The 139293-nt window shown below is 51.6% G+C and overlaps 5 protein-coding genes across 13 annotated transcripts; all 5 read left to right on the top strand.

Annotated features, from left to right (window-relative positions):
- Nucleotides 1-25757: 25757 nt before the first annotated feature.
- Nucleotides 25758-33850, top strand: MYADM (myeloid associated differentiation marker). 6 transcript variants are annotated; one of them, XM_047836620.1, is made up of 5 exons: nucleotides 25758-25851; nucleotides 26360-26478; nucleotides 27156-27794; nucleotides 30590-30655; nucleotides 32002-33850. In XM_047836620.1, exon 5 carries the CDS (start codon nucleotides 32004-32006, stop codon nucleotides 32970-32972), a length of 969 nt encoding a protein of 322 aa, XP_047692576.1. In that variant the 5' UTR covers nucleotides 25758-25851; nucleotides 26360-26478; nucleotides 27156-27794; nucleotides 30590-30655; nucleotides 32002-32003; the 3' UTR covers nucleotides 32973-33850. The 6 variants fall into 6 exon arrangements, with proteins under 6 accessions (XP_047692576.1, XP_047692579.1, XP_047692580.1 ...); XM_047836623.1 differs by lacking the exon at nucleotides 27156-27794; XM_047836621.1 differs by lacking the exon at nucleotides 25758-25851 and having other exon boundaries at nucleotides 25933-26478.
- A 3609-nt stretch (nucleotides 33851-37459) lies between these two features.
- Nucleotides 37460-55871, top strand: PRKCG (protein kinase C gamma). 2 transcript variants are annotated; one of them, XM_047837135.1, is made up of 19 exons: nucleotides 37460-37735; nucleotides 38351-38382; nucleotides 39347-39429; nucleotides 43402-43513; nucleotides 43699-43830; nucleotides 44599-44755; nucleotides 45435-45569; nucleotides 45869-45956; nucleotides 46257-46286; nucleotides 47696-47848; nucleotides 48166-48354; nucleotides 49445-49536; nucleotides 49615-49677; nucleotides 50134-50272; nucleotides 51532-51612; nucleotides 53427-53534; nucleotides 54492-54632; nucleotides 54863-55047; nucleotides 55259-55871. In XM_047837135.1, exons 1-19 carry the CDS (start codon nucleotides 37566-37568, stop codon nucleotides 55419-55421), a joined length of 2253 nt encoding a protein of 750 aa, XP_047693091.1. In that variant the 5' UTR covers nucleotides 37460-37565; the 3' UTR covers nucleotides 55422-55871. The 2 variants fall into 2 exon arrangements, with proteins under 2 accessions (XP_047693091.1, XP_047693092.1); XM_047837136.1 differs by lacking the exons at nucleotides 54863-55047; nucleotides 55259-55871 and having other exon boundaries at nucleotides 53738-54626.
- A 1890-nt stretch (nucleotides 55872-57761) lies between these two features.
- On the top strand, nucleotides 57762-77220 carry CACNG7 (calcium voltage-gated channel auxiliary subunit gamma 7). Its single transcript, XM_047835954.1, has 6 exons — nucleotides 57762-57869; nucleotides 60485-60709; nucleotides 61029-61115; nucleotides 61503-61643; nucleotides 75272-75417; nucleotides 75716-77220. Exons 2-6 carry the CDS (start codon nucleotides 60514-60516, stop codon nucleotides 75971-75973), a joined length of 828 nt encoding a protein of 275 aa, XP_047691910.1. The 5' UTR covers nucleotides 57762-57869; nucleotides 60485-60513; the 3' UTR covers nucleotides 75974-77220.
- Nucleotides 77221-90944: 13724 nt separating this feature from the next.
- On the top strand, nucleotides 90945-103434 carry CACNG8 (calcium voltage-gated channel auxiliary subunit gamma 8). Its single transcript, XM_047836447.1, has 4 exons — nucleotides 90945-91137; nucleotides 99193-99276; nucleotides 100328-100468; nucleotides 102671-103434. The coding sequence occupies exons 1-4, from the start codon at nucleotides 90960-90962 to the stop codon at nucleotides 103432-103434; spliced, it is 1167 nt and encodes a 388-aa protein (XP_047692403.1). The 5' UTR covers nucleotides 90945-90959.
- A 7813-nt stretch (nucleotides 103435-111247) lies between these two features.
- On the top strand, nucleotides 111248-128924 carry CACNG6 (calcium voltage-gated channel auxiliary subunit gamma 6). Of its 3 annotated transcripts, XM_047836419.1 has the most exons (4): nucleotides 111248-111584; nucleotides 116382-116456; nucleotides 118230-118367; nucleotides 128686-128924. In XM_047836419.1, the coding sequence occupies exons 1-4, from the start codon at nucleotides 111248-111250 to the stop codon at nucleotides 128922-128924; spliced, it is 789 nt and encodes a 262-aa protein (XP_047692375.1). The 3 variants fall into 3 exon arrangements, with proteins under 3 accessions (XP_047692375.1, XP_047692376.1, XP_047692377.1); XM_047836420.1 differs by lacking the exon at nucleotides 118230-118367 and having other exon boundaries at nucleotides 111251-111584; XM_047836421.1 differs by lacking the exons at nucleotides 116382-116456; nucleotides 118230-118367 and having other exon boundaries at nucleotides 111251-111584.
- The last annotated feature ends 10369 nt before the right edge of the window (nucleotides 128925-139293 follow it).

The raw sequence follows: 139293 nt of genomic DNA, 5'->3' as shown, positions 1-139293 counted from the left end.
GTTCCAATTTGCCACCTTGTTTCTGACCGAATGGCTGTAAACCAGAGGGGTTCCCCCCACCCCTTCCTCGGGGTTGAGAATTTGCCGGAATGGTTCATAGAACTCTGGAAGGTGCTTTGCTTGAGAACTAGTTTATTATAAAAGTTGCAGGTCAGGGGGCCCCTGGGTGGCTCAGTCAGCTGAGCGTCCGACTTCGGCTCAGGTCATGATCTCACGGTCCGTGAGTTCGAGCCCCGCGTCAGGCTCTGTGCTGACAGCTCAGAGCCTGGAGCCTGTTTCAGATTCTGTGTCTCCCTCTCTGTCTCTGACCCTCCCCCGTTCATGCTCTGTCTCTCTTTCTCTCAAAAATAAACATAAAAAAAAAGTAAAACGGCAGTGTAATTGCACACAATATATCACACCGGTTTCAGGCACACAAGACAGTGATTCTGCAAGTTTATACGCGATGCTGTGCTGTTCACACATGTGCCCTTGCCGTCCGTAATTATCACAGGTCTGTTCAGCAAATTCACTTCTTTTTGTAAACTTGGATCCTCAGAATGTTTCACAACAAACATAACTGTCTATTCCTAACAGCCACGGTTTCAAGGTTTCAAGTCGATAGTCTTAGGAACGATTTTTAAAAATCTATAGGTGCTCTGAAAGTATTGTCTTTTCTGATGGCAAGTAAATGCTTTTGACTTTAATGTTAAAGACCTTGGAATGTAGCTGTTTGCTAACTTTTTTTGTAAGCCATTTACACAAAGGTTAATGACTAATCCAGTTAAATCAACTCACTGGTGTCAACCACTTTTTTTTTTTAATGTTTATTTTGTATTTTTGAGAGAGAGAGAAAGAGAGAGAGACAGCGTGCATGGGATAGAGTGCAATCGAAGGAAGGGTCAGAGAGAGGGAGGCATCCAGATATTTGGTCAAACGTTATTGCAGGAATGTCTGTGAGGGTGTTTCTGTTTTGTTTTGTTTTGTTTTTTAATTTTTTTTTCAACGTTTTTATTTATTTTTGGGACAGAGAGAGACAGAGCATGAACGGGGGAGGGGCAGAGAGAGAGGGAGACACAGAATCGGAAACAGGCTCCAGGCTCTGAGCCATCAGCCCAGAGCCCGACACGGGGCTCGAACTCACGGACCGCAAGATCGTGACCTGGCTGAAGTCGGACGCTCAACCGACTGCGCCACCCAGGCGCCCCTGTGAGGGTGTTTCTGGATGAGATTAACATTTGGGTCAAGCCCATCACCTTGTATGATGTGGGTGGGCCGCGTCTAATCAGTTGAAGACCTGACTAGAACAAAAAATTCTTTTTTGGCTGACTGCCTTTGAGCTGGGAAATGCATTTCTTTTTCCTGCCTTTGTCCTTTTCTGGACCCTGAACCTGTCAGGCTTCAGACCAGATGTACACCATCAGGTCTCCTGGGTCTCCAGTTTGCTGAATGTAGATCTTAGGGTGTGTGTGTGTGTGTGTGTGTGTGTAAAATCATCCTTATCATCATCCTATCAGCTATGACCACTGGATGAGCAAGTCTTCCAAGTGTGGGAGGCCAGACTCCCAAGGGGATTCATCTGTTTCCCAGAAAACCGTAGCCCAGATCCCCTGGATGCATTCATTTCCTTCCCAGAATATCCCCACAGGAGCCCTTCTTCCTCCTCAAGTGTGCATCTACCTCCGCAGCAACCATTTAATAATTCCAAGAGAGGCTCCTTTCTTTTAACCTTTTTACTACGTTCCGGGCATTCTTCCACATGCTTTTGGGAGACCAAGCTCCTAACTTGCACGGGAAACATGACCACAGCCCAGTCTGAGCCCACATCCACCGGTGAGCCCCAGAGATTAGAGGGATCGGCAGTTCATGCCTCACGGGCCTGTTTGCCAAAGTCTGGGATTTCAGAATTCTTGCCAACGCATGAGTAATCTTGTCCCTGTTTCGTGGATGCGGGCAGAAGACTCGTACTCCAGAGTCACAAAGGATCTGTTCCTCAAAGCAGGAGGACCATGTCTATGCCAGCTCCCCTGGCCCCCCATGTCCTACCCGGGCAACCCGGAGGGGCTCGGATGGGCTCTGCACGGGCAGTGGTTTGCATTGAAGCCGACGAACACTAGCTCAGGGGTCCACATCTTGTAGAGCAACCTTGCTCTTTGACCCGGAAGGAGACAGCCCCTCACCCCTCAGACTCAGCCCTGAGAGATGGCCAGATACTCCGTGGAGGGCCGTGCCTCATGGCCTACCCAGCAGCAGGCAGGGGGCCCACGGTCCACAAAGGACAGCCTCCTCCAACAACAGTGCCTTATTTACCTGCTGGATGTCTATGCTACCTTGCCGTGAACAGTTAGATGCCTCTCCTTACCTGAAACTACTCAGGTGATCTTACCCACAATCGCTGGATGCATGTATCCTTAGCAGAGTGAGCCTAGGGGGGCCTGGGTGGCTCAGTCGGTTAAGTGCCCGACTTTGGCTCAGGTCATGATCTCACGGTCCGTGAGTTCGAGCCCCGCGTCAGGCTCTGTGCTGACAGCTCGGAGCCTGGAGCCTGCTTTGTACTCTGTTTCTCTCTCTGTCTCTCTCTCTCTCTCTCTCTCTCTCTCTCTGCCCCTCACCTGCTTGATCTCTCTCTCTCTCAAAAATAAACTTAAAAGGGGGTGCCTGGGTGGCTTGGTCGGTTAAGCGTCTGACTTCGGCTCAGGTCATGATCTCATGGTCCGTGAGTTCGAGCCCCACGTCGGGCTCTGTGCTGACAGCTCGGAGCCTGGAGCCTGCTTCGGATTCTGTGTCTCCCTCTCCCTCTGCCCCATCCCCTGCTTGTGCTCTCTCTGTGTCAAAAGTAGATAAATAAACATTAAAATAAATAAAGATTTTAGTTTCTTCAGGAAGCTCCACTCGTAATGTGGAGCTGGAACTCACAACCCCAAGATCAAGAGTCACAACCTCCTTGGACTGAACCGGCCAGGTGCCCCTATTTAACTTATTTTATTTTAAGTATATTTGTTTACTTAGAGAGAGAAGGAGAGACAGAATTCCTAGCGGGCCCCGTGCCCGTCAGCACACAGCCCAACGTGGGGCTCGATCCCACAACCCCCGGCGACCAGGACCTGAGCTGAAACCAAGAGTCAGATGCTTAACCGCCAGGCCCCCCTGTTTTACTTATTTTAGAACAAGCAAACACGCTCCCACCCCCACACGCTTTAGCTTGTGATTCCTGCTCCCAAGAACGCTCTCTGCTTTGAGGCATTCAGGCCCCAGGCAGAGAGGCGTTTTCTGATCACCTAACCTGGAATCCCTACCGTCCGCTGTTTTGATTTCCTCCAAACGGTTCCGACGTCCAGCCGCATGTCTGTGTGCTCCTGCGGGGAAGGTCAGTCTCCCCTGTGGAACAGCAAGCGAGTGAGGACCTCACGGGCACAGTGCACTCTGTTCATCTGTTCATGCTGCTAGGTGGGTGTCTCCCCTCGCCCCCCCCCACCCCGCCCAGCACACTGACCTCCACGCCCCTGCAGCCACCCAGTGGGGACACCTGCGTCTCCCCGCCCCCCCCCGCCCCTGCCTCCCCTGGCCTCCTCACTTCCCTACCTGGCTTTTGTCCACCCAGCAGGGTTATTTTAAGCACAGACATCAGGTTATGTCATGTGCAGTTTTAAGAGCCGCTCATTGCTTCCTTTTCCATTTTGAAGAAAAGCCAGGCTTTATCGTGCCCCAAAACACCTCCCACAATCCAGCTCCCAGTCACGTCAGTGGCTTTACTTCCTGCCCCCTGGTCGGCCATCTCTGTCCCACGCTGCACTGGCCTGGGACCTTGTTTCGGCACACTGCAACCGCACCCCTCCTTTGCAGGGCCCTTGAGATGATTCCTCCCTGTGCCTGAGATGTCCAGACTCAGTCTCTTCCACTCTCTACCTGGCTGGCTTCTCCTAATCCCTCAGTTCCAGCTCGAAGGTTAACCAGCTCAGATGTGGCCCTTCCCACCAGGTCAGTCTAACGGGGGACCCCTCTCTCCAGGGACCCCTGTACACCCTCCCATGCATTGTATCTCTGCCCCTGTATTGTCTGTCTCTGTTGCCAGAATGCGTGTGCCCCTGATGGGCCGCATCTGTCTTCTCCTCGGCCACATGCCCCCTGCCTGCAACCATCCTGTGCAGCCAGCAAATTATTGCCGAAGGAGAGAGTAAAAGAATCTTTGGCATCTTCATCAATATCTAGGATAAATGCATTTTCTCATCATAGCTCCTAGAGCATGATCTCAGCACAGGCAAGAGCCCCCCCAGGGCCCAGGGTCTCACATAAACCTTCACCCAGCCTCTTTCCTGAAATGCCCCACCGCACACTCGGGTCTAAGAACACACGGAGAGACATCACGAGGGGTGAGAACCCCCCGGGGCCAACCCCGTCTCTCACTCTCCAGGCCTGAGTTTATCTGGGAAATGACACATGGTTTTGGAAACCTCCTAGGACCCTCGTGCCAGGAGAGGGAGAGATGTGGTGCCAGCCCTGGAGCAGCTCCCAGTCTGCCAGGGTGGCCACAGCCTGACGCACAGAACACTGGGTCCCGGCGACAGATGCCAGGGTGGAGCCCAAGTCTGCAGATCATGAACCCTTGGGGTCAAATTCTGGCCTTCCTTCCAGCTGCCTGTTTGGGGACAGATCAACTGCTACTGTTTATCAGTCTCTTCACCTTCGCCGGGAGCCAGGTGTCTGCTCCCCAGGGGCAAGCTCACTCGAGTCTCCTTCCAGAAGCATTTAGTCTCCATTATATGGCTCCCTGTTGGCCGGATTAAATTCCATACCCAGCCTCGACTCCGGCATCACTTACATGGTAAACTGCAAAGTATAAAGTACTTTTGTACAAAGGAGACGATGGTGAACACTTAAGAACGCAAGATTGCAACAATCAATGCCTGTGGACCTGGAGGGCATTATGCAAGGTGAGTTAAACCACAGAAAAACACATAGCGTAGGTAGGCTATGGTGTGGAACCTAAAAAAGCTGAACTTCCTAGAAACTCAGTAGAATGGTGGTTACCAGGAGGCGGGGGGATTAGGGAGATGTTGGTCAAAGGGTGCAAATTTGGGACTAGGAGATAAATAGGTCGTGGAGATGGGCCTCACAGAATTCGGAGTATAGTTTGCAACACTGTATCAGTTTCAGAGCTGCTAAGAGTCTAGATTTTAACTATTCTCACAGCAGTGAAATGGTAAGTGTATGACATGGTGGAGATGTTAGCTAATGCTTTGGTGACAGTTTTGCAATATATAAATGTATCAAATCAGGTGACAGTTTTGCAATATATAAATGTATCAAATCAGGTGACAGTTTTGCAATATATAAATATATCAAAGGGCACCGGGGTGGCTCAGTCGGTTGGGCGCCCGACTTCGGCTCGTCATGATCTCACCATTCATGGGTTCGAGCCCCACGTTGGGCTCTGTGCTGACAGCTCAGAGCCTGAAGCCGGCTTTGGATTCTGTGTCTCCCTCTCTCTGTGCCTCTCCTCACTCATGCTCTGTCTCTCTGTCTCAAAAATAAACATTAAAAAAATTAATTTAAAAAATATCAAATCAACATGGTGTACAACTTAAACTCACACAATATTACATGTCAGTTATATCTCAACAAAAATAAAAATGTTTAAGTTTATTAGAGACAGAAAGAGAGGGAGAGACAGAGAGAACTAGGGGGTGAGGGCCAGAGAGAGGGAAACAGAATCTGAAGCAGGCTCCAGGCTCTGAGCTGTCAGCACAGAGCCCGACATGGGGCTTGAACCCACGAACCATGAGATCATGACCTGAGCCGAAGTCAGACGCTTAACCTACATGCCCCAATGAAAATAAATTTTTTAAAGTCAAATAAGTCTCCCAGCCATCCCAGTTTTCCAGTCTCAATCCCTCTCCCCTCTTCCTCTCCATTATCTTCTCCAGGAATTCACTGTATATACAAGATCATATTTAATCATTAGCAAGCAACAGGATGTTGCAATATTGAGGCTCTTTTCTAAATATTCTATTTGATTTGAGCTTCATAATTAATACATAACTGTTAAATGGGTAACACATTTATGGGTTTAAGAAATCCCGGGGCACCTGGATGGCCCAGTCCATTAAGTGTCCAACTTCAGCTCAGGTCCTGATCTCAAGGTTTGTGAGATTGAGCCCTGCATTGGGCTCTGGACTGATAGTGTGGAGCCTGCTTGGGATTCTCTCTCTTTCCCTCCCTCTCTCTCTGTCCTTCCCCAACTCACTCTCTCTCCCAAAATAAGTAAATAAACTTAAAAAAAAAAAAAAAGAAACCCCACTACCATAAAAAGTTACACTTTAAAACGTCTTATCCCTCCTGTCATACTTAATTTCCTTCCTTTATAGGCCATCACTTTGATGGGCTTCTTATATTTCCCTCCAGGGTTTATGCACAACACAGAAGACAGGAAAACATATTCCCATTTTTAAACCTTTCCTCACACAAATGATGACGTAATCCTAATCTGTCCTTGCTTATCTTACTAGAAAATAGCTCCTGGGGATTTTCCTAGGTTCTGTTCAGTTAAATAACAAAAGTTCAACTGAGTAGGGCCGTGGCTGGCTCCATTGGTAGAACATAGGACTCTTGATCTCAGGGTTGTGAGTTCAAACCCCATGGTGGGTGTAAAGATTACTTTAAAAAGGATCTTAAAAAAAGAAAATAGAAACAAACGTTCCGCTGAGTACATTTAAAGATCAAACTGGCTTTATTCAACAACTCATGAATCAGGCAGCATCCCATGCAGCAAACAGAAAAAAGTTACAGGAAAGATAGTTTTTTAAAGGGAAAAAAAAGGGGGTGCCTGGGTGGCTCAGTTGGTTAAGCTCAGGACATGATCTTGCAGTTTGTGAGTTCAAGCCCCACATTGGGCTCTGTGCTGACAGCTTGAAGCCCAGAGATTCTGGGTCTCCTTCTCTTTCTGCCCCTCCCTCGTTCACATTTGGTCTCTGAAAATCAAAGATTAAAAAAAAATTTTTTTTTTTTTAATAAATGAAGGCAGAAAAGCGGTAGAAAATGGAAATCATTAGCAAAAAAACACATCATTTCAGGCCAGGTCTCCTCCTAGGGAGACTGAGGGGCCCATCCACACTGGTGTTTACCAGATAATTCCAAGTTGACCGACTGAAGGTCACATTCTTTTTTTTTTTTTTTTAATTTTTTTTTTCAATGTTTATTTATTTTTGGGACAGAGAGAGACAGAGCATGAACGGGGGAGGGGCAGAGAGAGAGGGAGACACGGAATCGGAAACAGGCTCCGGGCTCTGAGCCATCAGCCCAGAGCCCGACGTGGGGTTCGAACTCACAGACCGTGAGATCGTGACCTGGCTGAAGTCGGACGCTCAACCGACTGCGCCACCCAGGCGCCCCTATTTTTAATTTTTTTAATGTTTATTTTTGAGAGAGAGGGAGAGAGCATGAGTGGAGGAGGGGCAGGGAGAGAGGGAGACACAGAATCCGAAGCAGGCTCCAGGCTCTGAGCTGTCAGCACAGAGCCAGACACAGGGCTCGAACTCATGAGCTGTGAGATCATGACCTGGCTGAAGTCGGACGCCCAACCGACTGCACCACCCAGGCGCCCCCTGAAGGTCACATTCTTGGGGGCTGGCACTGCATTTAGGTTAGATCTTAAGTCTTGGTTTCCTGATGTGGGGTTTTGGCACAAGTGACTCCATTTTGGGCCTGCTGTTTGCCTTGGTACCACCCTATGACTTTGCAAATAGTTAAATTCTCCTCCAGTGACCCCTTTGAGTCTCGTGGTTCCTGGCCCCAAAGGTGCCCCGCACGCACATGGACATATCTGAAAGCCACACGGTGGGTGGAAGGCCGATGTGGGGTATGGCTACTCTGGAGGCCAGACCCATGCAGGCAAAACAGACGTTCACTCGGGGAATGGGGAGGCCTGGGAACATCTATACAGAGGATTTGGACGTGAGCAGTCATCTATAATCCAGTTACCATCACACATTCTTGTCAACCGTATCCACTGTTCTCTATGATCCTCTGAATCTGCCCAGGTGCCTGGAGTCACTACAACAGACTCTGTTGACTCTTGGCTTTTTCTCTTGTTGGGAGAGACTCGGTTTCTTTTCTTTTCTTTTTTTTAATTAAAAAAAATTTTTTTTGGGGCGCCTGGGTGGCGCAGTCGGTTAGGCGTCCGACTTCAGCCAGGTCACGATCTCACGGTCCGTGAGTTCGAGCCCCGCGTCGGGCTCTGGGCTGACGGCTCGGAGCCTGGAGCCTGTTTCCGATTCTGTGTCTCCCTCTCTCTCTGCCCCTCCCTCGTTCATGCTCTGTCTCTCTCTGTCCCAAAAATAAATAAACGTTGAAAAAAAAAAAAATTTAAAAAAAAAAAATTTTTTTTTTAATGTTTATTTTTGAGAGAGAGAGAGAGAGAGAGAGAGAGAACACAAGCAGCAGAGAGGCAGAGAGAGAGGGAGACACAGACTTTGAAGCAGGCTCCGAGCTGTCAGCACAGAGCCTGATGCAGGGCTCGAACTCACAAACTGTGAGATCATGACCCAAGCCTAATTCGGACGCCTAACCGACTGAGCCACCCAGGCTCCCCAACCTGAATTCACTTCTCACAGTTTTGGAGGCTGGAAGTTTAAGATCAAGGTGCCGGCCCAATTCTGTCTGGCGAGGATTCACTTCCTGGCTCATGGAGGGCTGTGTTTTCCCTGTGTCCTCACACAGAGGAAGGGGCAAGGCGACCGCTGGGGTCTGTCTTATAAAAGGGCATCAATCAGATTCTCGAGGGCTCTACCCTCATGATATAATCACCTCGCCAAACAATCACACTGGGGATTTCAATATATGGGGGTGGGGGTGGGGGTGGACATTCAGTCTATAGCAACACAAGTTTCTCTATTTTAACATAGCCCAACTTACCCTCTGTGTCCTGTTTAAGAAATCTCTGTCAATCCCAAATGCCAAAGATGCTTTCTTTTAAGTTTGTGTATTTCTTTGTTTATGTACTCTCCACAGCCAACTAGGGGCTCAAACTCATGAACTCGTGACCTGGAGATCAAGAGTCCCATGTTCCTCTGACTGACCCAGGCAGGCCTACCTCCAACGTCTTATTCTTGAACATTTATTGTTTAGGTGTTTTGTTTTGCTTCATTTTGTTCTGTTTTGTTTTAAGTAGCCTTCACACCCAGCACAGAGCCACACAGGGTCTCATTCATGACCCTGAAATCAAGACCTGAGCTGAGATCAAGAGTCAGACACTTAGGGGCGCCTGGGTGGCTCAGTTGGTTAAGCGCAGACTTCAGCTCAGGTCGTGATCTCGCGGTCCGTGGGTTCAAGCCCTGCGTCGGGCTCTGTGCTGACAGCTCAGAGCCCGGAGCCTGTTTCAGGTTCTGTGTCTCCCTCTCTCTCTGACCCTCCCCCGTTCATGCTCTGTCTCTCTCTGTCTCAAAAATAAATAAACGTTAAAAAAAAAGAAATTAAAAAAAAAAAGAGAGACGCTTAATAGACTGAGCCACCCAGGCACCCTGAATATGTGTTGTTTTATATTTCACAGACCTCAGAATCATCTGGAAATGTATTTGAGGGGATGGTACGGGGTGGGGGTTGTTTGGAAGGGTAAATTCTCCCTCCTCTACCTTCTTCAAAGGTTTTCCCGGCTGGTCTAAGAATTAAACCCACATGAGACAGATTAACAGGAGAAAATCAAACTTCACTTGTACACACAGGGATTGCACATACCTGAGAGGTTCCAAGACAGAAAGGTAAGATAAGGGGGCGCCTGGGTGGCTCAATTGGTTAAGCATCTGACTCTTGATGTCGGCTCAGGTCATGATCCCAGGGTTGTGGTTTACAAGCCCCATGTAACGGCTCAGTGCAGAGCTGGACAGCACGGAGCCTGCTTGGGACTCTCTCTCTCTCTCCCCTGCTTGCACACGCTCTCTCATACTCTCAAAATAAATAAATAAACATAATAAAATAAAAATTTAGAAAGGTGAGGTGAGGGGTCCACATCATCCTGAGCTAAGGAGCGGGATGTTTGGGAAGTAGCTGTTTGCCCTGCCATACAGATGGGTCACTCAGATAAAACTAATCACTGGTAATGGCTCTAATTCTGGAAAACACCCCCAGTTTAGATTCTTCTAGGCAGTTAAGGGAGAGGCATAAACTTTTTCTCGAGCCTGCAGGGTCTTGAAAAGAGTCCACATGCCAAAGTGGCACCTTGTTTGAGGAGTCTTGATCTGAACCCGTTCAGGGACATGGGTTCAGGGGGAGTCAAAAAAAAAAAAAAAAAAAGCCCATCCCTTTCTCCACCACAACGTGGCATATGTTAGTCCTTAAGTCAAGGGACTTTTTGTGTGTCTATCTGTTTCTGAATCTGTATCTGTCTTTGTGAGACCTCTGGTACTTGCTTCCGGCTCTGCCCTCTCCCTCGGGGCATTTGCACCTGCTGGAATGTGCTTTCCTCACACTCTTTCTGAGATAATATCTCCCCACCCTTCAGCTCTGAGCTCAAATGTTACCCCTCCCCCAAAGGGGCCCTTCTCTGGCCACTCCATCTATATTTTTTTTAATGTTTATTTATGTATTCATGAGAGAGAGAGAGAGAGAGAGAGAGAGAGGCAGACACAGAATCTGAAGTAGGCTCCAGGCTCTCAGTTGTCAGCACAGAGCCCGACACAGGGCTCAAACTCATGAACTGTGAGATCATGACCTGAGCCGAAGTCAGATGCTTAACTGACTGAGCCACCCAGGAAGGAGCCCCCTGACCACTCCGTCTAGAACAGACCCCCACTGTCCTCCACATATTTTATTCCATCACACAGAACAACTTGTGTCTGTATTTGCATATTCACTGTCTCGTTCACTCGCGTGTCCCCTGTGCTCAACAGGGTCGTGCATTCACTTGGAATGAATGAGAAGAAAAAGGTGCCTCTTCTGGACACGGGACGAGTGCCTTGCACACTTCACGGTCCCCTAGAGGGCGGCCCAGTCCCGCAGGCCATCTGGAGTTGTTTTTGTGAGTTTTGACTGAACTACGCCTTTTAACTACAAATTTAGAGAGACCGCAAATGGTGGGAGCCTAGGTTCAGCCCTAGATGACCCCAAATGAGGTATTTTTATTGACTCCAGGCCCCGCTCTAGGTTAGCGAGGGCGTGCAGAGGTGAACTGGGCTGGGTAGCCATCTGGTACCCCACAGCATCCCGTGCAGATCACAGACAGAGGGATAAATCAGCTTCAAACTGTGTGTTTGATCCCCACTATTTTAATCTGAGAAAAGGAGCTCAATAGGAAAAAGGCATCTGTATTCATTTATCATCACAAGGCTCCTTGCCTGGCAGATTAAAAATAGCCCGTTGAAATGCATGCGTACTTACGTGTTCTGACTTGGTAATGTATTTGCCACGGCAGAGGATTCAGAAAATACAAAAAAAAAAAAAGGGGGGGGGGTAGATAGTGAATTAAGTCTCTCACACGTGCCTGTGTGCCAGGTGTCCCATTCTGCTTTCCCTCTGGTCAAACCCAGTTTCTTTTGTATCTTTCTAGAACTTTCTGTAGCTTATTTTATACAAATTAGCACATATTCCGTATTGTATCATAATTAACATGTGCTGGTGCGGAGACATCATGCTAAGCGTTTTTACATGCATTGAGTCATATAATCTACATACAGATGTAATTAAAACGATCAGTTGATATGTTTAAAATACACACGGAGAAGCTTCATTTCCACACCTGGACCCTACATTTCATTCTCTGCCCACCCTTACAGGTCTCCACGTTTAGGAATCTCTTCTGTATCCTTGCAGGGTTGAAACAAACGTAACCACATGGACATACCTATTCTTATTTTTATTTTATTTTATTTTATTTTATTTTATTTAAAAAAAAATTTTTTTAACATTTATTTATTTTTGAGACAGAGAGAGACAGAGCGTGAACAGGGGAGGAGCAGAGAGAGAGGGAGACACAGAATCTGAAACAGGCTCCAGGCTCTGAGCTGTCAGCACAGAGCCCGACACGGGGCTCGAACTCACAGACCGTGAGATCATGACCTGAGCCAAAGTCAGACGCTTAACCGTCCAAGCCACCCAAGGCGCCCCTATTTTTATTTTTTTTAATGTTTATTTATTTTTGAAAGAGTGTGAGAAGGGGAGGGGCAGAGAGGGAGAGGGCACAGAGATCCGAAGTGACAGCAGAGAGCCCGATGCGGAGCTCGAACCCACGAACCGTGAGATCGTGACCTGAGCGAAGTTGGACGCTTAATCCACTGAACCACCCAGGTGCCCCTATTCTATTTTTTTTTTTAATGTTTAGTTTTTGAGAGAGAGAGAGAGTGTGAGCAGGAGAGGAGCAGAGAGAGAGGGAGACAGAATTTGAAGCAGCCTCCAAGCTCTCAGCTGTCAACACAGAGCACTACTTGGAACTCAAACCCACAGACCCGGAGATCATGACCTGAGACAAAGTCGGACACTTAGCCGACTGAGCCACCCAGGAGCCCCTCTTTTTTTTTTTTTTTTTTTTTAAGATATGCACCCTGTGGCACTATCTGGAGGTGCCATTGTTTGTTTACCTGGTCCCCTGGAGATGGGGACTTGACTTATTTCCCATCTGATAAGAACATTTAGCAGGGGAGTTTTACAAATCGAATAGATTTCCTTCCTCACTCCCCCCCAAAATGCAGCCTACGTCTTCAAAACAGAAGCCTTCAGTCTATTTTGCTGAAGGAGGCTGAAAGTCACCATCTGTTAATCCAATCTGCATTACGGAGGAAAGGAAAATCGTCTCATGGGCTTGACTCTTCCTCTCCGGACCCCACTGAGGCTAATTCCTGAGGGTCTCCTGCGGGGCGGCCCCGTGACCTCAATAGGGAATCGAGGTTCTGGTTTGCACATGACGTTTCTTCTGGACCTAAGAAGCAGAGGCGGAATTTATAGGAAGGACCCTGCCTAAATCACATTATGCATGGGAAGGCTAGACAATCAGGCTTGGGAATTTGGTGGGAAGCCAAGAACAGACAGCAGACAGTGTTCTTAAAGTCACATGTGTGACCGCAGCCTGGCCGGGAAGCTGGTCTACCACGATCCCGGCTGGACACTCCCTTCTCTCATGCCGGACCAGTGACTGATGACCTCACCCTTCCCGCTGAACTCTACACTTCCCTCTGTCCTCGCCTCTTTCCTGCCTAATCAAAGTCCCAGGAGGAAGCATTCAATTACCTATCCCATACCTTCCAGAGACTTCCATTAGACATCTGTGGCTCTCCAAGGCTCCTGCTCTGTGAAGGTCTGGCCCCCCTAGTCTTCTAAAAAGTCAGCTCCCACCGCTGCACCCACCGTGGGGCACTGCCGCCGGAATAAGGTGGGGGTTCAGATACTGGGAGATCCCCAAATATCAGGCACTGTCTATAGTGTTTATAGATGCTGAAGTTCCGCAAAGAGCATTCTGGGATGCAGGGGCAGTAGACACGTGCCCTGAGATGGGAGACCAGGGATATCCCTTCACAGAGCAGGAGGCTTGGAGAGCCACAGATGTCTAACTTCCTTCTTATTCAGGGTTGTTTTTAAAATGAAACAGGGGGCGCCTGGGTGGCTCAGTCAGTTGAGCGTCCGACTTCAGCTCAGGTCATGATCTCGTGGTCTGTGAGTTCGAACCTCGCATCCGGCTCTGTGCTGACAGCTCGGAGCCTGGAGCCTGCTTCAAATTCTGTGTCTGCCCCTCTCCTGCTCACGCTCTGTCTCTCTCTCTCAAAAAGAAATAAACATTAAAAATAAATAAATAAATAAAAATAAAACGAAACAAAACAGCAATAGATATTCCATTTTGCCAAACACTCTTTTTCGCATATATGGGATTGTCAGATGATTTTTTTTTTCCTACTTGGCTCTGCTAATATGATAAATCTCATTAACAGTTTTGTGAATATTAGCCATTCTTCTTTTTCTCCGGTAAACTCCATTTGGTCACAATGTATCTTTTTTTTTTTTTTAATCTTTATTTATTTTTGAGAGACAGGGAGACAGAGCGTGAGCAGGGAAAGAGCAGAGAGAGAAAGGGAGACATAGAATGGGAAGCAGACTCCAGACTCTGAGTTGTCACCAACCCAACGCAGGGCTCCAACTCACAAACTGTGAGATCATGACCTGGGCCAAAATCAAGAGTCAGACACTGAACCAACTGAGCCACCCAGGCTCCCCTAAATTTTTTTTTAATGTTTATTTATTTTTTAGACAGAGCATGAGCAGGGGAGGGGCAGAAAGAGAGGGAGACATGGAATCTGAAGCAGCCTCCAGGCTCTGAGCTGTCAGTACAGAGCCTGATGTGGGGATCGAACCCACAAGCCTCGAGATCATGACCTGAGCTGAAGTCGGACAACTGAGCCACCCAAGCGCCCCACAATGTATCTTTTTCTTATATACTGCTGTAATCCGTTTGCTGGTTCAGGCTGGCACATTCCAAGAAAAAAAAAAAAAAGCTTCATGAAAAAGTTTTATGAGTTCCAGCCCCACACTGGGCTCTGTGCTGACAGCTCAGAGCCTGGAGCCTGCTTCGGATTCTCGGTCTCCTTCTCTCTCTGCTCCTGCCCCACTCGTGCTGTCTCTCTCTCTCTCAGAAAATAAATAAACATTACAAAAATAAATGTATTTTTTTATTTTTTTGAGTTCAGAATTTGTTTAAAAGTGTATTTATTTTGAGAGAGAGAGAGAGACGGAGAGACAGCAGGGGAGGGGCAGAGAGACAGGGAGAAAGAAAAAAATCCCAAGTAGGCTTTGCACTGTCAGGACAGAGCTTAAATTTTTTTTTAAATAAATAAATTGCTAGAGGATCTCACAGAACTCAGGGGAACACTTAGGTTTAAATGCTATGAGGGGCGCCTGGCTCAGTTGGTTGAGTGTCTGACTTCGGCTCAGGTCGTGATCTCATGGTTCATGAGTTTGAGCCCCACATCGGGTCTGTGCTGTCAGCACAGAACCTGCTTCAGATCCTAGGTCCCTCTCTCTCTGCCCTTCCCCCACTTGCGTGCTCTCTCAAAAGTTAAAAAAAAATTTAATGATATGATAAGGGATATGAATCCACAGCTAGATAGGAGAGATGGCTAGGACCAGGTGTGGGGAAAGGCTTCCAGGCTACTCTCTCCCAGGACCTCGTGTTCACCAACCCAGAAAGAAGCTCTCTGAATCTAGCCAGTTCTCCTTCGGGTTTTATGGAGGTTTCATGACACAGTCCTGGTTGGCTAAGTCCTGGCCATTGGCTGATTCCACCTCTATGTCTCCCCTCCCCAGAAGCCAGGGAGAGTGAAAGTTCCAGCTCCCTGACCACTTAGTTGATCCTCCCAGAAGCCAGCCCCCACCCTTGGGTGGAGTCCAAAAAGTCACCTCCTTAACGTGACTCCTTAACAAAAGACACATTTATCATCCTTCTCACAGGAAATCCCGGGGGTGCGGGTTTCAAGAGCTGTGAACCAGAACCCATGAGTCATGAGAAATATATATTTGGTCATCTGAAGGACCAAGTACAGATTTATAGATCCCACCGCAATACTCAAACATTCCTTAAAAAAAAAAAAAAAATGTCAGGAGGGGCACCTGGGGGGCCCAGTTGGTTAAGCGCCCAACTTCAGCTCAAGTCATGATCTCACCCTCCGTGAGTTCGAGCCCCGCGTCGGGCTCTGTGCTGACAGCTCGGAGCCTGGAGCCTGCTTCGGATTCTGTGTCTCCCTCTCTCTCTGCACCTCTCCTGCTCATGCTCTGTCTCTCAAAAATAAATAAATGGTAAAAAAATAAAATAAAATAAAACAAAAAGTCAGGGTACTTTTCTATTTTTTTTTTTTTCTGTTCCATTCTGAATGTTCCAGGGTGTTTCATTATTCTATTTGTCTGGCTTTGTGCCAAAACCACACTCACTCAATTACTTGGCTTCATAAGTAAGTCTTTTTTTTTTTTTTTAAGTTTATTTTTTTAAGTAGTATCTACACCCAACATGGGCTCGAACTTAGGACCCTGAGATCAAGAGTCACATTCTCAAGGCGCCTGGGTGGCTCAGTCAGTTGAGCATCCGACTTCAGCTCAGGTCATGAACTCACAGTTTGCAGGTTCAAGCCCCACATCGGGCTTACTGCTGTCAACACAGAGCCCACGCCAGATCCTATGTCTCCCTCTCTCTCTCTGCTCCAACCCCACTCATGCTGTCTCTCAAAAAAAGGAAGAACTTCTTAAAAAAAAAAAAAGTCCCATGTTCTAGCCACTGAGCCTGACAGGTACCCCTGTATTCCCATCGTCCTACAACATCACCAGATTTCCAGACACATCTCCAGAACCTTTCAACAGCCCAAACTAAAACTCTGTATCCCTTAAACACTAACTCCCATTTCTCCCTGCCTCTAGCCCCTGGTGTTCTGTCCTTTAAAACACTAAGTTTTGGGCCACCTGGGTGGCTCGGTCAGGTAAGCATCCGACTTCGGCTCAGGTCATGATCTCACAATTCGTGGGTTCAAGCCCCATGTCAGGCTCTGTGCTGACAACTCAGAGCCTGGAGCCTGCTTCTGATTCTGATAATGTGTGTGTGTCTTTCTCTCTCTGCCCCTCCCCTGCTCATGCTCTGTCTGTCTGCCTTCTGTCTCTCAAAATATGAATAAGCATTAAAAAAAATATTTAGGGGCACCCGAGTGGCTTAGTCAGTTCAGCGTCTGACTTCGGCTCAGGTCACAATCTCACAGTTTGTGAGTTTGAGCCCCTCATCAGGCTCACTGTTGTCAGCACAGAACCCCCTTTGGATCCTCTGTCTCCCTCTCTCTCTCTGACCCTCCCCCGCTTGCTCTCAAAATAAATAAAACATAAAAAAAAAACTTATTACAAAATTTTTAGTAAATTTTTTTTCTAAATAAGAAAAATCTTTAAACACTAAGTTTTGGGGCAATTTATTACCCAGCAGTATGTGACTAATACAGACATGTATAGAAATAGATGAATTTGGGGCGCCTGGGTGGCTCAGACGGTTAAGCGGCCGAATTCGGCTTAGGTCATGATCTCGTGGTCCATGAGTTCGAGCCCCGCGTCGGGCTCTGTGCTGACAGCTCAGGGCCTGGAGCCTGCTTCAGAGTCTGTGTCTCCCTCTCTCTGACCCTCCCCCGTTCATGCTCTGTCTCTCTCTGTCTCAAAAATAAATAAACGTTAAAAAAATTTAAAAAAAATAGATGAATTTGAGAGGGAATACAGAAGGCAAAGTGACAGTGATGGGGTTTTGGAGTGTTGCGGGTTCGGAGCCCAGAGCCCAGAAAGAATTCTTGAAGATGTCTTCCGTGCAAAAATGGTGATGTTATTAAAGCACGGAGACAGGACCTGCGGGCAGAAAGAGCCACACCGGGGTTGTGCGGAATGACTGGTTATATACTATGGAGTTGGGGGAGGTAGAGTCAAGAGGAAGTTTCTGGGTTTGTTTGTTTTTTTTTTAGTTTTTTAAGTTTATTTCTTTATTTTGAGACAGACAGCATGAGTGGGGGAGGGGGCAGGGAGAGAAGGAGAGAGAGAATCCCCAGGCTCTACACTGCCAGGGCAGAACCCAATGCAGGGCATGAACTCAGGAAACCGTGAGATCATCACCTGATCTGAAACCAAGAATTGGATGCTTAACTGACTAATGCACCCAGGCACCCCACGAGGAAGTTTCTTGAAGGGATTTCCATATGCTGAAGAAAATTCACAGATGGTGAGTCTAGCGATTATCAAGGTAAGGTTGTTTTTCCCTCTAGCAAAGCATTAACTTTAAGACAGTAGGTAGTTCCTGGACATGAGGCTATTGATAAGATTGCCTTTTTCTTGTAATTCACTAAGGTATTTATAAACTGATGGAGATTCCTGTCCTGAAGGACTGTGATCTCTATCAGTTACCATTTGGTTTCCTTTCCTTTCCTTTGTCCTTGGGCAGTCAGGAGAGCCTGAGGAATATTGTGCAACTGGATGAAGGCTGGTGACATTCACTACTGGTGTTGCTGGGAAGGACAAAATTTTGGAGGAAAGGTCGTCTGTTCATTTTAGATGTGTTCAGTTTGGGGAAAAAAAAAAAAAGGAGGTGCCTGGGTGGCTCAGTTAGTTAAGCGTCTGACTTCGGCTCAGGTCATGATCTCATGGTTCGTGAGTTTGAGCCCTGTGTTGGGTTCTGTGCTGGCATCTCAGAGCCTGCTTGGGATTCTCTCTCTCTCTCCCCCTGCCCCATCTCTCCCTGCCCCTCCCCCATGCTCTCTCCCTGTCTCTCTGTCAAAATAAATAAATACACTTAAAAAATTATTTTAAGGGGCGCGCCTGGGTGGCTCAGTCGGTTAAGCGTCCGACTTCATCATGATCTCGCGGTCCGTGAGTTCGAGCCCCGCGTCGGGCTCTATGCTGACTGCTCAGAGCCTGGAGCCTGTTTCGGATTCTGTGTCTCCTCTCTGTGACCCTCTCACATTCATGCTCTGTCTCTCTCTGTCTCAAAAATAAATAAACGTTAAAAAATTTTTTTTAATTATTTTAAAAAGATTTATCTGCATATATGTTTCCCCAACCGAAGACTAGGTCCTCCCGGTCTCCCTTACAGCTCTGCATGGCCAGGCACCTAAACTCCGTACAGTGGGATGTGTGCAGTTTCAGAATTATACCTTCAAAAAGAAGGAAGCATGCGAACCTGTCCCCCCTCCCCTCTTCCTGCTAGCTGTAATGCCGATGTAATGGTATGGTCTGGATCACGTGTTGGATCCCAGATAGAAGCGCTTGTTGAAGATGACTGACCAACAATAGAGAATGACTCCTTGAGACCGTGGAGGCATCATGTCAACCTTGGATTGTGAACATCATGTCAACCTTGGAGAAAAATAAACCGTCATCTTGTCTAGGCCTGCATCGTCTAATATGGTAGCCATCAGCCACATGGGGCTATTGGACAGTGAAAGTGTGGCTGGTGTCACACACTGAAAGTTTTGATATATTGGATTGAATAAAATATGCTGTTAAAAGGAACCCTTCCCTTTGACTTCATTGTAATGTGGCTACTAGAAAATTTAAAATTGCACATGTAGCTCACATTAATTTTTTATTGGTCAACGCTGGTTTAGGCCATTGATATTTTGCCTTTGTTACAGCAGCTGAATGTCACTAGTAACGGGTCATGTAGTCATTGGTGCCACTTGAAGTCACATGTAGGGGGCCCCCTAGCAAGAGTAGGTCATGAGACGAGCAGGGGCTCTGGAAGAGTTTTGAGGGACTCTAGTATTCAAAGGAGTATGAGCTTGCAAGAGTCAGAGAACGAGCCCAGAGAAGCAATAGGAAAACCAGGAGAATGATGTGCCTTACAATCTTAGAGAGCAGCGTTTCAGGTTGGAAGGAGGTACCAAGTGCATCGGTTACTTGAGAGGTCAGAAAGATAAAAACTGGGGGACCTGGGTGGCTCAGTCAGTTGAGTGTCCAACATCAGCTCAGGTCATGATCTCACAGTTCGTGAGTTCGAGCCCCACCTTGGGCTCTGTGCTTACAGCTCAGAGCCTGGAGCCTGCTTTGGATTCTATGTCTCTGTCTCTCTCTGCCCCTCCCCCAGTCACAGTGTCTCTCTTTCTCTCTCTCTCTCTCTCTCTCTCTCAAAAATAAATAAACATTAAAAAAAAGTTAAAAACTGAAAAGAAGAAAAAGTTCAGAGTGATAGGAAACTATATTCGTTTGCTAGGCCACCACAAGACAGTACTGTGGACTGGGTGATCCAGGAATTTATGGAAGTTACAGAAATAAGCAGAAATTAACTTTCTCATAGTTGTGCAAGTTAGAAACCCCAGATCAAAGTATCATCAGGGTTGGCTTTTTTCTGAGGTCCCTCCACTTGGCTTGTAGACTGCCATCTTTTCCCTGTGTCTTCACATGGTCACAGTGTGAATGCACTTAATTCCACTAACTGTACACTTAAAGATGGTTGAAGAGGTAAATGTTATGTTATATGTATTTTTACCACAATTAAAAATAACTATTATTTCTGAAAAAGTCAGTGAAAGAATCTACTCCCGAAACCATTGTTGCACTATAATGCTAACTTGGATGTAAGTTAAAAAATAAATAAATTATTAAAAATTAAAAAAAAAATTTAAGTCAGTGAAAGATTCTTTGAGTGGGAGATGCTGACCACCTAAAAAGAGGAAGAATAGTAATCACAACAGCCAAGGTATGAGAAAGACGTATTTAAAAATCAAAAAGCCATGAAAGCTTGGCATGAGTTGAGAAGAACACCTTTGCAATTGTTACAGAAAGGTAGTCCCGGAAAGAGAGCCAAGTCTGTGGTTTTAGTAGAGGACATTGAGGGGCTTTCCAGAGGATGGCTTTTATTATCTCTCAACGGGGGCAGATCATAGGCTGAGAATGCATGGCTGGAGGCATAAAGGGTGTCAGAGATTGAAGAGGGTAAAAATATTGCACTTGTCACCACGGAAATGACAATGAGTTGACCAGGTGATAGAGGCGGGACTGTGGGCAATGCCCAGAGCACGTGGAGTTGGGCCATCACGTATTCAGGGTGGAACCACTCTGCCCTGTAACGAGACTTTCTCCAGTAATGCTCACTTGCTTTAGAGACAAGCTCAGGAAAACAAAACAGAACCTGACAGGTGGGCTTTTTCTTCTCCAAGACTGGGGCCTTACAAAGACAGAAGAGTGTGAGGCAGGCAACATGGCAAGAGTATTATTGAAATGATGGACTGTGGAGTCGTATCCAAAGGAAAGAGAGGGTGTGCAGTTGGGGGTTCCTATCAAGTTCAGAAAAGGTGATGGTGGGGTTGCTGAGAAAGTAAGGTGGAAGGTGGTTGATGTCAGAGGGATGTGGGAAAGTGAGAGGATGGTTGGGGTGGAGGGCACCATCAACGTTGCAGCTCTTAGTGTCTCCCAGATGGTTTCTCGTCATGGAGCAAATAGAAACATGATATTTTTTGCAGCTCACGGAGCTAATTAGATAAGCCTGCCACAAACAGAGCCATCCAGGACACTCTGAGAGTCAAGGGAATCAATACCTGTAGCCCATCTATGACCTGTTCGTGGTACATCTGTGACTAGGAGGTCAGTAGATGACAAAAAGGTGATAAGGCCAGAGAACAGCCTGGGGGGCATGGCGCGGGGAGGGTGGGCAATTTACTTCAGGGAAGGTGAGAGAAGAAAGAATACTTAAAGAAGTGGCTTTGGGGAGCCTGGCTGGCTCAGTTGGAAGAGCATACAACTCTTTTTATTTTTTTTAATGTTTATTTATTTTCGAGAGCCAGAGACAGAGCATGAGCAGGGGAGATGCAGAGAAGAAAGGGAGACACATGTCCAAAGCAGGCTCCAGGCTCTAAGCTGTCAGCCCAGAGCCCAATGTAGGGCTTGAACTCACAGACTGTGAGATCATGACCTGAGCTGAAGTCAGGCGCTTAACTGACTGAGCCACCCAGGCGCCCCTTTATAACATTTTTTTTTTTAATGTTTATTTACTTTTGAGAGAGAGAGAGACAGAGTGTGAACAGGGGAGAGTCAGAGACAGAGAGGAAGACACAGAATCCAAAGCAGGCTCCAGGCTCTGAGCTCTCAGCTCAGAGCCCAACGAGGGACTCGAACTCACAAGGCGTGAGATCATGACCTGAGCCGAAGTCAGACGCTTAACTGATTGAGCCACCCAGGCGCCCCCAAGAGCATGCAACTCTTAATCTCAGGGTTGTGGGTTCAAGCCCCATGTTGGGCATTGTGCCTACTTAAGAGGAAGAGACAAGGAAAGAGAAGGAGAAGGAAACAGAATCCCAAGCAGGTTCAACGCTGTTAGCACAGAGTCAGACGTGGGGCTTGAACTCATGAACCGTGAGCTCATGACCTGAGCTGAAACCAAGAGTTGGACGCTTAACCAACTGAGCCACCCAGCTGCCCCTAAATCAAGGGTTTCTGAGGACTTGAGCAGGGAGGAGCTGGAGTAGGGTGGTGGTGACTGAGAGAGCCAGGATCTAAGATTCCCTCCTGTAGGGTCCTGGTCATGGGTTTCCATCATCTCAAGAAACCCCACCTCCCTGGGGAAAACTGAGATCTACTGCATCACATTTGTCCCCATGTCCACAAGGCTCACTGCTGGAAAGACAGGACACCAGCAGGGCAACTCCAATTTTAGCTGGTCTCCTTGATGGATGAAATCAACCCAGCCCTTGGCATCTAGAATGACCAATCCATGTATCCAGGTGGGCCCTAAAACCAATGGTAAATGTCCTAATATCCTGAGAAGACGGGGGGCAGATATTTGAGACAGACCAAAGAGGAGAAGACACACACACACACAGAAGACAAGGTGACATAAAAACAGGCAGTAGGGGTACCTGGGTGGCTCAGTCAGTTAAGCCACCAACTCTTGGTTTCTGCTCAGGCTATGATGGTTCATGAGTTCGAGCCCCTCATCGGGCTCTGTGCTGATGGCACAGAGCCTGCTTGGGATTTTTTCTCCCTCCCTCTCTGCTCCTACCTCGCTGCTCCTTGGTCTCTACATCTCTCTCAAAATAAAGATATAAACATTAAAAAAAAAAAAAAACAGAGGGTAGATATTGGAGTGATGAGGCCACAGGACAAGGAAACCACAGTTCTAAGAAGCTGGAAGAGGCGAGGCACCCATTTTCCCTTAGAGCTTTCAGAGTGAGTGAGGCCCGCTGATGACTCAGTTTCAGACCAAGATCATCATTCAATACCCCATGGATTCCACCATGGCCAACTGCATGTATGACATAATGGTGATAATGTGTAAAAAGTGGGAAGGAGAAGGTACATACACTGTATGTCTCATTAAGACACACACATGCCAGAGCATGGGAGATAAACCCCATGAAAACTGGGCAGCCTGTCACCTCAAGGAAGTTGCTGAGAATCCGGTAGTCTGAGGACAGTGGGAATATCCCATGTAGTGAAGTCACTACATCTAGAGAAAAATCCCCATTGGAGGAGGGCATATGTGCTCACATAGGAGGCACTCATAAATCTTTGTTCATGAATGAGTGAGTTTCCAATGGGCGTATAGAAATATCTGTGTGATGTCGATATAACAAAGCCCCTTAAAATCTTTGTAATTCCTGAGTGGTAGGAGATGAGAGGAGGATCTTTTTTATTCAATATAAACCCCTTTCAACCACACCTGAGTTTATGCTAATGAGATGAGTCTTGGTGAACCCCCAGGTGGGTGGCTCAGGATGGGGGCTGGATGCCTGAGAAACCAATCCTGGGATTGGACGGTTGAAATTTTCAGCGACCATCCTATATTATGGAACGTCCATAAAATTCTTTTTTTTTTTAATTTTTTAATGTTGTTTTTTTTTTTGAGAGAGAGACAGACAGAGTGTGAGTGGGGGAGGGGCAGAGAGAGACGGAGACACAGAATCCAAAGCAGGCTCCAGGCTCTGAGCTGTCAGCACTTGGGGCTTGAACCCATGAACTGTGAGATCATGACGTGAGCTGATGTCAGACGCTTAACTGACTGAGACACCCAGGCATGCCTCCTTTTTATTTTTTTTTAAGAGATGGGATTTTAATTTTTATTTGTTATTTTTTAAGTTTATTTATTTATTTTGAAAGAGAGAGAGAGAGAGAATCCCAAGCAGGCTCCGTGCTATCAAAGCAGAGCCCAATGTGGGGCTCTGACTGATGAATGGTGAGATCATGACCTGAGCTGAAATCAAGAGTCAGACACTTAATTGACTAGGCCACCCAGGTGCCCCCCCCCGCCCCCGCCCCGCATAAAATTCCTCAACAACCGGTTTCTTAGCTTCCTGGTTGGTAAATGCAGCAGAGCATGGGAAGTGGCATGCCCGCCATATTTTGCCCTATGTGTCTCTCCTATTTGGCTGTCCTCGAGTTGTATCCTTTGTTTTTTGTTTTGTTTTGTTTTAAAGCTTATTTATTTATTTTAACAAATTAATTTTTTTAATGTTTATTTATTTTTGAGACAGAGAGAGACAGAGCATGAACAGGGGAGGGGCAGAGAGAGAGGGAGACACAGAATCTGAAACAGGCTCCAGGCTCTGAGCTGTCAGCACAGAGCCTGACGTGGGGCTCGAACTCACGGACCGTGAGATCATGACCTGAGCCGAAGTCTGACACTTAACCGACCAAGCCACCCAGGTGCCCCTAAAGCTTATTTATTTATTTTGAGAGAGAGAGGGCCCGTGTGTGCATGCAAGAGCCCATGCACAAGTGGGGGAGGGGCAGAATGGGGGTGGAGAAAGAATCCTAAGCAGGCTCCTTAATGTCAGCACAGAGCCCGATGCAGGGGCTCTAGATCCCACCCCAGGAACCTTGAGATTATGACCTGAGCCAAGATCAAGACCCAGACGCTTACCAACTGAGCCACCCAGGCTCCCCAAGATCCGTCCTTTGTAATAAATCAGTAATACTAAGTAAAGAGCTTTCTTGAGTTCTGTGAGCCATTGTAGCAAATTATGGGCCCCCAAAAAGGGGTCGTAGGAACCCTTGATTTATAGTCAGTCGGTCACAAGTATGGCATGCCTGGGACTTGGACTGGAATCGGAAGGGAGGCGGGTGGGGGGGGGTCTTGTGGGACTGAGCCAGTACCTGTGGGTTCTGTATTACTTCCAGGTCATGAGGTACCTGGAATCAAATGGAATTAATTCCTTGACCCCACAGGGGCACCTGGCTGGCTCAGTCGGTAAAGTGTACAACTCATGAGTTCGAGTCACATGCTGGGTGTAGAGATTACTTAAAGATAAAATCTTTAGGGGTGCCTGAGTGGCTCAGTCGGTTAAACGTCTGACTTTTGCTCAGGTCATGATCTCCTGGTTCGTAGGTTAGAGCCCTGCATGGGGATCTGTGCTGACAGCTCAGAGCCTAAAGCTTGCTTTGCTTTGGACTCTGTGTCTCCCTCTCTCTGCAACGCCCCCCCCCCCCCCCCCCGCTCGCATTCTGTCTCTCTCTCAAAATAAATCAATATTTTTTTAATTAAAAAAAGATAAAATCTTTAAAACAAATCATTGGACACTTGGTTTCAGAAGGGTTAGAGATTGGTCATCGGTATGAAAAAAAAAAACCCATATATTTGGTGTCAGATGCATCAGGAGTGAAAAGCAGCACATAATCCGTATCCAGGTGAACTCTTCCCAAAAAACCTCTATTGCAGAGAAGGCTATTAAGCCATCTGGCAGATCAGATGACCTCACAGAGCTCAGCATCAGCCTCCCTGGTCCTGGCACAATGGAGTCATGAACAAAGTGGCCATGGAGGGCTAGGCATGGATTTGCCCCAGCAAAGCTCAGCCAGCTGTGGCACTGGTAACCCTCCCCCACCAATGTTGCATGCTTCCTAGGAAGACCACCCAAATACCTGGTGGCCCGAGAATCACCTTGGACTCCTTCCATCATGAATGGAGCGATGACTCCTTCCTGCCTGGAATATTTAAATCCGGGTTGCTATTTGGTTGCCTTGCCTTATCCACTCCTGCCAACAGCCGCATCTATGTACCCACTGAATGGCCCTATTCACCATCATGTTCACTGTCACACAATATTGCTTCTGATCAAGGAGCTCCGTTTATTAGGAAGTCGGTGGGTGGGTCCGTGCACCCCGTCACCCCTACCCAGCTAGCTTCACAGAACAGAGGTACGGCCTGTTTGGGGCTGGAATACAGCGCCAGGTTGGAGACAACATCCTCCAGGTGGAGGGGGGCTGTCCTACAGGATGGGTAAACACTCTGAACCAGGGGCGCCTCCATGATGCCAGATGACACACACCCAGGAGCCCTAAGGTATCACTTCTCAAGATCACACCCAGTGACTCATTCTTTAAACGTTGGCTTCCTCTTCCTGTCCGGCTGAACTCTGCTGTTTGGGGGAACTTTCTGTTTCCACCAGAGAGGACAACGTAGTGAATTGTGTGAGTGGAGGCCTCTCCTGAACTATTGGGGGGGGGGGGGATCTCAGGAGCGCCACAGTGGGGTCAGGCAAAGACTGGGGCAGGGAGCAGGAAAGAGCTGCCTCTGCACCGGGGGCCAAGGAGGTGTGTGAGTGGAGCCTGGGGACCACCCTGGAGGACCTCCAACTGGCACCGTGTCCTGACTCCTTAGGCAGGGCCTGATGCCAGGCTCACAGAGACCCCTTCCCCTATGCAGACCACAGAAGGACAGAGAGGGTCTGTGCCTATCCCCTCCGCAGGGGCACAAAGGCGGGCATGCAAGCTCCACATCCCTCCCCCACCATCCCATGCGCCCCCCCCCCACTTCTGCCGCGCTCACGGCGTCCAGCGCACCCCCCCCCCAGTCCCTCCCACCTCCGTAGGGCACGCAGCCTGCTAGACAGGGCTCCCGGACCCCTCCCGACCACCCCACCCGGTCGCGACTCGCGCGGGCTGGGTCTCAAAGCCTCCTTGGTTGTCCGCCTGGAAGGCACCCAGCGGCAGCAGCGCCCGGTTAGCTCGGAGTCGCGCACCAACCGCAGCCGCCACCCAGGCCCCGCCCAGAGGCAGCCGCGAGCAAGGCCGCGCCAGGGAAGACTGCGGAGCGCGGTGAGTGAGCCGGGCCAGTAGGGAGGGTCCCAGGCGTCCCGGGCCCCGCCCCGCCCCTACCCCGGGCAGGCACCCCGACCTTCAGCTCCTGCTTGCTTCTGGACTCTGTGGCTCAGTTTCAGGGCCCCAGAGCCTCCCTGAGAAAGGACCCCGGGCCCCTTCCTTGCGCCGGGCCTCGGGCACACCAGCTCCTCGGACCCCTCCCTTCCTGCGGGAATCATGAATCGGACGCCCCCAGCAGCATCCCTCTCCCTCCCTGCCCCCCCCCCCCAGCCCCCGGCCCGGTCCTCCTCGAGCTTCCCTGCCCCTCCCTCTCTCCGGGAGCCAGGAATGCAGGCCAAAAATATCTCTCAGCTCCAGACCTGGGAGGCTCGGCTTGCGAGCACATCTGAGCGGATGAAAACCCAGGAGTGTGAGCTTTGATTGCTTTTTGCGTCAGGAATCTGGGCCTCCAGCCTAGGCGTCGTTTGGAACCTGGGAGTCCCATGCTCCGACTCCCACCGCCCGAGATCCAGACATTTTGCTGTCAACATCCCTCCCCCGCCCCCATCGACTGTGAGCTGGGACCCAGGAGTCCCGTCCACCAATGGGCGAGTCCCAGCGTAAATGAGGATTTGGGGACCCAGGAGTCGGGGACCTCAGCCCAGCTCTTAAAGCCTAGGGATCGGCTCTTTCAGGGACCCTGGCCCACAGACCCCATCAAACTGACAGACCCGGTGCCCCCACCCACCGCGACCCAGATGTCCAAGATTGCATCCGGCCTGGAAGAGCCAGACTGCAGCAGGCGACGAGGGGAGGGGGCCGGAAGGGAGAGGGAGAATTGAGGGAGGTGATACCGGGGTGGGGACCTGGGCTGGGGGCTCCGTCCAAAACAGACGCCAAACAGACGGGTTGCCATGGCAACGGCCTTCCCGGGCCTCCCCTGGAGACTGCGCTAGGGCCGAGTCGGGGAGGGCAGCCCCCAGGAGCCCCCACACCGCCAGCTGTTGTATCTTCCTGTTTTGTCACCACGGCAACAGTGACCTCAGCCCTCCACTCCGCCCCCCCACCCCCTCCGCACTGGCGGGGCCGGAGAGCCCACGTCCATTTCTCGCGGGGAGGGGCGTGGTCTTTTCTCGGCTCCGCCTCAAGGGCGGGCCCGGGATACCCCTGGCTCAGGGAGTCCCTTTCTCAGCCCTGGCCCCGCGCTCGCGCCGGGTCCCCGGCCCCGCCCCCGCCCCGGCCCCGCCCCCGCCCACCAACCCCACCCAGTTAGCAAACGCTTCCAGTCTGCAGCTGTCGCCTCTGTCTCAGCAGCAGCCGCCACAGCCCGAGAGGTGAGGCTGCGGGGACCCCCCCCCCCCCCCCCGGCGCGGACGCTGCGGTCAGGATTCCTGGGTGCAGAGGGAGGGAAGGGCTGGGGTTCCGAGTGTCTGAGTGTCTAGAAAGACTGGGTCATGGATCAGGACTCGGATTCTGGAGGGGACAGGGCTTCAGACCTGCACTCACATGTCATCTATCTGAGGGAGGAGGGGCTGGGGGCAGGACTCCTGGGTCTGAGGGAGGAGGGGGCTGGGGGTCTGGACTCCTGGGTCTGAGGGAGGAGGGGGCTGGGGGTCTGGACTCCTGGGTCTGAGGGAGGAGGGGCTGGGGCCTGGACTCCTGGGTCTGAGGGAGGAGGCGGCTGGGTTCGGACTCCAGGGTCTGAGGAAGGAGGAGGTTGGGGATGTAGACTTCTGGGTCTGAGGGAGGAGGGGGCTGGGGGCCTGGACTCCCGGGTCTGAGGGAGGAGGGGGCTGGGAGTCTGGACTCCTGGGTCTGAGGGAGGAGGGGGCTGGGGGCAGGACTTCTGGGTCTGAGGGAGGAGGGCCTGGGGGGGGGGTGGTCAGGACTCCCGGGTCTGAGGGATGAAGGGCTAGGGGCCTGGACTCCTGGGTCTGAGGGAAGAGGGGGCTGGGGGTCTGGACTCCTGGGTCTGAGGGAGGAGGGGGCTGGGGGCCAGGACTCCCGGGTCTGAGGGATGAAGGGCTGGGGGCCTAGACTCCTGGGTCTGAGAGAGGAGGGGGCTGAGGGTCTGGACTCCTGGGTCTGAGAGAGGAGGGGGCTGGGGGTCTGGACTCCTGGGTCTGAGAGAGGAGGGGGCTGGGGGGCTGGACTTCTGGGTCTGAGGGAGGAGGGGCCTGGGGCCTGGACTCCTGGGTCTGAGCGGGGAGGGGCTGGGGTCTGAAATCCTGGGTCTGAGGGAGGAGGGGCTGGGGGTCTGGACTCCTGGGTCTGAGAGAGGAGGGGGCTGGGGGGCTGGACTTCTGGGTCTGAGGGAGGAGGGGCCTGGGGCCTGGACTCCTGGGTCTGAGCGGGGAGGGGCTGGGGTCTGGACTCCTGGGTCTGAGGGAGGAGGGGCTGGGGGCAGGACTCCTGGGTCTGAGGGAGGAGGGGCTGGGGGCAGGACTCCTGGGTCTGAGGGAAGAGGAGCTGGGTGGGTCTGAGGGAGGAGGGGCTGGGGACCAGGACTCCTGGGTCTGAGGGAGGAGGAGATGGAGGGCTAGACTCCTGGGTCTGAGGGAGGAGGGGCTGGGGGTCTGAAATCCTGGGTCTGAGGAGGAGGGATGGGGACTCCTAAGTGCCCTGGTTGAAGGGGGCTAAAATCTAGCAAGAGGAGGTCCTCACGAGAGGAGGCGCTTGGAGCTGAGCTTGGGTTTGAGAAAGAGAGGGGTCTTCCCTGCTCCCCACCCCTCCATTCCGAAGACAGAATTCGAACTTCGGGCCAGACAGGCGGTGGGCTGAGGTCCAGCACCGTGCTCGCAAAGGCGAAGACGAAGCTGGGAAGCTGGTGTCCTAGGCTGGGAGAAGCCAAGGCTGAGGCCGGAGGCCTTGGGTTGCTGAGAGTGGAGGCTGGGGTTCAGGGACGCGATTCTGTGCCGGTGATGGGGTGTGGTGTTTGGCGTGGAGGTGGAGAAAGCGTGGGGCGTGGCCGGGGGAGTTCTAAATTGCGCCGTGAAGGCGAAGGGGTGTTTCCTCTCCCTCCGCCTGTCTTCGGAGATGCATTCCTGAGTTCTGACCTCAGGCGGCGGCTGGAGGCGCGGAGGGTGGAGAAGGACCCCCCCTCCCCTCCGGGTGGTCCCTGCACCACCCCCCTCCTTCCTTGGGGCACTTCTGGATTTGTGGCCCGCCCTGTTTCTCCTTCCCCGCTCGGGACCCGGCAGTACCCGCTTTCCAGGGCGCCCCAGCGCAGGCCAGCCCTGACTTCCTCCTAACGGGTTCTCGGAGGGCGTGGCGGGGAGCTGGAGGCGGCCGCCTCCCGCCTAGCACCTCCCAGGTGGCCCCGGAGGCCCAGCCCCCGCAGGGAGACCTGACTTCCGAGGGTCGGTGGGAGGTGTGGCTACTAATCTCTGGACTGGATTCCAACAGTGTGGTTTCCAGCTTCGAGGCTGGGGTGGGGTGGGGAGTGGGGTTCCCCTAGGCAAACCCGGGGGTCTCTTCTTGGGGTCCAGGCTCCCAGTCCATGCTCTAGGGACCCAGGACTCACATTTTGGAGGCCCCAGCAATTCAGGCTTCGGGCCTCCCTTCCTGGGACCTGGAGTTTGGACTCGCGCCCCACCCCCCTCCCCGGAATCCACAAGTGGGGCGGCGATCCCGGAGGCCGGCGCGGGGCGGAGGGGCCAGCACCGCCCCCTGGTCCCCGGCACATTCCAGATGGCTGGGCTGACTTGAAGCCCTTATAAGGCACGGAGACGCTGCGCCTGGCCAGGCCGCCCGCCCCCGCAGCCACCGCCCAGGGCCCTCCCGCCCGCCGGGCCCGCGACTTTCTTGGGCTGGGGCGAGGTTAAGATCACTCACACCCACGCCGGCCCGCGCGCGGGGCGTGCACTTTCACCGGGTTCCTTCCACTTCGCTTCTGCAGTTTGGACACTTGGGGACGGGGCAGGGGCGGGGCTTCCCTGGGTTCACCGCCGGGACCTCTCCCGGCCCGAGGCCAAATCCCCGCCCTGGCTGGGAGGGCGCCGAGGCTGCGGAGGCTGGCGGCGCGTTCTGGGCGAGCTGGTCGCCTGGGTCCCGGGAGGGGCGGAGCGGGGGCTGGGTTGGGCGCGGACTCTCCCTCCCTCCCTCCAGTGCTCTGACTGGCCTTTTCCAGGTGTCTGACCTAATCCACCTCCAGAGCCGGATCTTTCTGCGTCTGGGTCCTCCGCAAAGACTGCTGGTGAGTGGGAGCCGGGACGCCCCGTGTCTGAGGGAGGAGGGGCTGGGGGCCCGGCCTCCTTGGGTCTGAGGGCAGAGGGGGCTTCCCACCCAGACTTTTGTGTCGGAGGGAGGAGCATCTGGGGGCCTGGACTCCTGGGTCCGAGAGAAGGACCTGGGAGCTTGGTTTCCAAGGAACGAGACCCAGACACCTGTGTACCCGAGCGAGAAGTGTGCCCAGGAGCTGGGCTCCTGCGCCCTCGGGCCCTCTCCTAGGGACAGTTAGGTAAGGTTAAAGCCTGTTCTACTGCCTGACCCTGGAAGGAGGAAGTTTTATTTCCCTGTGGCTGAGAGAGGCCTTCTGAAATTGTAGGGTGGAAGCTGAGAGATTAGAGGTTTTAGGACCTGGGGGAGGATTTGGACACCTGGTCCCCAGTAGGCTGGACCGTCTCTATTCCTGAGGGTCTGTAGGACAAGGAGACAGAAGGTTCTGGAGGGACAGAAGAAGGAAGTGGATTTCCCAAACCACAGGTGTCTGGTGTGCCCAAGGCTGAGGGCCCAGAGTCCTGGGGTCTGAAGCTGTGTAACAGGACTTGAGAGGCCTGGAGGTTTCCGTGGAAGGGGCTGGGTCGAGGAGAGCCAAGCTTCTTGGGCGCCCTGGGGAATTTGGAGGTTGGACTCCACGTGCGGGAGGGGCCGAGGCAGGCGGAAGCTCGGCGTCCCTGGGTGAAGTACTCCACACCCAAATCCCAGGTGGGATTCAGACTGAGGGCCCAGACCCTTGATGTCCGAGGTGAGAGGGCGTGCGTGCTGTGGAGAGCTCAGGTCCAGTTCCAGAGACAGGTCGGGAGGGCAGAGGCTCTGATCACCTGTGATCACCTGTGAGTCCCAGAGAACGATCTCACCCCGGGAGGCTGGAAATGCCTGCAGGGTGATAGAAGGAAGGTGGGCACTGGAGCAGGGGGAGTGGAGCCCTGGGTACCCAGAGGGAGGAGGTGGAGCCCAGTGAAGAGGTCCGAACCTCTTGTTCTGACGTGCGGTCGGGGAGGTTTTTGAGTGGCTGGGAGGCTGAGTCCCTGGGGGAAGGAGGGCATTTTTGAGAGTCTGGGGTGGTTTCACGGTAGCTGGGTTGCAGAGAGGGAAGCAGAGACAGCGGCCCAGACCCCTGGGTTCTGTCACAGGACGTGGGAAACCCCAGTCAGGACGGAGGAGGGGGCTGGCACTTGGGTGACCAACTCAGCTCCTTAGGCCTGCCGCGTCTCCCCCCTCCGCCAGCTTGAGTCCTTTGTCCCCAGGGGTGGAAGGGCTGAGGGCCTGAGTTCCCACATCTGGAACCTTCTTAGGACTCTTCCTTTGCCCTCTTCCCAGCCATGCCGGTGACCGTGACCCGCACGACCGTCACCACCACTATGTCGTCCTCCTCAGGCCTGGGCTCCCCAACCATCGTGGGGTCCCCTAGGGCGCTGACCCAGCCCCTGGGCCTCCTCCGCCTGCTGCAGCTGGTGTCCACCTGCGTGGCCTTCTCACTGGTGGCCAGTGTGGGTGCTTGGACGGGGTCCATGGGTAACTGGTCCATGTTCACGTGGTGCTTCTGCTTCTCCGTGACCCTCATCATCCTCATAGTCGAGTTGGGCGGGCTCCAGGCCCGCTTCCCCCTGTCCTGGCGAAACTTCCCCATCACCTACGCCTGCTACGCCGCCCTCTTCTGCCTGTCGGCCTCCATCATCTACCCCACCACCTACGTCCAGTTCTTGTCTCACGGCCGCTCCCGGGACCACGCCATCGCCGCCACCGCCTTCTCCTGCATCGCCTGCGTGGCTTATGCCACCGAAGTGGCCTGGACCCGGGCCCGGCCCGGGGAGATCACCGGATACATGGCCACCGTGCCAGGCCTGCTCAAGGTGCTGGAGACCTTCGTGGCCTGTGTCATCTTTGCCTTCATCAGCAGCCCGTACCTGTACCAGCACCAGCCGGCGCTGGAGTGGTGCGTGGCCGTGTACTCGATCTGCTTCATCCTGGCGGCCGTGGCCATCCTGCTGAACCTGGGTGACTGCACCAACGTGCTGCCCATCTCCTTCCCCAGCTTCCTGTCCGGGCTGGCCCTGCTGTCGGTCCTCCTGTATGCCACTGCCCTGGTTCTCTGGCCGCTCTACCAGTTCGACGAGAAGTACGGCGGCCAACCGCGGCGCTCAAGGGATGTGAACTGCGGCGACAGGCACACCTTCTACGTGTGCACCTGGGACCGCCGGCTGGCCGTGGCCATCCTGACGGCCATCAACCTGCTGGCTTACGTGGCTGACCTCGTGTACTCGGCCCGCCTGGTTTTTGTTCGGGTGTGAGGCTCCGGCCGGGGGCTCTTGGCTCCCCCCTTGTGCCCAGGTTCTCATTTCCTCTTCCGGGCTCCCTCTCTTCCACCTTTCTCCTGTCCTTCCCAATTCCCCTTGCTCTTTTCCGTTTCTTTCGCTTCTGGGCTCCTCTCTCCTTCCCTTCCTGTTTTGTTTGGTTGCCCGTATCCTGTTTGGCCCATTTGCCCTTCTGTTTTCATGGTCTTCTTTTCTGACCTGTTCTGCCTCTCTCGGCTCTTTTCTGGTCCTCTCATTTTCTCATCTGCCTGTGTCTTAGCCACCCCTTCCCGCTTTCTTTCTTCCAATTTCCTTGGGAGCTCCAAGACTCCTTCTTCTCTACCCCCACCTCCAAAGGTGCTGAGCTCCACCTGTCCCACACCTCTCTCTGCAGCTGTTAATACCCCTGGCCTTCCCGAGGGGCCTCATTGCCAAAGCATGCCTGCCCGCCCTGGCTGTGCCTTGTTGGTGTGTACGTGTGTGTTTGGGGGAGAGGGGGGGAGGGTAGCTAGGGATTGGGCTCCCTTTCTCCCGCGGGAGGGGGGTGTACCGTACAGGTCCCCTTTAAGTTAAAAAAAAAAAAAATCTCTGGAGGCCAAAGATTTTCCAGTGGGTATGACACTTAACCCACAGACAGACCCCGGGTCCCTGGGTCCTGCTCGGCACCCAGCCTCGCCTGAGACTGCCTCCAGAATTTTTGCCAGGCTTACTAAGAATCCACTGCCTAGAGGCCATCTTAAAGGAAGTCAAGGGTGAACGTTTTCCAGCCCGACTGCTCTCTGCGTTATCGAAAACCCGTCCGAAGTATTTGTGAGGGGCAGCGATGTGGCCCTCCAGCCTTAGTGTTAAAAATAGCCTGTCCTGCCTTTGCTGGGAGAAAAAAAATGGCCACTGCCTGCCTTAACGGCAATGCTAGCCTGGATTTGTTTTTTTTTCTTTTCCTCTTCCTGGTTATGGGGGCAAAACTTACATTGAGTGGCCCTATTCTAAAAGGGGAAGTTGCTTTTCAATTTCTTTTTCTTGGGGGGGCGGGGTTGCTGTTGCCTTAGAGGGATTGCATTACTTGGAGTGTGGTGCACACACACATACACACACACACAGGTGTGTTTCTGTGTGTTAGTCGCTTCCTGTAGCTGCTTCCTTGCTTCTCTGGGACTCACATGCATAACGTCATATATATAAATGTATAAATATATATTTTATTTTTTTTTTAATTCCCTGGAGCTTCTGGTCCCCATGGGTCCCTTCTGTCAACCACAGAGGGAAGACTTGTCCGTTGCCCTATTCCCACATCCATAATTTTTTTTTTTACATCAATATAAAGATAAAAGAAAAAAATTGTGCTTGCTTTATTACTGGGGAGGGCTCCAGGAGAGAGGGCAAGGACTAGATTCTTAGGACTGGTGGGAAAAGGGGACAACTTTAATGTTTATTCTTTTTGTTTTGTTTTGTTTTGAGAGAGAGTGGGGGGGGGGGAGCAGGAGAAAGGCAGAAAGAGAGGAAGGCACGGAGTCCAAAGTGGGCTCCAGGCTCCGAGCTGTCAGCACAGAGCCCGACGCGGGCCTCAAACCCACAAACAGTGAGATCATGACCCGAGCTTAACCGACTGACCCACCCAGGCACCCCAGAAGGGGACAACTTTATCCTTTGAATCTCCCAATTTACCCTCTCCAACCAGAACTAGTTAGGATCGAAACGGACAAGATTTATCCTTCCTCAGAGTCCAGGAGCACCTCAGAAATACTGTCTCCATCTGAGTGCAATGTTTCTTCCAAAATCAACTCTTCAGGTTTCCAATCTCAGGAACAGGCTCTCACGGCTGAGAATCCAGGCACTGGCTCTTCCCCGACTTCTGTTAGTGGCTCACCAGACACTGTCTGTCCTTCCTTCAACTGTCCCCTTCTCCAGGCTCCTGACCTAGCTCAGGTATTTTGTTTCTCCTGAACTAGCATCTCAGCCTCCCCCTTGACTAGCCCACCCCTAGCCCACCTTGGCCCCAGAGGGATGCTTCTAGCATCCAGGTCTGATACTGCCCTCCCCTGCTCAAGTCCTTCCACATCCTACTATCCACTGCCTACAGGTAATACCAAAGCTCCAGTCTGGGCCTTCAGGATCTGACCCTGCCTGCGTTCCCATCATCATCAGCTCCTTCTTTCCTTAGTTCTAAGCTCCCTGACAACCGGTCCACAGAAGACCTCGATAAAGAGCAAACGAATTACTCCTACAATGATTCTGTCCCACAGAAATTCCTGTTGTCGGATTCTCCAGCCGGAGGAGAACCGCAAATATCTAAACAGAAGTCTGCAAAAATCCCAGGATCATGCAACCTATTTTATGCACTTGGACCCCAGCAAAAGCAACTGGGGAGAGCTATCTCAAAGGAGGGAGGGAGGGGGTCCCCCCGCCCCGGAAGGGCGGGAAGGGCTAATTGGAACAGACGCACCGATTTCCAGCGAGGAGAAGCCTCCTTTTGATCTGTGCAGTGTGCACCCCAGAATTCCGACCTGCACCGATGCCTGCCTCCTGCAAGGGCGTTTCGCCCCCTCCCCACCCCATCCCATGCTGGAACCCACTCTGGAAGGCACCAGAGAGAGCAGCTCCAGACCCCGGGGGTGGTGTGCTGGTGATGGAGGAAAGCAGCCAAGCAGACCAAGGTGGGAATTCTCAGGTCAGCTTCCAGGACCACTCCCACCCCTACACTTGCCCTTGTGCAGGGCGCACGCCTGGAGGTGGCTGGCAAGGCCAGAACGCCCCATATCTGGGGGGGGGGGTTAGGAGGAGAGTCGGATTCCCTCACCTCCTCTTCGGCTTCGGGAAGCCCGACCCGAACCCCCAAAATTCCCAGAGAAGGTGTGGTGGGCTCCCCGGGTCCCCGTGGCGCCCCGCCCCCTATTGCGGGGCACGCCGGGAAACGAAGTTCTCGGTCGCGTCGCCGCAACAGGCGGTCCGCAGGCTCCGACTACAGGTCCCAGGATGCACTGCGCTCCGCAGCCCGAGGAGGGCCGTGGTTGCCCTTGGCAACAGAGCGGGTCTCCGGGAGCCGGGACCCGGACGCGCACGGGAGTTGGGGGTAGGGGTGGGGGTGGCGCGGCCGGAGCGCGACCTGAGCGAGGCAAAGACGCGGGCAGAGCGACGGACGGGAGACAGGAGGAGACGGACAGAGCGGCACAGGGTTTTCCAGAGCCAGAGAGGGGGAGAGACGTGGAGGGAGGGGGAGAGACGTGGAGGGAGGGGGAGAGACGTGCAGGGAGGGGGAGACCCCCAGAGACGAAGAGAGAGGTTCATAGCCAGAGAGGGTGAGAAAGGTGGGGGGCGCTTGGGGGGGGGGGAGGGAGAAGGAGAGAGACAAATGAACTCATTCAGAGAGAGAGACCCCCAGCGACAGAGGATGGGACTGACAGCCCAAGAGTGGGTCAGAGAGGTTTGCAGAGACAGAGACAAAAGTACTTACAGAGACAGGGACCCAGTGGGAGAGCGGGAGAGACAGCAAGGACTGAAGGGTGGGGGAGACACAGATGGACTCCCAAAAGAGAAAGACGCAGAGGGAGGGAGACACAGAGGCCCACAGAATCACAGACTGAGTCCCCGATTGAGAGAGAGAGAGAGTCACAGGGCCAGAAAGACATACAGAGTCAGGAAGAGGGAGAGCTTCTGGGAGAGAGAGAAGCAGGAATTTAGGAGACCTGCAGGGAGAGGCCGAGGGACACTGATTCACAGTGAGACAGACACCTCTGAGAAACAGGGAGACCCCGAGACCCAGCGAGGGTCACAGGATGAGCGACGGGCATAAAGGAGACGCGCAGCAGAGACAGAGAGACCAAGAACAAGAGATCGTTCCAGAGGGAGACGTAGACCCAGGCCGGGAGACAGAAATCAAGGCCTGAGCAGCAGACGAGAAAGTGAGACACCAGGCCTCCCCGTTCAGCACTGGGTCCCCAGCACTGACGGCAAAGTTCGTGTCATGAAGCCGAGTGACACAGTCAGAAACCCCGAGATCCGGGTGGCGTCTCATCGGGCTAACCGGGCCCACCGAGGGCCCCCCCCCCCCCCCGGTGGGGAGGAGGACCCGGCCAGGCAACAGGAGGAGGGGGTGGGGGGCGGGGAGGGCGCCTCTCAGAGGATGCCCCCCTCCCTCCAGCCAGCCCCCGGAGCGGGTGTGCGCACGTGTGTTGGGAGCGGGGAGGGCATTTGTCCCGAGCCTCCGGGAGTGGGGTGGGGGGGTGGGGGGCGGAGGGACGCCTTTAAGCTGAAACCCCGCCCCTCGGTCGTCATGGCAACGCCTCCCCCCAGCCGGGGCTCCCACATTTCAGCAGGTGCTTGAGCTTGGAGCTCCCGCCGCCGCCGCCGCCGCCGCCCTTGCCTCGGGCTCCTCGGCGCCCCTGCCCTCGGCTCTCCGCCCTGCCCGCCCGCTCCCCCTGGCGGAGCGGGCGCGCCCCGGGGTGCCGCTCCCTGCCCTGCGCTCCGCGCCTGGAGGTGCCTCGCCCCTCTCCTTCCCTCCTCGCAGTCTCCCCGTGGCTCAGTGCTCTCCCGAGTCTCCGGCTGTCTGCCCCTGCAAGGCGGGATCCTGGTCCCTGCTACGTTCCTGGGGCCATGGCAGGCCTGGGCCCCGGCGGAGGCGATTCAGAGGGGGGACCCCGGCCCCTGTTTTGCAGAAAGGGGGCTCTGAGGCAGAAGGTGGTCCACGAAGTCAAGAGCCACAAGTTCACCGCCCGCTTCTTCAAGCAGCCAACCTTCTGCAGCCACTGCACCGACTTCATCTGGTGAGGGAAGGGGCTGGGGGCCTGAGGGAGGAGGCAACGAGGGATAGAGACTCCTGTCACCCCAGACCCGGAGTGCTCGGGAAGGAGAGGGCTGCAACCCTGGCGCCTGGTCCTAGGGGAGGAGGGAGCTGGGGCCCCGGACCCCTGGGTCTGAGGGAGGAGGGGCTGGGGCCCTGGACCCCTGGGTCTGAGGGAGGAGGGGCTGGGGACCCCGACCCCTGGGTCTGAGGGAGGAGGGGCTGGGGCCCTGGACCCCTGGGTCTGAGGGAGGAGGGGCTGGGGACCCCGACCCCTGGGTCTGAGGGAGGAGGGGCTGGGGACCCCGACCCCTGGGTCTGAGGGAGGAGGGGCTAGGTACTCGGACCCCAGGGTCTGACTGAGGAGGGGCTGGGGCCCCGGATTCCTGGTTCTGAGGGAGGAGGAGCTGGAGGCCTGGGCTCCTGGGTCTGAGAGAAGAAAGGCTGGGGGTCAGAATTTCTGGGTTCTAGTAAACGAGGCAGCTGGGGCTCGACTCCGGGGTCTTGCTACAGGAGGGAGTCAGACGCAGTGTGGCCGGCAGAGGTGGGAGGCCCAGGTACCCTTATCTGCACTGACCTCTGATCCTTGATCTTGCAGGGGCATTGGGAAACAGGGCCTGCAATGTCAAGGTAAGAGCTGGGGATTCGGACTCCTGGGACCCTCAGGAGGGTGGAGGCTGGGGACCCACGGCCCGGGAGGCTTGACACACGTGTTCTTTGGTCCCCAGAGAGGCGCGGGGGAGCCCGGGGCGGGGGGTGTGGCAAAGACACAGCCTGCGGTGGGGAGGGAGCTCTGACGGCGGGGCCACCGCGGAGGTGGTGCCGGGGGCCCCTCCCTCGGCCGGCTCCAGGTGGGGACAGATATTTGGAGAATCTGTTGCCATGGGAACAGAGAGATTTGGAAAAGGGGAGCTGAAAGGGGGGGCTGGAGATGCGAAGTCAGAGCCCCCCCCCCCCCTTCAAGCTGCTGTCGCCATGACAACACCAACAGTCCTAGGCAGGGGCAGGCCCGGGCGGGGTCACCAATGGGCGGGTGGGGGCCGGGCGGGGCTGGCAGTTCTGGGGGGCGGGAGAGGGGGGCGAGTCCTAAATCACCAGCTGCCACTGCTGAGAACAGAGTGAGTCAGGGAGGGGGAGGCCTGCAATGGCGCCCCCAGACTCACTTCTGCCCAAGTTGCTGCTCTCTCCGTTCTATCAGAGGACATCTCTCTGTTTCTCCCTCCTCCTTGGCCTGCCTCTTTTCTTGCTTTCTTGTCTCTGTCGACGGGATCCTATTTTCTCTGTGTCCCTGTCTCTCTGTCGTCCTCACTCCGTCTCTGCGTCTCTGTGTCTCCCTTTGGCTCTGTGTAGGCACTGGGTTCTCTCTGCTCTGTGATTCTCTCTTGCCTGTTTTGGGGTCCATCTCTTGAATTTCTGTCTCCTGGTTTTTCTCCCCCATTCCATGCTGGGGTCTCTCCTTTGATTTGCTCTCTATTGAACTCTATTTTGGGCCCCCCCCCCTCTGGTTTTCTTTCTGTTGGAGTCTCCTTCTCTCTGATTTTCTGTCCATTAGGCTCACTCTCTGTCTCTGTGTCTCTATGATTCTCACCTTCAGTTTGCAGCTTTGTGGTTCATCGACGATGCCACGAATTTGTGACCTTCGAGTGTCCAGGCGCTGGGAAGGGCCCCCAGACGGATGTGAGTGCCCGGACACCTGATTCTTCCTCCTTGGGCCGCACCCCCGCCCTCACCCCCTCGGCGTCCGTCCCAATTTCTCCTGCTATTTTTAAGGCTGGGAGGGGAGGGGGGCTGGAGAGATAGGGGGAGCTAGTCTGGCCCAGATTCCCTGCCCTTGGCCTGGAAAGGGGAAATGAGAGGGGCTGAGACAGGCTGGGGACATAGGTGGGGGACAGAGAGGAGGCAGGTGTGAGGGGACGAAAGACCAACATTGGAGAGGGTGGGCTGTCATCCAGGGGTCAAGAGATTTAAAAAGACAGAGAGTTGAGGGACAGACAACTATTGATGCAGATACAGATAAGACAGAATCACAGAAATGCAGAAAAAGATAATGATAGAGACCCAGACAGAGAGACTGAGACAGACAGACAGAGGATTGGAACAGAGACAGCAACGCAGGCGGAAGGAAAAGGCGAGCCACAGGGACTGAGAGAGACAGACAGAGACAAGAAACTCAGAGAGACAGGGCTGCAGATACCCAGAGAGAGAAGCTAGGATAGAAAATGGTAGATATGGAGAATCGCTTAGAAATTGCCAAGAGCGAGGCCCAGGGAGACCCTGGAATGCACATTCACACACATGTGCAAGTACAGATCCCTCATGCGCACACACGCACACATGTGCATTTATTTTTTAATTTTTTTTCACGTTTATTTATTTTGAAAGAGAGCGAGAACACATGCACATGTGAGGAAAGGAGGGGAAGAGAGAGGAGGGGAGAGAGAATCCCAAGCAGGCCTGCACTCTTAGTGCAGAGCCCGACATGAGGCCCTGAACCCATGAACTGAGACCATAACCTGAGCGGAAATCAAGAGTCAGACCTTAACCTAACCAACTGAGCCATCCTGGTGCCCCGGATTGATTTAAATTTAAATAGCCACTTGTGGTTAGTGGCTATTGGGTGGGACAGCATTAATCTAGACATACCCAAGCTTGTGTTTTTTGGTTTTTAGTTTTTTTGTTTTTAATGCTCATTTATTTTTGAGAGAGACAGAGAAAACGAGTGGGGGAGGGACAGAGAGAGGGAGAGAGAGAATCCAAAGCAGCCTCCAGATTCTGAGCTGTCAGCATAGAGCCCAACATGGGGCTCAAACCCACAAACCTGGAGATCATGACCAAGATCATGACCTGAACAGAAGTCAGGTACTCACCTGACTGAGCCACCCAGGCACCGTCCCCCACCTCCCCAGGCTTGTTTTGATAGTTCAACGAAGCCGAGTGACTTCAGAGTCTAGCCCAGCTTTTGACAGAGGGGTGGAGATAGTTTTATGATTAGCAGATGGAGAAAGAGATGGAATGAAAAATGGAGATAGAGAAAGGGAGAGAGAGATCTATGGAAGTCCATGGGACATTTTGCCAGCTGGTTAGGTGAAGAAAATTGAAGTTTGCATAGAGAATGTGATTTTACAGAACATATATTGAGCACCCCTTCAGTTCCTCATCTATAGAAGGGGCTGATGATCGTGCCTGCCTTACAGGATTGCTTTGAGGACTAAATGAGTCGAGTATTTGGACGGTACCTGATATATGACAAGAGGCAATATATCCGTTATCATCCTTGTAGAATTACGACTATTTCCCATGAAGAAATAGAGGCAAAAACTGAGGAGGGGTCTTCCTCTATATCACTCCAGCTTTTTTTCCCTTCTTCTTCTTCTTAATGCTTTTGATCTTGTTGTAAGTAACGTGGATCAAGGGCTAAGGAAATGGTGAAGGCTTGGCAAGCATGATTTCCTTTAGACCCCATTCAGGGAGGCCTCATGGACCCATCTTATAGGGAGGATGGCTGGGTCTCTGCAAAGCGGCGGTGGCAGGGGGCGAGGTGGGGGGGGGGAGCCACAGAGCTGGATGGTGGGCAGAGTCAAAATGTGGACGCTAATCTATCTAATTGGAGCTGTGGTCCTGTCTCCTTTTTAGTAGTGATTTCACCTTGAGAATAATAAGGGCTTCTCTCTGTGGAGTGGTGGAGCCTGTGTGTCCCTGTCCGGTGTCCTGCTGAGGGCTGTTATGTTGACCATCACTTAGTGCAGCTGAGTTAGGGTCAGCTGAAGATCTTTAGAGGCCGGGAGCATTGAAAGAGATCACCGCACCTGAGTGTCATTCAAATTAGAGTCCCCACTAAGCTGCAAAGTAGGGGACACCTGAGTGGCTCAGTCAGTTGAGCATCTGACTCCTGATCTCGGCTCAGGTCATGATCTCACAGTTTGCAAGTTCGAGCCCCACGTTAGCCTCTGTACTGACAGTGTGGTGCCTGCTTGGGATTCTCTCTCCCCCCTCTCCTCTGCCCCTCCCCTGCTTGCACACTTTCTCTTAAATAAACTTAAAAAAAACCTGTAAAATAAAAGCCCAAGAATATCCTGAATTTTCACCTCGGATAACTCTTCTTTTTTTATTTATTTTTAAGAGAGAGAGAGAGAGAGAGAGAGAGAGAGAGAGAGGTGAGCAGGGGAGGGGCAGAGAGAGAGGGAGACACAGAATCTGAAGCAGGCTCCAGGCTCTGAGCTGTCAGTACAGAGCCCGACGTGGAGCTCAAACCCATGAGCCATGAGATCATGTCCTGAGCCGAAATCAGATGCTTAACCAACCTAGCCACCGAGGTGCCCCATCAACTATGATAACTTTTGCAATGCATTCCTAGAAAAAGACAAATACCAACTTATTTAACATTCAGACATGGCCAGGGGTGGGGAAGGAATGTCTTACTGGTGTCCTAAATTCATGCTTAATTGCACTCCGGACATTTAGCATTGCTTCAAGATTTAGATTATTTCCGCTGGGTAGAGGAGGACACTGAGGCTCAAAATTGGGCACTAACTTGCCCCAAATCACACAGCTGGTAAATGGCCTCGCCCTTATTTAAACCCAGGGCTATGTGAGGACCACAATAAAATCACTAATAGTAACCACCGCAGTAATAACCGTACTTAGCACATTTAACATGCCAGGCCCTGCTATGCAGTTTACATTTAATCTTTCTTCTTTTTTAATCATTATTATTATTTTAATTTTTAAAGTTTTATTTATCAAAGAGGGAGAGAGAATGAGTGGGGGAGGAGCAGAGGAGAGAGGGAGACAGAGGATCCCAAAAGGGTCCCATGCTAACAGCAGAGAGCCTAACGAGGTGCTCGAACACACAAACTGTGAGATCACAACCTGAGACAAGGTCAGATGCTTCACTGACTGAGCCACCCAGGAGCCCCCAAATTTATTATTTTTTAAAGTAATCTCTACACCCAATGTGGGACCCAGAGTCGCAACCCCTGAGATCAAGAGTCACATGTCTACCGACCCAGCCAGGCAGGCGCCCCGACACTTGGTCTTTCATTAACTGAGGGGTCCTTTTAATGGAGAGGTTCTATTCCCCATTTCACAAGGGGCTCAGAGAAGGCAGATCAAGAGTGGGCAGACATTGACAGAGGCTGACAGGGATCTGGCGTTCATTGTGGCCCACAAGTGCTGGAAAATAGCTTTGGGGGGGGGGGGGTGGAGCATAGGGACTATGGGAAGATAGGAGCCGCCACCACCTTCAGGTTCTGTTCAAATCCCACCTGGTTAGCGAAGCCCACCCTGATCACTCTATGCAAATTTAAACGCCCCCACCCCTGGCTGACCCTCGCCTGCTTCGTTTTTCTCCAGAGCACCTGTTACCATGCATCATACTCTTTCATTTATTCACAGTGTTTATTTTCTGTCTCCCTTCCCTAGAAAGTAAACTCCATGTGGACAGCAGTTTTTGTTTCTTTGTTCACGGCTGGTCCTGGCACCAAGAACAGTGCCTGGCACACAGCAGGCACTCAATAAATACTGTAGCGTGAATGAGTGAGGAGGAGCGGGACTGGGAGAGCAAGGCGGAAGGAGGAAGCGTTCAAAGGGCTTCTCTCTCTCTCTCTCTCTCTGTCCTTACCCCCTCTGATGTCTCCCCTCGGCCCCCAGGACCCCCGGAACAAGCACAAGTTCCGTCTGCACAGCTACAGCAGCCCCACCTTCTGCGACCACTGTGGCTCCCTTCTTTATGGGCTGGTGCACCAGGGCATGAAATGCTCCTGTGAGTAGTCCACGCTCGCTGCTCCTGGCCGAACCTAGCGCTCCGGGGCGGTGGCGGGGGGGGGGGGGGGGGGGGGGGTCAAAGCACAGTGTCTGGGTTCCGGGTAGGGCCGGGGGACGGAGTCTGGAGTTGGGGGGCGGCCAGAAGTGCCACCTCCCTTTTTGTTCCCCCCTCCCCTCCCCCAGGCTGCGAAATGAACGTGCACCGCCGCTGTGTGCGCAGCGTGCCCTCTCTGTGCGGGGTGGACCACACGGAGCGCCGAGGGCGCCTGCAGCTGGAGATCCGAGCACCCACGTCGGAAGAGATCCACGTCACAGGTGAGGCCCCGCCCCTCTGTCCGGTCCCTCCCCTTCTACCCCCGCCGGAAGGGCAGGGTGCACCTGAGCGGCCCACCCAGCCGAACCGGAAGGTCCCGCCCGCAATCCTGACCCCCCGTCTGCAAAGGCTGAGCGCCACCCAGCCACGCCCCTTCCAACCTGTAGCCTGGACTCTAGCCTTGACTTGTGACTTTCAGGGCCACTTTTTAAAATTAATTAATTAATTTTATTTTATTTTTAAATTTTTTTAATGTTTATTTATTTTTGAGAGAGAGACAGAGCATGAGCGGAGGGGGAGGGGAAGAGAGAGAGGGAGACACAGAACCTGAAGCAGGCTCCAGGCTCTGAGCTGTCAGCACAGAGCCCGATGTGAGGCTCGAACCCACAAACCCCATGATCATGACCTGAGCGGAAGTTGGATGCTTAACCAACTGAGCCACCCAGGTGCCCCTTTCAGGGCCTCTTAATGGCCATTTTAGATCAAGGTCCTTGGGAGTGGGGGATGAGAGAAAACCTGGTTCCGAGGGAGGCTTGGGATTACTATGGGTGATGTGGCCAGGGTCCTCACTCTGGGGTCCTAAAGGAGGAGGGGGCTTTGGGTCCGATTTCTGGGTCCCTGGCTGGGGAAAGGGCTTTATGCCTCATCTTCTGGATACCTGGGTCAGGAGAAAGTCTGAGCGCTTGGATTTGGGATTGCCCCTGGGGAAAACTCCGGGGCCTCTTCCTGGATCTCTAACCCAGCCTACACCCCTTCACTTCCTCTCTCAGTTGGTGAGGCCCGTAACCTTATCCCAATGGACCCCAATGGTCTGTCTGACCCCTACGTGAAGCTGAAGCTCATCCCAGACCCTCGGAACTTGACGAAGCAAAAGACCCGGACCGTGAAAGCCACGCTAAACCCTGTGTGGAACGAGACCTTTGTGTTGTGAGCTTCGGGTGCAGGGGATGCTGTGATGACTGACAGAGAATGATCGGAGGGTCCTGGTGGCCCACAAGACCCCAGAGAGCAAAGTGTGGGAGGTGTTAGGATAGGGGGATCCCAAAAAAAGGCGGTGGGAGAGGGAAGAGAGTGGCTGAGGGAGAGGGCTGGAGTTAGAGAAGCAGAGAGACAGATATCTGTGCATTTAATCTCCATCAAAGCCCACTACTTTAGAGTGAAACAGAGATCGGAGGGGCGGGGGGGATGCTCAGAAGAAGGCACAAACCCAAAGAGACAGAATGGGGAGTGGGTGTGAGCAGGGGAGGGTGGCAGGAATAGAAAGGGAAGCCAATCAACAGAAAGACAGAAGGACAGAGACCTAGAGGAAGGAGGGGGGCACAGAGACTCAGGAGAGAGATCTGGAGAGAAAAGGCAGGACACAGGGATGGGAAGGAGCCAAGAATGTGGGAGGACCGGAGAGAGACTGAGAGCTGTCTACATGTACTCGAGGTCCTGATATTGGGGGAGACCCCCTTCGTGGAGGATCAGAGACGACAGGACACTTTAGAGAGCAGGAACAGACCCCAGCTCGCCCCAGAAGGGCTTGCCTGCTCCACCAGCACCAGGGATGGGTAGCAGAGGCAGCGGGGAGCTGGACCCTCACTCCGCCGCCCCCTTCCCGCAGCAACCTGAAGCCAGGAGACGTGGAGCGCAGGCTTAGCGTGGAGGTGTGGGACTGGGACCGGACTTCCCGCAACGATTTCATGGGCGCCATGTCCTTCGGGGTCTCGGAGCTGCTCAAGGCGCCGGTGGACGGCTGGTGAGGGCAGGGCGGGGGCGGAGGCTGTGCCTTGGCCTGTCCATCTCTGTGTACAGTCTGTCTCCTCGGGCCACCCTCATTCTGCCTCCCTGCACTTCTCCCTCCCTTGTCCCCGTCCCTCTCCCCTCCTCCTCCCTTCCTGTGCCCCCCACTCCGTGTCTCTCTCGCCTGTCCCACTCTGTCCATCTCCGTGTCTTTCTCTCTGTGTCTCTTTCCCCCCGCTGATACCTCTGCCTCTCCCGCGGGTGCCCCCCTTCTGCCCGACTCCTGCCCCACTCTGGTCTCCTTCTGTATGTCAGGTACAAGTTACTGAACCAGGAGGAGGGCGAATATTACAATGTGCCAGTGGCTGATGCTGACAACTGCAGCCTCCTCCAGAAGTTTGAGGTACTCAGGCCCCACTTCTCCCAGGGGGAGCCCAGCCCTGCCGCCCACAGTTCAGAGCTGCCCCCTCCCTGCACCCACTGGTTGCCCACTGGTCCTGGGACTACAATTCCCAGAAGACCCTGGCACTCCCTTCCCCCTGCTTTTCTAGGGGACTCCTGCCCCAGGGTATGATGGGAATTAGAGTTCCTATCCATCCCCTTGGCTTGGGGGGTTGGAGTCCCCACCCCCTGCTCTAGGGCATCCTCCTACCTCTCTTGGGGCTCTGACTCTGGCTTTCTCCTCCACCCCCTCTCCCCGCAGGCCTGTAACTACCCCCTGGAACTGTACGAGGTGCGTGGAGCTCAGGCCTGGAATGGAGACATTTTCATCCCTTGTGGTCTACGTCTGTCTCCCCATGTCTTCTCCCTCCCCTGGTATCAGTTTTCACGCCCACACACGGGGGATGAGCACAGGTTTGGAGGTGGTCTTGTGCTTGTTGAGTAAACCTAGCATTCCAGAGGTGAATCTGACCCTTAACCAAGTCCCCAAGGTGGAGACACAGTCACAGATACTTAAATTCCAGGATGATGTAGTGCATTAGAGGTAGAGCACCCCCCCCCCCAGGAGCCTGGAGGAGACACTCACCCAGCTTGGGGGGAAGGTGCTGGGGGAGGGTGAATCCCTGAGGAGGTGACTGCTGAACTGAACTTTGAGTTTTTCTATTTCTCACTGTGGCCTTTCTCTCCTCCATTCATTTTGTCACTCTCTCAACACCTATTCCCTGTTAGCCAAACCCTGTTCTGGGCATAGACTCAGTCCATTCCCTGGGGAGCTCCGATTTCAAAGTAGGAGAAAGTGACAGATGGAGACATTCTCCTGGAAGGAAGATGTTTGGTAATAGAGGTAGTAGCCTCAGGCACTAGGGAGAATTGGAAGCACCTGGCTCAGCCTGGGAGCACCAGAGAAAGCTTCCTAGGGAGGGGAGCCCCAGAGGAAGTGCACGGAGAGGGAGACCATATTTCCAGGCTGAAAGCTAGAAATCCTTCCAGGCAGCAGGAAGAGCAGGCCTGTGGTGGGAGCGGGTGAGGCGTGTCTGTAGCACCGCGAGGACAGTGGGGCTGAAGGGGGGAGAGAGTGGGAAGAAGTAGGACATTAAGGCAGAGAGGGAAGGAGTGTGCCTTGTCCTTCCCTGGAAGGATTTTATCTTAAACCGGTGGGCCGTGGGAGCATCGAAGGTGGCCTAGGATGGTTTAGGTCGGAACAAGACAAATGCTGTTTGTAGAGAATAGATGGTGGAGGCAAAGGGGGGAAGAGGGAGGAGGCTCTGTGGAGACTCAGGTGGGAGGAGCGGTAAAGGTGTTCAGGTGCTGGGTGATGCTGAAGATGCAAAAAGGGGGGGAGACACAGTCTCCGGCTTTAATGGATTTTGATGTCTGGCTCTGCTGCTTATTTGCTGTGTGACTTTGGGCAAGTTATTTAGTGTCTCTGTGCCAACTTTCTCTTCTCTAAAATGGCGCATGGTGGTGATAACAGGGTTATCTAACAGCATAGAGTGATCTGTCCGTTAGTTAAGTGATAAACCCTCCAGGTTATGGAAAATCAGCACAAGTTCTAAAGCCAAGGAGGGGGGGCAGAGACAGTTTTCCCTTTTCTCTCCCTCTCTTCTCATCCCTTTCGTTCTTGGCGGCTGTCTCTCTTAGAGACACCTCCTTGTCCCCATCTGGGGCCTGACTACCTTCGGTCTCTCTCCTTTCTCACAGCGGGTGCGGATGGGTCCCTCTTCCTCTCCCATCCCCTCCCCGTCCCCTAGTCCCACGGACTCCAAACGCTGTTTCTTTGGGACAAGCCCTGGACGTCTGCACATCTCCGACTTCAGCTTCCTCATGGTTCTAGGAAAAGGCAGCTTTGGGAAGGTTGGATTCCTGGGGCTCTGGGGGAAGGGGAAGATGTCTGGGGAAAGATCAGATTTCTGGTCCTTAGGAAGGAGGTACATGGGGAGGGACACTAGACTACTGAGCCCCCCAGAGGGGGGTCAGTGGGACACCTGAGTGCCTCTGAGAGGACAGGCATAAAGATTCTGATGCTTTCCCTGAGGGAGTGGTCAGCAAAACCAGGGTGCCCAGTCCCTGAGAGAGAGGGGGAGGACCTGGGATTTCATTTCTTTGTGTCTCTGAAGGGGGAGGGCAGCGACCCCATGATGGACTGGGCCTTTTGGGGCCTCTGTCGCTAGGTGATGCTGGCTGAGCGCAGGGGCTCTGATGAGCTCTACGCTATCAAGATCCTGAAGAAAGACGTGATTGTCCAGGATGATGATGTGGACTGCACCCTGGTGGAGAAGCGCGTGCTGGCCCTGGGGGGCCGAGGCCCGGGAGGCCGGCCCCACTTTCTCACCCAGCTGCACTCCACCTTCCAGACCCCGGTGAGGAAGGAGGGGGCAGAGTCCGGCTCAGGTCGAGCGTCTGCTCTGGGATTCTGAGTTTACAGGCAAAAAGAACCTTCCCCGCCCCGCCCACTCTGATTGGGCGTGGCCAGAAAGGTGGGATCCTGACTAGGCGGGACCTGAGCCAGCTTGGTCTTGAGTGGGTGGGTTTTTTTTTTTCTTTCTTTTTTTTTTTTTTTTTTTGAGTGAAGGATTTTTGAGTAAAGGAGTGCGTGAGTGGTGTGCCTATAGCTGCGCGCTAAGTAATGTGGTCGTCATTCTTGGATTCTGAGCAAATGTCTCATCAGAAATGGTGCGCGTCCCGAAGATTGAGGAATGGGACAAGTCAGAACCTTCAGAGGTTTTTGTTTGTTTGTTTGTTTTTAATTTTTTATGCTTATTTATTTCTGAGACAGAGACAGAGCATGAGTGGGAGAGGGGCAGAGAGAGAGAGGGAGACACAGAATCCAAAGCAAGCTCCAGGCTCTGAGCTGTCAGCACAGAGCCGGATGCAGGGCTCGAACTCACAAACCGTGAGATCATGACCTGAGCCAAAGTCAGACACCCAACCGACTGAGTCACCCAGGCATCCCAGAAACCTTCAGAGGTTTGAGAAGGCATGACTGCTTCAAAAAAGCTCTGGATGGGCACAGTTAGATTCCTGGATAAAAAAAAAAAAAAAAAAAAAAAGAAGAAGAAAGAAAGAAAGAAAGGAAGAAAGGAAGAAAGGAAGGAAGGAAGGAAGAAATTAGTATCCATTACAAGTGAGGCCTGAAAAAAAAATCTTTGGTTCCTAGCAGGTGGTCAGGGGTCAGGATTGCTTTTGTGTGTGAGTAGCTATGGAAAGAGGTTTTGGTATCCTTAGGATTTCCAGGGAATGGTGGGCCTCAGCCTTCAATTCTAAGAGGGCGGGACCAGTTCGGAGTAATAGGGGATATGGCAGGTTGAGATTCTGAGCTGGCTGGGTTAGAATCATTGGGGCCTCCCAGTTCTAATTGGGTGGATCTGGAGCCTTCCAAGTTTGTCTCGAGTGGGCAGGAATGGATGTGTCCTACCCCCTCTAAGCACCAGTACCCCGCCTCTCCGGCAGGACCGTCTGTATTTTGTGATGGAGTATGTCACCGGGGGAGACCTGATGTACCACATCCAGCAATTGGGCAAGTTTAAGGAGCCCCATGCAGCGTGAGTCAGCTGAGAGAGGAGGGGTGGGGCGAGGGGGACCCCAGCCTTTGAGCTTCTAACTCCCACCTCCTTCTCTAGGTTCTACGCAGCAGAAATCGCCATCGGCCTCTTCTTCCTTCACAATCAGGGCATCATCTACCGGTGAGCAGTCTGGGCCTTTCAGTGGAGGCAGTCAGGCCCCTAGAGGGAAAGGGATCAAACTTACAGCTCTAGGGGCTCCTGGCTGGCTCAGTGCATAGAGCATGCGACTCTTGATCTCAGCATCCTGAGTTCAAGTCCCACGTTGGGCCTAGAGCTTACTTGAAAAACAAAACAAAGGGGTGCCTGGGTGGCTCACTCTGTTGAACATCTGACTCTTGATTTCGACTCAGGTCATGATCCCAGGGTTGTGGGATTGAGCCCTGAATTGGGCTCTGCGTTGATCGTGGAGCCTGCTTGGGATTCTTTCTTTCTCTCTGCCTCTCTTCTGTGCTCACGCATGTGCGTGCTCTCTCTCTAAAATAAACAAAAACAAAACAAAGATCAAAACCTTGTAACTCCAGCCCATTGAACTCTACCCTTCCTTCAATGCCTATCCATCCAACCCCCTACCCCCAGGGACCTGAAATTAGACAACGTGATGCTGGATGCTGAAGGACACATCAAAATCACTGACTTTGGCATGTGTAAGGAGAACGTCTTCCCTGGGACCACCACCCGCACCTTCTGTGGGACCCCAGACTACATAGCCCCTGAGGTAACCCTCCCTTGGCTGTCCTTGGTGCTGCACAAGTTCGCCGAGTGGGTATGGCCAGTTGTCTAACATTCAGAATGTCGGGGGGCTGACCCTGGGGTCTTTTTTTTTTAATGTTTATTTTTGAGAGACAGAGAGAGAGAGAGAGAGAGAGAGAGAGAGAGAGAAGAGAGAGAGGGCGAGTGGAGGATGGGCATAGAAAGAGGGAGACACAGAATCGGAAGTAGGCTCCAGGCTCTGAACTGTCAGCATAGAGCCTGACTCAGGGCTCTAACTTACAAACCATGAGATCATGACCTGAGCCGAAATCAGCTGCTTAACCAACTGAGCCACCCAGGTGCCCCCTGACCCTGGGGTCTTTGCATGAGTCATGGGTGATCTAACAGCAAACAGAGCAGAAAGGCCTGTGTGTCAGCATTCCAAGTGGGCAGAGCTGGGTGTCTAAACAGGCTAAGTGGGCAGAGAGTTGGGTGAGTGTTCTAAAAGAGTGGAACCCTCTCTACTGGTAACAATTCTCAGACAATAGCACCTGTTACAGGACTATTCTAAGAAGGTGTACTCTTGAGTGGGTGGGGCCTGTGTCTCTCCACCACCACCACCACCCCCAGCCCTAAGCATTTCCTGAATATTTCAGGTGGGTGGAATATACTCTAACTTTTTGTTAAAGGGGTGGAGCTAATGATCTGACTGTATGTAAGTAGATAGAGTGTCCTGAGTTTTCTCAGTGGAAGGAGGAAGTGTCATCCTTAATCTTTCTGGGTGATTCAATGCTAATGCCCAAATAATGTCAATGGTTTCAAAACGGCTGGGAATCAGAATCACCCGTGGAGATTTTGAAATATACACACATATTACTGACTCTCACTCTGGTCTATTGAGGCTGGAATTCTTTAGGGCTAGGGAACAGCCCCCTAGGTGAATCTTAAATGCATCCAGATTTAAGAATCTCTGGTGTCTGAAAATTAGCCCTCATGCACCTGTTATTGTAAGGAGAGGGTCTAGTTACCAGAATATTTTGGCTGGGTGGAACTTTTGACTTGGTCCTTAGATAATCTTCATATTTGGGACCAAAGGAACATTCTAAGTAGGAAAATTTTGTTTCTGAATTTTCCAAAAAGATGGAACTGAAGTGTTCTGAGTGGGAAGAGTTTGTGTTGACAACACTTAGTGTGGGTAGGGTTCTCTGGGGGTGAGGCTAGAGGGGGTCTTAGGCTTCTTAAAGCACAAACCATGATACCTTGCCTTCCATCCTCTCTCACCAGATCATTGCCTACCAACCCTATGGAAAGTCTGTTGATTGGTGGTCCTTTGGGGTTCTGTTGTATGAGATGTTGGCAGGACAGGTAAGGGAAGCTGGGGACAGGCTGGCCTGCCTAAAGGCAACACAGCGGGGGATGCCACCTGTTACAAGGCCTTTATCTTAAAGGAGCAGGGTAGGAAGTGATGTCTGTCATCTAAGGAGGGGTGCTAAGCAATTGGGAATATCATGCCTGGATAGCGCTGTCCTTGGTCCTGAAGCATTATTTTCCCATAGGCCTGGGGTTCTTTAAATTCGTTGCTGTTGTTGTTTTTTTTAATCTTTATTTTTGAGGGAGAGAGAGACAGAGTGCAAGCAGGGGAGGAACAGAGAGAAAGACACAGAATCCAAAGCAGGCTACAGGCTGTGAGTTGTCAGCATAGAGCCCAACAGGGGGCTCGAACCCACAAACTGTGAGATTATGACCTAAGCCAAAGTCGGATGCTTAACCGACTAAGCCACCCAGGCACCCCAGGCCTGGGGTTCTTTAAACGTTTTTTGTTTTTTGTGGTTTTTTTGGTGACAAGGACCCCATCTCAGAACAACGTGTTTAATTTTTTTTTTAATGTTTATTTATTTTTGAGAGAGAGAAACAGAGCACGAGTGGGGGAGGGGCAGAGAGCAAGGGAGACATAAAATCTGAAGCAGGGGCTTTGAACTCACGAACCGTGAGATTATGACCTGAGCCAAAGTTGGATGCTCAATTGACTGAGCCACCCAGGCACCCCAGAATAATGTGTTTAAATCTATGAAATAAAATAATAGGATTACAAAGGAAATCAATCATATTGAAATATGGTTATCAAAACTTTATTTTTTTTTATTTATTTTTTTTATTTTTTTTCAACATTTATTTATTTTTGGGACAGAGAGAGACAGAGCATGAGCAGGGGAGGGGCAGAGAGAGAGGGAGACACAGCATCGGAAACAGGCTCCAGGCTCTGAGCCATCAGCCCAGAGCCTGACGCGGGGCTCGAACTCACGGACCGCGAGATCGTGACCTGGCTGAAGTCGGACGCTTAACCGACTGCGCCACCCAGGCACCCCAAAACTTTAAAATTTTGATTTAACTTAGTTCAGCCAATTAAATACATTTCATTTAAATGTATACAGTTGCCTAAATATTACAAATAGGGATGGGGATGTATATGTGATTTCCTATTCATGAATTAAATAGTGATATCTCATGGTGATGGGAAGTAAATAGGCAAGTCTACCAGTAATCTTGAAGTTGAGATGACTAATATTTTGAGATAACTGCAACTCTAATGTGATAAGAAATTATCTGTGATTCCTGTTGGTGATGAAGTCATAAGTACTTCATAACTGTTGGTGGTTTTTGCCCACCATTCATAACTGAAGGGAATGAGAAATTGCAGTTAGTGATTTTTAAAAATAAAGATAAGCTTGTTTTCCTACTCAAGCTCACGGGCCCCTTCAGTTGCACAAACAGACTTCCTAGACCCCACATTAAGACTCCTTGCCTTGCTTTTGTGTCTCCTAATTCCAGAAGACTGGAGGCCACTCATCCAACCAGGAGAATGTTTTTACAGTTTTCCTGCACTTTTTCCTCTCTTCTATTTAAATGACATATTGTCTAATTAACACCCTGCTGATTTTGCATAGCAGAGAAAGACAGAACAGCAAAGAGGTGCAGAGAGCTGAGATAGGAAACAAGGTCCATTTGAGATAGGAAACAAGAGTCTGAGAGGAAGGGAGAGAATGCTTTGGTGGTTTGGTCGAAATTTTCCCCAGGATGTTGGAGGGGGATGTTCATGTTCACGGTGGGTGCTGAGGGTTTGCAAGGTGGGGAAAGGCAGTCTGTCAAGTCCTGACACATTCTCCTCTCTCTTTCCTCAGCCCCCTTTCGATGGGGAGGATGAGGAAGAGCTGTTTCAGGCTATCATGGAACAAACCGTCACTTACCCCAAGTCGCTTTCCCGGGAAGCTGTGGCCATCTGCAAGGGGGTAAGAACCCCCTGACCCCCAGATTCTCCACACAACCCATTCGCCCCACCGCCACCATCCAGGGTTGCCCGGGCAGTGTCCCTGTGCACATTAGAAAAGTATAATACAGAGACTTTGTTAGAACATTAATTACTGACTGCCGTGCTGTCACCTCCTGTCCCATGCTGGCCTCTGTCTCCTTCTCTGCTGCACCCACCCCTCAGCTCACTGCAGGGAGTGCTGGAAGGCCAGGGCCTGCCTCTGCAAGGGGGTGGATCAGGTCAACCTAACTCTTGCCACTTTCCCTCCGGGGATCTTGGGCAAGCCACCGACACTCTGGGAGCCTGTCTCCTCTCTTGGGGTTATGGAGCTAATGCAGGATAAGGAGCCTAGCCTATGGCAGCTTTTCCAAGAACATTAGCACACTTGTGTTTCTGGCTCCTGTCTCCATTCTCTCTGACTCTCACTCTCTGGGTTCTGTCTCCTATCTCTGCCTCCATCTACATTTGATGGGGCCTTCTGTGTCACTACCATTTCTCTGTGTCCCTTGGGCTCTCTGTCAACCCCTTGCATCTGTGTCCCCCTCTCTCTGGGCATCTGTTACCCACTTACCCCCGACTGCCACACACACACACACACACACACACACACACACACACACACACACACTGGGTCCTTCTCTCTCTGGAACTCTCCTCCTCTCTGAGTCTCTGCCTTCATATTGTGTCTTTATCCTCTCTGGGGTTTTGTCTCATGGATCTCCACCCTTCTCTCTTTCCGCATCTCTGCCCCCCCTCCCCCCCATCTGCTTTATCTCCCACCTTCTCTGGGTCTCTGCACTCCCCCTGGGTCTCTATCTCTCCCCCCTCTCTCTATGCTGTGTCTCTGTTCTGCTGTTTTTGCTTTTCTGCCTTTCTCGTTCCCTGTGCCTCCCTGTCCGGGACCCTGTCTGTCTGTCTGTCTCTGTGTTTTCCACAGTTCCTAACTAAGCACCCAGCGAAACGCCTGGGCTCAGGGCCGGACGGGGAGCCCGCCATCCGTGCTCATGGCTTTTTCCGCTGGATGGACTGGGAGCGGCTGGAACGACTGGAGATCGCGCCTCCGTTCAGACCCCGTCCGGTTAGCCACCTTGCGGGAACCCTGGTCCCTGGGGATGGGGGACCCAGGAGCTCCCATTCCCATATGTAGAGGTGGGGTGGGGCTCCCTCTGTGGAGACGCCCCAACGGGAGATGCAGAGCCCACGGAGGATGCGCTGATTCTAGAGGAGACAGCACATGGTCACAGGGGACACAGAGGGACACCAAGGAGCAGAGGGAATTTCATCTTTCCCTCTCCGTGCTCCCCACAGTGTGGACGCAGCGGCGAGAACTTCGACAAGTTCTTTACGCGGGCGGCGCCAGCGTTGACCCCCCCAGACCGCCTGGTTCTGGCCAGCATCGACCAGGCCGATTTCCAAGGCTTCACCTACGTGAACCCGGATTTCGTGCACCCCGACGCCCGCAGCCCCGTCAGCCCGCCGCCGGTGCCAGTCATGTAATCTCACCTGCCACCACTAGGTGTCCCCATTGCTCCCTCCCCGCACCAGTCTTACACCTCCCCCCCCAACCCCCACCTCCACCCCCTTTCCGATTTAGATCTTGCTCCCCAGCATTCTGGCCTCTGCCCCGTGGGTGCTAGATGCCCCTCCCAAGCGTTCCTGGCATTCTAAGCTCCATACAGTCTCTGGAACCTCACTGTGTTCTAGACTCTGCTGTGCTGAGCCCGGGATTCTCACCCACCTTGGTGTTCTGGACTCTGCGCTACCAGAACCTTCACCACGGTCCCAACTCCGTGGGGTTCTAGACTCCGTGTTGGTAGAATCTCTGTCTCTCCTTTTTTTTTTTTTCTTCTTTCTTTCTGGGAAATAGTCTCATGGGGTGGGCTGTTCTAGACTTGGATTCTAGAACAACCCTTCACCTCTGACCTGCCCCCCACTCCCCCCACCAACGACGTCCTCCCCATTCTGGAGTGAGTGGGAGGCTGTGCCCCCACGCTCCCGTGCGCCTCGTCCACACTCTAGGGATTCCTGGGATGGATGAAGGATCCCTACCCCCAGCTGTTCTCAATCAGCTTTTGTTCTAGACGCCCCTACCCCGAACCTGCCCCTACCCCGAACCCGTCACTGCTCGCCTGCCAGGTGCATGGCTCCAGTCCTGCTCGGAACCTCCTCCACCTCCCCTCCCTCTTCCCCTCCCCCCCCCTTCCCGTGCCTGCCACTCTGGGTGGGGGGGCTCTGTCCTCCTCCCCCTGCCCACTGCCCTCTTCTTTGGCTCTCTCGCCCGGCCACAGCTGCTGGAGAATAAATTTGGGATGCTGATGCTGGGTGTTGGGATGTTTTCTTCTAAAGCTTGAAGAAGGAAGGGGGGCAGGGTGTGGAGGTGGGACAACGTACACGGAAACGCGCGCGCGCGCTCACACACACATACAGGCTGGGGGTGGGGCGGCAGAGAGACAGAGAGAAAGCAGAGAGACCCATAAAGTGGGCAGAACAGACCCACAGCGGGAGAGGGAAAGAGCAGACACCGGGGGTGAGGGTTTGGGGGCGCGAGGGCCCAAAGTGGGCACATGCACAAGGAGGTAGGAATGGACACGCAGACCACTGGGGATGCCCGGTGGAGCCCGCCCCCCGCCCCAGCACAGACACAAACATTCACATACTCACCCAGAGCAACACATACGCTCACAGGCTCACAGACACACTGAAACCCAGAGTCTGGCGCGGGGCAGGGGACGGGGCTGGGGGTGGGGGGAAGCAGTCCTGAGCGGGGAGATGACAGACCAGCCTCCCGTTGAGGGGTCTGGAGACTTGACCACTGGGAGACCCCACGACAGAGCAGGCAGACACCCAGAACCCGTGAGCTTAAGACTCAGCCACGGAGGCCGAAGACAGGCGGACGCGCCCTCCGGGCCTCTTTGCCTTGACCCACTTGCGGAGAAGGGGGGTGGGGGTGGGGGGCGGTGGAAAGAAGTCCCAGCGGACTACAGTTCCCAGCAGACACCGCGGCGGCCCCTTCCCCCAAGTGCGGCCCCTCTCCGCCGGGGCTGATGGAAAATGTAGTCCCAGACCCGGGGCAGGCCGGTTGAATGGTGTGCCTGTGTCTGTGTGTTTGGAGGGGACTGAGCCCCAGAGCTTCGCAGGCTCCCTCGGGGAGCCCCGGCGTCTCCTCGTCTCTGCAGGCTCTTGGGTTCCGGGGACTCGGTTCAGTTGGATGCTGGGGACCCCCTTGGCTCCCCCAGCACCGTGGGGGTACCCCCATGCTCTGCCCGCGGCCCCCAGCCCCGCTCCGACCCTCGGCGGGCGGCCTGCCCCTTTAAGAGTGGCCCCGCTGACATCACGGCGGGGGGGGGGTGGTGGGCTGGCCCGGCTCCCGGCTCCGCGGCGGCTGCAGGACCCGGCTCCGCTCTGCGCCCGCCTGCTGCTCTGGGGACCCCGGCCCGGGACGCCCCCTCCCGCCTCCTGCAGCCGCCCAGACCCCAGGCTCCGCCCCAGGCCTGGCCAGAGCCCCAGTCCTCCTCAGGGGAGCCCCAGGATTGCCCCCGCGCTCTCTCCTTCTCAGGGTCTCTCTCTCTCTCCCCCCTGTCTCTCTCTCTCTCTCTCTCTGCCTCTTTCCCTAGCTCAAGGTCTCTGGGTCTCAGCATCTCTCGGCCCAGGGCCTCTGAGCGTCTTCCTGTCTCTTTCTGTGTCTGTCTCTGGCCTCTCCACTTCCAGAGGCCCGGAATCTCTGAGCCTGAGGGCAGAGGGGGTCTTAGAGCTGATCTCTGTCTCTCCTTTCCTCTCTCTCTCTCTCTCTGTCTCTTCTAGGCCGTCTCTGTGTCTCCCCTGGTCCCCAGACCTGCGAGTCTCAGCATCTCTCAGCCTCGAGGTCTCCGTGTGTCCCGGACCCTCGGCCCCGTCTCTCTGCCTCTCTGTGCGCCCCTGCCCCTCTCGGGCTCTCTGCCTCTGTTTCTATTCTCTCTCCCTCCCTGCCTCCCCCATTCTCAAGGCCCAGCTCCCTCCCTCCCTGCAGCCTCCCCCTCCCTTCCCGCCCCTCCCCTGCTCCGCAGTAGCCAATGAGCGGCCGCCGGTCCCAGCTCCCGGCGCCGTCCGCCGAGTGAGGCCGCGGGCGCGGGGGTGGGGGGTGGGAGGCCGGGAGGGGGCCGGGACGCCGGGCTCCGGGGGGGCGGGGGGGGGGGGGGGGGGGGGCGGCGGGGCGGGGGCGGGGGGCGCGGGCACCGGCGACCCCGGTGGCGGCGGCGGCGGCGGCCGGGGAAGCCGCGGGGCCGGTCATGCGGCTGCGGGGCCCGCGGCCCGGAGCGTCCGCCCAGCCCTGAGCGAGGTGAGAGCGAGGGGAGGGTCCTGGAAGGAGTGGGGGGGGGGGGTCCCCTTGAGGTGGCTGGAAGCTAGGGGTTGGGGCTAAAAGGGCCCTGAAGGGCCCTGGGGTGTGGGATTCTGGCGGTCCGGACGCCCGAGTTCGGGAGGCAATGGGGGGTGGGGGGACATCGGGCCTAGGGAATCCGGGAGGACAGGGTCCGAGGGTCCTGGAGTGGGGCAACTGTACTCTTAATGTCCGAGTCTTAGAGACCGTGGGCCCTGAGGAGGGTGCAGGCCAGGTCCTTGAGGGAGGCCGTCCTGGATGAGCGGGGAGGGCCCGGGCCCGGTGAGAGCAGGATGTGAGTCTGAGAAGGGGTCCCCAGGAACGGAGAATGCGTTCCTCAAGAGATTGGAGGGAGACGGAGTTTGGACTTGGGGCTTGGAGAATGGGACCCCTGGGATCCGAAGGATCCTGAATCCAGAAGAGGCTGCGATACAGAAGGATAAGAAGGTGGCTCCAGGCCTGGGGGAGGGTCCCAAAGGAAAAAGGGCTAGAGGAGAATGAGATCTGGGCAGGCCACTTGGAGTCAGGAGGAATCAGAGCACAGCAGGAGGGGGTTTCTGAGGGGAAGTGAGAAGGGTGTCAGTGGGCAAGGTCCCAGCTGAGAGTCCAAGGAGTCATGGCGGGTGGGGGGAGCTGAGGTCAGCTACCTGGGACTCAGGCAGTCAGGGTGACTGGGGTTTTGATGCTTGTTTCTGAGCTGAGTGGACTGGAAGGGGAGCAAGTAGCTGGCGGTTAAGCCCCGGAGCGTTGGGATGGGGGGATGGGAGGAAAAGCTGGACACAGCTCTGCCAGACTTGCTTCCCTGACTCCCCCAGGAGGCTGGGGGTGGGGTCTGGTGGGGGGTGAGGGCTCTGGGTGCTGAGATGGGGGGTGGACCGTGATGAAAGTTGTCTGACTCCAAGATCCTTATTGGCATGGGGCAGAGTTTCAAGGCTCCAAGAATTCTGATTAAAGAAAGCGGGGTCTCAAGTCTTGGCTGCATTGAACTGGGGGTGGGGGGGTGGGCAGAGAGAGAGGGAGACACAGAATCGGAAGCAGGCTCCAGGCTCCGAGCCATCAGCCCAGAGCCCGACGCGGGGCTCGAACTCATGGACCGCGAGATCGTGACCTGAGTTGAAGTCGGACGCTTAACTGACTGAGCCACCCAGGCGTCCCTTCACCTTCCTAGTTTAAAAAGATGGTGGGGATCCCGGGTATTCAGGGACGTAGAGATCCCTGGATGAAATAGGAAGGGAATCCCAAGTTGAGTCCCCCCAAATCATGGGATTGTGTGGTGCAGGGGAAAGTTCTTGGCTGGGGGATGGGATTATGAGCTCCCTAGCTCGAAACTTCAGCTCCCCGACTGGAATTTGGAAGGCCACGGCTATGCACTGGAGATCTCTCGTGTTTTGAGGCTCCAGCGTTAGAGGGATCAGAATTTCAGGTTGGATGTGTAATTGGAAGTCCTAACATTGGAAGTTAGAATCTGGAATCTCTGGTAGGGAATTTGGGGACCTTGTGATGGCACATGAAGGGGGAATCATGGACTTCCTGATTTGGGGGTTTAGGGTTCAGAGCACTGATCTCTAGTTTGAAAGATGGTCTAGGGTACTCTGGCTAGGGTGCTGAATTGAGGGGGTGGGCGGGTCCCAGCTCATGGTTTTGACATTCTGGAATCTCTAGCCAAAATCCAGGCTCCAGGTCTCTGAGTCCCAGTGTTCTGGGATCCAGCAGCTTGAGATGGAGCCCCAGCATCCCAGGTGAACCTGCCTGGATCTGGGATGGGGGGGATTAGGGTTCTGGAATCTTACATCTGAGTCATGGGCCACGATCTCAGATTGAGGTATCAGATTGAGTTATCAAATTGAGGTCAAGGCACAGGAGCAGAGTCAGAAGGTCATGGGGTCAAGGTCCTGGTGTCAGAATTGGGTATTAAATGTCAAGAGAAGAGTCCAAGTGTTTTAACTTGGGCAGGAGCCTCTGCTCAAGGTCTTGGTTAGTGGGTCCTTGGTTAGTGGGACCCTTACTTAGGGTTCTTCTTGTTAGTGACCCACTTGGGGGATTTCTGGTAACTATTCAGGATTGGGGAGATACGCCTGATTCTTGTGTTGAAATGCCTGGTCAGTGTAAGTTTGAGTCATGGGACCAGGCTCAAGGTTAAGGATTCTGGTAGGGGGCTTGGGAAAGGGCCTAAGGTTAGGGTTGGAGGGCCTGGTTCTGGCATTGAGAATATGGGAGTTGAGTTTCTAGTCAGAGTCATGATATTTGGGACCCAGGTCCAGACACATGGTTGGAGCTAAGGTCCAATCTCTGGATCTGGGCTGAAGGGTTACAGTTGAAAATCTTATTCTGGGGCTGGCGATCTGGTGTGGGGCCTCTCATCAGGATCCAGAACACAGGTGTCAGGTGTGGGAAGGCCAGGCCTGGGGTTGAAGGTCAACAGTTGATGTCACTGGTTCCCATCCAGAAATGGGGTCATGGGTTAGGGCACAGAGGTCAGAGCCTGGGTCCAGTGTCCAGGTGTTTGCTTGGGGATGGGGAATCCAGTTAGCCCCACCAGGGCTCTCCAGGACAACAGCTTTCTGTCTCTCACTCAGGCCCCGCAGGGCGCCCCCCGCCGCTGACGATGAGTCATTGCAGCAGCCGCGCCCTGACCCTGCTGAGCAGCGTGTTCGGTGCGTGTGGCCTGCTGCTCGTGGGCATCGCGGTCAGCACTGATTACTGGCTGTACATGGAGGAGGGAACGGTGCTGCCACAGAACCAGACCACGGAGGTCAAGATGGCCCTGCACGCAGGCCTCTGGCGAGTCTGCTTCTTTGCAGGTACGGACCTCACCTGCCGTCCATTCAACTGCCCCTGCCTTGCCTGGGACCCGAGAGCCCTTACCTGTACTTCTATCCCTTGGGTTCCAGAAGTCCAGAAACTGGTCCTGTTTTTCTCCTGGAGACCCGACCTCTAGCCCTTGATGTCCTGGATCTGAGAGCCCCATGCTCGCACAATTCCAGGGTCCCTAATCCCTGGAGAGTTCATCAGTCCTTGTCTCCTAGACAGTTCCAGTGTTGAATGGGCAGAATAAAAACCCTGCCTCTCCGGAACTCAGGAGCCTCTCGTCCAGCTTTACCTTCTTGTCTTCCCCCCCAGGCCGGGAGAAGGGTCGCTGCGTGGCCTCGGAGTATTTCCTTGAACCGGAGATCAACTTGGTGACGGAAAACACGGAGAATATTCTGAGTGAGGGGAAGCGGGGGCGGGGGGCAGGCAAAGGGGGGCAGGATCACAGGGAGAGTCCTGGGGGAAAGGGCAGCACCAGGGAAGGGGTGGGGTGGAAGGGAAGGAGTGGAGGCTTGAAAGAAGGCAGAGGCTGGATGAGGAGAACCGGCCAGGTTGATGGGGCGGGGCCTGAGCAGTGGGTGGAGTCAACAGGAATGGGGTGGGGCCAAACCAAAAGGGGTGGGGCCTGGGCTAAGGAATGGGGCCAGCAGTGGAGGTATGGGAAAGGGGAGGAGCCACAAAGGGGGTGGGGATGGTGGGAGTGGAGAGTTAGGGGGAATGGTTAGGTGTCACCCCCCCCTCAGAGTCTCCCCTCACCCCCTGTCTCTCCCTTTACCCCTCTCTCAGAGACGGTGCGCACAGCCACCCCCTTCCCCATGGTCAGTCTCTTCCTAGTGTTCACGGCCTTCGTCATCAGTAACATCGGCCACATCCGCCCACAGAGGACCATTCTGGCCTTCGTTTCTGGTATCTTCTTCATCCTCTCGGGTGAGCCCAAGGAAAGGACTTAGGGGCTGGGGGACTGTTGCTGGTTCCAGGAACCTGTGGTCTCTCTTCCACCAAGAAAGGCGCTTCCTTGCTGTGTGATCTGGAGGGGTTGCAGAACCTCTCTGAGCCCCACTTTCCTTCTCTGTGAAATGGAAATCACAGCACCCATTTCACAGCTTGTTGGGAGGACCAAATCAGAGCGAATGTTTATGGGGTGCTAATTAGGTATGGGGCTCTGTTCTGATGCTCTCCACAACCCTGCGAGGTAAATGCTATCAACAGCCCCATTTTACGGATGCAGAAACAAACGCTCAGAGAGATGAAGTCATTTGCTCAGGCCCATACAACCAGTGACACAGAGCTGGGACTCAGCCTCACACCTTTCGCCTCCAGAGGCTGTGTTTTTTAACCACTCCTGATATTTTAGCAGTTAACATATCATAAGGCTCTTTATTTTCTGTGCAACATTGTATTCGAAAATTTTTCAAATAGAAAAGTGGAAAGGATTTTGGAATGAACACCCACGGACGGACCCACCACTTAGAGTCAACTGTTACCCTATTACTAGACTTGCTTTGCCCCGTATCTGTCCATCTATCTATATTTCTATCCATCCATCAATCCACCTTTACTTCTTTATGCAGTTCAAAGAAAAGTGTCCATAAATTTCACCCAAAGTATTTCACCATGCACATCATTAGCTACATTTCAATATTTGTTTGTTTCTTCTTTTGAGACATGAGGATCTTTTGCACGAGTGATCTCACACCTTTTCCATAACATCTTTGCCAGGGAGTGTTATTATTAGCACTCACTTGATAAAATGGGGGCACTGAGGCCCACAGTTGTGCAGGGAGTTGCCCAAGACGCATAAACTGGTGCTGGGGGACCGAGTGTCCTGAGCTCCCCTGCAGAGTTCTGTCTTAGGTGTTACCCTCCTCCAATGTCAGCACTGCATGGTCCATTTCAGTCCATCTCAGCTCAGTTCAGCCCAGGTGAACTCAGCCCTAACACATTTAACTCATCAGTCTGGTCCAACTAACCCCAGTGCATTTTGACTCAGTTCTTCAACTTGGCTCAAATTCATTCAACATAATTTAGTTACGCTCCATTCGGGTCCTTCTAATTCAGTTGATATTTTATGAACAAAGCCTGCATACGTCTCATTTCCATTCTGTCCCCTGGGGCCTGCACTTGGATCCCTCTTTAGTGTTGGCTCCACAGACAGTTGAAGATGGATGTTTGGGTACCCCCAATCTCCTCCCTGCTCCTCAGTCAGCTTTCTCCAGGCCAAACCTCCCCCCTGCCTCCAACCTAACCTGAAGAGACGTTTTCCAGAGAAACCAGGGTGCAACCTGCCTGTAAACTTGAATCGCAGCATGCAGAGCCAGACACTGAGCTAAAATAAGGCACATAGAATATCACCATCCCAGAGCGTCAGAGCCAAAAGGGCTCATCGTTTTTCATATGGAAAAATAGTGTCCTAGAGAGAGAGAGGAAGTGGGGCGAGGGTAGTCGCTTTTATTCAATCTACCCAAAACACTAGAAGGAAAATCCCATTGTTTGCTGTTCACAGAAGGGGTAGCGTAGCCCAGTGACAGAGTAGTCGGTTAGCATAGAGGGTATTCTCCTCCCAAAACCCAGGCTCATGCTCCTGTGGTGCCCCAGGACCTGACTTCCCAAGATCAGTCTGAGGATCGATGGTGCTGTCATGGCTGGAGGTCAGGCCTCTGATGTAACAACAGAGCAATTTGGGGAGATTGAAGCCTGCTTCCTAAAGCCCTTCCTTGAGTTCATTTCACAAAATAGGGCCTATGGTCATGTGCTTTCAAGGTTTTGGGGTGTAGTGACCAACAGTTCATACTGCTGTGAACCTAGAAAACCCTGCATTCAAATTCTTCCCCTTAACTTCATGGGCTACAGCATGGAATTGCTGAGAGGAAATATCTTTTTTTTTTAATGTTTTTATTTTTATTTTTGAAGGAGAAAGAGACAGAGTGTGAGCAGGGGAGGGGCAGAGAGAGTGGGAGACACAGAATCCAAAGCAGGCTCCAGGTTCTGAGCTGTCAGCACAGAGCCTGACATGGGGCTGGAACCCACAAGCTGTGAGATCATGACCTGAGCTGAGGTCAAACACTTAACTGACTGAGCCACCCAGGCACCCCTTAAAAAAATGTTTTTAAGTTGATTTATTTTGAGAGAGAGAGAGCACGCAAGTGGGGGAAGGGCAGAGAGAAAGAATCCCAAACAGGCTCCACACTGTCAGCCCATGGGGCTCGAACTCATGAAACCATGAGATCATGACCTGAGCTAAAACCAAGAGTCAGACGCCTAACCGACTGAGCCACCCAGGTGTCTGGAGAAGACAAATCTTACGGGATAGCAAACCCATGTAGGGCCAAATGGTACCTATTTCAGGCTTTGTGAGCCATAGGGTTGTAGTGTCACAACAACCAGAGGTGCAGCGGTGGGCATGGCTGTGTCCCAGCAATACTATTTATAGATCTTGACATTTGAGTTCCATGTAATTTTCACGAGCCATGAAATACTCTTCTTGTTTTGTTTTGTTTTGTTTTTCTCACCATTTAACAATGGAGAAACCATGCTTAGCTCACAAACCATACAAAGACAAGTGCTGGAGCAAATGGTAGTTTGCTGAGCCCTGGTCCAGATCATAGATGTGAAGGGCAACCATACATATATACATACATGGTACTAATCACAGCAACAGCCAAAATAATAAGCACGTCATGGAGCGCCATGGTTTGGGGAAGTCTTAAGTGCTTTATGCAGGTTATTTCATTTCTTTACCTTGTAAGGCAGATGCCACCGTGATTCTCATTCTCCAGGTGAGGAAACAGACGCACTCACAGGTGACCTTGCTCCATAGTGGAAGCAGGATCCCCCACCCAAGCTTTCACTATGGCACTGTATTGCCCCACCACAATGAAAAATCACACACAAAAAATGGGGCACCTGGTTGGCTCAGTCAGTAGAGCATGGGAGTCTTGATCTTGGGGTGAGTTTGAGCCCCATGTTGGGTGTAGAGATTACTCAAAAAAATAAGAAAATAAAAAATAAAAAGCTTTTTAAAAAATCATAAAAATTAAAGAGATTTAAAGGTAGAGGAAAGGATGGAAACAGTACCAGCGTCTTAGATCCTAGAACAGAATAATCTAGTCTATCTGCCTCATGTTCCCAGTGAGGAAACCAAGACTCGGAGAGAGAGACAGGAGTTAGTTGCCCAAGGGCTGGTAAATGGTGGCTTTGGCATTCAATTCTGGATAAAGTGGTGGGAGGTTTGGGGCAGGGGAGGGATTGGGTCACACCTGGGTGCTAAGCATCTTTCAGGGAGCATGTTGGGGATGGACTAGTGGGGGGGAAAGAAAAGAAATTGGCAAACCAAGGAGGAAGCTTATGCAGTGGTTTGGGCAAGAGCAGCTGGGGCCTGAGCTGGGCTAGGGATGGAAAGCTAAAGGCAACAGGATGACTTTGACAGAGAAGTAGATCGACAGAAGAATCAATGGAACCAGATGACTGACTCGATATGGTTGGTGAGAAAAGCAGGGAGGAGGATGAAATGTCATTGATTTTCTTTTTCCAGGTCATAAGAAGCATGCTTCCCATGCAAAGCCCATATTAACCCCTGACCCGCAACATGCATCTACTCATTCATTTGCTCATCAAACATTTACCCAGACATCCTACATGCCAGGTCCTGAACAGAGCACTGAAGATGTGGCTGAATCCTAAGTGAGAGCTCACATGCAGTCAGTTACAAAACAGCCCCAATTACCCAGCAAATCAAAACTACACACTTGCTTAAATCCCTTCAATGCTCAGTGGATTCCCATTGCACTTAGAATACATCCAAACTCCCCATGCTAGCCTACAAGGTTTTCCATGATTTGGCTACTGCTCAGATCTCTGACCTCATTTCCTAACCCACTAACACTCTCTTCATTGCTTACAACCTCAGCCACACTGGCCTCCTTCTATTCCTTGAAAATGCTCATCTCAGTCCCATATGAGGACTTTGCACTCATTATCCCTTCATGCTTGGAAGTCTCTTCCTCCTGGTACTCAAAGGGCTTGAACTTTCTCCCTTCAGAGTTTGTCTCCCTGACAACAGTATGTAATATTGCCTCGCCCCCACTATACTATGTACCACATTGCAAACTTTATATTTGTTTCATCACACTTATTGCTATTGTCATCTTATTTGCTTCCTGCCTCCTACCAGAATGTACCCTCCAAAATACATGGACACTTACAAACATTCTCTCATTTGTGTCTGCAAAGCCTAGATGAGTTGCTGGTACAAACTACACATTGAAATATTTGTATGAAGGATGAATGATAAGGACAGCTTAAGGCATTCTGGGAAAGGGGAAGATGTATTAACTTGGTACTGTAGGGTGGTGGAGGGTGGTGGTGGAGTGACCTGGGAGGGCTTCCAAGAGGAGGTGACATCTGAGTAGATGAAGCTGAAAGGGCGAGGGGGAATTTTTCAAATGAAGAAAGAATAGTGCCTTGTACGGTGGTGGAATTCACAGCAGGTGTTAATGCCCTAGAAAGCATCTAAGGCAGAGGTAGACTCACGTGCAGCTCTCCATGGTCCTGAAAACGTATTGTTCTAAGGCCGGGTTGTTTCTATTCAGCTTGGAATGTAGGTGATTCTTGCCTAGGGTGATATTCTGAAACAGATGTGGGGCGAGGTGGGGGGGGGGGAATGTAGTGGGAGTTGGATCACAGAGAAAGGAAGTGGGGGGGGGAAGGAGGGGGAAAGAGAAGAAAGGAGAAAAAAGGGGGAAAGATTATTTTTGGAGAACCAGAGCCACTACAAAATATCCAGGAAGTAGAAAGAATGATGAGAGTAACTTTTGCTATTGTTTTTACATGATTTTTAATTACTAAAAACAAAAAAAGCAAAAAAAGCCACAAAAAAAATCTCTCTCTTTGGAAATATTTGTTTATTTGTATCCTTATCAACCTTCGCTCCTGACTTGCCTTATGCAGAATGTCTGTTGTTTAGAACTGTAATCTAAAACGGAATCAAGGTGGTTAGCAGGAGTCAGATCGCAGAATCTGGGATGTCAGGCTGAGGAATGAAAAACTTCTGTGCACAACAGGGAGCCAAGGAAGAATTTTGACAAGAGAAGGCTAGAGTTTGTATGGGTTTTAGAAAGAACCAGTACCTAAAGCAGGGAGATAGGGATTTAAGGGCAATGGTAGAAGCATTGACAATAAACCTTAACTGGGCCAGAGGATTTGTGGTTACAAGAAGGTTTTTTGTTTGTTTGTTTGTTTGTTTGTTTGTTGTTTTGAGAGAGAGAGAGAGAGAGAGAGAGAGCAGGGGAAAGGGGCAGAGGGAGAGAGAGAGAATCTCAAGCAGGTTCCACACTAAGCACACAGCCCCACACAGGGCTCTATCCCATGACCCCGAGGCTATGACCTGAGCTGAAATCAAGAATACGGGGCACCTGGGTGGCTCAGTCGGTCAAGCATCTGACTTCAGCTCAGGCCATGATCTCACGTTTGTGAGTTTGGACCCCACATTGGGCTCTGTGCTGACAGCTCAGAGCCTGGAGCCAGTTTTGGATTCTGTGTCTCCCTCTCTCTCTGCCCCTCCGCTGCTCTCTCTCTCTTTTAAAAATAAATAAATGTAAAAAAAAAATTGGATGCTCAACCAACTGAGACACCCAGTTACCCCACAAGAAGGCGTTTTGATTTATGAGAGATTCAGGAAGTAAAATGGACATGACTTGATGACTGAGAATCTTTGGTGGATGAGAGAGAGAGAGAGAGAGAGAGAGAGAAATCAGGATGACTCCCCTGGGACCTGACTAGGGTACTAGGGGCATGGGTACTTGAGTGAGTGTGGATTGTAGGATTCCTTTGCTATTTCTTGTCTTTAAGCCTGGTCATCTTTCTGGATCTATCTCGGATGCTTTTCCACCACACTTTGTGGGCCCACTTTTCTTGAATACCAAAATTATGGAATTCTAGAAATTGAAAGTGCTATGGATGTTCAGAGCAAGGAAAAGTTAATTCCTAGAGGAAATGGAGAAATGGGGGGATTTAGCATGCATTCAAAAAAAGAAAGCAACTAATGAGCTTTGCTAGAAGCTCGAGTTGCTTGGCAAGTATACTCATCCATTCAACTGGTATTTATTATTGTGCTACATGATAGCGATGCAAACAGGAACAAGGTAGTCTAGTTCCAAGCATCCCAGTGGGGGAGATGTATGGTGGAAACAATTACAGATACAAATTACATGTTAGGTAGTAATCAGAGTGACAAAAAAATAGGACAGGGGAAGGAGAGTAATGGGGGGCATTATCTCAATCACTCCGATCTTTTTTAGATGTTATTTTTTGAGAGAGAGAGAGAGAGAGAGAGCATGAGCGGGGGAGGTGCAGACAGAGAGGGAGACATAGAATCGGAAGCAGGCTCCAGGCTCTGAGCTATCAGAATGAAGCCCAATGAGGGGCTTGAACCCACCAGCCATGAGATCATGACCTGAGCTGAAGTTGGACGCTTAACCAACTGAGCCACCTAGGCGCCTCACTCCAATTTTTTTTAAGTTTATGCATTTATTTTGAGAGGGCAGGGGCAGAGAGAGAAGGAGAGGGAGAATCCCAAGCAGGCTCCCCACTGTCAGCCCAGAGCCTGATGTGGGGCTCAATCCCACAACCGTCAGATCATGACCTAAGCCAAAATTAAGAGTCCAGTGCTTAACTTACCGAGCCACCCAGTTGCCCCAATCAGTCCAATTTTTTAATGAAAACTTTGAAATCAATAGAAGAGTGCAATGAGTGTTGTATACCTTCCTCCACCCAAATCCTGCACTTTTCTGATGTTTTGCCATATTCTTTCTCTTTTTTCCCACCCTCCTCTTTTTCTCCCCTCTCCCCATGCTTTTCTGGGACGTTACCATTTAAAATTAAGTTATGGACATCACAATAGTTCATCTCTAAACACTGTAGGATGCATCTCTTAAGAGGAAGGGCATTCTACACCACCATTATCATACCAAGAAATCTTCCAGTAATGCCATAATCTAATCTATTCCATTCGCAGACTGTCCCATTGTTTCAAGAATGCCTTTTATAGCTCCCCTCCCCAAACCAGGATTCAAGCTTGGTTCACACACAGCATTTAGTTCACGTCTCTTTTACTCTAGACTAGTTCCCCCACTATTTTTTTTTTTACAACACTGACTTCTAAAATGTACTTCATTATAAAAATACAGAAAGAATAGTATAAATAAGTGAAATCCCGTGTATCCTTCCCTCAGCTTCAAAAAGTTACCAACATATGGCGAATCTTTTTTTAGTCCCACGGCCGTATCTCCCTTCTGCACTTCGCTACGTTATTTTAAGGCCAGCCTCTGCCATTAAATCGTTTTTACCCACAAATATTTCAGTATATCTCTGAGAAATAAGTACTTTGTTATTTAACATAGCCATCATGCCCAAACAATTAAGAATAGCTGCTTAATATCATTTAATATCTAGTCAGGGTTCTCCTTCCCCACGTGTCTCATAAATAAGTGCCTTTTTACAGTTAGTTGGTCGCAAATCAGGATTCAAATTCCACCTGTGCATTTAGCTGATAGATCTCTGAAGCATCTTTTAATCTATAATGGTCTCTCTCCTATTTTTTCCTTGCCACTTATTTGTTGGTCAAATCTGGTCATTTGTCTTGTAGAATTCCCACCTCCAGGATTTTTCCCGTTGCCCTCTCATGTTGTGTAATATGCTCATTCATCCCTGTGTTTACCTATAAAACTGTTGATCCCATCCAGGTTTATGGGTTTCTGGTGTGTGTGTGTGTGTGTGTGTGTGTGTGTGTGTTTGGCAAAAAAAAATACTTCAAAGATAGGTGGTGCTGTTTATATCCTACTGCATTGCATCCAGAGACACAATGCCTGGTTGTCTGTCTTTGGGGGGTGTTAAGAATGATCACTGGATGCAGTGTTACTGGCTTGACCCATATCACTGGCCTTTGGAAGACTGCTGACCAAGGTGTCAATATAGAAGGTCCCCGTCTTAGATCTGTTTGATTGTTTTTCCATGGCGTCGTTTGATTTGTTCCTTGTTGCTTGCTTTCTCTGTAACCTGGGAGTCATGTCTACACTAGAGGCTTTATTAGATCCAGGTTAAAAATGTTTGGCAAGCAGATACAGAGGAGTGCTGCATTCGTATATCCCATCACTTTGGGTGGTGAATAATGTCAGGTCGTTCCCCGTGATGGGAACAAAGTTTGAAACTTTGGTGAAGGTAATGGTCAATAGGGCTGTTCATTGAAAAGGGAGTTTCCTCTTTCTAATGAATAAGTGATTTCTAGGGTGATACTTTGGTACCTTGGGGAGAAAAAATCCTGTTTTGGAATACCTAGTTTGTTGAGTTTCTTTTTTGTTGTTCTGGAAAAAAATTTCAACCTACGGAAAAATTAGCCAAAAATAATGCAGTGAACTCACATATACCCTTCCGGTGGACCAAATTTTAATGTTTTGCCATGTTCTCTCTCTCTTTCTATCCATATTGTATCTGAGATATATATATATAAACCTAAATATATGTATACATTTGAACATAAGTAGCAAACACCTCACCCCTAAATACTTCAGCAAGTATCTCCTAAAAACAAGTGTATTCATTCCCTTTTCTTTCTTTTTTAACGTTTTTATTTATTTTTGAAAGAGAGAGAGAGAGAGAGAGAGAGAGACAGATCATGAGCAGGGGAGGGGCAGAGGGAGAGGGAGACACAGAATCCAAAGCAGGTTCTAGGCTCTGAGCTGTCAGCACAGAGCCCGACGCGGGGCTCGAACCCACGAACCGTGAGATCATGACCTGAGCTGAATTGGACGCTTAACCGACCGAGCCACCCAGGCGCCCCTCCATTCCCTTTTCTAACCACAGTACAATAATCAAATTCAGGAAGTTGAACATTTATACAATATTATAGCTAAAACACAATCCATATTCAAATTTCACCAATGGTCCCAATGCTGTCTTTTGTAGTCATTTCTGCCCCCTCTCATCCCAATTCAGTTTGCAACCTAGGAGCATACGTTGTATATCCCCATCCTGTCTCTTTCGTTGCCTTTCATCTTTTATATAGTTCCTGTGCCTTTTTAAAGAAGAAATATCTTTCATGTTGACTTTTTTTGAAGAGCTCAGCCAGTTGTCTAGTGGAATGGCCACAGTTTCCTTAGGAGTGGATTCAGGTTACACATTTCCAGCGGGAAGGCCACGTAAATGGAGTTGTGGCACGCTCACATCAGGAGGTAATGGTGTCAGTCGACTCCCCTATTGGTGATGTTCGTTTCGGTCACTTGCTTGAGATGGTATGTTGAGTTCCTTTATGATAAAGGAAGCTTTTATTTTTATTTATTTATTTATTTATTTATTTTTGAGAGAGAGAGAGAGAGAGAGAGAGAGAGAGAGAGAGAGAGATGAGTGAGTGGGAGAGGGGCAGAGAGAGAAGGAGACACAGAACCCAAAGCAGGCTCCAGGCTCTGAGCTGTCCGATGTGGGACACGAATCCATGAACCTCGAGATCATGACCTGAGCCAATCTCACATTCCCTCAGTCATGAGATCATGGTCCATGAGTTCAAGCCCTGAGTGGGGCTCCATGCTGACAGCTCAGAGCCTTGAGCTTGCTTTAGATTCTGTGTCTCCCTCTCTCTCTGACCCTCCCCCCCCCCAAAAAAATATTAACTTTTTTAATGTTAATTTATTTTTGAGAGAGAGACAGAGTGCTAGCAGGGGAGGGGCAGAGAGAGAGGGAGACATAGAATCCAAAGCAGCTGTCAACACAGAGCCTGACACAGGGCTCAAACCCATAAACTGTGAGATCATGACCTGAGCTGAAGTCAAATGCTCAACTGACTGAGCCACCCAGATGCCCCAAGAACCCTCTTCATTTTTAAAAATAATTATTTATTCTAGAGAGAGAGAGAGAGCACTAATGGGAGAGAAGCAGAGAGAGAGGGGACAGAGGATCCAAAGTGATCTTGGCACTGACAGCAAAGAGCCCAATGTGGGGCTTGAACTTACAAACCATGAGATCATGACCTGAGCCAAAGTCAGACATGTAACCACCCAGGTGCCCCAGGAACCCTCTTCAGACTAGTCCCTGCATCCTTTTCTGATATGTCCCCATCTTTTTTTTTTTTTTTTTGCATATTTCCTTCCTTTATGGCACAATTACACTTTTATTGCCTCTCCCCCAGGCTTCAAATTAGCTACTTCTTCTGGAAGCCCTAGCTTCTTATTTAGTGAGGGATGATATTAGAGACCAAACTCTGGGCGCTTGCTGTGCTCATTGCTGCTGGGGTGTCACTGCTGCTAGGATGCTTCAGGGCACAAAGTGGGGAATCATGTGCTTGTAAAACAGGAGTTTTCTACTGATGCCCCAGGGTTCTGCCTTACCTCACCCCATTCTTATCTGTGTCTTCCTTTCTTCCAAATGAAAAATTCCAGCTCCCTAAATATCCATGTATTTGAACATTTGCTCAACCCTACACTGCTTAAGAACTGCTGCCTCTAGACCACCGCCCCCCAAATCCACTAAGGCTCAAGATTTCTCTGCAGATCTTTCGTCTTTAGAGTGAAATACATAATCAAAGTACCGTATTCAAAAGTCACTTGGAATAATACTTTTACTCCTTCCTGTGGTTGTGCTACTCGTTTGATATAAACTTAGCTTCATTTATTCTTGTCTGTATTCAACTTTAGGTTCTTCTCAATCCTTGTTGGTTTTATCTTTCGAACATATAAAACATTAGCATTGTTCCAAGGGTCCCGATCGTGCAAAAATCAGCAACGCCACTTTTCTCTCATCCCTTCCTTCCTTCCTCTTCTCACTTACCTCCTGTAGGTGATCAGCCTCGTGTTTTGTTTTCCTTACCATGCCTCTTTTTGCAAAAATAAACAGATGCACATATGCATTTTATGTACTTTTTTTTTTTCCCTTAAAAGCTAGCATTCTGTATACTCGTATATTCTTCTGCGCATTACTCTTTCTTGTTGTTGTTGTTGTTAAGCTGAGTGACAGTGTCTGGAAGTCTCACTGAATGGCACAGCAGTTCATAGAGACCATCCTCATTCTCATTTCACAGCGGCATAGTCGTCTGCTCTGGGATGTTTTACAATGTATCCCACTCATCCTCTCTGTAAGTTCACCTAGGTCATTTCCATTGTTTTGCAGTTATGAGTAAGGTGGTGAATTAACATGTGCATATGTGCTTTCGTATGGTTGGACAGATAGCTTCAGGGTAAATGCTTATGCGTGAGATGGCTGAGTTAAAGGACAGATACATGTGTGGTTTTGTTAGATTTGGCCACATTCCCCTCCACAGGGCCTGGGCCATTTTACACTCCCACTAGCAACACATACGAGCTGCCGGTTCCCCAGCTTCACCAAAAGGACATGTTGTGAAGGTTATTAACTTTTGGTGACCTGATGGTTGAGAAACAGTATCTCTTCACAGTTCCCATTTCTTCTATTCTGAGTAAAGGAGCATTTTTAAAAATGTTTATTTATTTTGAGAGAGAGAGACAGAGAGAGAGAGCAGGGGAGGGGCAGAGAGAGAGGGAGAAAGAATCCCAGGTAGGCTCTGCACGGTCAGCACAGAGCCCGATGCAGGGGTCCATCTCATGAACCCATGAGATCATGACCTGAGCCAAAACCAAGAGTTGGATGCTTAACCGAATGAGCCACCCAGGCACCCCAAGAGCATTTTTTTTAAACAAGGAGCTCAAAGAAGGGACATAGGAAGAGAGATGTAAATGAAGTGAAAGAGAGACTTGGAGAAGCCTGGAGGAAGAGTCTCGCAGTTGGAGGGAACAGCAAGAGCAAAGGCCCTGAGACAGAAATAAGCTGGACAAGTTCAAGGCAGGGTGAGACAGTCATGCGATCTAAGTAGAGGGAGCTCAGAGAAACTGACCAGGGATGAGGCTGGTGACACCCAAATCGTGTACGCATTGCAATTCAGGGGTCAGGAAAGTTTTCCTGTAAAAGGCCAGATATGAATATCCTCAGCGATACAGGCTGTATTTGCCACTGTGAGTGCGGGCCACACAGGAGCAAAGGGGCGTGGCTGTGCACCAATAAAATTTTATTTATAGTCCCTGACATTAGAAATTCATATACTTTTTTCTTAAGTTCACTTATTTATTTTGAGAGAGAGAGAGAGAGAGCACAAGCTGGGGAGGGGCAGAGAGAGAGAGAGAGAGAGAGAGAGAGAATCCCAAGTGGCCTCCACGCTATCAGCACAGAGCCCAACGCGGGGCTTAAACTCAAGAACCGCGACATCATGACCTGAACTGACACCGAGAGTCAGAAGCTTAACCGGCTGAGCCCCCCAGGCCGCCCCTGAAATGCATATACTTTTTGAACTGAGGTATTCTAATTCACAAAACACAAAGTTGGTATGATTCAGTGGTTTTCGTATATTTGCAAGGTGGTATAACCATCCCTATCACCCGATCTCACAACATTTTCATTACTCCGGAAAGAAACCTCTTACCCTTTAACAACAGCCAGAATCTCCCCTCCACCCCATTCCTTGGCAGCCGCTAATCTACTCTCTGTGTCTACGGATTTGCCTATTTTCAACATCACATATAAATGGAACCCTACAGCACGCATCTGTCTTCCTTCTCTTGAGCTTATTTTCTAAGTTCATCCACGTGGCCGTATATATCAGTATGCCGTTCCTTTTTTTGGCTGAATAATATTCCTTTATACGGCTATACCACATTTTGTTTATCCACTTAGTTGATAGACATTTGGGTTCTTTCCGCTTTTCGGCTATTAAGAATGCTGCTACAAACATTCATGCAAAGTTTTTGTGTGAACATATGTTTCCTATTCTCTTGGGTGGAGATCCCCAGTGGAGGAATCGCTGGGTCATGTGGTAATTCTATCTTTAACACTTTTAGGAACTGCCAACTGAAATTCGCATACTTTTTACATGCCACAAAATATCATTCTTCTCTTGATTTTTTTTCCCAACAATTTAATTCTATGAAAGCCATGCTTAGCTAGAAGGGCCATACAAAAACAGGATGTGGGTGGGGTTTAGCCCGTGGCGCATAGTTGTTTGTTGTTGTTGTTATTCATAGTCTCAACCCAGGCCTCATCCTTTAGGACTCAGACAAAGACCATTCTTCCGGGAAGCGTTCCTTGGCTTCCCCTGCCCCTGCCTCGGTCCCTGCCCCTCACCTATGTGGGCTGGTGCCTCTTCTGGACCTAGAGAACTCTGTGTTACTATTTCCCTTACTGTGCATATCACCGCGAATGCCACGACTGACCAATGCCCACATCTGCCTTCCCCAATTGCTCTGTGAGCTCCCGGACAGCAGACTAGGGGAGGAGTGAGGAGAGGAAGTTCATTCATCTCTGCGATCCCTGCACCCAGCCAAGGCCCAGCACAAGGGGCTTCAGAAAAAAAAAAAAAAAAAAAAAAAAAAAAAGAATTTAGTTCAGGACCCAGCAGGGAAGAGAGGGGAGGGGGCAGGAAGGGGCGGCAGTGATATGGGGGAGGGGCTGGGGCTGGGGCAAGGGATTCACTGCTAACGGCCCAAGGGCCCCCTCTGCTCCCCCCCCAGGCCTCTCCTTGGTGGTGGGCTTGGTTCTTTACATTTCCAGCATCAATGACGAGGTCATGAACCGGCCCAGCAGCTCTGAGCAGTATTTCCACTATCGCTACGGGTGGTCTTTTGCCTTCGCCGCTTCCTCCTTCCTACTGAAAGAGGTGATGTCTGCGGGCCCCAGACTTGAATGGAGAGGGCTCTGGGGGCCCTCATTCCTGGGTCCAGGAGGGAGAGGAAGCTGGGGGTGTAGACTTTGGATTGAAGAGGCAGCTGAGGGCCTAACCTCTGGGTCCTGGAGGAGGGGTCTGGGAGCTTCTGGGGTCCTGGGGGAGGAGGGGCTGGGAGGCTGGACTCCTGGGTCTGAGCGAGATGGGGGTGGGGGGGTCTGGAGTCTTGGGGTCATCGGGAGCTCGGGGTGGGGGGCCAGCCTCTGGGACTCTGATCATGCGTTGGCCACAGGGGGCTGGCGTGATGTCCGTGTACTTGTTCACCAAGCGCTACGCGGAGGAGGAGATGTACCGCCCGCACCCGGCCTTCTACCGCCCGCGACTCAGCGACTGCTCGGACTACTCCGGCCAGTTTCTGCAGCCCGAGGCGTGGCGCCGCGGCCGCAGCCCCTCCGACATCTCCAGCGACGTCTCCATCCAGATGACTCAGAACTACCCTCCAGCCATCAAGTACCCGGACCACCTGCACATCTCCACCTCGCCGTGCTGAGGCCTGCCCCTCGGAGCCCCCCTCTCCTCCTCTCCCTCCTCCTCCTCTTCCTCCTCCTCCTTCTCAGGGGTCTCCAGCCCCACAGCTCCGCACCCTCCCTCCGGGCTTCGGGATGCGTCCCGGAGGACTGCGTGCACGCTACAGCCGCGTCCGCTTCCCGGTGGCCCCGCCCCGCCGCCCTAGCCCCTCCCACTTTCCAAGGGCTCCTCCCCCCATCGGTCCCGTCCAGTGGCAGACGGCCCCGCCTCCTCTCCCTGGGGCCCGCCCCTTTCCTCGGGCCCCGCCCCGCCCCTCCAGTCTCCTCCCCACCGGTTTCCCTCCTGTGCGCGCCCAGCGCGCACCCAGAGCGCAGGGCCCGCGGTGCCCAGCGCCCACCCACCCTGAGCCCCGCAACCCGCCGCCGCCTCGCCGCAGGGGCGCTGGGCTGGAGAGTAGGTTCGGAAGCCGCCTGGAATGCCAACCATTCTCTTCTCCCCTGGGCCCCCGACTTCTCTCTTCGCCCGCCCACTCTCATCTCCCGACCTTCCCGGTCCTTGGGTGCGGTGGGCGGCCTTCCTGCTGAGCCGGCGGCTGCGGGGTGGAGCGGGGCGCTGGACGCCGGGGCGTGGTTAACCTGGCGTTCCCTCCCACCCCGCCCCCCCCCCCCCCCCCCCCAGTTCTCCGCTCCCCTGGGAGGCCCCGTTCTTCCTCACCGGCTGGGCTCTTCTTGACCTCTTGAAGGTCGCCTGCCTTTTAGGGGGCGCCGTCTAACGGATCTCCTTGCTTTCTCAGCTGCCCTTGGCTTCTTTTTCTTCCTGCTCTTCTTCCTCTTCCTCCACTCTGTCTCCCTCCTTTCTGCCCGCGCATCCAAAGCCCCTAGGTGCATCTAGCCCCGCACACCACAGGACAGGGATGGAGACCCTAGGGTTCGAGGGAATTCCTCTGTGCCACTTCCACACCTGTGCCCGCCTCTTCCCCCTCGAGGACCCGTCGGGGGAGGGAGAGGCAGTAGCGGGGGTCGAAACCCCCCAAACCTCGAAGTCTTCCATTTTCTGGCACTCCCCCCTCATTGAAGTCCCCCTTCCCATCTCAGACCACCCCCCCCCCTCCCAACTCTGGCCTCTTTCAAGGGTCCGTCCGCCCCCTTGGACAGATTTGGGGGGAAGGTCACCAGAAACTCGTCCTCCACCCTTATTGGGGGAGAGAGGGCGAGGTAGCACAGTGTTGTACAACGAACCAGAAAGGCCCCCGGGGTGGGGGGAGGGGGGGCAGGGGGAGGGACGGGGGCTTTTAGTTTGCATCTTAAGTGGGAGGGGGGAGGGGGGACTGCAGCAGTTAACCTGTCTTTACGCAGCGATTTTTAACGAGGCTGGGGGGAGGGGGGCTTTGGGGTGGGGGAAGGGGTGGGGTGGGGGGCCTGGCTCTGTTATTTGCCGTGTATCATATGTAAATACCAACAGAAACTTCAATAAACTTTATTTCAAACACGTCTCCGCCTGCCCAGGGGGAGGGCATTGGATACAGGGTCTGGGTCCAGGTCTCTATAACCCCCAGGGGTCGGGGCCTCGCGTCCTGCAGAATAAGGTTAGATTGGTTTCTGTTTAAGTTGCTTCATCATCGTTATTAACAGCAACTCTTTATAATTCGGTGCGTGTAAAGCGTGTAGGACAGCAAATGACACCCACCAGGACCAATAAACATTAACTCTTGGTGTTAACCGTGACCACTTAGAGTACTGTTACTATTACTTGCCTTCCTTCTGCGTTCATTGCTTCATTTAGTTTTCTCCCCAAGCCTTCACGTTGAGTTTGCTGAAGTCATTTTGCAGGTAGGGCCACGGAGGTGCAATGACTCACCCAGGGTCACAGGTGGAAACCCGGCAGAGGCAAAGCTGAAGGGAGATTCATCTGGTTCCAAAACTTGAGCTTCCTTCCCCCTGCACTGGGAAACAGTGGGTCTTCTTAAGGCTTGATTCTGTCACTGTGCTGAGAAATCAATGCCACCACGCAGGGCGCATCTACTACTGTGAGCTGCACACTCCCCTCACGAGATGCTCCCAACAGCCCTGTATCAGAGGCTGCAAAGCGAGTCCTGAGATCTGTGATCTCGCCTGCTCCACTGAGGGACTGAAAACAGCCTGGATGCTTAACGAGCTGCTTCTTGAAGTGTCTTCCAGAGGAGACACAGTGCTAGCCCTTTGGCTCTTTGCCTTGTCCGGGCTTAGCCTCTTGGGTACAAACAGGACAGCTCCGGCCGTCACCACCACACTTACCGAGCTACCATTAGGTGCTGGACTCTGCTGCACGCTTTCCATGGGTTCTCCCAAACCTCCTGGGAACGAGGCTTTGCAGACGACCCCACTTTGCAGATGAACCGGCACTGGGCACTCCCCTCGGGGAACTGAGATCACCCAGCCGGTAAGGAGCAAAGACTTTCCACCCAGGCCTGTCCGATCCCAGAACCTACTCTCTCTCTCTCTCTCTCTCTCAGCCACTATGTTTCACTACCGCGACTTTGATGCAAACTCATTCTGTGACCTTCAGAAGTCTTTTAAACTCTGGGGCTTCCGTTACTTTTTTCTGTAAAAAGGAAGGGGGATGGGCTAGAAGGACTCCAAATCCCTCTGGAACAGGGAGAGTGGCAGGGGCAGGTTAGCAGGAAAGTAAGATTCAGCAGGATCAGACTCCCTGAGGGAAATACTCTGAGTCATTTCCAATGATTTCAGGAATTTCTGGAGGTCATGCTTGAGAGCTGGGGTGGAAAGATGTTTCAGCTTCTTTGTCAAGACGAATCGATTCCTAGTAGCAGGCTGGAGCTCCGTGTTGAGAAAGATTCTGCATATCTGCTCAGTGGGAAAGGATCTCCCATTGATTGGTGCTGTCTTGCCCACAGGAAGGGTAGTTTCAGCGCAAGTGCTGGGTATTTGCAAATTTTGTCCAGAATTTGACAACCTAGCTTCCTAAATGTATACCTTCCTTTTTAAATTTTTTTTTTAAAGAACCAAGCTAGCTTTTCATTTTCTTTTGTTTTGTGTTTTTTACATTTTGAAAATGGAATGGGATCTTAAAGATTAAAGATTTGCTTATCTTTAAAAAAAAAAAAACGTTGTGAGAGGCGCTTGGGTGGCTCAGTCAGCTGAGGGTCTGACTTGGATTCAGGTCGTGATCTCTCGGTTTGTGAGTTCAAGCCCCTTGTCAGGCTCTGTGCTGACAGCTCAGAGCCTGGAGCCTGCTTCAGAGTCTGTGTCTCCCTCTCTCTCTCTGCCCGCCCTCTGCTCACGCTCTCTCTCTTTCAAAAATAGTTAAACATTATAAATAAACAAATAAATACATGCTGTGAAAAGTCAGTCCTATTTCTGACTTCTTGAACTCCAGAAGTCCCCTTGCCCTGAAGTATCTTCTTACCATGTATAATTTCAACATTACTATATGCATATGGAGGTATTTACACATGTGTTTCAATCCGCCCAGGTATGGAGCCCATATATATTTATTTGACACAGCATTTATCATTTTATACACATAGTTCTGCACCTTCCAACTGCACATGGCAAAGTATTGTGGAGAATCAGTATCAGTTATGTAACTCTACCTTATTGTTTTTCAAGGATGCTTAATAAGGATAGTTTGCATAAATTAATTGCATAATTTATTGAGTGTTTTCTACATGCCAACCACTTTGCATTCAATAACCCAAGGAAGTTGCTGCCTTTTATTTTCATCCCCATTTTATTAATGAGATCCTGGAGGCACCGAGAGATAAATTAACCTTCTCCTGGTCACCCAGGTGCACCAGATTTTCAAAAATAAAAGCCAGGTGCCCGGGTGGTTCAGTCAGTGAAGGCTCCAACTTTGGCTGAGCTCATGATCTCTCGGTCTGTGAGCTGGAGCCCCGCATTGCATCAGGCTCTCTGCTGTCAGCACAGATTCTGCTTCAGATCCTCTGTCCCCTTCTCTTCTGCCCCTCCCCCATTCTCTCACTGTCTCAAAAATAAAGTAAAACATTTATATACATTTAGAAATATGTATTTATATAAGCCAACACCACTATATATTTTTTGCTTGGGAAAATACAGTTATTTTCACTAAAATAAGTTGTGTATGTAAGCATGCAATGAGTTTACTATTATTTTGCTGAAATCAATACAGAGTTTTACATCTCCTCTGTTTGGATTTTGAATACGTAATGTATCGATAGACATAACACACATAACCAAACACTTCTGGGGTGCCTGCAATTTTTAAAAAAAGTATATGTATTTATTTTGAGAGAGAGAGAGTAGGGGAGGGGCAGAGAGAGAGAGGGAGACAGAATCCCAAGCAGGCTCTGTGCTGTGAAACTCACGAACCATGAGATCATGACTTGAGTCAAAAAGTCCAGAGTCAGATGCTTAACCGACTGAGCCACCCAAGTGCACCAGGTCCCCTGCAATTAAAAAAAGAAGTGTTTTTTAAAAATATGTATTTATTTTTGAGGGGGGGGGGGGGGAGATTGAGAGTGGGAGAGGGGCAGACAGAGAGGAAGACATAGAGTACGAAGCAGGCTCCAGGCTCTGAGCTGCAGCACGGAACCTGACGCTGGGTTCAAACTCACGAATCCTGAAATCATGAGTCAGAAATCCTGAATCCAGAAATCCAGAAATCCAAAGTCAGACGCTTAACTGACTGAGCCCGCCCCCAATTTTTAAGTATATAGAGGGGTCCTGAGACCAAACACGTTAAGCATTGTGGCTGTATGTCATGGAGGCAAACAGCCTGTCAGATGTAGAGATTCACGTCATTTTTTTCAGTGGCTGTGTGTGTCCCTTGAATGGAGATAACTCATTTTAGCAATAAACTCATTTTTATTATAAATGTAATACCTAGTCATGAATTTCAAATTTAAGCAGCAGAAAAGGATAGGAAGAAAAAAAGTACCTTTCATCTTTTTACTGATCTCAACCCCAGCTTCACTTCCCAGAGGGAGTGATTGTTATCAGTTTCCTTTTGTCCAGTAGGCAGCCCTCCACCTGGGTGATGATGCCCCCGGGGGGGGGGGGGGGTAGGGGGGACATCAGGCCATGTCTGAGGGCATTTTTGGATGTCATCCTTGGGAGGGGGTGCTGTTGGCCTCCCATGGGGTGGGTGGAGGCCAGGGATGTTGCTGGACACCCTCTAGTGCACAGAATGACGGCCAGCACAAAGAATGACCTGGTCCAAGATGGGACTAGTGCTCAGGTCGAGGAAACCGGCTTTAGACAATATCCATGCATTCATATACTCTGCCTTGCTTTTTCACAATTTGTATTGACACAAGTGAGATTTTGCTAAATCTGTCAATAGGCAGTGACTCTTGTAGGGGACTCAAGGTCCCTTTGGGAAACGGAAAAAAGCTGTGGACCCCCAGAAAAGAGCACCCACATTCACACAATTTCATCAGCAATTTCCAGAGCTTCACAGACACCCTAAAAACCCTGCCAGAATTCCCAGGATGTGTGATTTTGAATCATGGTCCCAGGACCTCCCATCTGCAGTGAGATCACTTCCCTCACCCCCTCCCCACCTTTACAGACAAGCAGATAAAGTGTCCAGAGCACAGCATTTGATTCGGGGTCCCTCAGGGAGGCAAGGAAAAGCAAGGATTGGAACCCAGGCCACCTGATTCCTCAGCACTGGAATATTTCCACTTCACCCTGAATGAGGACGTTTGAGAAACGCTGATCTTCTCTTCCTGGTACAGCGGGAAAACATGCCACCACCACTCTGTTCCTCTTGAGAAAACACAAAGGCCCCAGCTGTTGTTGACCAGATATGCTCAAGCACCTGGGAGAACGCTCACTCAGGATATGAGGCAGGGAGAGGGGTCGGACAGGGATGGGAGGTTGTAATTGGCTGCCGGAGGACTCTAGAATATGTATCCACTTGTTCCCGGAGTCTTTTGCTCCTTCCTCCATCCATCTGTCTGTCCATCCATTCAGCACCTGCAGACTGAGACTTCCGGTCTACCAAAACCAAACTGGGCACTGGGGGATATGGAAGTGAACCAGCCCCGTGCCTGTCTTGAACAGTCCCTGGCTCTACTGGAGGGTGGGGGACAGACCGACAAGCCAATCACAATGCAGAGTGACTGTGCTTTAATGGTGGGCACTCCAGGGTGAGGTACAGCTGTCTCCTCTGATGCAGCCTTGGGAAGTCAGGGAAGGCTTCCTGGAGGAAGAAGCATTTCAGTTGAACCTTCGTGTTGGAGATGGAAGAAGATTCCAGTAGGTGGAAGGAGATGGAAGGAGATTCCAGGCAGGGAGCCACGCTCAGGAACCTCAAAAGTGCTAAGGAGCTGGGCAGAGTAGGGAATCCACTCTGTTTGTGGGAGGCAGTTGTGAGGATGGCATAAGACAAGGCTGGAATCCAGGGAGGAGAGGGCCCTGCACACGGGGACTGGCTGGTTGTTGGGAGTGATGGCCAGGGAGTTATGGAGAGGGGGCATTAACGCAACACTGGCTGAGCATCCATAGTGACTTTCACAGTGCAGCCTGCTTTACAGTCTTTCAGTTACCCATTGCCGCGTAACAAAAAACACAAATGCCGTGGCTTAAAGCAGCATCTATTTCTTATCTATCTGACACTTTCCGTGGCTCAGGAACCCGGCACAGTGCAGGGAGGTCTTCTGCTCAGGGTCTCCCAAGGCTGCAGTCAGGATGCCAACTGGCTGTGTCCTCATCTGGGAGTTCAGTTAGGGAGAGATCCACTCCCAAGCTCCCTCGGGAGATAGGAATCATTTCCTTGTGGTCATACGACTGACGTTTCTGTGCTCTGGGTAGCAGGATGGCTCTCTCTGGAGCAGGATGGTTTGGGTTTGCTCCTGCAGGACAGCAGGAGAATCCCTTGCTCTGAATCTCTCTGACTTCTCCACCATTTGAAAAGAGATCGCCTGATTAGGTTAGGCCCACCCAGGATAACCTCCCTTTTGATTAACTACAAGTCAGTTGATTTGCGGACCTTAATTACATGTGCAAAATCCCTTCACCTTGCCATATAATGTTACCCAATCACGGCAATGACACCCCACCCTACTCACAAGTCTTGCCCAGACTCAAAGGGAGGGGATCCTACAGGGTGTATGCCGCGAGGGGTGGGGGGGTGGGCAGGAATCTTAGGATCTTCTTAGGGGTCATTTTGGAGTTCTACCAACCACATGGGATCAAGGGAAGTAAGGGTGGAGGACCTTCTCAAGCTAGGGGCTTAGCAGACTTATCTCTGAGTTGACAGCCTACAGGTCTCTAGGTTAAACCTATGGGAAACCTTGGATAATGTGACACAACTTTATGAGCAAATTTAGGAATGAGATCTGAAAGAGGCCATAACCTGCACCTTCCGGGGGCGCCTGGGTGGCTCAGTCGGTTAAGCATCGGACTTCAGCTCAGGTCATGATCTCACAGCTCGTGAGTTCGAGCCCCTTGTCAGGCTCTGTGCTGACAGCTCAGAGCCTGGAGCCTGCTTCTGATTGGATTCTATACCTTCCTTTCTCTCTGTTCCTCCCCAGCTCATGCTCCCTCTCTCTCTCTTAAAAATAAATAAACATTAAAAAAATAAAATAAGAAATTAAAAAAGCACTTTCTGTGACACTCCTTCTGAGGGGTCCTTCCATGAACAGAAGGGTTGGTCACTGGGTCTACCAAAATAAACAAACTAATTAATAGAAAATAAAAAGAAATTTAAAAACAAACAAAAAAAACCCCTGCACCTTCTGTGACACTCCTTCTGAGGGGTCCTTCTATGAACAGAAAAGTTGGTCACTGGGTCTATCAAAATAAATAAATAAATAAACAAACAAACAAACAAACTAATTAATTAATAGAAAATAAAAAGAAATTAAACAAATAAAAAAAAACCCTGCACCTTCAGTGACACCCCTTCTGAGGGGTCCTTCCACGGACAGAAGGGTTGACCGCTGGGTCTAAACATTTCTATCCTACAACACAAAGTCCAGAGGTGATATCTCATTTCTCCAGAGGACAAGTAAACAGAGGAGGCAGAATTCCACCCCTAGGTACATGCCCAAGAGATGTGAACACATGTGTCCATGGAAAAACTCACACACAAATGTTCACGGCAGTATGTGTACAATGGCCAAAATGGGAGACGACCCAAATGCCCGATGGATAAGTAAAACATAATGTATCCTTACAATGGAATAATATTCATCAAGAAAAGGAAATGAAGCACTGATATATGTTACAACATGGGTGAACCTTGGAACATTGTGCTAAGTAAAAAGTCAGACACAAATAGACAAATATTGTGTGATTCCATTGATATGAAATGTTCAGACCAGGCCAACCTATACAGCCAGAAAGTAGCTTAGTGATTGCCTAGGGCTAGGATAGGGTGTGGGGGGCTGGGCGATGGGGACGATGACCAAGTCAAGGTTACTCCTTGGGCTCAGAAGGATGCTCTGCAATGGATCTAAACTTGATGGTTGCCCTATTCTATGATTACACGGAAAGCCATTGAGTTATATACACTTTTCTTGGGTGAATTGTATGGTATGTAGATTCTATCTCAATAAAGCTGCTGACAAGAAACCAGATATATGGTCTCTGAGGCAAGAAATCATGATGTAAATAAAGTCTATCACTTACTGCCTCAAAATTAACCAGTAGAAGAACTAAAAATATTTATATGGGGAGGAAGGAAGGGAAAAGTGAGGTCTACATGAGTTAAATCCTTATCTATCAGAGAAAAGGAATCTAGAATGTATAATGCTGACACATTCAGAAGATAATTATTATTTACTTCCTTATTTAGGAAGTAAGAGAAGAAACAGCTAAAAACATGCAAAGGCTTTTCCAATAAGGAACAAGATTTGAGGTGGGACAGACTAAATTCTTTTTTTTTTTTATAGTTTATTTATTTATTTTGAGAGAGAGAGAGAGGGAGGGAGACGGGGCGAGTAGGGGAGGGGCAGAGAGGGAGGGAGAGAAGGAGAAACCCAGGCAGGGTCCTCACTGTCAGCACGTAGCCCTATGCAGGGCTCGAGCTCAGGAACTCTGAGTTCATGACCTGAGCTGAAATTAAGACTGACTGAGCCACCCTCCGGGCACCCCTGAGTTCTTTTTATTATACCCCTTGCTCCTGGCATCTGGTGGGTAGAGTCTGTGGATGGATGCTGGTGGACATTCTGAAGTGGCCTGGGATGCCACCCCCCCCCCCCCGCCAGAGAAATACCCAGCTAGCATCACTGGTTCTAGGTTTAGAAACCCTGGCTTGTTTTATTACCCTCATCGTTGTGTTCACCCTTTGAAGGTTTCTGTTTTTTGTTGTTTATTTTTAGCAGAGAAAACAGCGCAGGCTCTGGGATCTGAAGCCCTGGCTCTCATTGCCACCGCACTTCCTACCTTCCTGATGTGCTGACCTCTCTGTCTCAGTTTACACATCTTGAAAATGGGGGCTAACCGCAGAAGCTGGAGGATCAAGTCGATGCCTGCAAATGACTTTGAGTCCGTAATATTTAGCGTTCAATTTATGTCGGTTACCGTTATTGTGCACAGCTGCGTCCCTCTCCCTGGCAAAAGAGCAGAAGAGGGACAAATAATTCTCGAATGAATGAATTCCAGGCCCCTTCCCTTGAGGCTGGTGCTTCCTTGCTTCTAAACCAGGGGTGTCAGAATGCCTCTCTAAACTCCCCCCCCCTCCCCTGGGGGGGGGCATGGTGAGAATTAAGTAATCTGACCTCTGGAAACTCCATTGGAAATGTGAGATGCTGTGTACAGAAGGCTCTGGCTCCCCTGGGGGAGCGGATTGGATGAGTGGGGAACACAGGTTTTCTCTGTCTCCACCAGTCCCCAAAAGGGAGGACCTGTTCCCCCAAAACGGCATGTTAAGTGGCTCTGAAGTTCACCCACTGCTGACCACCCCTGTCAACCCCCACAAAGAAACTGCTTCATCTCCAACTCTGCCTTTTATTCCCTGAGTGGTTTGGGCAAATCACGATACATCTCCAAGCCTCAGTTTGCTCATCTGTAATATGGGAATGTCAGCGTCCACATTGCAAGGATTCCGTAAGAATTCCGGGAGACAAGGAAGCTTGCAAACTGCCTAGCCCAAGTCTGTGGTCATGGCCAGCTTTTGGTTTTGGATACCATTTGCCTGAGGTCACAGCCGGGAAACAAACTGCTAGTGTAGAGCAGTGCGCAAGACCTTGTCTCACCGACGTTCTCGATTAATTGGAGGGGGGTTTTGTTCCCATAGTCACCGAGTCTAGAAAGGAGGAAATGTTTTGCCCAAGGTCACAGGGTGGCTACGGCCATCTCTGAGATTTGAGTCCAAAACCAAACTTTCTGACTCTCATCCCCCCTGGCTACTGGCTAGTTCTGTAACTCCAACCGTCATTATTCGTAAAACTTGCAAAGCTGTCCCATCCAACCCCAGGCAGATTTCTTTGAGGCATATTTCCACCGGAGCTTCTCATACTCTGTTTCCCCCCTCATGCCAGTCCCCATCTGGGGGGGGAGCGGGAATCTAACTCTTTGAGCTAGGGGCAGGTAGGGGGTGAAATGAAAATTAAATATATATATATATATATATATATATATAGGTGAAACTCAAAGGGCTTGCTATCCTGGTAAATTGAATCGAATAGAATTTTATTTTCAGGGGCTCTTTGCCCTTGGCAGTTGTGGGGGGGGTGGGGAGGAGGCCCGGGAAGTTGAGCTTTCCCTGGATTTGGGGAAAGGGGACAGCTCCTGGGGTCCTTTTGGAAAGGCCCTTCCCTCATTTCCGGCGCCGCTGCTAGCCTTGGCTGGGCGCCTGGATCCTGTTGCTATGGCGACAGGAAGAGGCGGTGGCGGCGAAAAGCGATGCTGTGGAGAGAAGGAGGCTAGTGGGGGTGGGGTGGTGGCTTTGGAATGGGGATGGGGGCAGGGATGGGGGCTGGGGATGTGGTGGGGGAGGGGGCGCGGGTGGCCTCGATCTCTGACCTCCTTCATCCATCGGAGCCTGGCCCCTCTCCTGTTTTCCTCCAGCTTCCTTCTGATGCCTCCTCAGTCTCTCTCTGTCTCTCGTTCCCGGGGTCTCTCCCAGGCAGGCTCTCTCCACCTATCTCTCTCTTTCCTTCTGCACCGGCTTTTCTGTGTCCAGGCATCTTCTGCCACTCAGAACCTTCTCCCCTAAATTTCTTTTATTATTCACTCTCTTGTCCGCTCTCTCTCTCCATTTTTCTCTCTCTAAATCATCCTTCTCTCTATTAAGACCTTGCCCCCACCCCCCAATTTCTCTCTCCCTTTCTCTGTTTCGTTCTCTCCCCCATCCTCAGTCTCTGTCTGTCTCTCCCCATCTGTCTCTCCTCCCCCTCTCTGGATGACTCTGTCCCTGTCTCTTCTTTCCTTCTGTTATCCCATCCTGACCCCCCCCCATCCTCTCCCTTACCCCATCCCCCATCTGTCCCCCAGTCTCTTGGTTTCTCTCTTTGTGTCTCTGTCTCTGTCCCCTTCTCTCTCTGGATATTTCTCTGTGTGTGTCTCTCTCTCCAACTTCCTTCTGCTACCAGCCGCTGCCTCCCCCAAATTTCTCCCTCCCCCATTTCTGTTTCACAGTCTCTGGGTTTCTCTCTTTCCGCTTCTCCTTGTCTCTCTGTGTCTCTCTCCCTCCCTCTCTGGGTCTCTCTCTCTCTCTCTTTTCCCTCAGCTTCCTTCTGCCACCCAGACCCTGCCCCCCAATCGTTTCCCTCCCCCCACCTCCTCTCTGTGGCTCCCCCATCCCCAGCGGCTCCCCTCCCCCTCCCTCCCTCCTCCCTCCCTCTCTCGTCCTCCAGCTCCGCACTTTACCCAGCGACACGGGAACCAAATTGTCTCCTCACCTTTTTTTTTTTTTTTCATCCCGACCCCCACTCTCTTGGGGCCCGAGCTAAGAGCGGCCCCTCAGCCTCCCCTCCCACCTCAACACCCCCCAACCAGGTCGGACGCCTGGGTCCCTCGCTGCTGGGGGAGGGGGAGCAGTGAGAACTGGGAGCCACCAGGGTTTTTCTGGGGGGGGTGCAGGCAGGGGGGCTCATCGTCCCCCTCCCCAGTGCATCGGAGAGTTGACCTATCGTTAACAGAGGTGAGACAGATCTTTTTATTAATCGGAGGTGGGTGGATGTACAAGGAAGGTTCTGTGACCCCCCTAATTCTGGAGGAAGGAGCCAGCCCCTTCAGAGGGAGAAGGGCTGGTGACCCCTGTCATATCCGGAAGCTTTGGAGTTGGGGGTCCCCTGCTCCCTCCTCCTTTGCTGCCGCTGACAGATGGACTAAAGGAAGAGTCCCTAAAACCAAACAGATTGCCCCTCAAATCGACAGAATGAAAAGATCTTCAAATCTTTTTTTGATGGGAGAATTTCCCTCACTTACCCCGTTTCCATCCCCTGCTGATCCTGGGTTGTGGGGGGCCCAGCTGGGGGAGGGGTACACTTCGGGGTCATGGGATCACTCAGGGGGGAGGAAGCAGAGATTTGCTAGGACAGTTGAGGTGGTGGTGCTGGTGGTGAGGGGCACAGATGGGGGAGAAGGAGCCAGTAGATAAGAAGAGGAAACTCGGCATCCATCTGGAGAGGAAGGAGGAAGGGGCCAGAACCAAGGACAGGGGCTGGGGGCCATGAGTGTCCAGTGGGCTGATGGAGGGGACGGTAGGGGCTTCGTGTGGGCAGCTGAGTGGAGGTGGGGGAGGGAACACTCGTGTGGGGCACTAGGCCCCGTTGCCATGGAGACACCCCCCCAGACAACCTTTTTCAGTAGCCCCTCCTAAGAGCAGACCCAGGCGGGGCCAGCTGATGGGGGTGGAAAAGGCCAAGGTCACCCTGATGCTAGGACCCAGGGTTTCTTCTGTTTTCTCCTGTTGGCTCCCAGGCTCTTAACTGTAACTGGGGGTTTGGGGAAGAAGTCTAGGAAACAGTGAGTGGTGGAAGGGGGTTAGGGTCGCTTGCCTGGAAGGGAAGGCTGGGGGTGTGGTGGTGGGCATGCTGTGCCTGGGGGGGAATGAACAGACATGGGGGTTGCAGAGTGGACAGTTATGTGTAACTAAAAGAGAGTTGTAGCCTCGTGGATGAAATTTTTCTAAGGGGTACTGACTATGCGGGGGGGGGGGGGGAGGTCCATGTAAAATTGGAAGAAAGTAGAGCTATCTATACAGCATGTCCCTGCACAGGTGAAAGGGTGTGTGTGTGGGGGGGGGGGGAGGTGTCCCAAGAAGGGAAGTTGGTGAGGACTCATCTAGGGAATTTTCCTGAGTAGATGAGATGTTGGTGGAGGAAGGGGATTCTTGATGATGTGAGAGAAGTCAGGGAAGGGGGAAGAGGTTCCTGTAAGTTGAGGAGAGTAGGAGGTCCAAGTGAATTGGGGAGATGCAGAGTTGGGGGGGGGTTCATCGGTGTGATAAAGATAACCGGCAGCAAGGGGTATAGTCAGGGGATTTTCAGGCAGTGGGAGATGGTGGAAGGGGCAGAGGAGTGGGGTGGGGGGGAAGACGCTGGGCAGAGGGGGCGGGGAGCTCCCTGGACAGCAGTGGGAGCTCAGGCCAAACATTGAGCCATTCCTGAATGGAGAGGGACTGGGGGTCTGGGGGGAGGATTCCTGTGAGTACTCCTCCGTGGAGCCCATGGAGGAAATTTTTCTTAATGGAGGAGGAGAAAGTGATGGCACTGATGAGTTTGCCTAAGTTGTAGAGACAGTAGGGGCCAGACTCAAAGACTTCTTTAAGCAAAAGGAGTGTGTGTGTGTGTGTGGGGGGGGGGGGGGGGTGTTCCTGGAGATCAAGACACGTAGGGGATGGGAGGTGGTCCAAGGGAGACCGTGGGGGCTGTGGAGTGGATGTGATGCAGCTGGGGGCATTCTTCTAAACCAGACGGTCCGGTGCGAGGTGTTGACTGCCCACGAGAATCCCCCCAGGGGAACTTTTAAAAACCTAGATGCTCAGGGCCACACCCCAGACCAATGAAATGGGGATTGCTCAGGTGGGGTTCAGGTGGGGCACCGGTATCCTGGTGTCTAAGATCCTTTGGTGATTTCCAGGTGTGACTGAGGGATTGGGGTTGAGAAGCTTGGTCCAGAGACGCAGGGGTCTGAGTGGGGAAGCGGGTTCCCATGCAGGAGAGACTGCGGGGGGCGAGGGTGGCAGTGGTGGTCATCCTGTGGTTCTCAGTTGTGCAAACAGCGAGGATTAGTTGGGAAGAGGTTGGGTTTTTGTTTCTGTTTTTTTTTTTTTTTTTTAGCTGAGAGATGGAGAGGTTTATTTTTCTTGAGTAGAGGACGTAGTAGGTGAGGAGGTGAAACTTTCAGGGGACGTGGGGAGCCGGGCAGCACTGCATGAGACGAGGATGGTAGGACATGAGGGAGAGAGGGGAGAGGGGTTCCTGTGGAGGGGGGAGCCCAGGGGCTAAAGTGCGGGGTGGCTTGGCCTCTGGGGAAGGTGAGGACGGGGGAGGGGTGGGGGTGGGGGTTGGAGCGGGCGGGCCCGGGAGGATGTACAGTGGCAGCAACTGTGGTGGGGGTGGGGGCGACTTCTCCCAGTGGGATTAAGTGGGAAGACTGCCCCGGGAGGAGGGAGACTTTTTCAGAGAAAAGGGAGGCAGTGGGAACCACGGTGGAAGCAGTTTCTCCGGCCCCCGGGAAATAGTGGGGGGTGCTCTGTGGGGTGGGGGCGGCGGTGGGGGAGGTACCGTGCCTCTCCACTAATCCCGTATCTGCTCCCCGCCCCCCCCCCCCAGCCGGCGACCATGGCCGCCCTCTGACCCCCTCCCCGGCGCGCGCCTCCTCCTCGCCGCCCCCCCCCCCAGCCCAGCCCGGCCGGCCCCGGGCCCCCGCTTCTGCCTGCGCTGTGCCCCCCACCCAGCCGCCGGCACGGCCCCGCCCCCGCTGCCCCGGTGGTGGCCCACGGCCCCCCGGCTGCCCGTGGTCAAACTGGAGTCGCTGAAGCGCTGGAACGAGGAGAGGGGCCTGTGGTGCGAGAAGGGGGTGCAGGTGGTGCTGACCACGGTGGGCGCCTTCGCGGCCTTCGGCCTCATGACCATCGCCATCAGCACCGACTACTGGCTGTACACGCGCGCGTTCATCTGCAACACCACCAACCTCACGGCCGGCGACGACACGCCGGCCCACCGCGGGGGCAGCGGCTCCTCGGAGAAGAAGGACCCCGGCGGCCTCACCCACTCGGGGCTCTGGAGGATATGCTGCCTGGAAGGTAGGGTATGTGGGAGGGGGGGCCGCCTCGCGCCCCTCCCCCCCTCCTCCGGACCTCTCCCCTGCGCGGTGGGCGCCCGCGCGCCCGCCCTCCCTGCTGGGATCCCGGCCTGCACCCCCCCCCACACACACACCCTCCTGCCCCTTCCCGTCCCTCCCTCTGCCTCCCTCCTCCGCTGCGCCCTCTGCAAGCCCTCTGCAATTCCTCCTCGCTTGCCCCCCACCCGGTGTGTGGCGCCTCCGTCCCTCTCCTGGGCAGTCTCACCTCCTCCCCCCACCCCCCACCATCCTCCCCGTGCCCCTGCGCCTCTCCCCACACCCCCACCCCCTTGCCCCTTCTTCCTCCGCTGTCCCCCAGACGTCACGGTGGGTCGTGCCCCATCAGGTCAGAGCTCCTGACCCTCGGCTCCCCCCACCTCCTGTAGAGGCCCTGCCTGCCTCTCCCCCTTTAGGGTTTCCGCCAACCTCCCATCCTGGCCCGCGGCCTCCTCTGTTCTCCACACTGCTCTGCTTCATCCCCACTCCGCCACACCCGCTTCCTCTTCCTCCTCCTCCCAGGCCCCATTTCTGGACCCCAAGGCCACTGCGTCTTCCAGTCTCCATCTCTGCTGTGTCTTTGGGTCCTGCTCTGCCTGCTCTGGGCCCTCTGCCTCCCCTCCGCTGGCTCACCTGCCTTCTCCCTCCCACTCAGCTTTGCAGAACACAGAGGCGCTGGGGGTGGGGGTTGGGTAGGCAGGAGACCTGGGGTCCTGGCCCACCATGCCCCACCAGCCCACTATGCCCCACCGTGTGTCTGTCCCCTGTGATCGCTGTCTGTTCACCCCCCTGAGCCTCACAGCTCTCCTTCTGCGAAAGCGAGGAGTGCAGCGCAAAATTCTGCGAGGCGGGTGCACCCTCCCGTTGGGGGATGAGGAGACTGAGGCTCAGAGAGGTTAAGCCACTTGCCCAAGGTCGCCCAGCTGTGATGGGGGGCAGAACCAAGAGAACTCAGGTCTAAGGGAAGTGATGTGCAGATAAGCTTTGTCTGGTGTGCCAAGCATTTAAAACTGAAACCCAAATCTGAATCAGTTGCCAACGTTTAAAAATAGGGAGACTTCACATTGGAAATCTGATTTCCAGCTTTGTTTGAACCAGTGGACGTTGTGCAGCCTCGTTGTGCAGGGGCCACGGTGGGCCAGCCCAAGCGGCATGCGCTCTTTCAGACCAGGCGTGCGGTCCATGTCCTTTCACTGGTCTGACCAAGCACCAGGCACCAGCCACATGTGGAAGCTGGCATCCTGAAACCCTAGGACAGTGTATGGCATATAGTAAAACTACCATTCATTCATTCATTCATTCATTCGCTCATCCGTCCAACGACCAATGTTTATTGACTTTATACTATGTGCCAGGCACTGTTCTTGATTCTGGGGCTACAGCAGTGAAAAACAAAAGGTCCCTGGATTTGTATGTGTTATATTCCAGAACGACAGGCAAATAATCAGAAAGATAAGTAAGCAAAAGTTTTAGGGTATTAGATAGCACTCAGTGCTAAGGGGGACAGAGGAGGGGATGGAATGTGTTAGGACACTTACGTGAAGTTGCAGGTGAGGAGACTAGGTCGGGCTTCGCCGAGCAGGTGACCCCGGAGTGGAGGTCTAAAGGAAGTGAGAGATAGAGCCGCGTGACTCTCCAGAGGAAAGATACAGCCAGTGCAAAGGCCCTGAGGTGGGAGCCTGTGTGTGTGGTCACCGGCAGAGTGAGTGAAGGGGACGTGATGGGGCAATTGAAGAGACAACAGACCCTGTCTCCCGAGTTCTAGGTCCTGGGACCAGGGTTGCTGAGCAGAGGAGAAACAAGAACTGACTTAACACTGAGAGACAAAAGGCGAACAGGCAGGCAAGAGGGGGAACGGGAGGTGGTTTTTCTGGAGGGGGAGCCGTGGAGTTGAAGAAGTGATTTGAATTCAGAGCGTGTCCCAAAGCTAAAGCGGTGGCAGGGTGGCTGTGGGATGTGACAGAGAGAGAGAGGAGTCTCTAAAACAGCATCTCCCAACCTCAGCACTGTTGACACTTTGGTGTGGATCGCTCCGTGTTGTGGGGGCCGTCCTGCTTAGCGGCATCCTGGCCTCCACGTTCTCCATGCCAGGAGCAGTCCCCAAGTCGTGACAACCCAAATTGTCAACTGTCTCTGGTCTAGGAATAAACTCACCCCTAGTTGAGAGTCACTGCTCCCAAGGCTGTGGGAGACTGAGAACGGGGCGGGATGCGGGGGGGGCGGGGGGGGGGGGAACACCCAAAGGGTGGAACAGCGGGGGTTTTGTTTCGTTTATTTTATCGTCCCTGATCTAATTTGTTGTGAGGAGCAATATCATGAGCTGTTTTGGCCACGCTAAATTTAGGATGCCTACTAGAGCCATCACCTGGGACAGGGGCAAGCATAGAAAAGTGCCATACAGTCAGTATTTTAGGGTCTGTGGACCCTCTGGTCCCTGTCACAGCCACTCTCGAGTGAAGGAGAGAGACCACGTTCCAGTTAAACTCGTGCACGGACACCGGCTTCTGAATTTTCATATCTTTCTCACGTGCCACGAAATAGCCTCCTTTGATATATGTATTTTTTTTCAATCACTCAGAAAGCATAAAACCCATTCTTTCACTGGCTTTGGCAGGCTGGGTTTGACCCTTAGGTTGTGGTTTGCTGACCCCTGGTCTAGGCTGTTAGTGATATGACTGAGGAGGCCAGAGTTCAGGGGACAGTCTGGGCGGGAGATATAAATGGGAGGGGGTCATTGCATATGGATGGATGAGGTCACCTAGAGAATGAGGAGGGAAACAAACCAATTAGCTGAGGGCTGCAGCCTGAGCTAGTCCACTGTTAACAGAGATGAGAGCACCTGCGAAGGAGCCCAGGAAGCAGGGGCCGTGGAGGTTTGGGGAAGATGAGGTAAGCGGGTGTCCTGGAAACCAAAGCAAGTGTCCAAGTGTCTTAAGGAGGGTGTAGACGAAGGCTGGCTTTATTACTGTAACTGTCATTTATTGGTCGCTGAAATCCCACGATAAGCCTGTTTCATACGGACTCCTGTTATCTCCACCTTCTAGAGATGGCAGCTAAGGCTCAGAGAAAGCCGAGTGGCTTTCCCAAGGTCACACAACCAGTATGTACTAGAGTCTGGATTTGAATCCAGGTCTGGTTTATCTCCTAGGAGAACAGAACAATGCATCCATCAGCCTCCAGCCCATCGGGGACCTGGGAATGTAGAAAGCGAACCCCCTGAGCCATTGCCTCCTGAAGGCACCGTCTTCCCCGGCGACTTGGGGTCTCATTCCCGTGTCCCTGTGAGTCTCCCCGACAGATGCGGTAGATGGAGTGACCGAGGATTGCAGACTTTAGGACCAGGCTCATTGGGTTTACCTCCTGTCTGCCATGCACAGCAAGGTGACCCAGGGCCACATATTTAACCTCTCTCTTCCTCCTTTCCATCATCTGTGAAATGGGGATTGGAATAGTCTCCCTCCCCCAACCCACAGGGATTTCAGAGGGATTCAGTGAGCTACCATTGTAAAGCACTTAAAAGGCCAGCAGGCACAGAGTAAGGGCTAGATTATGTCATTTCATTTTGTTGTAGTTCTTCTTCTAATTATTATTCAGAATTCAGGTGACTGCCCCGAGGCCCCCCTTCCCCTTCCTTGATAACCCAGAAGCCCCAGCCTCTGATACAGCACTACCCAACAGAAATGCATATATGACTTAAATTTTTCCAGGAGCTACATTCAACCAAGGAAAAGGGAGAAGGGTCAATGAATATAATTTTAAAAATAGAAATTATAAATTTATAATAAATCAATATAAAGGTTAATAATATGTTTTATTTAAGCGAGCATAGCCAAAATATTATCATTTTAATATGTAAGCAATATAAAGTATTATTGATGGAATATTATGCTTTTTTTTAATACTAAGTCTGAAATTTGGTGTGTATTTTATGTTCACACCTCACCTCAGTTGCCACGTTTCTGGTGCCCAAAAGCCGCCTGTCAGGACTCAATGGACCCACAGCTCCATTTATTGGAGCAGGTTATCTGAAGCCCCTGTGTTCAGGACTTTTCACGCCTTATCTCACCGAATTCTGCTAATTGTGCCAAGGGGGGAAGGTATTATTACCATTCGAGTTTGTCAGAGGAGGATGCTGATGGCCAGAAAGGGAAGTGAGTCAGCCACATGGCCATGTGAGGGTCAGAGCAGGCTGGAGCCCACATCCCCACACGTCCTCACTGCAGCACCCAGCCCTTTTACACCCACCCCACCCAGGTCTGTGCTAGGCAGACTCTGGGGGGACCCAGGGACACATCACTGCCATCCCTGCACATGAAACCTCCTGGCTCAGCCCCGTCAGGTCAGATGATGCACAGATGCATGCTGCACAGCCCCCTGTATTCTGCACTCAACTCTGTATTTCACTGAACACTTTTCAAACCCTATGAGGTCATATCATTGTCCTCATTTTCCATAGGAGGAGGCTGAGACTCAGGGGCATTCAAGTGCCCAAAAGCCACACAGCTGGGAAGTGGCCGCCCAGGGAATGTGAGTCCAGAGTCCGTGCTCCTGGCCACCACAGCCACCGTGCTCCCCTGCCTTAAATACGTGTGCCCCTGAAGTTCAGCTGCACTTAATCTCCTCCCCATGATTTACCATCTACATGGGACCGAGCAACTTCTTCCACTCTGTGCCTCAGTTTTCTCATCTGTAAAGTGGGGATATCGTTACTGTCCAGTAGCCCTGGGACTAGTCATAATTATCGCGTGCGTCAATACCTGTCAGATGCTTGGACAGGTGCCTGGTGTGTGGTTAGCCCTCAGTAACTACTAGTTATCATCACTGCTGTCATCACTAATCTGTTGAGAGGGTCTATGATTAATTAATTAATTATGATTCATGTTTTGAGAGAAGTGATGTGATCCCATTCAAGAAAAGGAGAGAACTTGAACCCACAGTCTTACCTACCACACCATAATGCATGGGCTGATGGATAAGACTTGCGCTTGAGAGGTATATAATCAATCATTCATTCCTTTTTTATTTTAAAAAAATTTTGTTTTTAACATTTATTTATTTTTGAGACAGAGAGAGACAGAGCATGAATGGGGGAGGGTCAGAGAGAGGGAGACACAGAATCCGAAGCAGGCTCCAGGCTCTGAGCTGTCAGCACAGAGCCCGACGCGGGGCTCGAACTCACGGAGCAGGAGATCATGACCTGAGCTGAAGTCGGACGCTTAACCGACTGAGCCACCCAGGCGCCCCGTCATTCCTTTTTTAAAAAAATTGTGGTAAAATATAAGATAACAAAACATAACAATATATATAATCAATTATTGATGTAATATCAATATTGATAAGACTTATCAATATTGATAAGTCTTGCGCTTGAGAGGTATATAATCAATCAATCATTCATTCCTTTTTAAAAAAAACTGTGGTAAAATATAACAAAACATAACATTAAACAGTATCATCATAACTGTTTTCAGGCGTAGAGTACAGTTAGTGTTAAGTATACTCACATGGCTGTGCACCCATTCTCCAGAACTCTTTCCATCTTGCAAAATGAAACCGTTCCCATTAAAGAACTCCCCATCTCCCCTCCCCCAGCCCCCGGAACCCACCATCCTACCTTCTGTCTCTATGAATTTGACTCCTCTAGGGACCTCATATACATAGAATCGTACAAATATTTGTATTTTTATGACTGGTTTGTCTCACTCAGCGTAATGTCCTCAAGGTCCATCCATGTCAGAATTCCCTTACTTTTTAAGGCTGAATAATATTCCATTATACGTAGAGATCACATTCTGTTTATCCATTCATTTGTCAGTGGACACTTGGGTTGTTTTTGGCTGTTGTGAATAATGCTGCTGTGAATATGGGTGTGAACGTATTTCTTAGAGACCCTGCCTTCTAATTCTCTTGAGTCTACACCCAGAAGTGGAATTGCTGGGTCATATAGTGATATAGTTTTTCACCTTTTGAGGAATCTCCATACTCTTTTCTGTAGCAACTGCAACATCTTACACCCCCACCAACAGTGCACAAGGATTCCAATTTCTCATCCTCACCAACGCTTATTTTGTTTTACTTTTTTTTGTTTTAAATAGTAACCATCCTAAGGAGTATGGTGTGGTATCTCATTGTGGTTTTGACTTGCATTCCCCTAATGATGAGTGATGTGGAGCCTCTTTTCAAGTGCTTGGGCCCATTCAATCATTCTTTCATAAAAACATTTATTAAGCACCTACTAAGTGCTAGGCATTGTTGTAGATGCTCGGGATACGGTAGTGAACAGCCCATAGCCTATATTCCAGTAGGGCAAACTGCTGTGTGTTTTAATTCTGCTTCCACCCCTCCCCCCATCAGCTGTGAATTGATGAATCCTTTCTGTGTCTCTGCTTCCTCATCTGGACAATGGGTATATCGACTGATATCAACTGAGCACTTAATTATGTTCTATGCAAAGTGCTAAATCTCTTTACCTGGATTCAATCCTCACAACAACCCCATGACATAGGTCCTATCATCCCCTCTTTATAGGTGAAAGGATTGAAGCCAATTGGCCTCAGTAATACCAACAAGGTCACAGAATAAGGACACGACGGCGTCGGGTTTCATTATCAAGCAGCGTGGCTCCAATTCCCAACGTTTGGCCACTGCCCAGCACCAATAACATTATCTATTTCATAGGACTCTTGGGAGCTCCGGATGAGTTAATCCACCTAGGAAGCATTTAAGCAAGTGTTAGCGATTAGTGGAATTACTCACTGCCTTATATTCCTTCTTCCCAATCCTTTCCTTTATCTCCATTCCCTGTCATCTTCTGCCTCCAGCCTCCCCTTCTGCTATCCTTATATTCATTCATAATTTCATTCATTCATTCAACACCCATTTCTTGAGGCCTCCTTTGTGCCAGGCAATGCTAGGGACACACAAGGAATCAGACCCCATGCTTTCCCCCTGCAGAAACTCCCAGTTTGCTGAGGAAGGAGCTCATAAATGAACCCTATGCATGCCAAAAAAAAAAAAAAAAAAAAAAAAAAAAAAAAAAAAAGGGAGGGGGAGGGGTACCGCAGGGCGCTGTTCCCGGAGGAACTCCGCTCTCCTGGAGGGGGAGACTGACCCAACTTTGGTAGGAGGCAGGCGCGCGCACAGGGAGAGCTTCCTCAAACAGGTACCCTGTGAGCCTCCCACTTGCAGGGTAAGTTTTTCATCAGTGAAGAATGTGAACGGAATCCACAGCATGGGCAAAGGCCTGGAGGTTGAAAGGAGCCTGGAGAATCGAGGAAACTAAGTGTATTTATATTTATACTTACATATCAATCTCCAGCTGTGTGCTAGAGGTAGTAGAATAGGAACCGTCCCCAAAGTGAGAGGGAAGACGGGTCCCCAAAGGGTGTGAGGATGAGGAGTCTGGGATGGAAGAAGGGGGTAAGACTGCATGACGTCTAGAGGCATACCTCCTCGAATGCCTCTACTTGCTCCAGCCGCTCCAACTTCCCAAGGATTCCAGGTAAGAGGCTCGGAATCCCTTTCCCTAGAGGCAGAACAGAAGAGACTACAACTCCCATGATCCACTGGGGCTGAGCGTTCACAATTGGATTTAAAACTCCATGGAGCCTCATGGGAAATGTAGTCCTCGCCTTCTGTGCCCTCCTTGGTTTTCTCACGCATTTTCAGACCCGTCGAGTTCAGAGTTGCAGAGCGCCTTGACATTGCCTAAACCAGCACCTTCTTTCTTAGGGGTAGGCAGAAGGCCAGAGAGGTTGAGTGTCCTAGCTCGGGTTACAGGGCAAGGGTCCTTGTGGCCTTTTAGCGAGTGTTGCGTGGGTTTTTCTTTTTTGGTGGGAAAACCGAGGCCAGAGAGGTTTAAAGTTTGTCCCAGACGCTGACAGGCCCAGGAGCCAGGATGTCCTGTCTCTCAATAGGCCCAGAAGGAAGAAGGGATTTGGGGAAGAGGGGGTCGTCTCTCACAGGGGAGTTCCCCCAACTCTTAAGTACACCCCCCACCATCACCCCCATCCCCCTCCAGGGTTGAAAAGAGGTGTCTGCGTGAAGATCAACCATTTCCCGGAGGACACGGACTACGACCATGACAGCGCGGAGTATCTGCTCCGTACGTGGGGGTCTGGGTCAGAGTGGGGGCGCTGCTGGGACGGGGAGGGGCGCCTAGAGAGCGGAGAGGGGGCTGGGGAGCGGCACTTAGATCGACACGCGGAGATGAACTGGTCAGCCAATCCAAATCCAGATGCTGAGATCCTCTGGCTCCCTATTGGCTCAGTGATCCCTCTCCCGCCCCCTCCTCTCACCTCGAGGCGGGCTGATGGGGGATCCTGGGAGGGGATTGGCCGCCTTGCTGCTCGGCGCCCTTGGCAACACTGCTCTGTGACTGGCTGTCGGTGTCTGGGCTGGGATTGGCCAGTGCGCCCTGGGCCGTGAGGCAATCTGCGGCGCGGACTGGCCACTCTCTCGAGCAGGCTGGGGAAGCCGGTGATGCGATTGGTAGCTACGCCGAGAACGCGGCAAATCCTGAATTATGATTGGCTGAGGCCTCAGCCAGCTCAGAAATCGCAAAATCCGTTTGCTGGGGTTTGGAGGGTGGGTGGGAAAGACTGCAGAGAGAAAGACAGACAAGACAGACAGACACACACAAGCGAACACCGGAGCAATAGATGGAGCCAAGCAGAAGCATGGGGGTGACACAGAAGAGGAGGAAAGGAGGGGAACCCAAAGAGGGACATGAAGCCAGGCAGAAAGGGGTGGTGGATAAGATATTAAGCGATTTGATAGATCTGGAGAAAGGAAAGAAATACGCAGAGAAGGAGGGCAAAGAGAGAAAGAGAGAGGGGTCACAGAAGTTCAGAGAGAGGGAGAGTGATTTTGAGAAAGGAAAAAGAAAAATAAATACGCCAGGAGAGACAGAAATAGCCCGAGGGAGAAAGAAAAGGACGAAGAAAAAGGCGGGAGAGGAGATGAGACCGAGAAATAGAGAAATTTTAAAGGGGAGAGAGAATGAAACAAAAAACGAAATAATCAGAACACAGGCAGAGAGAGAGAATGGGAGGATTCCAGCGAGAGAAGCGGAGACGAAAACTGGTGAGGGGAGCAAAGGGCCGCATCTGACTCCCTGGCTCCCCACCCTCTCTCTCCCCTCCTTTCCCTCGCAGGAGTCGTCCGGGCCTCCAGCATCTTTCCCATCCTCAGCGCCATCCTGCTGCTGCTCGGGGGCGTGTGCGTGGCGGCCTCCCGGGTCTACAAATCCAAGAGGAACATCATTCTGGGCGCAGGGATCCTGTTCGTGGCAGCAGGTGAGAGGCAGAGGGAGGGGGCGGCCGGCTGGGGCGGCCCACCTGCGCGCGCGCGCGCGCACGTGTGCGCGTGTGTGCGCGCGTGTGTGTGTGTGTGTGTGCCGGCGCGTTTGCAAAGCCACCCTGCCCCAGGCGCCTGTGGGGGCCTAGAGCCTTCCTAGGCTCTTCCTAAGCTCCATCGCCACCCGCTGGGCAAGGTAGGTGTCGCCTTAGCGCTGTCTTCGGGATAGGGGGGAGGGGAACAACCCAGCACTGACAGGTGTCTAGCGCGTAATCGGGATTGCGGGGAGTTTAGGTTCCAAAACCCGCGCGGTTATGGAGACGGAAGGGGCGGGGCTTGGTGAAGGGGGTGGGGCCTTGAGACGGTCGGGATCTTGGGGATTGATGGGTGGGGCTGGCATCCGAGGACTGGGCGGGACCGGGAGAAAGTAATTTGGCTGCAGATAGAGGGGGAGGAACCTGCTTTAGGGGGCGGGGCCTCGTGGACCTTGGTGGATCCAAGAAGAGGCTGGTGCTGGAAAACCATCCGGACCAACTTGGAGTGAGGCTCCCCACGCTCCTCTCCCTCTTCCCTCCCCCGCTTTTCTACATGAAATGAGTAGTGCTCGGAAATTCCAGGGGGCAGAATTCGGAGAAGGGGAAGGATTTAGCATAAAGAGCAGGGTGTGTTTTGGCGGTGGGTCAAGATCTGCTTTTGAGCCAGAAGACTAGAAAGGCGGGGGCCAGGCGTAAGAGGGGACCCGCAGGGGGCGGGGTTTGACAAGTTGGAGGCGGGCTTAGGGTAGACGGGTGTGTGTGTGTGTGTGTGTGTGTGTGTGAACGTGCTCTAGTAAAGACGAATTTTAGACCAGCAGGGGGAGGGCCTAGACTAGATAACCAGTCTGGGTTAATACCATGAAGAGTTTACATCAGCAAGGTACCGGGCCTAGAGAATCAGACAGAAGTACCTCATTAACAGAGTTTAAAGGAGCATAGGGCCCAAGAGAAAACCCAGCTTTATAACGTTAAGGGTAGAGTTAGACCAGCCAGGGTAGGGCCTGTAAACACAGGCTGGGATCACCTCATCACAGGCAGGGTTTAGACCAGACTGAGCAGGGCCTGGGCTAGCTGGGAGTTCAGCCCTCTAGGGGTGGGCCCTAGATCAACTCGGGAGGAGTTTAGACCATCTGTGACAGGACTCGGGCCAGCCAGGGCCTGAACCGCCTAGGGCCGTGGGGCTGGGGCGTGGTCCAGACTAGGCTGTTTTGGGGCAGGGCCTGGGTTAGCTGGGGCAGGCGGAAGTTTAGAGGACCTGGGATGGGGCAGGGACTATTCGGGGTGGGGCCTACACCTCCAGGGGATGGGGCTTAGACCAACAGGGGCGGGGCCTACACCGCCCTGGGGTGGGACTTAGGTCCGCCTGGGCGGGGTCTGCACCTCTTGGTTGGAGTGTAGGACACCTGGGATAGGGCGAGGACTATCTAGGGCGGGGCCTCTGCCACCTGGGGGTGGAGCTTAGATCAGCGCGGGGCGGAGCCTGGGCCAGCTTGGGAGGAGTTCAGGGCACCTGGGACGGGACAGGAACCGTCCAGTGCGGGATAGGGAGCATTTGGGGAGGGGGCCTACACCACCGGGGCGTGGGTCTTAGACCAATGCGGGGTGGAACATGGGCTAGCCGGGGAGGAATTTAGAAACCTGGGACAGGACATGGACCGTCCGGGTCAGGACAGGGAGCATTTGGGGCAGGGCTTACGCCGTCTGGGGGTGGAGCTTAGGCCAGAAGGGGCGGGGCCTGAGCCAGCTGGGTTGGAATTCCGGGAACCTGGGGCGGGGTTGGGACTGGTGGGTAAGGATAGGGAGCACTTGGGGTGGGGCCTGGGCCAGGTGCGGAGGAGTTTACAGCACTTGGGACTGGAAGGGGCCGTCTGGGGCGTGACAGGGGGCACTTGGGGCGGGGCCTGTACCGCCAGGGGGTGGAGCTTAGACCAGACGATTTCCGGGGCCTGGGCAGCTCAGGAGGAGTTCAGGGAACCTGGGACCGGACAGGGAGCGCTTAGAGCGGAGCCTACACCGTCTGGGGGTGGAGCTTAGACCAGCCGGGGCGGGGCCCGGGGCAGCCCTGGATGAGTTCAGGGCACCTGGGGCCGGGCTGGGACGGGTGGGGCGGGGCGGGGGCGGGGCCGGGGGTGGCCTCCAGGCTCCCGTCTGACCGTCCCCGCCCAGGCCTGAGCAACATCATCGGCGTGATCGTGTACATCTCGGCCAACGCGGGCGAGCCGGGTCCGAAGCGGGACGAGGAGAAGAAGAACCACTACTCGTACGGCTGGTCCTTCTACTTCGGCGGGCTGTCGTTCATCCTGGCCGAGGTGATCGGCGTGCTGGCCGTCAACATCTACATCGAGCGCAGCCGCGAGGCGCACTGCCAGTCTCGCTCGGACCTGCTCAAGGCCGGCGGGGGCGCGGGCGGCAGTGGCGGGAGCGGCCCCTCGGCCATCCTCCGTCTGCCCAGTTACCGCTTCCGCTACCGCCGCCGCTCCCGCTCTAGCTCCCGCTCCAGCGAGCCGTCGCCGTCGCGGGACGCGTCTCCCGGCGGCGCCGGGGGCCCGGGCTTCGCCTCCACGGACATCTCCATGTACACTCTCAGCCGCGACCCGTCCAAGGGCAGCGTGGCCGCGGGGCTGGCGGGGGCCGGCGGCGGCGGCGGCGGTGGCGGAGCCGGCGGGGCGTACGGCGGCGCGGCGGCGGGCGCGGGCGGCGGCGGCGGGGCGGGCGCCGAGCGGGACCGCGGGGGGGCGCCCGGCTTCCTCACGCTGCACAATGCCTTCCCCAAGGAGGCGGGCGGCGGGGTCACGGTCACGGTCACCGGGCCGCCCGCCGCGCCCGCTCCCGCCCCGCCTGCGCCCGCGGCGCCAGCCCCCGGGACCCTGGCCAAGGAGGCCGCCGCCTCCAACACCAACACGCTCAACAGGAAAACCACGCCGGTGTAGGGGCGCGCCGGGGGGCGCCGAGGGGGCGTGTCCGGGGCGCGTGCGCGGGCGCGCGTGCAACGAGGCTGCCGGGGTGGGGCGGGGGCGCCCCTCCTCCCCGCGAGCGCGCTGGAGAACTGCGTGGCCCTCCCCGCGCCCCGCCTTCCGATCGGGGACCCTGAGGGAGGGAGCCGTCGGGAGGGGGCGTCGTGTTTTATTTATTTACTTTTTTTTGTGGGTTGGCGGGGCGGGGGGAGGGCTGTGGAGTTTTTTTGCAGTTTCGAGATGTTTTCTTTTTAATGTTTTGCTGTGTGCATGTGGGGGCGGGGCGGTGGGGGAGGGAGGGACTCCCAGCCCAGCCCGGCCCAACTCCTGGAGAGGGGCCCATAACACACGAATATATAGTTATACCTACAAACTATATATATGCCCTTTGTAAAGAGATAGAAAGGTAAAGAGAAGGCAGGCAGAAAGGCAAAGTAACGAGGAGTGGATATGGGCATTCATTCATTTTTTCATTCATTATTCCACAAGGGTTTATTAAGTGCCTGTTGTGTACCAGGAAGGCGCTGGAGAGGGAACATAAACAGGCGATCAGAGTGACTGGTTCGTTCATTATCCGAAATTTATTTGTGCACCTAAGCACTAGGCGTTGTGCCAGATGCTGAGGCTACAGAAAGGAGGAAGACAGACAGGGTCTCCCCAGCGTCCTCACAGAGTTTGCATCTTGTGCAGGAGACAGACGTTAATCGAAGAACTGTGTGTACAAGCAGCAAGGTACAGTTAGGACACAGGAGAAGTCTGAAATGCTACAAAATGTTCTGTCAGGGATGGGTAACTCAGTTTAAAAGGAAGAAATATTTTAGCTGACATTGAAAGGATGACAGGAAGCCAGCCAGGTGAGGCTGGAAGTGTGGCAGCCAGAGAACAGCATATGCCAAGGCCCTGGGGCATGAAGAGCTTAAGGGAGGGCTACAGCATAGTGAGCTGGATGCAGATGGGCCAAGATGATGCCGGAGATGTAAACAGAGCCAGACTGCCCAGGGCCTCAGAAGTTACGTCAGGAGTTTGGATTTTATTCTGAGGGCAGCAGGGGGCCCTGGAATGGCTTTCAAAGGGAGCATAACATGAATGGAGTACAAAAGGGAGGCAGGAACTCAAAGAGGAGAGTGAGAGGCAGAGACAGGCTGAAATTCAGCATCAAACACAGGCACTGGCCCTTGAAACTCACACTCCTGGGAGGACGCAGATAATCACACTAAATACTGAAGCACAGGCATGGTGTCTGGTGCGATTTAGACATTTGTGTTTCATTCATTCATTAATTCAGCCATTCACTCATTGACATTTCTGTGCCTCTGCGAACACACCAGGCAGTAAGTTGGAATCAGGATTGCCCCAGATGAAACAGACCCTCTCCTTGCTCTCAAGGAGGAGTCGTCAAAAACTGCAATCCAGGCAGGGTGATGGGCGCTGTGACAGGGACCACAATGGGGAGAACAGAGTGACCAAGTCCCAGGAGTGGGCTGTACTCAGGGAGACTTCCTGGAGAACATAAGTCCCAGCCTAGGTTTAAAAAGGATGAGTAGGAATCTGCCAAGGGATGAAGGGGGTGACTCATGCAAAGGCCAGGGGGGCGACATAGCATGCTGTACTGGGGACAGGGCTCAGAGATCTGGGATGCTGGAGGACGGGGGTGGTGGTGGTGGTTAGGTCAGAGAAGCAGCTAGAAACCAGAGTCAGAAGTGCTGGAGTTCCAGGCTGCGGGGTTTGGGCTTTATTCTGAGGGTAGTGGGGAGATGGGGGACAGCTTTGAGCAGCAGAAGGGCAGGACTGGACGTGGGTGTGAGAAGGAGCCACTCGGGAAAGGGGTGAACAGGAGGCTGGTGCTGTGGGATGTGGCCGGTGAGCTGAGCAAGGGCTGTGGGGGTGCAGGGGGATGCATTTGAAGCCTATGGACGATGCAGGAGGCACTTGGCGCTTAGTGGATGTCCCTTCCTTTGCTCAGTGAATATCTCCCAAGGTCTCCTGTGTGGCAGGCCCTGTGCAGGGCGATGCTGGGGGTTGGAGATGCTTCAGACCCTGCCCTGCCCTCTAAGGCCCCCCCCCCCCAGTCTTGTGGGAAGCCAGATGCGGACACAAATGGGGAGGGGGTGGTAATTGGTGGTGCCCAGGGGCAGCCTCTGTCCCGATGACGAAGTGAGGCAGCAGAAAGGGGCAGAGCAAAGGAGGGACAGAATCAGGCTGGTGTTGGGAGTTCCCCTCAGGCGCCTTGTGGGTAGTGGGTAGACTAGAAAGAGGAAGAGCCTGGAGGGCAGAGGGCCAGGGAGGAACTCCCTGGGGACAGTTCCAGGGAGAGAGGGTGGAGAGTGTGGGGAAAGGAATACAAGTTAGCAAGAGTCAGAGGAGAACTGAGTGTAGGGAAGATGCATGGAGAGAAGGACAGGGAGAGGTGGAGTCAAAAGAGAGTTTGGTGGGAGGAGGAAGGCCTGGTTAGGGCGCAGTGGAGTCTAGGTCCAAAGGCCATACCTAGAGCGAGAAAGAGGTGGAAGATGGGCAGAAGGCGGGGAGGAGAGAGAAGTGGGGGAGGGGGCGGGGGAAGGAGGGGGAGGAAGGCAGGATGAGGGAAAGTTGAAGACACTGAGGGTGACCTGGAGAGGAGAGATGTCTCAGACACACAAAACCACACAGAGATGGGGAGGTGGATCTACAGAGAAGTATCCAGAGACATGCCCAGAAGGAAGCGTGGAGACTTGGAAGCTTGCACAGCGGACAGGACGGGAATGACCCATGTCTTCGGTTTTGTCTTCAGGATTCAAGAAGTATTTATTGAGCACCAACCTGTTCTAGACCCAGGCTAGGCCTAAGGAATGTGCTGGTGGGCACTCAAGGTCCGGCTCTCCTGGGGAGCCCTACGTTTGGACAGATACGGGAAGGGACAAGCATTTGGGCCACCAAAGGCAGCACAGAAGCTGAGGTGGGGGGGTACAGGTTTGGGAGGAGCCCCCCCCCCCCCCCCCCCCCGGCAGGCAGATTAACAGGGTTGAGCAAATCCGGGTAAGGTCAGAGCGCAGGCTGGGCGCCCAGCATGTAGGGTCTAGTAGTCCAGCGAAGAAATCTGCATTTATTCTACACTTCACGGGAGGCCTTCAGAGGGTTTTGAGCACATGCATGACATCATACTTTTATTTTTAACAACAACAACAACAACAACAACAGAACAGAACGGCATGGTTGTGCTGAGAATAGATTTAGGAATGAAACGTGGAAACAAGGAGTTAGGGACCGTTGTCCTTGTCCAGCTGAGGCTGACGATGGCCTGGACCGAAGTGGCGTCAGCGAGGACAGAGAGAAACGGAGGAATGGGGCCTGGATTTTGCAGGTAGAGCCCACAGTGGTGGGGAGGGATGCGAATGTAGCAGGACGAAGAAGGAATGAGAAGTCAGACTGACAGAAAGAGGGACTCTTTTTTTTTTTTTTTTTAAGTTTATTTTGAGACATAGAGCAAGCAGGGGAGGGGCAGAGAGAGAGAGAGAGAGAGAGAAAGAGAATCCCAAGCAGCTCCGCACTGTCAGCGCAGAGCTCAATGAGGGGCTCAAACTCACGAGCCGTGACATCATGACCTGAGCTGAACCCAAGAGTGGACGCTTAACCGACTGAGTCACCCAGGCGCCCCAGAAAGAGGAACTCTTAATCGGGCTTGCGCAGATTACATGATGCTGTGGTTTGTTGCCTAGAAGCCCCCCCCTACTCCCCTGGGGGCAAGGAATCAGAATTTGGGTGGTAGGGACCAAGCGTCCTTCTTTGGACCTGTCAAGTTGGAGATGCCTGCTAGAAACCCAAGTCTGGGTATCCGGTAACCAGTTGGATATGCAAGCCTGGGGGAGAGGCCATGGCTAGAAATATAAGTTTTGGAAACGTCAGCATATAGGAGATATTGAAAGCCATGGGGCTGGATGAGGTGACCCAGGGGGAGAAGGTGGACAGAGAAGTGACCCTGGCTAGTGACTCAGGGACATCTGCAACAGGGAAGAAGAGGATGTAGCAAAGGGAGCCAGAAGGGGTGACGATGAGGTAGGCGGAGGCCAGGAGGAAGTGGCCAGACGTGCTGAGAACTGAGCCAAGAAGGGGACTGCTAGGTCTGACCTGGTGAGAGGTCATCTCAGTGCAGTGGTAGGGAGCTCTGCTTGGTGGCAGTGTGTGTGGGGCGGGGAGAAGCCCATCTTCTCGGCATGAAAATAATAAGAGCTTTTATACCAAAGAAAGTTCATACCCTTTCTGGGAAAAGAGGGCAAGGGGATGGAAAACAGGAAAATACACTCTGAAATAAGAACTGTTAGAGCACGCAAGATGCAGGATGGTGGGAGGTGGGCCAGGAGGGGGAGATGGATTCAGGCAGGACAGACAGACATGCCTCACCGGCTGTGTCTGCTCAGAATGCTCTGGTTCCCCTTTCGGCCCTGTCAAGGCCTGGGGAAACCCAGTGAGGGGAAGGAAGGAGCAGGTGGAACTCAGTTAAGGACTTCTGGGCCTTCCAGGTGCTGGGCAGCGTAATCTCCGAGTTGCAGGTCAGGAGACAGGTGGCCAGGCCAATGAGAAGGCAGAGGGAGTTGTTCCCTGATGGGGCACAGCTTGGGAGGACATGCCTGTGTGTCACCATCTCACTTCATCCATCCATCCATCCATCCCTCCCTCCCTCCTTCCATCCTTCCATCCTTCCATCCATCCACCCTTCCTCCCTCCCTCCATCCTTCCATGCATCTACCCTTCTATCCATCCATCCATTGCTCCCTCCATCCATCCACCCTTCCATCCATCCATCCTTCCATCCCTCCATCCCTCCCTCCCTCCATCCACCCTTCCATCATCCTGCCCTCCTCCCTCCCTCCATCCCTCCCTCCCTCCATCCATCCACCCTTCCATCCATCCATCCATCCTTCCATCCTTCCATCTTTTCATCCCTCCCTCCATCCATCCCTCTGTCCCTCCATCCATCCCTGCATCCATCCATTCCTCCCTGCATTTGTCCATCCACTCATCCAATCACCTAATGCACATCTGAGGCCTCTGTGCACCCAGCCCTGGGCTGGGCGGTGTTGAGGACACGGAGCTGAGTTCCTCCTGTACCCCGCCCCTGCCCCAGCCTGGTGGGAGAGCCAGATACAGACACACACAATCACACCAGAGTGACTCATGCTCCAATACAAGCAGCACAGGGCGCTGTGAGCGTCCAGAGCAGGGTGGACAGATAGGGCCAGGGTGCACCAGAGCAACCAGCCACGGACCAAGGAGTTGGTGAAAGGTGGGTCCCACCTGGCCTGTGTGCAGAAGGGCTGAGGGAGGGGGTGATGGGGTGAAGAACAGGCCCTGCTGCCATTCCACATGGCTGTCCCCGTCCTGGCCCCTGGGGGACCTGAAACTGCATGGAAGGTCCCCCGGGGGTGCCCTGTCTAATAAACTCAATGATGAGGACTGTGGCTCTGGTTCCAGTGCCCCTGACACCCAGCCCTTTTCACTTCTGGGGAGTTGAAGACAACCAGCACCAGAATCAGCTCTATCCATCAAGATCCAGGGAGCTGGGCCCCAGCCTTCTGCCCCAGGGGTTCAGGCTCCTCCCTCAGACCCAGGAGTCCTGGACCCCAGCCCCATCCTCCTTCAGGCCCAGGTGTCCTGGCCCCCAGCCCCTCCTCCCTCAGCCCCAGGGGTCCAGACCCCAGCCCCCTCCTCCCTCAGACCCAGGAGTCCTGGTCCCCAGCCCCTCCTCCCTCAGACCCAGGAGTCCTGGCCCTCAGACCCAGGAGTCCAGACCCCTCAGCCCCTCCTCCCTCAGCCCCAGGGGTCCAGACCCCAGCCCCCTCCTCCTTCAGACCCAGGAGTCCTGGTCCCCAGCCCCTCCTCCCTCAGACCCAGGAGTCCAGGCCCCAGCCCCTCCTCCCTCAGACCCAGGAGTCCAGACCCCCAGCCCCCTCCTCTCTCAGACACAGAAGTCCTGCCCCCAGCCCCTCCTCCCTCAGACCCAGGAGTCCTGCCCCCCAGCCCCTCCTCCCTCAGCCCCAGGGGTCCAGACCCCAGCCCCCTCCTCCCTCAGACCCAGGAGTCCAGGCCCCAGCCCCTCTTTCTTCAGATCCTGGAGTCCTGGCCCCCCCCCCCCCGCCCCCACCTCTCTCAGACCCAGGAGTCCAGGCCCCCAGCCCCTCCTCCCTCGGACCCAGGAGTCCTGCGCCCAACCCCTCCTCCCTCAGACCCAGGAGTCCTGGCCTCCAGCCCCTCCTCCCTCAGACCCAGCAATTAAGATTCCCAGCCAGGCCCGCTCCCTCTCCGGCCACCCTGGAGATGGGACCCGCGGCTCAGACGCTTGCCCCTTAAGGGGGTAAAAGTCCCCCCAGGCTCCAGCCGGGTCAGGACCCCGCCCCTAGGCCCTCCTCCCGGGACAGCCTCCCGCCTCCCCCCGCGTCCCCTTAAAATACCCGGGGTCCCTATGGCAACAGGCGCTGGGCGACAGGTGCGGGTGTTATTTACGGGTCGAGCCTGAAATAGCCCGGGAGGGCGAGGGGGTGGGTGGCTGGGTGGCTGGGGCCGAGGCCGGAGCGAGCGCAGCGGCGCGTCCGGGCCGAGCAGGCGGTGGCGTGCAGGACAGGCCGGCTGGGAGGCGGCGCGGAGCTGGGGCCGGCGCGGCGCGGAGGCAGGAGAGCGAGACGGGGCCCTGCCCGGGAGCCCGGGGCGGGAGGCCTGAGGGGGGCGGCGGGCCTGGAGCTGAGCCTGGAGCGGTCCTGGCCCCGCCGGCCCTGGGAGCCCGGGGGAGGGGGAGCCGAGTGATCCCGAAGGGACGCCGAGTCCCTTCCGGGTCCCCGTGGTCCTTTGAACCCCGGGGGGGGATTGCGTCCCTGTTTCCTGAGCCGCTGCGGGGGACCACAGCCCCTCCTCCTGACCCGGATTGGGACCCCAGGTCCCCCTCCTGAGCCCCGGGGGCGTCCCCCAGCCCCCTTCTCCGGACCCCATTATGTCTCTGAGCCAGCAGTCCCCTGTCTGAGACCCAGGGAGACTTTCTCTGACCTCTCTTCCCCGAATGGACGGGGAGACACCCACTCCCTTCTCCTGGTTTCCAGCAGGTCTCCCGCCCCTTCTCTGAAGCCCAGCCGGCACTCTACAGCCCCCTTCTGTGAATGTTAGGGAGGAGCGTCCTACTGCCTTTCTGAGACCCAGAAGGAGTTCTGACCTGTTCTGAACCCCAGTGGGGACCCAACTTCTCCCTCCCCAGACTCTGAGCCCCAGAGAAACCAGGAGGCATCTCCTCTCCAATACATAGAGGGCCTCGGCAACCCTCCCTGGGTACCCCAATCTCTGAGCCTTAGTGGGGTGCTCAGAGCCCGTCCCCCAGGACACCCAGTTTCCTGGAGATTCCTCCCAGTGGGGACCCAGAGCAGCCCCTCAGAGGCTCAGCTAGTACTCAGTTCTCCTTTCTCCCGGGCCCTCAGGCTCCCCTCCTGGATACCCAGCTTCGAGCTCTGGGCCTTGGGGGTACCTTGCTTTTCTTCTTGGTGCCACCCTCCTCCCGGAGTTTCTGTGGGTTCCCTGGGGCCTCCCCTCAACTTAGAGGGTTCCTGGGCCAGAAGATCTATTTTGTTGTCTTCCAAGCTCCAGAGGCGACCTCCACTCCCCCACTGGAGATTCCAGGGGAAGATCCCGATCTTCCCTTCTCAGCATCCAGTGGAAAGTGAGCCCCTCGCTTCCTTCAGCACCCCACTTGTTCCAACCGCCCCCCCCCCCCCCCCCCCGCCCCGGGCCACCCTCGGGACTCTGCCTCCTTTGCACCTGCTCGGCTACGGCCCCGAGGATGATGATGTGGTCCAACTTTTTCATGCAAGAGGAGGACCGGCGGCGGCGGGAGGCGGCAGGCCGGCGGCGGGCTCTCGGGCAGCACCAGTCCCGGCTGACGCCGGAGCGGGAGGGAAAGATCAAGCTGGGACTCCTGCTGAGCGCGGTGGGCGCCACGCTGGCCGTGCTGGCCGTGGGCACCGAGTTCTGGGTGGAGCTCAACACCTACAAGGCCAATGGCAGCGCGGTGTGCGACGCTGTCCACCTGGGGCTCTGGAAGATGTGCACCAAGCGACTGTGGCAGGCGGACGTGCCCGCGGGCAGAGACACCTGTGGCCCCGCGGAGCTGCCCGGAGGTGAGAGGCCACGCCCCCGGGCCGGGGATTGTTCCCAGAGACAGCGAGAGTGGGCGGAGTCAGGGAAACCCGAGCCCCAAGGAGAGAGCAGCCCAAGCCTACACCAACCTGTGCTCCCCGAGTAACCTTTGCTCCAGGCACCAACTGTGTGTGCTGGGGGGCGGTAGTTGGGGGCTGGGGGGGTGGGAGAGAAAGTTTGTACTTGTAGACTAGTCTGTGTACCGGCCATCCTGTCCACCCCCTCCCCAGCAGCCTGTCCGCAGCTACATCCTGTACCCCCAGACTAGCCTGTACCCTAAAACTCGCCCAAACCCTTAGACCAGCCTGTGCCCCTAGAGAGAGAGAGAGAGAGAGTTTGGGCTCCCGGGGTCAGCTTGGTTTTCCCACATTGGAGACAGGCCGCACTCCTATCCCGTGGGCCCCGGGGAGACAGACCACCTTAATGCCAACCCCAAAATGAAATCTGCGCCGGACCCCCACGGCGGATATTGCCAAACACAGCTCTCACCGAACACCCCCCAACACCCTCCCCCCCCCCCCCCCCCCCGCCCCGGGGAGACCTCGTGCTTCTGGGAGATGTGCTTTTCCATTTCCTGGTCCTGTCACCTGCAGATGCCCAGACCTGACCCTCCAGCCCTTTTTATTTTCTCTTCCAGACACCCACAGCCCTCACGGTCCCGCAGAATGGCCTTTCATCCGTGGCAATGCCACACAGCTATCCCATACCCCTCGCTCTCCCGGACAGGACATGCCATGCCGTTTACGTGCACCATTGGGACATCCTATACCCCCTGGGAACGGGAACGGCTCTTGCACCACACGTACTGACCCAAGGAAACTATCTGACACCCCTCACGGTCCATGTAGGGTGTCCCAGGCTTGATCACCCACGTGAGATCTCCAAACAGTGTCCTATAACCTCAGTGCCTCCCACAGAAGATCTCCTATCCCTCTGGGCTCCAAGGGGATTTCCCCCCGCACTTATCCACACATGCTATCTTCCACCCATAGGGTCCAAAATAGGACATCCCAAATCCTTGATAGCAGAGTGGGATAGATACCCCCACCCCTCGTCATGTGAGGTACCCACGCACTCAGCGTCCAGATTCAACACCTCACTTCTGCAGATGGGCTACTTTTTTGCCCCTCACAGCCTCAAGCAGGAAGTTCCCAAACTTTTGCACAATGGGGTGCCCTGGCAATAATATGCTTATGTAATATGCTTCGATGCTTACGTAGCACCCAGCCTCTGTTTGAAGTACGTCATGTGCGTTAACTCGTTAATCCTCATATCCTCCTAGCAACCTTATGAATAGTTACCATCATCCTCATTTTAGAGAAACCAAACATGAGGAGTAAGGAATGGAAGTGGTTCCATCTATGCACCAGGCTAGTCATATGGGATTTGAACCTGGCTGTCCCGGTTCTTCACAATTGCACTATATCGCATCCCGGGAGTCCATAAAGATGCCCCAAAGGTCCTCGCTGCCCTATAAGGGATGCCCCCCCAACCCCACTCCATAAGGCAGGACTCCTCATATCCTTTGATGTCCCCCCTGTTGGTCAGAAAGGACTTCAGCCTCCTCACAGGACCGTCTCATCGTCCCACAGTCCTGACCCTCCAGAGGGGACCGTCCAAAAGTTCACAACTTCTGTTATCTCAGAAATATCCCACACATTGCCCTGTCCATCAAAGGACACCCTTAATTCCCTTGGCTACAAGTGGGGGGAGGGTGTGTGTGGCCCACCCTACTCTTTTCCAAATGGGATATGCCATCTGGAGTCTGAGACAAGATGTCCTGAATCACCGGTAGCCATGATGGGAGGCCAGACACCCCACGCTCTCTCAGAAAGATGGACCACACCTTCTTACTCTCTAGATGGGACTTCACGCTTCCCTCATGGATGAAGACCATGTGTCCCCCACTGACTGCTATCAATAGCATCCTCAGCCCTGCTGCAAGAGGTATCCTTTCCTCCTTGTTGCTGCAGGATTGCTGATGCTGCGGGGTAAGGACTCCCGTCCCACTGCTCCTGATAGAGCACGTCCTGCCCTTCTCCTTCCCTCAGAGGGCCGGTGCAGTGTCCCGCTGCCTCACCTGACTCAGGACTTTATTTCTTGTCCCTCTACATCTTTCTTTGAACTGGAAGGTTCCTTTCTGCTTCTCTAGCCCGCCTGGCTCGTCTTCTTGTACCCCTCTCATTCTCTACCTCTCTTCCTCCCCCTTCCTGTGCCTTAGTTTCCCCATCCGAAGCATGAGAACATGGGACTAGAGGAATTTTGTGGGAAGTTCCAGCTTTCAAATGCAGTTTATATATATTTTTAACGTTTATTTATTTTTGAGACAGAGAGAGACAGAGCATGAACGGGGGAGGGTCAGAGAGAGAGGGAGACACAGAATCAGAAGCAGGCTCCAGGCTCTGAGCTGTCAGCACAGAGCCCCACGCGGGGCTCGAACGCACAGACTGTGAGATCATGACCTGAGCCAAAGTCGGACGCTTAACCGACTGAGCCACCCAGGCGCCCCTATATTTTTTTAAATTTTTTTTTAACATTTATTTATTTTTGAGACAGAGAGAGACAGAGCATGAACAGCGGAGGGTCAGAGAGAGAGAGGGAGACACAGAATCTGAAACGGGCTCCAGGCTCTGAGCTGTCAGCACAGAGTCCGACGTGGGGCTCCAGCTCACGGAGTGTGTGAGATCATGACCTGAGCCAAAGTCGGACGCTTAACCGACTGAGCCACCCAGGCGCCCCTATATTTTTTTTAATTTTTTTTTAACATTTATTTATTTTTGAGACAGAGAGAGACAGAGCATGAACAGCGGAGGGTCAGAGAGAGAGAGGGAGACACAGAATCTGAAACGGGCTCCAGGCTCTGAGCTGTCAGCACAGAGCCCCACGCGGGGCTCGAACGCACAGACTGTGAGATCATGACCTGAGCCAAAGTCGGACGCTTAACCGACTGAGCCACCCAGGCGCCCCTATATTTTTTTTAATTTTTTTTTAACATTTATTTATTTTTGAGACAGAGAGAGACAGAGCATGAACAGCGGAGGGTCAGAGAGAGAGAGGGAGACACAGAATCTGAAACGGGCTCCAGGCTCTGAGCTGTCAGCACAGAGCCCAACGTGGGGCTTGAACTCACGAACCCGGAGATCATGACCTGAGACGAAGTTGGACGCTTAACCGACTGAGCCACCCAGGCGCCCCTCAAATGCAGTTTAGAGATCGCCCCAGCCTTTTTTTTTTTTTTAAGTTTAGGTTTATCGGGGACCTCAAAGAAGGGCAAACTTTACTCTTTCATTTACATCACAAAATCATCGCCAGCCTTCTCTTGCTTTATTTTACAGTATTATTCCCCCCCCCACCAATTTCTTTCTATCTCTTTAACGTGTTTGATATGTATCCATCAGTCTATTTTTTTATTTATTTATTTAAAAATTTTTTTTCAACGTTTTTTATTTATTTTTGGGACAGAGAGAGACAGAGCATGAATGGGGGAGGGGCAGAGAGAGAGGGAGACACAGAATCGGAAACAGGCTCCAGGCTCCGAGCCATCAGCCCAGAGCCTGACGCGGGGCTCCAACTCACGGACCGTGAGATGGTGACCTGGCTGAAGTCGGACGCTTAACCGACTGCGCCACCCAGGCGCCCCGTCAGTATATATTTTAAGTTGGAAACTATACAGTGTTATTTTACATCTGTACGTGTTTTAATTTACATAAATGGTATTGCGCTGTGGATTGTCCCCGTTTGTGATTTACTTATTTATCGATCTATTTGCTCAACGTTATTTCTCGGATCTCCCCACTTTGCTTTCTGCTCTTGTAGTTCATGGCTACTGCATGGTGCAGAGATTTGCACAGAGGGCATCTGCCCCATTTTCTTGATCCCCCTGAGATGGACACTTAGGTTGATTCCAACTCCCTGTTCTTACAAACAGTGCTGCTACAATCATCCACACATATGTTCCTGCCTGTAGTGTTTCTCTGGGTGTAGACCCAGAAACGAAATTGTTGGGTTATAGGGTATAAACGTACCTCGTTTCATAAAGGATGTCAGAGTGCTTTCCAGAAAGACATTAGTGCCAGTTTCTGGTCCCCAGCTGTTTCCTCTTATTCTTCCAGTGCTTGATATTATCCTTTTAATATTTGCCAATCTAATTGATCTAAAGTGCCCTCTCCCTGCTGATTTAAGTTGCATTTCTGTGATCCCTGGTGAGGTGAAGCATCTCTTCATATACTTGTGAGTCATTCAGACTTCTTCTTCTGTGAATTGACTATTCCTGTCCTTTGCCCATTTATCAATTGGGTTTCCTCTCTTTTCTTGCTGGTCTCCAGGTGTTCTTTGTGTGTTCTAGTTAGGAACCCTCTCTGGGATGAGAATCTCCTCTGAGTCTATTAGCCTTCTGTTCCCTCTATCTTGGTGTCCTTTGTTGAATAAAGTGATCATCCGTTTCTAATCCCACTTGACCCCTTAACAAACCCATCTGATGAAGCCAGGAAAGAGACTATTATCTCATTTTATAGAGAAAGATTCAGAGGCTGCAGAGAGGTCAACAGCCTTCACAAGGCCACAGATCTGGACCTCTAGGCTCCAGACTGGAATCCCAGCTCCTGTATAGCTGGATGATGGCAGGCGGGTTTTGTTTCTCTGAGCATCATTCTCTCCTGTGTGTATCAGGGATGCTGATATCCTATTTTTAGGCTGCTGTGAGCTCTGTTAAATGCCCAGCCCTGAGCTTACGCCAGCAATGTCTGTATCATCACCTCTCTTTTTCTCTCCTCCCACAGAAGCAAACTGCACCTATTTTAAATTCTTTACCACGGGGGAAAATGCACACATCTTCCAGAGAACTACAAAGAAAGGTGAGAACCACCGTGCGGTGGGGTGGTGGGGTGGCGGGAGGGGTACGCGGACCATGCTGGAAGAGTTCCTGATAGCATGGTCTTCCTCTCTGCTTTGCCCTGGGGTGGCAGGAGGGGATAGGGGAGGTCCCATCTTTGGGGGAAAGAGGTTCTCCAGAGCCCTGTGCCTGATGCTCCTACCCCAGCTCCACCTTTGTCATGAGCTGTGTGACTTTGGGGCAGTCACAGCCCCTTTCTGGGACTTGCTTGAAGATGTCCACCTGCCACATGCTAAGCAGAGTGCTGAGTGTTTCAATGATAAGAACTCCAGTCCTTGCCATGACCCTGCAGGGCGGTGGCTTCATCTTGTGGATGAAAAAACGGTAGTCTAGAAAATGGTTACATTTACTTTTTCCAGAAGGGGCAGAGGCAGAATCATCCCAAATAATCCTGACTCCAAAGCAATGCTCTCCTGTAGAATCTTCTGTGAGATGGAAATACTCTGTACCTGTGCTGACCGATGTGGTAGCCACTGGCCCCATGTGGCTGCTGGGCGCATGTGGCTGGTGTGATGCAGAGACTAAGTTTTTAAAATTTCGTTTCAATTTGGGGCACCTGGGTGGCTCAGTCGGTTGAGCGTCCAACTCTTGATTTCGGCTCAGGTCACGATCCCAGGGTTGTAGGATTGAGCCCTGTATCAGGCTCTGTGCTGACAGCTCGGAGCCTGGAGTCTGCTTCGGATTCTGTGTCTCCCTCTCTTTCTGCCCTGTCCCCACTCGTGCTCTGTCTCTCCCTCTCTCTCCCTCAAAAACAAGTAAGCATTAAAAGAAAAAAAAGACTATACCCTTTCTTGGGAGCCTGGGTGGCTCAGTCGTTTAAGCATCTGACTCGTGGTTTTGTCTCAGGTCATGATCTCACAGTTCACGAGTTCGAGCCCTGCAGCAGGTTCTCTGCTGTCAGCACAGGTTTTACCCTTTCTGCTATAACCACAGCCTCTGCATCACCCCAGTACCTCAGTGTCCATCCACACCAGTAAAGAGATTGTGGTCATGTCATGACTCCTATCCAGCCCCTGTAAGGGTTTAATGAGATGATACAGCTGAAATGTACAGTGTGATGCCTGGCACATAGTAGGCCCTCAGTCAACAGTGGTTCCCACCCTCCCTGCTCCTTTCTGTCTTGTCTTTGTGCTAAGTGAGTTTGGGCAAGCCACTGTGCTTCTCTGGGATAGTGAATAATCACAGTGCACGTGTATAGCACAGCTCCTGTGTGCTAAGCACTTCACTGGGCACTTTTTATAAACTAATTCTAATCTGCACAACAGCCCAGTCAAATAGGGATTTCGATCCTGATTTTCTAGAGGAGGAAACTGGGGTTCAGAGAAGTTTGGTGACATTATTATAACCTCCCAGCAAGGCAGTGGCTGTACAGAACTCAGACTTGGATCATTTCACTGTAACAAACTACCTTCTCTGTTGTCACCCACATGCTCACTGCCTCAGATTCCTCACCTGTAAACAAACAGTGACCAGATCCCAAGGAATAATTGGTAGTTCCCATTTCTTTCTAATCCTGACCCTGTCTCCTCTTTGCTTTGTGGCCTCAGGCAAATCACTGAGCCTCTCTGTGTCTTAGTTCCTTCAACAGTGTAAGTAAAATATTGGACTGAATGATCTACTTGAAAATTCTCTAGTTCTGAATCTTCCGTCTTCCTGGTTTTGGGTCTCTATAGGGGAGTCCTTCCCACTTCCTCCCTCCCATGTTCTCTACTTCTTCCCTTTACTCTCCTTGCAGAGGTGAATCTGGCAGCTGCCGTGATAGCAGTGGTAGGCTTGGCACTCATGGCCCTGGGGTGCCTCTGTATCATCATGGTGCTCAGCAAAGGTGCAGAGTTCCTACTCCGAGTTGGAGCCATCTGCTTTGGCCTCTCAGGTGAGGGCTGGGAGCCTGGAGACTGAGGGAATTGCATGCTGGGAGGTTGGATCTCCAAGAGCTCTTGCATGCTAGGAGGTAGGGTGTCCAAGCACTGTTGCATAGTGGGAGTTTGAATCTCCAGGGCACTGTTGCATGCTGAGAGTTGAGGGAAACCCACCGGCTGTAGTAGTCTCAAAAATGGAAGAATTCTGGGGCGCCTGGGTGGCTCAGTCGGTTAAGCATCTGGCTTCGGCTCAGGTCACGATCTCGCGGTCTGTGAGTTCGAGCCCCGCATCAGGCTCTGGGCTGATGGCTCAGAGCCTGGAGCCTGCTTCCGATTCTGTGTCTCCCTCTCTCTCTGCCCCTCCCCCGTTCATGCTCTGTCTCTCTCTGTCTCAAAAATAAATAAATGTTAAAAAAAATTTTTTTTTAATGGAAGAATTCCAAGCTTTATTGTTGCCTAGAGATTAAAGGGTCTCCAAACACTATTTTAAATTTGGACCAAGGGTTTCCGAGAATTGTTGCCTGCTTGGAGGTAGAGTCCACAAACACAGTTGTACCATGGGGATTGGAGGAAGCTTGAGGGCTATAGAGGTCTCAAAGAATGGAAAATTCTAAGCCCTGCTGTCCCCAGAGGGGTCTCCAATTTGAACCCAGAGGTCTTCAATTGCTGTTGCATGCTGGGAAGTTGGAGGCCATCTCCAGGCACTGTTGCTTGCTGGGAGGTTAGAGGACATCTCCAAGCACTGATGCATGCTGGGAAGTTGGAGGACAACTCTAAGCACTGTTGCAGGCTGGGAAGCACCAGGACTGTAGTAGGCTCAATGTGAGAGCACTATTGGCTGGGAATTGGAAAGTCTTCAAATACTCTTTTAGCTTTGGAACTTAGGTCTTCAATGAATGTTGCATTCTTGGAGCTGATGGTCAAAAAAAAAAAATTCTACATCTTGTCAATGTAGTGCTCATTGGATCAGATGTTTGCTAAGGTAGATAGAAAGGTCACTAATTATATAAGCTTCATTTGTTCATCCTCTGTGAATTTACTGAGCACTTACTATGTTCCATGCACTGTGCTAAGGGCTGGGTATATATGACTAACAAGACAGATACAGTCTGCCCCTCACAGAGCCTAGCAGAGATAGACAGTAACCAGTAATTACACATATAATAATGCAACTATAATTGTGATGAAAGTTATGATAAAGCGTATTAGGGGTAGACACTGCAGTGAGGGTGTATCAGAGGAACTCAGAGAAAGTGGTATTTAAGCTGGTAATTGAAGGGTGAATAGGACTTATCCAAAGTGTGGTGGTGACAGTAGTGGTGACTATATTGATGATGTTGTCTATTGTGGTGGTGGTGGTGACAATGATGGTGGTGATGGTAGGGATGATGTTGGTGATGTTGGTGGTGATGGTGGTGATGATGATGATGGTAAAAATGGTGGTAACGGTAGAGATGATGGTGTACTGATGGTGGTGATGGTGATAGAATAGCGATTTGACAAGTTTGAGGAACAGAATGAAGGTCAGAGCATAAAGCAGGCAAAATCTTTCACAAATGTACATGGTAACCGTAACTAACAAGTGGGGTAGACTCTAGTACAAGATAAGGGAGAAATGATAAGTCTTCACGAACATGAACATATGAATAGAAAATAATAATGATCAATTTTTATTATTTTGTTGCCTTAGAGATCTTCCTAAATAAAGGGGAAAATTCAATCATCTCCTTTCCTTTCTTTCATTTATTCATTTTATTCATTGATACACACACAGACATATTACACACTTTTGTACGTTTTTGTATATGTAATATTATCAGAATGTACAGGACAAAAGGTGCCTTCCTTTAGGGAGATTACTGGTTAAGGATACCGAAATAACACAAATCATCCCACAATTACAAACTTCTAGGTGCTATAAAAGAAAAAGAAAAGTAGATTTCTATAAGAGTGCATAATGAGAGCACCTGATTTAAAGCAGAGAGTTAGTGAGGGCCTCCCTGAGTAACCAAGCTAGACAGAGTTTGGTGAATTTAAGGTCTTGAAAGAAAGCCAGTGTGGCTGGAGGAAGGAGAGTGAGGAGGACACTGGGGTCAAAGATGGACCAGGAAATCAACAGGGAATCCAAACATCTAGGTTGGCGTCTAACTTCTGACAAGTTGTGTGATCTTGGGCAAATCTTTTATCTCTGAGCTCAAGTTCCCACATATCCATGAAGTCAGTCATCCAAGTATCCATTTGTCAAGTATCCATCTATCCATCCATTCATCCCATCTATCCCCGTCCGTCCATCCATCCATCCATCCTTTCATTCCATCTATCCATCTGTCCGTCCATCTATCCATCCGTCCATCCGTCCATCCATCCATTGATTCATTAATTTCCTCCCACTCCCTTCTTCCTTTTCCATTCTCCTTTCTCTTTTATCTGTTTTCCGTCTATTCATCCATCCATCTGTCCGTCCGTCCATCCATCCATTCATCCCATCTATCCATCCATCCGTCCATCCATCCATCCATCCATCCGTCCATTGATTCATTAATTTCCTCCCACTTCCTTCTTCCTTTTCCATTCTCCTTTCTCTTTTATCTGTTTTCCGTCTATTCATCCATCCATCTGTCCGTCCGTCCATCCATCCATTCATCCCATCTATCCATCCGTCCGTCCATCCATCCATCCATCCATCCATTGATTCATTAATTTCCTCCCATTCCCTTCTTCCTTTTCCATTCTCCTTTCTCTTTTACCTGTTTTCCCTCTATTCATCCATCCAATCATTCAACAAGTATTTTTTTTTTATATCCAGTAGGTGCTCAATGCTGTGCTTGATACCACTGGGGATAGAATGATGAATAATATTAAGATGATCCCTGTTTTTGTAGAATTTATAGCATGGTAGGAATTTGGTTATTGAACTCATACTCGTGTTATTCCAGGGGGTGCCATGAAAGTGAGGATATAAAAGTGTTTTATGGAAGTCTCAGGCATGAAATTTTTATGCAAACTGTACAAGCAAGTGAAAGCAAGGAGGTGGATTTGATGCTGTAAGTATTTTGGCTATATTTGGTATCAGGCCCTGGACAGATTGAATTTTCAAGATCTCCTTAAATAAAGGGACATGTTCAGATTATATTGTTTCTCTCCATGAAATATATACATCAGGTATTGTTCATGTTTTAGAGATACAAGACAGACAAGTTTCCTGCTCTCATGGATTTATGATAGCGAGGGAGATAGCCATGGGACAAATAGACAATACTAATATAAATTAATATATGCTAATAATTACCAGCTGTGATAAATGCTACAAATGAAAATGAAAGAGTGTGGAGGAAAATCTGTAACAGGGAGATCTGATATAGACTTGAGTGGCAGTGCTTAAGGAGGGCTTCTCAGACGTGCAATAGCAGTGATAGTAACAGTAATAGTAATAGTAATAGTAATAGTAATAGTAATAGTAATAGTAATAGCAATAGCAATAGTAGTAAATAGCAATAGTAATGGTAATAAAGAGTAATAGTGATAGTAATAAATAGTAATAGTAATAGTGATAGTAATAAATAGTAATAGTGATAGTAATAAATAGTAATGGTAATTAAGAGTAATAGTAATAGTAATAAATAGTAATAGTAATAGTGATAGTAATAAATAGTAATGGTAATAAAGAATAACAGTAATAGTAATAAATAGTGATAGTAATAGTGATAGTAATAAATTGTAATAGTGATAGTAACAAATAGTTATGGTAATTAATAGTAATAGTAATAGTAATAAATAGTAATAGTAATAGTGATAGTAATAAATAGTAATAGTAATAAATAGTAATAGTGATAGTAATAGCAATAGTAGGGATGTGTAAGGCAGTACTCAGAGAAGGGTAAGCAGAAAATTATTCTAAGCAGCATAAAGGTCTCCAGGTTTGAAAGAATTTGGTGCATTTGTAGACTGAAAGAGGGGCGCCTGGGTGGCTCAGTCGGTTGAGTGGCTGACTCTTGGTTTCAGCTCAGGTCATGATCCCAGAGTTGTGGGATCAAGCCCCACATCTGGCTCCGTGCCAAGCATAGAGCCTGTTTCAGATTCACTCTCTTCTCTCTCAGCCCCTCCCCCGCTCTCTCTCTCTACAATAAAACATACAGACTGAAAGACGTTGTACTCCCCACTATTTTAGGGTGGGAAGAGCTGGGGAGATGAGCACAAACAAGGAGGCAGGGGCCAGATCACGTAGGCCCTTCTAGGTCATACAAGGCATGTCAGGCTTGGTCGGGGAGGAAGTACAGAGACGTGTCTAAGAGAAGAAGCTATGGAGTAGACCTGGTTTTAGTCAAACCTGAGCTCCACCTCTCCAGGCTTTAATCTTCCCCTCTGTAAAGTGGGGATAATAATACATACCTCATGAGGTCTAGTGGGAAGAGATGAGATGAGAGAGTGTTTGGTTAGATTCTTTTCACAAAGCCAAGGCTAAGAGTCTACTGACTACAGCCCATGGCCAAATCCTACCTGCCCTTTGCTTTGGGGTTAGTCGTAGTTTTAAACCATAAATCCTATTGTGGTTCCTACCTGATTCAAAAGCCAATACATTCACAATCAATTACTACCACTAGAATAATGTGGCTCCCAGGTCTTATGTGGCCTGGCTCCTGGCTCTGTGGGACTTCATCTCTTACCACCTGCTCCCTCTGTCCTGGTTTCATTGGCTTCTTTGCTGTTCCTCAGACACTTCAATCTCATCTCCCGCTCAGAGCATTTTGCACTGCTATCCCCTCAGCCTCCACTAGATCATCCCATGTCTCATCCCTTCCTGTCATTTAAGTCTCTGATCTGGTTGACCACCTAGGAGGCCCATTGCCTGCCGTGTCCCTACCTTGCCCCCTTTTCTTCTCTCATGGAATTGATCACTCCCTGAAATTATATACCTGTGTGTGTATTCCGTTGCTCGGGCTGCCATAACAAAGTACCACAACCCCGGGAGGGTTAAAGAACAAAAATGTGTTGTCTCATGGATCTGGAGGCTGGAGGTCTGAGACCCAGACATGGGCAGAGTCAGTCTCCTCCGAGGCCTCTCCTTGGCTTGTAGACGGCTGTCTTCTCCCTGTGTCCTCAATCTGTGTATCTGTGTTCTCCTCTCCTCTTCTTGTGGGGACACCACCATATTGCCCTCCATATTGGATTAAGGCCCTAGTAGCCTCATGTCTGTTTAATTATTCCTTTAAAGACTCTGCCTTCGGGGTGCCTGGGTGGCAGTTGATTAAATGTCCGACAACTCTTGGTTTTGGCTCAGGTTGTGATCTCACAGTTCCTGAGTTAGAGCCCCCTGCATCTGTGAATGTGGGAGCCTGCTTGGGATTCTCTGTCTCCTGTTCTCTCTGCCCCTCCTCCCTCACACTCTCTCAAAACAAAACAAAACAAAACAAAAAAAAACTTAAAAAAAATTCTATCTTCAAATATAGTCACATTTCAAGAAACTAGGGGGTCAGGACTCCCAACAGCTGAACTTTTGGAGACACGATTCAGTCCACAGCAATACATTTGCCCTATTATTGTCTAATTCTCCTTCTGGGATGGAGCTCCAAGAGGACAAGGCCTTTGTTAGTCTTTTTTTTTTTCTTAATATTTATCTATTTTTGAAAGACAGAGAGAAACAGAGTGTGAGCGGGGGAGGGGCAGAGAGAGAGGGAGACACAGAATCGGAAGCAGGCTCCAGGCTCTGAGCTGTCAGCACAGAGCCCGACAGGAGGCCTGAACTCACAGACTGCGAGTTCCTGACCTGAGCCGAAGTCGGACGCTCAACTGACTGAGCTACCCAGGTACCCCTGTTAGCCTTGTTTATATATTTTATAATGGGGGCTCAATTAAGATGTGTTGAATGAATCAATGAGGCATGAATTTGCAGAGGAATCAAGGGGACTGGAGAGTGTCTTGTCTGAATATTCTTCCACCTCTGGGTCCCTAAGCTGAGCTGCGTGGGGCCAAGGAGGCCTCAGAGGGGAGCTACTGACCCACAGATCACAGACTCCTGGCTGCATTCTCCAGGACCCCGATTAAAAACCAGTGGGGGGGGGGGGCGCCTGGGTGGCTCAGTCAGTTGAGCGTCTGACTTTGGCTCAGGTCATGATCTCGCGGTTTGTGAGTTCGAGCCCTGCGTCGGGCTCTGTGCTGACAGCTCAGAGCCTGGAGCCTGCTTCGGATTCTGTGTCTCCTCCTCTCTCTGCCCCTCCCTTGCTCATGCTCTGTCTCTCTCTGTCTCTCAATGATAAATAAACATTAAAAAAAAAACAAAAACAAAAACCATGGGGGGAACGAAGTACCAGGGAGTGGGGGGGAAGAAGAGTCCGGGGTCTGAGAGAGGGGGTAGCTAGGACCCATGACTCATGGGCCATCAGATGGTCCTACAAGATCTGACCCCTGCCCACTTCTGCACGTCTATTCCCCACCACTCTCCCCTCCCCACTGTCTTTTCTCCAGCCACACTGACCTTCTTTCTGTCTCCCAGACACACTATACTCATTCTACCACCGGGCCTTTGCACAAGCCATTCCTTCCTCTTGCACCGGCCATCACTTAGTTTTGTGCCTCCTCCAGAACCTGGCTTCTGTTCATCCTCCAAGTCTTAGCTCAAATGGCTTTTCCTGGTGACTTCATCTCAAAGTCTGTGCTCTGCTCCTGGATGTCACTCGCCTTCCCATCACCCTGTTCTATCTTTCCCGGCACACATCACTCTCTGAAATTATCTCGTCTTCTCATGTGTTTACTTTGGACGTTACAACCTGGCAGCCTGTGGCCAGCGATGACCCATAAATGGACTTTGGCGGGCAGGGCATAACGTTTCTCTGAGCCAATGTTTCAAGGTTGGGCAAATTCCCATAAAAAATAGTAATCATTTACAAAATTCCAGCTAATCTTAAAAACTCAGAAGATCTGGCAATTTAAGTCCCCATTTCTGAAGGGTTGCAGTTGGCTGAAGCTGAGTTTTGGACTCTTTGTCTCCCCCCACCCCCACCAGCCACCGCACTCACCTGCTTTGTTGACTTCTGCTTTCTCATTGCCTCCTGCAGGCATTTGAGTGCAAGACTTGGTTTATTTGTTTACCGCCTGTCCCCTCCATCTAAAATACAAACTCCATGAGGTTAGGGTCTCTGTCTTGTACTTTCTTCTTTTGTTGTTGTTGTTGTTGTTGTTGTTGTTGTTGTTTTTAATTTACATCCAAGTTAGCATATAGTGCAACGATGATTTCTGGAGTAGATTCCTTAATGCCCCTTACCCACGTAGCCATCTCCCCCCACACACCCCCTCCAGTAACCCTCTGTTCTCTATATTTAAGAGTCTCTTATGTTTTGTCCCCCTCCCTGTTTTTATATTATATTTGTTTCACTTCCTTTATGTTCCTCTGTTCTGTGTCTTAAAGTCCTCATATGAGTGAAATCATATATTTGTCTTTCTCTGACTAATTTCGCTTAGCATAATACCCTCCAGTTCCATCCACATAGTTGCAAATGGCAAGATTTCATTATTTTTGATTGCCCAGTAATAATCCATTGTATATATATATACTACATCTTCTTTATCCATTCATCCATCAATGGACATTTGGGCTCTTTCCATACTTTGGCTGTTGTTGATAGTGCTGTTATAAACATGGGGTGCATGTGTCCCTTCGAAACAGCACACCTGTATCCTGTGGATAAATGCCTAGTAGTGCAATTGCTGGGTCGTAGGGTAGTTATATTTTTAATTTTTTGAGGAACCTCCGTACTGTTTTCCAGAGTGCCTGCATCAGTTTGCATTCCCACCAGCAGTGCAACAGAGATCCTCTTTTTCTGCATCCTCGCCAACATCTGTTGTTGCCTGAGTTGTTAATGTTAGCCATTCTGACAGGTACAAGGTGGTATCTCATTGTGGTTTTGATCTGTATTTCCCTGATGATGAGTGACGTTGAGCGTTTTTTCATGTGTCGGTTGGCCATCTGGATGTCTTCTTTGGAGAAGTGTCTATTCATGTCTTTTGCCCATTTCTTCCCTGGATTATTTGTTTTTTGGGTGTGGAGTTTGATAAGTTCTCTATAGATTTTGGATACTAACCCTTTATCTAATATGTCATTTGCAAATATCTTCTCCCATTCTGTTGGTTGCCTTTCAGTTTTGCTGATTGTTTCCTTCGCTGTGCAGAAGCTTTTTATTTTAACGAGGTCCCAGTAATTACTTTTTGCTTTTGTTTCCCTTGCGTCCAGACACGTGTTGAGTAAGAAGTTGCTGCGGCCAAGATCAAAGAGGTTTTAGCCTCCTTTCTCCGGAGGATTTTGATGGCTTCCTGTCTTACATTTAGGTCTTTCATCCATTTTGAGTTTATTTTTGTGTATGGTGTAAGAAAGTGGTCCCTGTTCATTCTTCTGCATGTCGCTGTCCAATTTTCCCAGCACCACTTGCTGAAGAGACTGTCTCTATTCCATTGGATATTCTTTCCTGCTTTGTCAAAGATTAGTTGGCCATACGTTTGTGGGTCCATTTCTGGGTTCTCTATTCTGTTCCATTGATCTGAGAGTCTGTTTTTGTGTCATGTTTTTTTTTTTAATCAAATTTCATTGCAACTTAACTTGACTGCCTTTCCTTTTGTTTCGTGATTCACCATCTTTATTGGGGTATGGTTGATGAGCTTTATTGGGGTATGAATGGTGAGTAGAAATTGTAGATCTTTAAGGTGTACAACTTGGGGTTTTGATATACATGCACATCATGAAGTGATCACCACAGTTAAACTAGTTAACAACACGCATCACCTCACGTGGCCACCTTGGTGTGTATGGTGAGAACACCGAGGCTCTTGTCTTGTAACATGTGTGATACGGTATTGCTAACTATAGTCACCCTGCTGCACATGAAATCCCCACAACTCGTTTGTCTTGCGTAATTGAGTTCTGTACCTTTGCCCCACATCTTCCCCTTTCCCCTCCCCCGCCAGCCCTTGGCAACCACCTTCTGTTCTGTGCTTCCATGGTGAATTCAACTATTCCAGATTTTACTATCGCTCTTTCCAAAAGCCTTACTTTTTTAAAAGTAAACTCCATGCCCAACATGAGGCTTGAACTCATGACCCAGAGATCAAGAGTCACATTCTCTACCCACCAAACCAGCCAGGTGCCCCTTTTATTTTTTCAAACAATTTTTTAATGTAGTCTTTAATTGATTTTCGTGTTTTTGATTTTGGACTTTGATTTTTTGTTTTTTTTTTTTTTGAGAGAGAGAGAGTGAGCAGGAGTGAGGGGTGGAGAGAGAGAGAGAGAGAGAGAGAATCTTAAGCAGGCTCCACACTCAGCTTGGAGCCTGACACAGGGCTCGATCCCACGATGCTGGAATCATGACCTGAGCTGAAATCAAGAGTTGGATGCTCAACCAATTAAGCCACCCAAGCACCCCTGCTTTTTCCTTTTTAAAATTTTTAATGTTTATTTTTGAGAGAGAGAGACAGAGCATGAGCGGAGAAAGGGCAGAGAGAGAGAGAGAGAGAGAGAGACAGAATCTGAAGCAGCTCCAGGCTCTGAGCCATCAGCACAGAGCCGGACAAGGGGCTCGAACCCACGAACCATGAGATCATGACCTGAGCCCAAGTCGGCCGCCCGACCGAGCCACCCAGGCGCCCCCACATTTTTCTTTTTTCTTTTTTTCTTTTTATTTTTTTAAATTTTTTTTCAACGTTTATTTATTTTTGGGACAGAGAGAGACAGAGCATGAACGGGGGAGGGGCAGAGAGAGAGGGAGACACAGAATCGGAAACAGGCTCCAGGCTCTGAGCCATCAGCCCAGAGCCCGACGCGGGGCTCGAACTCACGGACCGTGAGATCGTGACCTGGCTGAAGTCGGACGCTTAACCGACTGCGCCACCCAGGCGCCCCCCACATTTTTCTTTTTTAAAGCGCTAAAACACACATAAGATAAAATTTACCATTTCAACTGTTTTGTGCTCAGTTCTGTGGCACTAAGCACGTTCACCATCCATCTCCAGAGACTTTTCACTTTCGTGTTTCCCCAAGCACAACTCTGTCCCCATCAAACAGCAGCCCCCACCCCCCATCCCGTTCCCCCAGCCCCTCGGCCTCTGGCGACCACCACTCTCCCTTCTGCCTCTGTTTGTGTTGTGTTCCTTCTTTATGTCCAGCTTCCAGACTCGTGCTATAGGGTTGGTGTTTAGTAAGTAGCTGTCGAAGAAATTAGGTGGGGTGGTGCTGAGGGCCCCCCAGGTTTCCTGTTTGAACGAGCATGAGATGGGGTGTGCTGGGGAGACGCTCAGACCCAGGTCGGGGTCCCCGGGGGCCTGAGCGCCATGCCTGTCCTCTCCCCACAGGCCTGCTGCTCCTGGTCAGCCTGGAGGTGTTCCGGCATTCTGTCCAAGCCCTGCTGCAAAGAGTCAGCCCTGAGCCTCCCCCAGCCCCAGCCCTGGCCTACGAATACTCCTGGTCCCTGGGCTGTGGGATGGGGGCCAGCCTGGTCCTCCTGCTGGCCAGTGGCTGCTTCCTCCTGCTCACCTTGCCTCCGGGGCCCTGGGGCTCACTCTGCCCCAAGCTGGGGCACAGGGCCACCTAGAGCCAGCACTGTGCCTTCTCTAACTCCTTCCTTTTCTTCTTCTTATCCCTCAAAGTCTTTCCCCTTGTCCTGGAGAAACTGCATTCTGCCTGCTGTGGGGCACACGTTGTTTGCACAAACCTCCCTCTCCTGCCTCATGTTTTCCCTCTGTGAATATGTTCTTCTCGTTGGCCGAATTGGGATGCTTGGGGTACGATGGAGAGAGGCCTTTTACAAACGAGGGTCCCCAGGGAAGGCTTGCAGGGGGACCTGATGGGGTAACTGGGGAGTAGGGTGGGGGGGATGAGATCAGGGGGTCTTAGGACGGACTTGGACTGATTCATGTCCCAGATCTGGATGTATTCACTTGTGGGAGAGGCATCTTCCAACTAATTTGAACCTTGGGGAAACAGGGGAGGGGGAGGGGAAATCGCTGGGTCTGGTCTCGCTGTGGTCTGGTTTGGGATTAAAGGTTTGGAAATTTCAGAGCTTTGATTTGGAGTCTGTTTGGATATGGTTGTGCGTTCCGGGGTGGCGAAGAGGGACCCCTTGTGCTCTCCACAAACCTGCTACTTAGCAGCCCCGAAGTCACATGTCAACAAACCCACAGAGTGGCCAGAAAACTCAGCAGCTTAGAGCACACACATCGTGGGTTGAACTGCATCCCACCCAGACGCCTGTGCTGGGATCCCGACCCCCAGGATCTCAGGGTCTGTTTGGAGGTACCCAGGTGAAAGCGAGGTCATCGGGGTGGACTCTCCTCCAGTATGACTGGAGTCCTTGTAAGGAGGGGAGGACACAGACAGGCACCGAGGGAAGAAACAGAGGCCCTCAGCTGCCTGTGAACCGAGGAGAGAGCCGGGAACAGATTCTCCCTCACGGTCCTCAGAAGGAGACAACCCCGAGACCCGCTGACCCTGGACTCCCTGCCTCCAGAACCTGGAGACAGTACACAGTGTCCTTCAGGCCCCTGGTCTGGTCTGTGGTGCTTTGTTAGGGCAGCCCCAGCGGGCTGGCCAGATTCTAGTGCCTGGAAATGGTGTGACACACAGGGCTCTGGGACGGGGGCAGGGACAGGCAGGGGGCTTTGGAGGTGCCCGACAGAAGAGCCACCCTGGGCTACAGGAGACGGTCGGTGGGGACACGCATCCCCAGGGCTCAGAAGGAGGCAGGGAGAGTTGCAGGGACAGTGGCTGTGTTCTCAGGGAACGCTGTCATCACTGCACTAGAAAGCTGGTAGGAACCGGAACAGCACCAGCTGATGCTACAGAGAACCAAGACCCACGTCCAGGGCTCCGGCGCTCAGGCCCAAGGACCGGCCTCGCACCTTGGGAAGACCAGGTGTGTATTTCAACTCCACAGTCACAGCTGGAGGGGGCTCCTGGGAGGCGCAGTCGGGTGGGCGTCTGACTTCCGCTCAGGTCATGATCTCACGGTTTGTGAGTTTGAGCCCCACCTGGAGCTCTCTGCTGTCAGTGCAGAGCCTGCTCGGGGTCCTCTGTCCCCCTGCCCCCCACCTCTCTGCCCCTCCTCCCCTCTCAAAAATAAATGAGCATTTAAAAAAAGAGAAAGAAAGAAAATCGTGGCTTGAGTGCATTCTTTGGTTTCACAGGAATAGCTGAAGCTCATCTGTTACCTCTCAAAGGCCAAAGTCTCTTAAACTTAAAAATGTTTGAAATAGGATCACCTGGCTGGCTCAGTTGGTACAGCAAACTCTTGATCTTGAGGTCTTGAGTTCAAGCCCCATGTTGGGTGTAGAGATTACTTGACAAATAAAATCTTTTAAAAAATTACAATAGGGAATACGTGCTGATTTATGAATACAAATGTGCTAACATCATGAGTTTGATTTCCTAAATGTTATATTTACAACTTAAAGATAATTACACATATCATATATAATATTTTATATACCAATAATATATAGTGTATGATTATAGTTAATTGGTTACTATATTAATAATATGGGTATTTAATATGTTGATATGTTATCTTAACATTTTCTATGTTTAGTTATATATTATAGATACAATTATAGGGGCACCTGGGTGGCTCAGTTGGTTAAGCATCCAGCTTCGGCTCAGGTCATGATCTCACAGTTCATGAGTTCAAGCCCTGCGAGCTGTCTGTGCTGACGGCTCAGAGCCTGGAGCCTGTTTTGTTTTCTGTGTGTCTCTCTCTCTTTCTGGCTCTCCCCTGCTTGCACTCTGTCTCTCGTTCTCAAAAATAAACATTAAAAATATTTTTTAAATAAATACAATTAAGTAACTATATAGCCATATAGCATCATTATATATTATAGTAATCATTACATAAATATTATTTATATTAATAGCCTGTCATGGTTTTTTTAAATATAATTTTTTATTTATTTTTTAAAATTTTAATGTTTATTTATTTTTGAGAGAGACAGACAAAACATGAGTGGAGGAGGAGCAGAGAGAGAGGGAGACACAGAATCCAAAGCAGGCTCCAGGCTCTGAGCCATCGGCACAGAGCCAGGCATGGGGCTCAAACTCGTGGACTGCGAGATCATGACTTGGACCAAAGTCAGAGGCTCAACTGACTGAGCCACCCAGGTGCCCCTTTGTTTTCGTTTTTTTTTTTTTTTAAGTTTATTTATTTATTTTGAGAGATAGAGAAAGAGAGCAGGGGAGGGGCAGAAAGAAAAGAGAGAGATAATTCCAAGGCGGTTCCACACTGTTGGAGCAGAGCCCAATGTGGGGCTTGAACCATATCATGGCGTGAGCCAAAATCCTGAGCCGAAATCAAGAGTCGGACACTCAACCAACTGAGCCACCCAGGCGCCCAGTAGCCTCTCATGTTATATGACTACAGCATTCATGACGTTACATATATGAAACATAACATACAATATAATCTATTGTAGTGTATCCGTACGATATTTATAATATAACATGTAAGTTAATATTTGTATGATATGACATGTTATATAATTACAAATTGTCCCAGGGTTCCCAGCAGCCTCCTTGCTGAGGATGCCCTTGGGGAAGAGCTGGGGAGGTGGGTTCACGGCCTTGGACAGGTGGCGGGAGCGTGGGGCAGGGGCTGGTGGGGAAACCCTGGCTCCACCTTACACAGCCCGAGCAATTTTTCGCCGCTTCTTCATCCCTTACAGGAGCTCCTCGTGTGCTACCCCTACAGCCGCTGCCAGGAGTAATGACGTCCTAATCCCTGCAGAGCCCTGGAGGACAGCCTGGCACGGGGTCATGACTCGATCAGCCCTGCTGCTATTATTTATCGAGTGGCACTTTGGGCCCAGCATACAGTAGAGAGCAAAAAAGGGACCCCCAGGGAGCTGACAGTCTGGTGAGGGAAACAGATATTAATCACATAATCACAGTAATGGACGTGTAATTATAAACTCCGGTCAGAGCCAGGGAAGGGGATCAGCAACACGTTTGTTTTTTTTCCTGCTTGACTTTGAGCCCAGCCGGCTCGGGGATGCCCTGAGAGCTGTCTGCCTCGGGGGAGAGTCCTCCGGTCTTGGGAATGGCTCTTTGTGCAGCAAGGCCTTCACTCTGCACCTTCTTTGCCACCTGCAGTCTGGTGGACTCCTCGGAGGTGGGGGAAGGGAGCAGAGACCCAGCAAAGACCAGTAACTGGAAACACATCATGATACGAGACCAGTTATTGAAGCATTAACTTGCATCACTTCACCTTCTATATATTTATAATTTTTTTTTTAACATTTATTCATCTTTGAGAGAGAGAGAGAGAGAGAGAGAGACAGACTGAGTGAGCAGGGGAAGAGCAGAGAGAGAGGGAGACACAGAATCCGAAGCAGGCTCCAGGCTCTGAGCTGTCAGCACAGAGCCCGACGCGGGGCTCGAACCCACAAATTGTGAGATCGTGATCCCAGCTGAAGTCAGACAGTTAACCACCTGGGCCACCCAGGCGCCCCATCATTTATTTTTATTTTTATTTTTTTAAATATTTATTTCTGAGACAGAGAGAGACAGATCATGAGCAGGGGAGGGGCAGAGAGGGAGGGAGACACAGAATCCGAAGCAGGCTCCAGGCTCTGAGTTGTCAGCACAGAGCCCCATGCAGGGCTCAAACTCATGAACTACGAGACCATGACCTGAGTTGAAGTCAGACACTTAACTGACTGAGCCACCCAGGCACCCCAAATCCTTCCCTTTTCCTTATAGTTTTGCAAACTATAATTCTATTCTTTAAAGAAAGTTGTTTCATTTTGCTTATGTTTGAACTTCATGAAAATGCAGTCTAACCATGTAAATTTTTCTGTGTAATATTTGTCTTTTTATTTTTTTTAAAGCCCGAAGAAGAAGATTCAAACTCATGGCCAGAGGGACAGATAAGACCCACAGACGTATTTGTTTAGACGTCATGATATTTACAAAGTTGTTTACTTATTTAATCGAGGTAAAATTCACACAATGTAAACTTAACCATTAACCATTTTTTTTTCTTTAAGATTTTATTTTTGGGGAGCGTGGGTGGCTCAGTCGGTTAAGCATCCGAGTCTTGGTTTTGGCTCAGGTTATAATCTCATGGTTTGTGAGTTCGAGCTCCGCGTCAGGCTCTGTGCTGACATTGTGGAGCCTGCCTGGGATTCTCTCTCTCTCTCTCTCTCTGTCCCTCCCTGGCTCGCTCTCTCTGTCTTTCTCAAAATAAATTAACTAATTAAAAAAAATTTTAAGATTTTATTTTTAAGTAATCTCTGCACCCAACGTGGGGCTCCAACTCATACCCCCCAGATGAAGGGTCGCATGCTTCACCAAATGAGCCAGCCAGGTGCCCCAACCATTAACCATTTTTAAGCGAACCACCCGGCAGAAGTTAGTACATTCCCAACTTTGTTACAAGACGTCTTATGCCCCAGAAGGAAACCCTGGCCTCACCGAACACCTACTCTCCATTTCCTCCTGCCCCTAGTCCCTGAGAGCCCCTTGTCTACTTTCTGCCTCTGTGGATTGACCAGTGCTGGATGTTTCCTATAACTGAAAACAGGGGTTGCAACAAAGACCTGTCCATGAACATTGTGGCAGCACTATCCACTGGAGCCCAGAGAGGTCTATGTGGGGTCAGAGGAGGGCACAGCGCAGAATCTGAGGGTATCAGCTCTAAACCTTCACCCTCTACTCAAGGAAAAACAAGGAACCCTCAAGTGTGAGATGTAAAAACCACAAGATAAGGAGGTCTTAGGAATTTTCACGTCTCCCATATCAGTGTTACAAAGGCACTTTCCACTTAGATGGAAATTCTGATTTCTTCTCCTGGCTCTGCATGATCTGGCTTTGTACCTTTCTTCCTGTGCTTTGTTCTGCCCCGGGTTGCGCTGGTCTTGTATCAGTTTTTAGAAGTGTAATATGCCAAGTCTCCCCTGCCTCAGGGCCTTTGCACTGGTTGAATGGCTGCCTGAATGACAATTCCCTTTCCATTGCTCTTGGCTGGATACTTCCAAGCCTTCCCTAACTCCCTTCCTAAAGGTAAGACCTACTCTCCACACATCTTTTAGGTTCTATCATATCATCACCCTGTTTATATCCAGCATAATCTGTAAGTATTTGCTTACTTGGTTCTGCCCATCTTTCCAAGCAGAATATAAACTCCATGAAAGTGGGGACCTTGACTACTTTTTTTAAAAATTTTATTTATATTTGAGAGACAGACAGAGTGTGAGCAGGGGAGGGACAGAGAGAGAGGGAAACACAGAATCCAAAGCAGGCTCCAGGCTCTGAGCTGTCAGCACAGAGCCAGATGAGGGGCTGGAATTCACCAACCATGAGATCGTGACCTGAGCGGAAGTCAGAACCTTAACCAACTGAGCCACCCAGGCGCCCCCCTTTTTCAAATTTATTTTTTATTTTTTATTTTTTATTTTTGGCTCTTTTTTAAAAAATAGTAATAGCCCTGGGCACCTGAGTGGCTGATTTGGTTAAGCGTCTGACTCTTGATTTGGGTTAAGGTCATGAGCTCATGGTTCAGTTCCTGGGATCGAGCCCCATGTCTGGCTCTGTGTTGACATTGATGAGCCTACCTGGGATTCTCTCTCTCTTCCTCTTTCTCTCTGTCCCTCCCCCATCCCCAAATCAATCAATACATAAACATTAAAAAAATAGTAATAGCCCTTGCAAACTCCCCCCCCAAAAAAACCCAAAAAGCCTGGCACATTGTAGGTGTTTAATAAATGTTTATTAAATAGCTAGATAAATAAAATAATTCCAGAAATGGGGGATTTGCTCAAGACAGGGAGCTGTATCAGCCTCTGTCTCCTGTTTCCCTGACAGGGGTTTAACCATTACAGGGAGTTTAACCATTATGGGTGCAGCCCTGGTAAAATACAGGGAAAGCCCTAAAGCAGGAGTCATTCCTTGATGGACCACCTGACTTGATTACAAGTTTCCTCTCCTGCAGGCTTACTTGTTAAGTTTCTGCATCTTATTCCATCAGATGCAGGCCCCTAGGGATTTTCTGGTTAATCCACACGAGTTAGAAAACAAATTTTTTTATTGTGGTAAAAGATGTGTAATCATAACATTTACCATTTTAATCATTTTTTTAAAATTTTTTTTTCAACGTTTATTTATTTTTGGGACAGAGAGAGACAGAGCATGAACAGGGGAGGGGCAGAGAGAGAGGGAGACACAGAATCGGAAACAGGCTCCAGGCTCTGAGCCATCAGCCCAGAGCCTGACGCGGGGCTCGAACTCCCGGACCGCGAGATCGTGACCTGGCTGAAGTCGGACGCTTAACTGACTGCGCCACCCAGGCGCCCCCATTTTAATCATTATTAAGGTTACATACAGTTCAGGGGCACCTGGGTAGCTCAGTCTATTGGGTGTCTGATTTTGGCTCAGGTCATGATCTCACAGTTTGTGGGTTCGAGCCCCACGTCGGGCTCTGGACTGACAGCTCGGAGCCTGGGGTTTGCTTCGGATTCTGTATCTCCCTCGCTCTCTGCCCTTCCCCTGCTCATGCTCTGTCTCTCTCCTTCTCTCCAAAATAAATAAATATTTAAATAATTTTTTTTAAAAAGGCTACAGATCAGTGGCAGGAAGTCCATTCACATTGCTGTCCATTTCCTTCAGAACTGTTTCCATTTTCCCACAGTGAAGCTCCGTAGCCATGAAGCAATCACCCCTCATTCTCTCCCTCCAGCCGCCCGAGACTATTTTCTGCCTCTATGAGTTTGACTACCGTAGGCACTCATGTATGAGGAATCGTACAGGACTTGTCCTTTTACGTCCTGGCCTATTTCACTGAGCATGTCTTTGAGTTTCATCCATGTTGTAACATAGGAAGTGTAGAAAGTCCTTCCTTTTAAGGGCTGTGTGATATTCCAGTGTGTGGTTCAATGGGCTGAATCTGTCTGCCCCAAAGTCATAAGTTGAAGCCCTAACCTCCAATGTGACTATATTGGAAGTTGGGTCATTTATGGAGATAGTTAAGGTTTAATGAGGTCATAAGGATGGCACCCTATTGGGACTGGTGTCTTTTTTTTTTAAATTTTTAATGTTTATTCATTTTTGAGAGACAGAACATGAGTCAGGGGGAGGGGCAGAGAGAGAGGGAGACACAGCATCGGAAGCAGGCTCCAGGCTCGGAGCTGTCAGCACCGAGCCCAACGCAGGGCTTGAACTCATGAGCCGTGAGATCGTGACCTGAGCCGAAGTCAGACGTCCAACCGACTGAGCCACCCAGGCGCCCCCGAGAAGATACATTTCTGTTGCTTAAGCTGCCCAGCTATGATATTCTGGGGTTGCAGCCTAAGCTGACTAATATGTATGCACACACCATATTTTGTTTATTCATTCATCTGCTGGTAGACTGCTTCTACCTTTCTGTTATTGTGAATAATGCTACTGTGAACACGGGCATGCAAATATCTGATACAAGTCTGCACATTTGAGTCCCGGCTTTTGATTCTTTGGTTTGTATGCCCAGACACAGAACAGCTGGAGCATATGGTAAGTCTTATTTGATGAATTGGAATCTGACGGTCTGGATTTTTGTCGTGTCAGTGAGGACTCACAGCGAGAGAGAGACAGAGAGAGAGAGAGGCAGGCTCAGTGGGGAGCATGATGTCGCAATAAACTATATCTCATTTCCTGAAGGATCAGCAAAAGACCAACTGTGGGGCAGAAAGCAGAGCGGGGGGGCGGGGGGAGAAGCATGACCTCCCCAGCTTTTCTCTCTCTCTCAAACTGCAGAACTGGGGTTTTTGGAACAAGGAAAAGGGACCCCTGTGTGTGTGTCTGTGCCTCCTGATCTGCTTTGGGGAGCCTCTTGGGATCGTGCAAACAGCTTGAGGCTGGAAATGAGGGTATCAGTGTGGAGATGTGCAGGATGGGATTGAGTTTCTGTTAGGAAATCACCATTACGGTTCTAAGTGAGGTTTGTTGGACACTAGACTCGGGGCTGCGTGGACTGGGGGCGGGGGGGGGGGGGAACCTTCCTCCCCATCTTCCTTTCTGCTGGAGACAATCATTAGCCGCCACCTAGTGGCAAAAAATGGCAGCAGCAACCTAGACGTGGAGCAGGGGCCGTGGGAATACAGGCTTTCCCCCCCTCCTCCCTTCAAATTGCCAGCTCCCAGTGTTGCTCCTTCCCTGTTCTGGTTATCTATTGGTTTATGCCAAACCATCCCAAACTAAGTGACCTAAAACAACTGTCACCATTGGATCATAAGGTTGGGAATCTGGGCAGAGCACAGTGGGGGTGGGGATGTCTGCTCCACAATATCCCAGCATCAGGCAGGAGGACCTGAATGGCTGGGAGTGACGTTCCAGGACCCTGCGCCCATGCTGGTCCCCAGCACCTTGCACTCAGGCTGTTCCCAGCACCCTGCACTTACACACTTTCTCTCACCCTTTAACAACTAATTTTTTTTTTAATTTTAATGTTTATTCGTTTTTGAGAGAGACTGAGCATGAGTGGGGGAGGGGGAGAGAGAGAGAGAGAGAGGGAGACACAGAATCCCAAGCAGGCTCCAGGCTCTGAGCTGTCAGCACAGAGTCCGACGCGGGGCTTGAACTCACCGCCCATGAGATCGTGACCTGAGCCGAAGTTGCATGCTTCACCGACTGAGCCACCAAGGCGCCCCTAACAATGAAGCATTTAATTAGAATAGCTTTAGATCAGGGCACCTGGGTGGCTCAGTCAGTTGAACATCAGAGTCTTGCTTTTTTGGCTCAGGTCATGATCTCACGGTTTGTGGAATTGAGCCCCATGTCAGGCTCTGCACTGACAGTGAGGAGCCTGCTTGGAATTCTCTCCTCCCTCTCTCTCTGCCCTTACACCACTCGTGCGTGCACATGCTCTCTCTCTCTCTCTCTCTCTCTCTCTCAAAAGAAATAAACTTAAAAAAAAATAGTTTTAGATTTACAGAAACATTGCAAAGAGAGTACAAAAAGATCCCCCTTTACTCTATGACCTGTTATCAATTTCCCCTATATCCTCCATTAGTATGGTACATTTGTCACAGTTGATGAACCAACATTGATACATTACTGTTAACTAAAGTCCATGCTTTATTCAGATGTGCTTAGTTTCTACATAACGTCCTTTGTCCTGTTCGGGGATACATGACATTGATACATCGTGCCTCGTCTTGACTGCAACGGTTTCTAGACTTTCCTTGTTTTGAATGACCTTGACGATTTTGAAGAGTGACGGTCAGGGACCAGGGGCAGGGTTCATGTTCGCCTGAAGGTACGAAAAAAGGGTGTCGGAACTAGAACCCTTGATTTGTTTTGTTTTCGTGTGTTTGTTTCCGAGAGCTCTTGGGGTGCTGGGAGTCCCAACGTGGGAGTGTAACAAGGTTGCCAGTTTCTCACTCCAAGCTTCATGGGGGGAAGCTTCCACTTGGTTTGGGGTGAGAGCAGGCTCAGAGAAGAATGGGATGGTGCCCACCTTTGACACTTTTCAAGGGCTCGAGACCATGCCTCTGAAGACACTTGGGACAGAGTGAATGAATCAGGTGTCTTATGTCCTTTCCACCGGCGCCACCTGGAGGTAGAAGGTGAGCCCTGCAGAGAGGCTGGCGATGGGATGGACCCCAAAGGCAGAGCAGGGGGGGCCCTCCGTGAACGCCGGGAAGAGGTGCATTTACAAGCATCAGGGGAACTGCAGGTGAGAACCAGGGCTGGAGAGTGGACAGAAGCACCAGCCGGGGAAACAAAGAGAAAGCCGACTGTGCTCGCTGCAGCGGCCTGCAACCTGTCAAAAGCGTTTCAATTACTGAACTGACACTCTTTTTCCCTTGCATGTGCCTAATTGGACGCCTTTATTACCTGAGATGACTGTGGAGGTCGCGAGACTTGCCTTAGATGTCCCCCACGGGCACAGGTAAAGAAGGAGACCTGGGAGGTGGCTGCATTAGGGTAACGGGGGCGGAAGG

This window comes from Prionailurus viverrinus, chromosome E2 (assembly GCF_022837055.1).
Source record: "Prionailurus viverrinus isolate Anna chromosome E2, UM_Priviv_1.0, whole genome shotgun sequence".
In the NCBI taxonomy this organism is placed as follows: domain Eukaryota; kingdom Metazoa; phylum Chordata; class Mammalia; order Carnivora; family Felidae; genus Prionailurus; species Prionailurus viverrinus.
Note: the sequence above shows the minus strand (reverse complement) of the source record. Positions and strands in the feature narration are given on the sequence as shown.

What these genes read in the sequence shown, in the direction of transcription:
- MYADM (XM_047836623.1), top strand. Translation starts at nt 32,004, where the DNA reads ATGCCGGTGACCGTGACCCGCACGACCGTCACCACCACTATGTCGTCC.
- PRKCG (XM_047837135.1), top strand. Translation starts at nt 37,566, where the DNA reads ATGGCAGGCCTGGGCCCCGGCGGAGGCGATTCAGAGGGGGGACCCCGG. An exon ending in ACAGGGCCTGCAATGTCAAG is followed by an intron (nt 38,383 to 39,346) that starts GTAAGAGCTGGG and finishes TCTCACCTTCAG; the next exon opens with TTTGCAGCTTTGTGGTTCAT. An exon ending in CCAGGGCATGAAATGCTCCT is followed by an intron (nt 43,514 to 43,698) that starts GTGAGTAGTCCA and finishes CCCCTCCCCCAG; the next exon opens with GCTGCGAAATGAACGTGCAC.
- CACNG7 (XM_047835954.1), top strand. Translation starts at nt 60,514, where the DNA reads ATGAGTCATTGCAGCAGCCGCGCCCTGACCCTGCTGAGCAGCGTGTTC. An exon ending in AAACACGGAGAATATTCTGA is followed by an intron (nt 61,116 to 61,502) that starts GTGAGGGGAAGC and finishes CCCCTCTCTCAG; the next exon opens with AGACGGTGCGCACAGCCACC. An exon ending in TATCTTCTTCATCCTCTCGG is followed by an intron (nt 61,644 to 75,271) that starts GTGAGCCCAAGG and finishes CTCCCCCCCCAG; the next exon opens with GCCTCTCCTTGGTGGTGGGC.
- CACNG8 (XM_047836447.1), top strand. Translation starts at nt 90,960, where the DNA reads ATGACCATCGCCATCAGCACCGACTACTGGCTGTACACGCGCGCGTTC. An exon ending in CAGCGCGGAGTATCTGCTCC is followed by an intron (nt 99,277 to 100,327) that starts GTACGTGGGGGT and finishes TTTCCCTCGCAG; the next exon opens with GAGTCGTCCGGGCCTCCAGC. An exon ending in GATCCTGTTCGTGGCAGCAG is followed by an intron (nt 100,469 to 102,670) that starts GTGAGAGGCAGA and finishes GTCCCCGCCCAG; the next exon opens with GCCTGAGCAACATCATCGGC.
- CACNG6 (XM_047836419.1), top strand. Translation starts at nt 111,248, where the DNA reads ATGATGATGTGGTCCAACTTTTTCATGCAAGAGGAGGACCGGCGGCGG. An exon ending in CCAGAGAACTACAAAGAAAG is followed by an intron (nt 116,457 to 118,229) that starts GTGAGAACCACC and finishes CTCTCCTTGCAG; the next exon opens with AGGTGAATCTGGCAGCTGCC. An exon ending in CATCTGCTTTGGCCTCTCAG is followed by an intron (nt 118,368 to 128,685) that starts GTGAGGGCTGGG and finishes CTCTCCCCACAG; the next exon opens with GCCTGCTGCTCCTGGTCAGC.